The sequence below is a fragment of the Salmo salar genome, chromosome 04 (genome assembly GCF_965601325.2).
Source record: "Salmo salar chromosome 04, fSalSal1, whole genome shotgun sequence".
Taxonomy (NCBI): Eukaryota; Metazoa; Chordata; class Actinopteri; order Salmoniformes; family Salmonidae; genus Salmo; species Salmo salar.
Genome location: NC_138294.1, coordinates 73,913,630 through 74,057,808, shown reverse-complemented (window position 1 = coordinate 74,057,808; position 144,179 = coordinate 73,913,630). Strand labels below are relative to the sequence as shown.

General features: G+C 42.7%; 4 protein-coding genes and 1 long non-coding RNA gene across 10 annotated transcripts; all 5 read left to right on the top strand.

Moving 5' to 3' along the window:
- The first annotated feature begins 8,340 nt into the window (after positions 1 to 8,340).
- On the top strand, positions 8,341 to 21,789 carry LOC106603724 (uncharacterized). 5 transcript variants are annotated; one of them, XM_014197757.3, is made up of 13 exons: positions 8,341 to 8,574; positions 8,681 to 9,577; positions 16,739 to 16,814; positions 16,950 to 17,111; positions 17,234 to 17,428; positions 17,641 to 17,712; positions 18,076 to 18,642; positions 18,769 to 18,831; positions 19,339 to 19,384; positions 19,518 to 19,748; positions 20,204 to 20,318; positions 20,635 to 20,786; positions 20,952 to 21,789. In XM_014197757.3, exons 2-13 carry the CDS (start codon positions 9,014 to 9,016, stop codon positions 21,076 to 21,078), a joined length of 2,370 nt encoding a protein of 789 aa, XP_014053232.1. In that variant the 5' UTR covers positions 8,341 to 8,574; positions 8,681 to 9,013; the 3' UTR covers positions 21,079 to 21,789. The 5 variants fall into 5 exon arrangements, with proteins under 5 accessions (XP_014053232.1, XP_014053230.1, XP_014053235.1 ...); XM_014197755.3 differs by having other exon boundaries at positions 8,342 to 8,574; positions 18,766 to 18,831; XM_014197760.2 differs by lacking the exon at positions 19,518 to 19,748 and having other exon boundaries at positions 8,342 to 8,574.
- A 7,992-nt stretch (positions 21,790 to 29,781) lies between these two features.
- LOC106603723 (polymerase delta-interacting protein 2) lies at positions 29,782 to 51,797 on the top strand. Its single transcript, XM_082973819.1, has 14 exons — positions 29,782 to 29,792; positions 37,956 to 37,990; positions 38,240 to 38,376; positions 40,132 to 40,148; positions 45,059 to 45,134; positions 45,377 to 45,471; positions 45,769 to 45,871; positions 46,412 to 46,487; positions 46,595 to 46,702; positions 46,840 to 46,976; positions 47,841 to 47,867; positions 48,301 to 48,426; positions 48,570 to 48,649; positions 49,579 to 51,797. The coding sequence occupies exons 1-14, from the start codon at positions 29,782 to 29,784 to the stop codon at positions 49,706 to 49,708; spliced, it is 1,158 nt and encodes a 385-aa protein (XP_082829945.1). The 3' UTR covers positions 49,709 to 51,797.
- Positions 51,798 to 58,246: 6,449 nt separating this feature from the next.
- Positions 58,247 to 68,892, top strand: LOC106603722 (uncharacterized). The gene is made up of 4 exons (XR_014392211.1): positions 58,247 to 58,794; positions 60,537 to 60,664; positions 67,824 to 67,889; positions 68,628 to 68,892. It is a non-coding gene; the product is annotated as an uncharacterized LOC106603722 (long non-coding RNA).
- A 4,982-nt stretch (positions 68,893 to 73,874) lies between these two features.
- LOC106603721 (adapter molecule crk) lies at positions 73,875 to 84,059 on the top strand. The gene is made up of 3 exons (XM_014197751.3): positions 73,875 to 74,403; positions 75,848 to 76,452; positions 79,245 to 84,059. Exons 1-3 carry the CDS (start codon positions 74,184 to 74,186, stop codon positions 79,377 to 79,379), a joined length of 960 nt encoding a protein of 319 aa, XP_014053226.1. The 5' UTR covers positions 73,875 to 74,183; the 3' UTR covers positions 79,380 to 84,059.
- A 21,810-nt stretch (positions 84,060 to 105,869) lies between these two features.
- On the top strand, positions 105,870 to 129,486 carry LOC106603720 (14-3-3 protein epsilon). 2 transcript variants are annotated; one of them, XR_014392210.1, is made up of 7 exons: positions 105,870 to 106,101; positions 120,813 to 121,012; positions 121,269 to 121,375; positions 121,950 to 122,156; positions 123,502 to 123,638; positions 124,017 to 124,079; positions 128,286 to 129,486. XR_014392210.1 is itself a non-coding variant. In XM_014197749.3 (6 exons), exons 1-6 carry the CDS (start codon positions 106,038 to 106,040, stop codon positions 128,336 to 128,338), a joined length of 768 nt encoding a protein of 255 aa, XP_014053224.1. In that variant the 5' UTR covers positions 105,870 to 106,037; the 3' UTR covers positions 128,339 to 129,486. The 2 variants fall into 2 exon arrangements, 1 of the variants encoding a protein (XP_014053224.1); XM_014197749.3 differs by lacking the exon at positions 124,017 to 124,079.
- Positions 129,487 to 144,179: the final 14,693 nt, after the last annotated feature.

The window sequence follows — 144,179 nt, the reverse complement described above, 5'->3', positions numbered from 1 at the left end:
TAACTAGCTATACAGTTACTAACTATACAGTCCCTAGCTATACAGTTACTAACTATACAGTCCCTAGCTATACAGTTACTAAATGTACAGTCACTAGCAATACACTCCCTAGCAATACAGTTACTAACTGTACAGCTACTAACTATACAGTCACTAGCTATACAGTTACTAACTATACAGTCCCTAGCTATACAGTTACTAACTATACAGTCCCTAGCTATACAGTTACTAACTATACAGTCAATAGCTATACAGTTACTAACTATACAGTTACTAACTATACAGTCCCTAGCAATACAGTCACTAGCTATACAGTTACTAACTAGTACAGTCCCTAGCTATACAGTTACTAACTATACAGTCCCAAGCTATACAGTTACTAACTATACAGTCCCTAGCTATACAGTTACTAACTATACAGTCCCTAGCTATACAGTTACTAACTATACAGTCCCTAGCTATACAGTTACTAACTATACAGTCCCTAGCTATACAGTTACTAAATATACAGTCACTAGCTATACAGTTACTAACTATACAGTCCCTAGCAATACAGTCACTAGCTATACAGTTACTAAATATACAGTCACGAGCTATACAGTTACTAACTATACAGTCCCTAGCTATACATTTACTAAATATACAGTCACTAGCTATACAGTTACTAACTATACAGCCCCTAGCTATACAGTTACTAACTATACAGTCCCTAGCTATACAGTTACTAACTATACAGTTACTAACTATACAGTTATTAACTATACAGTCACAAGCTATACAGTTACTAACTATACAGTCCCTAGCTATACAGTTACTAAATATACAGTCACTAGCAATACAGTCCCTAGCAATACAGTTACTAACTGTACAGCTACTAACTTTACAGTCACTAGCTATACAGTTACTAACTATACAGTCCCTAGCTATACAGTTACTAACTATACAGTCCCTAGCTATACAGTCACTAGCTATACAGTTACTAACTAGTACAGTCCCTAGCTATACAGTTACTAACTATACAGTCACTAGCAATACAGTTACTAACTATACAGTCCCTAGCTATACAGTTACTAACTATACAGTCCCTATCTATACAGTTACTAACTATACAGTCACTAGCAATACAGTTACTAACTATACAGTCCCTAGCTATACAGTTACTAACTATACAGTCCCTAGCTATACAGTTACTAACTATACAGTCACTAGCAATACAGTTACTAACTATACAGTCCCTAGCAATACAGTCACTAGCTATACAGTTTCTAACTATACAGCCCCTAGCTATACAGTTACTAACTATACAGTCCCTAGCTATACAGTTACTAACTATACAGTCACTAGCAATACAGTTACTAACTATACAGTCCCTAGCTATACAGTTACTAACTATACAGTCACTAGCTATACAGTTACTAACTATACAGTCACTAGCAATACAGTTACTAACTATACAGTTACTAGCTATACAGTTACTAACTATACAGTCACTAGCAATACAGTTACTAACTATACAGTCACTAGCAATACAGTTACTAACTGTACAGCTACTAACTATACAGTCACTAGCTATACAGTTACTAACTATACAGTTACTAACTATACAGTCCCTAGCTTTACAGTTACTAGCTATACAGTCCCTAGCTATACGGTTACTAACTATACAGTCCCTAGCTATACAGTTACTAACTATACAGTCCCTAGCTATACAGTTACTAACTATACAGTCACTAGCAATACAGTTACTAACTATACAGTCCCTAGCTATACATTTACTAAATATACAGTCCCTAGCTATTCATTTACTAAATATACAGTCCCTAGCTATACATTCACTACCTATACAGTCACTAACTATACAGTCCCTAGCTATACAGTTACTAACTATACAGTCCCTAGCTATACAGTTACTAACTATACAGCCCCTAGCTATACAGTTACTAACTATACAGTCCCTAGCTATACATTCACTACCTATACAGTCACTAACTATACAGTCCCTAGCTATACAGTTACTAACTATACAGTCCCTAGCTATACAGTTACTAACTATACAGTCCCTAGCTATACAGTTACTAACTATACAGTCCCTAGCTATACAGTTACTAACTATACAGTCCCTAGCAGTATAGTTACTAACTATACAGTCCATAGCTATACAGTTACTAACTATACAGTCCCTAGCTATACAGTTACTAACTATACAGTCCCTAGCTATACAGTTACTAACTATACAGCCCCTAGCTATACAGTTACTAACTATACAGTCCCTAGCTATACATTCACTACCTATACAGTCACTAACTATACAGTCCCTAGCTATACAGTTACTAACTATACAGTCCCTAGCTATACAGTTACTAACTATACAGTCCCTAGCTATACAGTTACTAACTATACAGTCCCTAGCTATACAGTTACTAAATATACAGTCCCTAGCTTACAAGACCATGGTGCTTGCCTACGGAGCTGTTAGGGGAACGGCACCTCCGTACCTTCAGGCTCTGATCAGGCCCTACACCCAAACAAGGGCACTGCGTTCATCCACCTCTGGCCTGCTCGCCTCCCTACCTCTGAGGAAGCACAGTTCCCGCTCAGCCCAGTCAAAACTGTTCGCTGCTTTTGCACCCCAATGGTGGAACAAGCTCCCTCACGACGCCAGGACAGCGGAGTCAATCACCACCTTCCGGAGACACCTGAAACCCCACCTCTTTAAGGAATACCTAGGATAGGATAAAGTAATCCTTCTACCCCCCCCCCCCTTAAAAGATTTAGATGCACTATTGTAAAGTGGTTGTTCCACTGGATATTATAAGGTGATTGCACCAATTTGTAAGTCGCTCTGGATAAGAGCGTCTGCTAAATGACTTAAATGTAAATGTAAAATACAGTTACTAACTATACAGCCCCTAGCTATACAGTTACTAACTATACAGTCACTAGCTATACAGTTACTAACTATACAGTCCCTAGCTATACAGTTACTAACTATACAGTCCCTAGCAATACAGTTACTAACTATACAGTCCCTAGCTATACAGTTACTAACTATACAGTCCCTAGCTATACAGTCCCTAGCTATACAGTTACTAACTATACAGTCCCTAGCAATACAGTCTCTAGCTATACAGTTACTAACTATACAGTCCCTAGCTATACAGTTACTAACTATACAGTCCCTAGCTATACAGTTACTAACTATACAGTCCCTAGCTATACAGTTACTAACTATACAGCCCCTAGCTATACAGTTACTAACTATACAGTCACTAGCTATACAGTTACTAAATATACAGTCACTAGCTATACAGTTACTAACTATACAGTCCCTAGCTATACAGTTACTAACTATACAGTCCCTAGCTATACAGTCCCTAGCTATACAGTTACTAACTATACAGTCCCTAGCAATACAGTCACTAGCAATACAGTTACTAACTAGTACAGTCCCTAGCTATACAGTTATTAACTATACAGTCCCTAGCTATACAGTTACTAACTATACAGTCCCTAGCTATACAGTTACTAACTATACAGTCCCTAGCTATACAGTTACTAACTATACAGTCCCTAGCTATACAGTTACTAAATATACAGTCACTAGCTATACAGTTACTAACTATACAGTCCCTAGCAATACAGTCACTAGCTATACAGTTACTAAATATACAGTCACGAGCTATACAGTTACTAACTATACAGTCCCTAGCTATACATTTACTAAATATATAGTCACTAGCTATACAGTTACTAACTATACAGCCCCTAGCTATACAGTTACTAACTATACAGTCACGAGCTATACAGTTACTAACTATACAGTCCCTAGCTATACATTTACTAAATATACAGTCACTAGCTATACAGTTACTAACTATACAGCCCCTAGCTATACAGTTACTAACTATACAGTCCCTAGCTATACAGTTACTAACTATACAGTCACTAGCTATACAGTTACTAACTATACAGTCCCTAGCTATACAGTTACTAACTATACAGTCCCTAGCTATACAGTTACTAACTATACAGTCACTAGCTATACAGTTACTAACTATACAGTCCCTAGCTATACAGTTACTAACTATACAGTCACTAGCAATACAGTTACTAACTATACAGTCCCTAGCTATACAGTTACTAACTATACAGTCCCTAGCTATACAGTTACTAACTATACAGTCCCTAGCTATACAGTTACTAACTATACAGTCCCTAGCTATACAGTTACTAACTATACAGTCACTAGCAATACAGTCACTAGCTATACAGTTACTAACTATACAGCCCCTAGCTATACAGTTACTAACTATACAGTTCCTAGCTATACAGTTACTAACTATACAGTCACTAGCAATACAGTTACTAACTATACAGTCCCTAGCTATACAGTTACTAACTATACAGTCACTAGCAATACAGTTACTAACTATACAGTCCCTAGCTATACAGTTACTAACTATACAGTCCCTAGCTATACAGTTACTAACTATACAGTCCCTAGCTATACAGTTACTAAATATACAGTCCCTAGCTTACAAGACCATGGTGCTTGCCTACGGAGCTGTTAGGGGAACGGCACCTCCGTACCTTCAGGCTCTGATCAGGCCCTACACCCAAACAAGGGCACTGCGTTCATCCACCTCTGGCCTGCTCGCCTCCCTACCTCTGAGGAAGCACAGTTCCCGCTCAGCCCAGTCAAAACTGTTCGCTGCTTTTGCACCCCAATGGTGGAACAAGCTCCCTCACGACGCCAGGACAGCGGAGTCAATCACCACCTTCCGGAGACACCTGAAACCCCACCTCTTTAAGGAATACCTAGGATAGGATAAAGTAATCCTTCTACCCCCCCCCCCCTTAAAAGATTTAGATGCACTATTGTAAAGTGGTTGTTCCACTGGATATTATAAGGTGATTGCACCAATTTGTAAGTCGCTCTGGATAAGAGCGTCTGCTAAATGACTTAAATGTAAATGTAAAATACAGTTACTAACTATACAGCCCCTAGCTATACAGTTACTAACTATACAGTCACTAGCTATACAGTTACTAACTATACAGTCCCTAGCTATACAGTTACTAACTATACAGTCCCTAGCAATACAGTTACTAACTATACAGTCCCTAGCTATACAGTTACTAACTATACAGTCCCTAGCTATACAGTCCCTAGCTATACAGTTACTAACTATACAGTCCCTAGCAATACAGTCTCTAGCTATACAGTTACTAACTATACAGTCCCTAGCTATACAGTTACTAACTACACAGTCCCTAGCTATACAGTTACTAACTATACAGTCCCTAGCTATACAGTTACTAACTATACAGCCCCTAGCTATACAGTTACTAACTATACAGTCACTAGCTATACAGTTACTAAATATACAGTCACTAGCTATACAGTTACTAACTATACAGTCCCTAGCTATACAGTTACTAACTATACAGTCCCTAGCTATACAGTCCCTAGCTATACAGTTACTAACTATACAGTCCCTAGCAATACAGTCACTAGCAATACAGTTACTAACTAGTACAGTCCCTAGCTATACAGTTATTAACTATACAGTCCCTAGCTATACAGTTACTAACTATACAGTCCCTAGCTATACAGTTACTAACTATACAGTCCCTAGCTATACAGTTACTAACTATACAGTCCCTAGCTATACAGTTACTAAATATACAGTCACTAGCTATACAGTTACTAACTATACAGTCCCTAGCAATACAGTCACTAGCTATACAGTTACTAAATATACAGTCACGAGCTATACAGTTACTAACTATACAGTCCCTAGCTATACATTTACTAAATATATAGTCACTAGCTATACAGTTACTAACTATACAGCCCCTAGCTATACAGTTACTAACTATACAGTCACGAGCTATACAGTTACTAACTATACAGTCCCTAGCTATACATTTACTAAATATACAGTCACTAGCTATACAGTTACTAACTATACAGCCCCTAGCTATACAGTTACTAACTATACAGTCCCTAGCTATACAGTTACTAACTATACAGTCCCTAGCTATACAGTTACTAACTATACAGTCCCTAGCTATACAGTTACTAACTATACAGTCACTAGCAATACAGTCACTAGCTATACAGTTACTAACTATACAGCCCCTAGCTATACAGTTACTAACTATACAGTTCCTAGCTATACAGTTACTAACTATACAGTCACTAGCAATACAGTTACTAACTATACAGTCCCTAGCTATACAGTTACTAACTATACAGTCACTAGCAATACAGTTACTAACTATACAGTCCCTAGCTATACAGTTACTAACTATACAGTCCCTAGCTATACAGTTACTAACTATACAGTCCCTAGCTATACAGTTACTAAATATACAGTCACTAGCTATACAGTTACTAACTATACAGTCCCTAGCAATACAGTCACTAGCTATACAGTTACTAAATATACAGTCACGAGCTATACAGTTACTAACTATACAGTCCCTAGCTATACATTTACTAAATATATAGTCACTAGCTATACAGTTACTAACTATACAGCCCCTAGCTATACAGTTACTAACTATACAGTCACGAGCTATACAGTTACTAACTATACAGTCCCTAGCTATACATTTACTAAATATACAGTCACTAGCTATACAGTTACTAACTATACAGCCCCTAGCTATACAGTTACTAACTATACAGTCCCTAGCTATACAGTTACTAACTATACAGTCCCTAGCTATACAGTTACTAACTATACAGTCCCTAGCTATACAGTTACTAACTATACAGTCACTAGCAATACAGTCACTAGCTATACAGTTACTAACTATACAGCCCCTAGCTATACAGTTACTAACTATACAGTTCCTAGCTATACAGTTACTAACTATACAGTCACTAGCAATACAGTTACTAACTATACAGTCCCTAGCTATACAGTTACTAACTATACAGTCACTAGCAATACAGTTACTAACTATACAGTCACTAGCTATACAGTTACTAACTATACAGTCACTAGCAATACAGTTACTAACTATACAGTCACTAGCAATACAGTTACTAACTGTACAGCTACTAACTATACAGTCACTAGCTATACAGTTACTAACTATACAGTCACTAGCAATACAGTTACTAACTGTACAGCTACTAACTATACAGTCACTAGCTATACAGTTACTAACTATACAGTCCCTAGCTATACAATTACTAACTATACAGTCCCTAGCTATACGGTTACTAACTATACAGTCCCTAGCTATACAGTTACTAACTATACAGTCCCTAGCTATACAGTTACTAACTATACAGTCCCTAGCTATACAGTTACTAACTATACAGTCCCTAGCTATACAGTTACTAACTATACAGTCCCTAGCTATACAGTTACTAACTATACAGTTACTAACTATACAGTTACTAACTATACAGTTACTAACTATACAGTCCCTAGCTATACGGTTACTAACTATACAGTCCCTAGCTATACAATTACTAACTATACAGTCCCTAGCTATACGGTTACTAACTATACAGTCCCTAGCTATACAGTTACTAACTATACAGTCCCTAGCTATACAGTTACTAACTATACAGTCCCTAGCTATACAGTTACTAACTATACAGTCCCTAGCTATACAGTTACTAACTATACAGTCCCTAGCTATACAGTTACTAACTATACAGTCCCTAGCTATACAGTTACTAACTATACAGTCCCTAGCTATACAGTTACTAACTATACAGTCCCTAGCTATACAGTTACTAACTATACAGTCCCTAGCTATACAGTTACTAACTATACAGTCCCTAGCTATACAGTCATGTGAAATCACTGGTTCAGGCTTGTCATTCTCTAATCTCCCAATGCATTCCCTTTTCTTGTATCTGGCATATTTAGATGATGTAATCTTCCCTCTCCTACACAAACCACACACACACACACACACACACACACACACACACACACACACACACACACACACACACACACACACACACACACACACACACACACACACACACACACACACACCAGTGGAGGTTGGTGGGAGGAGCTATAGGAGGATGGGTTCATTGTAATGGCATTGTAATTCCATTCCAGCCATTACAATTAGCCCGTCCTCCTATAGCTCCTCCCACCAGCCTCCACTGACACACACACACACACACACACACACACACACACACACACACACACACACACACACCACACACACACACACACTCACTTTCAACTCCAGCACAAGTTGGGCCCACATCAGGGTGGGAGGGAGGGAGGAGGAGTGCTGCATGAAGTCTGTGCCCTCCCCTTTTACTCCCTCCTCCCGCTTATTCCCCTAATACAGAGAGGAACCTACTCACAAGGCTGGTGGTTTAAAGCAGAGCTGCACAGCATACAGAACACACACAATAAAGCAATTCTCATGACATTACTTTAGAGGTGTGTGGATGAAATCCACACAAACAAACAAACAGACACATACACACACATGAACACAGTTATATAAACATACACACATGGGGACTGGATTACACTACTGGACTGTTCCCTCAGCAGGACTCTTCAAAAGGTTTGTTTGATATGTCTACCTCCTCAATTTTTCCATAACCTCCGCAGTATGACAGTTGACAACTTGATTTTGAAGGGTATCATTTTGCATCTCTCTTTTTGAACAGACCCACAGAGCCTAGAAATAACAGCTCTTGTCCTCCGTGGAAGTGAGAGAATCTGACTGTGTCGAGACTGAAAGACCTCTGTGAAGTTAATTGACTTTGCTGCTTAGGAATCTATTTTCCAGCACAGTCCTCCTTTAAAACTATTTTAACTGTACTGGGAAACAGTTATAGAGCACCTTCTAAAACTCCCCCTTCTAAGACCTCTCTGTGGTATCAGAGAAAGATCAATCCCTCCTTCATCACCTCCTCTCAGTCGCCCAGGCAGGAGAAACGGGGAGAGAAGGAGAAGAGGAGGAAAGAACAGTAGAGCCGCTGCCGTCGTCCATTAAACATATGCACCGCTCCATTTCCTCTAAGCTGAGGGTGTCTGTTGCTAGTGGGGACATGGACACCGCTCCTACAACCGTGTCGGCAGCCGGGGATGCCACGTGCGACGAGACGGTGTGTGAGGCACTGGGTCGCTTCGAGGCCACGCTGGCGGCGGCGGTGCGCGAGGTGCATGTGGACGTGAGTGCCTTCAAGCGGGGCGTGGAGCGGCGGGTGGATGAGGCGTGTCAAGCCCAAGGGCCCCTGGCCGAGGCGGTGCAACGGCTGATGCAGGAGAACCTGCAGCTCCGGAGTCAGCTGGAGGCGCTGGCCCGCCTGGTGGAGGGTCTGACAGGGAATGGGGTGGACAGGAGTGCCCTGGAGGAGAGGGACGGTAGGGGACAGACCCCCATGACTTCGTCCCAGGGGATGGTGAACAGGAGCCACAGGAGTCCCTCCACAATGGTCCCCAATGGACCGTCAGAGTCTGGTTCTTCTGGTCTTGGTTCTGGGTCTTCTGGTTCTGGCGCCTCTAGTTCCACATCAGCCCATCTCTCCAGCAGAGAGCCCATGGAGGACAACATGGTTAATGTGAGTATTGCCTTGTTACTGGAGAAGATATTGTCCCATGTAGTATCATTTAGTAGAATGCAAGGGAATGTCATCTGGGAAAATTGAAAGCCTTTCATGGTGTGTGTGTGTGTGTGTGTGTGTGTGTGTGTGTGTGTGTGTGTGTGTGTGTGTGTGTGTGTGTGTGTGTGTGTGTGTGTGTGTGTGTGTGTGTGTGTGTGTGTGTGTGAAGAAAGATTGAGACAGTGCTAAGTTGTAAATCTGTTGTCTCTCTCAGTGGGGAAAGTGTTGTGTTGCCCCTGGTCATTCATTTTAAAGCTCCTGGCTCAGTGTAGTACTAATACATTAAATAGTGTGAAGCTGCGTGTATCTACAGTAGGCAGCAATGGGACAAGGGCAAGCTGTCCATCCTCCACCCGAATGACCTTCTTTAAACATGTCAAAAAGAATTCAAGCGTCCATGTGTACAGCACAGGAGGCTGCTGTGGGGAGGACGGCTCATAATAATGGCTGGAACGGAGTGACTGGAATGGCATCAAACACATGGAAACCACGTGTTGGATGTATTTGATACCATTCCACCTATTCCACTCCAGCCATTACCACGAGCCCATCCTCCCCATTAGGGGCGGCAGGTAGCCTAGTGGTTAGAGCATTGGACTAGTAACCAAAAGGTTACAAGATCAAATCCCTGAGCTGACAAGGTAAAAATCTGTCGTTCTACCCCTGAACAAGGCAGTTAACCCACTGTTCCTATGCCGTCACTGAAAGTAAGAACTTGTTCTTATTAATTAACTGACTTGCCTAGTTAAATAAAGGTACAAAAAAATAGGCTGCCACCAACCTCCTGTGGTGTACACACATATTCATGAATATACACACACAAAATACAAGTAGTGGAATGTATTTGGAAATACACTTGGAAAGTATAGGCATGTATTTGAGAATATTCAAATACGCGGACTCAAATACACTCCCATACATTAAACCCAAGTGGTTTTGGTGTTTGAAATAATGTTTTTGAAATAGAAATAGGTATTTGAAAATACTTTCAAATAGTATGCTATTTATAGGAAATTATTTGAAAATACTTTCACATACACTGTACATCCAATAGGAGTAGTTGATTCGGGCCACATCATTTGAAAATTCTCAAATACACAGAATATAAGTATTTAAATAAAAAATAATACACACACACACACACACACACACACATTTTTGCACCCAAATTCAACACATTCAATGTAGCATCTCTGCTGGTGGTTTCTCCAGTGGGACCATGAGCATGACATCCAGAGGACCTCTTACTGTCTGCCTGTCTGTCTGTGTCATTAGGTACCTCCCATTGAAAGAAGATACTGTACTTGTACACACATGAATGCTCCCACAGTTTTATTATTTATTCAGACTGTGTAAGGGTATCTATTTTGAAGTGTACTTTTTGTACCCTGTAGTGCACCTTGAACTAACTGGATGCTCGTACACTACTTCTAATCTCTCATTGAATCCAAAGATTTAAATCTGTGTGTTTTTCGGTTAAGCCAAGAGGCCAGTCAGTGCTATCTGCTCCTCCATTCCCCTCTCTCCGCTCCTTCCGTCATCGCAAAAGGGCACATGTATTTTTGGCAGGGCAGGCCTGATTGATGGCTCTGGTCCTGGACATTTGGGTTGGAGCCCTTTGGGACCGCTCTGTACCCCCCTGGTCCATACAGCTCCGTGTGGAGCTTTAAACCTCCCATCAACTTTTAAAACAGGCCTCACTTTTTATAGCCAACGCCAAGCCAGTTTGAGTCCTCAGCTGTGTGTGTGTGTGTGTGCGTGTGTGTGTGTGTGTTTCACCTGAAAGTATAATTTCCAGTCTTGGTTCAGGATAGATTTTAATAGCACCACAAAGTCCTAGCTAACATAACTGCAACTCTGGATGTATAGAAACAGAGAGAGAGGAGAGAGAAAGGCTGGAATAGGAGACGGGCATAGCAGCAACCCTCTCCACCCTTCCCAGCACCTTTATAGGTGCTTATTTTGGGTTAAATTTTTTTAACTCAAAGCACAGATCGGACACATGGAAATTCATTTCCTTAGGCATTAATCATGCAAACACATTTATTTTTATTGTGACATGGCATCACTGAGATTCAAACCTATAATCTTCTGTTGTCTCTCCATGGAATTAGTCCACTGCACCACCAGGATGGAGCTAGCATGCCATGGTTTTTAAGCATACAAATCTGTTAGTTTTAGTCTATTCAAACAGACCCAATTCAAAGGAAACAAGCACTCATTAAGATTGGGTGTGGCCAATTAGTGGGCACACCTGAACACATTTAAGATAGAAGATAGAGAGAGTTTTGTTGATGGTGAGAATGGAATGTACAGTTGAAGTCGGAAGTTTACATACACTTAGGTTGGAGTCATTAAAACTCGTTTTTCAGCCACTTCACAAATTTCTTGTTATCAAACTATAGTTTTGGTAAGTCAGTTAGGACATCTACTTTGTGCATGACACCAGTCATTTTACCAACAATTGTTTACAGACAGATTATTTCACTTATAATTCACTGTATCACAATTCCAGTTGGCCAGAAGTTTACATACACTAAATTGACTGTGCCTTTAAACAGCTTGGAAAATTCCAGAAAATGATGTCATGGCTTTAGAAGCTTCTGATAGGCTAATTGACATAATTTGAGTCAATTGGAGGTGTACCTGTGGATGTATTTCAAGGCCTACCTTCAAACTCAGAGCCTCTTTGCTTGACATTATGGGAAAATCAAAAGAAATCAGCCAAGACTTCAGAAAAAAAATTGTAGACCTCCACAAGTCTGGTTCATCCTTGGGAGCAATTTCCAAATGCCTGAATATACCACGTTCATCTGTATAAACAATAGTACGTCAGTATAAACACCATGGGACCACGCAGCCGTCATACCACTCAAGAAGGAGTGAAGGAGAAGGAGTCTCCTAGAGATGAACGTACATTGGTGCGAAAAGTAGAAATCAATCCCAGAACAACAGCAAAGGACCCTGTGAAGATGCTGGAGGAAACCGGTACAAAAGTATCTATATCCACAGTAAAATGAGTCATATATCGACATAACCTGAAAGGCCGCTCAGCAAGGAAGAAGCCACTGCTCCAAAACCGCCATAAAAAAGCCAGACTACGGTTTGCAACTGCACATGGGGACAAAAATCATATTTTTTGGAGAAATGTCCTCTGGTCTGATGAAACAAAAATATAAACGTTTGGCCATAATGACCATTGTTATGTTAGGAGGAAAAAGGGGGAGGCTTGCAAGCTGAAGAACACCATCCCAACTGTGAAGTACGTGGGTGGCAGCCTCATGTTGTGGGGGTGCTTTGCTGCAGGAGAGACTGGTGCACTTCACAATATAGATGGCATCATGCGGAAGGAAAATTATGTGGATATATTGAAGCAACATCAAGACATCAGTCAGGAAGTTAAAGCTTGGTCGCAAATGGGTCTTCCAAATGGGCAATGAGCCCAAGCATACTTCCAAAGTTGTAGCAAAATGGCTTAAGGACAACAAAGTCAAGGTATTGGAGTGGCCATCACAAAGCCCTGACCTCAATCCTATAGAAAATATGTGGGCAGAACTGAAAAAGTGTGTGCGCGCAAGGAGGCCTACAAACCTGACTCAGTTACACCAGCTCTGTCAGGAGGAATGGGCCAAAATTCACCCAACTTATTGTGGGAAGCTTGTGGAAGGCTACCCAAAATGTTTGACCCAAGTTAAACAATTTAAAGGCAATGCTACCAAATACTAATTGAGTGTATGTAAACTTCTGAACCACTGGGAATGTGATGAAAGAAATAAAAGCTGAAATAAATCATTCTCTCTTCTATTATTCTGACATTTCACATTCTTAATATAAAGTGGTGATCCTAACTGACCTAAGACAGGGAGTTTTTGCTTGGATTAAATGTCAGGAATTGTGAAAATCTGAGTTCAAATGTATTTGGCTTATGTGTATGTAAACTTCTGACTTCAACTGTATTTGAGAAAATTCCAAATATCAAACCAGTAGGATAAGTTTCCTAGAACACTACCAACATTTAAATTAAAAGTAACCATGTTTGAACTTTTAGGAAACGTTCTTTTTTTTGTTGTTGTCAAGTTCCTTAAAGAGATACTTTGGGAGTTTAGAAGTGAGCCCCTTTATCTACTTCCCCAGAGTCAGATGAATTCGTGGATACAATTTGTATGTCTTTGTGTCCAATATGTAGTAAGTTAGAGGTACTGTTGTTTAGAAAGCCAATGCTAACTAGCGTTAGCGCAATGACTGGAAGTCTATGGGTATCTGCTAGTTCCAGTCATTGCGCTAACGCTAGTTACCAATTGCACTAGTGCTAGTTAGCAACTTCCTTCAAACTGCACAAAGAGACATAAAAATGGTATCCATGAGCATCTGACTCTGGGAAAGTTTATAAAGGGCTTCACTGACAAAATCCTGAAGTATCCCTTTAAATGTGCTGAGAAAATTCCAAAGCCAAGCAACTATCCTGCACCATTCCCATAAAGTTGTGGGAAGGTTGTATGCAAAATAACCATAGGACAACCACGCTCTCACCATGCTCTAAGAAACATGGTTCTCAGAATGTTATGTGCTAGCTGAGAGGCTATTTTGGGTTGTTGCTGGTTACAGGTCAGGATTTTTTGTGTTTCGTATCAACTGCTCTTGGAGAATAAGAAGGGTTTGGTTGTTGGGTAGATGATAGGATTAGTGGTTGGTAGGATTATGATAGGTGGTAGGTGATAGTCTGACACGGATTGTTGTTGTTCTTATTTGATTTCCACCCCTAATGTATCTGAACACACACACATACACAAACACATACATACTTGAATTTGTATTTGGATCTACAATGAAATAAAGGGTTAGGCTTACAAGTGGTACACACACACTAACACACACACACATTTATCTTGGGGCAGCAAGTACCATGTGGAGACCCTTAAGGAACTATTCTGGGTCTCCATATCTCTTCACTTCAGAGCAGCACATGAGGGAGTGCTTCGTCCAACCAATCCCAGTCCTGAGCTGAGCCTCCTGACGGGACGGAAAGTAGAATTCCGTCTCCGTGTCAATATCCCCCTGAGCTGGATTGCCAGCTGTTCCCCTCTCGAAACACACACCCTGCCAACATTCCACAGCGCTGATGTCACCTGGCTGTTCCCCCATCAACCCTGACTACGTCAGAAATGCATTCCTACAGATTAGCTGGTCAAAAGTAGGCTACATGAAAAGTGCAATACTGTTAGTATGTGTTAGTGCAGGTTTTCAGTGAATTTATGTAAATCACAAAGCTCATCTGCAGAAAAATTCTCAGCAACAAAAGAAGGATCAAATTAAGATCTTACATCTGTACATGTGTGTATCCCTTGTAACCATAGTCCTGTAATCCTGAGATTCAGCAAGTCTTGGAGGACAATGGAAATAAATAAAAAGCATATTTATAGTTAAAAGTAGATCTAAATGGCATCTTAAAATCTGTGTGTGTACCCCTTGTAACCCTAACCCTGTATTTCTTGCAAATGTGTGTGTTTGACTGTGTTTGTTTGACTCTGTGTGTTTGTATTTGTACGTGTGTTTGCGTGTTTCTGAGGAGAAAGGGAGAGATCGACTAGAAGTAAAATAGATTCAGAAAGAGAGTGAGCGGGAACATTTTTTATTTTTTAAATGGAGAAGCAGACAGGGTGAGACAGATAGAGAGCAACAATGATACAGTAGGTATGTGAGCCATGCACACAGATCATCGCTACTGCTAATCCCTAGCCTCTGCTATGACTTGACCGGGCTCTCATCGTGGCTCTATCGCTGGCAGTCGCAGCCATGGGGGGATAGCGGGTGCGACTGCCAATCTAGAAGGCTCTGAAGTACTGAGTTCTGGCACTGAATGATAGCATTGGAACAGTTTGGTTGTCCCACTACTAACTCCCTGATCTCAAAAGGCCCTGTTTGGGGCTATATTAGGATGTAAGAGGAGTGGGGGACATTGGGGTGACTGATTACAAATCCAAAATAGCTCCAGGACTTAAGGCTTGTCTCTCCACACCTCTCAGTTAGACCCACGCGCTGAGCCCCAGTGCCACTAAAGACTACAGTCACAATTGGGACTTATGGAGACCCAGAGATGAATAGGAATAATACCATTCCCAGACCAAATGTCCAATGTTGTAATTGTCAGGGGGAGGGGGGGATCAAAATGGCTCTGTTTATTTGTTCTTGGGGGGGTTAAAGAAGACCTAAAGCTGTACTTTTGTTTGTATCCACAAGGTGGACCATGTTTTCAATTTGCTCATCTGGCCATTTAAGGCTATGCTAGATTCTAAGGCTATGTTCCTGGTGCCATTTTGGGCCTGTTGCAAATTCCAGTTTGTTGTCCCCCACTATGAAATCAGGAAGGGGACTGTCCGTCCGCTAGTCACACACTATATCTCAGATAACACTGGCCAGATTTTGACAAAACCTGGGTGAGTGATGCATCTTGCCATAGAGATCCAGCATTTACAAAATTACACTGATTACTATAGCCCAAGGCGGGAGCAATAGTAATTAACTGAAACGTGTGAGTCACACCAGAGAGGAAGAGGCGAAGCGAGAGGGATAACTGGGCCCAAAATCTGTCTTCTCCAGTAGATGGCATTTTATTTGGCACATGACATGGAGTACAGGGAGTGGATTAGCTAAAGAGACTGCAGGGCATGACAATCAGGGCTGCTTGCTGGCCCGGGCAACATCTGCCGAGTTCACTGGGCCAGTTAATAAAGCTTTCATTCACACTTGTTATCAACCAGCATTCCCTCTCTGTCTCGAGTGAGCCCCGCCTCAGTCCTGGATACGTCCTGGATACTCCCACCAGACCCGTCTCAGCGGAGGCGGGAAGCCCATCAACGCATTCAAAAGTCCTTCACCTGCTTTTCACAGCGATGTCAATAAAAAAAGTAACCACGGGAAGTGTGTTGGCCAATCTAATGCATTAGCAAAAATCATAATAACATTTCTTAACAGGGCCATGAGCCGTGCCCACATCATTTATTGTTCCTGATTTAACTTACATTTGTTTTACAGGTTATTTTATTGTGTGCTCTTTTAGATTGTGCCTATTGTGTAGTAATGGGGCCGTAGTTAAGTGTGTTCTGTTTCTCTTTTATATAGGGTCACAAAGGTGTTGACAGAACCGAAGACAAAAACGTTGCTGCTGTGTTGGAGAATGGACATCACAAAGACCAAGGTTTAAACACACACCAGTGTTGGGGTCAATTCAGTTGAAAATTCGAAGTTATTATTCAAGATTTTAGAAAACAATTTCAATTAGGGAATTGAATTGAAAGTGAATCCTCATGCATGTCTGCTACCTCCCATTCAGTCAGGGGTCAGGAGGCAGAGGAGCACAAGCCTCATCTCTCCGTCAGTGCTATGACCAGGACTTGTCCCGAGTCACCAACTGGCCCCAGACGAGCCTCAGTGGAGCTCAAGTCTCCCGGTGTCACCCCACCCAAAGCAAGACCAGATTTTTTGTTTAAATCTGGTTAGTAAAATAACTGTAATATAATATAGCTAGCTATATGTTACATATTTGTTTACTTACCTTGTAAGCAGGCTATTGATATTTTTGTAATCCTCATTGTATGTACACTCCTAACAAATCAGACGACTCATCATTCGGCGAGCCACATCTTGCCTGCACTGCCATAACCAAAACAGACTCCCCAACTGGCCCAAAACCGCCAGCACAATCTCCTGCTTTGGCCAGGAAATCTCCTGCTTCAACACCAAAGTCTCCTGCCTACCCAATAGCTGACGTCACCACTCCCAAAACAGCACTTGATGCTCTGTTTAGTTCTGGTGAGTAGAACATGGATTGGACTCTCTACCCTTAAAGGGATAGTTCACCCAAATTCCAAAAAGTAATTTTGGATTTTGTGCAAAAGTCTAGTAATTTTGTGGTGAACTGTCCCCCTAAGATGTGTTTTGAAGAATCAACCTTTATTATTAATAAAGGTAAATGAAGGAACATATCCATGGCTGACTTTGTTGACATGTGTTGATTGTTTCAGCACCAGCATTGAAGAGAGAGACCCCTGTATCAATGCGTACATTTACCCTTCCAGGCCTATCACAAGGATCAGGTACATCATCTTTTTTGCTTTCAGTGGGCCTAGATTGTAACATGTAGTCATTTCTGCCAGATTGGGAATCTGTGTCTGTCATCTACTCTCATTGACACCTGACCAGGTTCAAATAGTACTTGTTTTCTTTCAAATACTTGTTGATTATGCCGGCCTGGAATGCCAAATGTACAATGTTTCCATTGGTTTCATTGCAGCAGTCAAGCTCAATCAAGTGCAGCTAAAGTATTTGATATAAAACGAATACTGTTTGAACTCAGGTCTGGTTGACACAATCCATCTGACCTGATGTCACACGTTGCATACAAGCTAAACTTTACCAGCAAACATTTTCTCCTCTTCTGTCTATTCTCACCCAATCAGAGAGTTTTTCTGGACAACAAACGCAAGTGAGGTCACCAGTCAGCAGTCATGCAGTACAGAAGGAGAACATCTCTGTATCTCTGGCTCCACCTCATACCCCTGTCAGTGCCTTGAGCAGAACTAGCCCAGAGTCACCATCTGCACCTGCCCCAACTCAGTCACCTGCCCCCCCATCATGGGCTCCTGCTGCCCCAACTCAGTCCCCTGCCCCCCCATCATGGGCTCCTGCTGCCCCAAATCAGTCCCCTGCCCCCCCATCATGGGCTCCTGCTGCCCCAACTCAGTCCCCTGCCCCCCCATCATGGGCTCCTGCTGCCCCAACTCAGTCCCCTGCCCCCCCATCATGGGCTCCTGCTGCCCCAACTCAGTCCCCTGCCCCCCCATCATGGGCTCCTGCTGCCCCAACTCAGTCCCCTGCCACCCTAACTCAATCTTCTGCATCACCAACTCAGGCTCCTGCAGCCCCTCCATCTCCTTCCCCTGCACCCAAAACACCTAGTCAACCAGTATTTGAGGATACCACACCCAAAGCATTGGGAGAATTTCCTTTCAAACGTGGTGAACGTGGTAAGGGACACAAGGACTCTCTCTCTACTATCTCTTTTCCGTTTCCAACTTAGTTCTTTCACATTTCTTTGTCTGACCTCCAGTTCTATTTCAGTTTCTTTCTCTTCTTTCGTTCTTTTACAGTAGCACCTGCAGTTAAGGCAGCGAGCCCGAGTCTAACGCGTAGCATGAGCTTCCCAGCCACCACAGGTAAAACTAGGAACTGGGCCCGAATTTGCAAAATCTTCTTAAGAATAATGTTCTTCTTAATTGTGAACTTGTTAAGCAAGGTTGCTATTCCTTAATAAGGTGCTTACGTTATTTCTTATGCTTCTCATTAAGCAAAAAGTTCAGAGGAAATTAGATTCTTGAAAATAAAGTTATTGGATTTCTTCTTGGAAATGTTCTTAATTCCAAGATAGCTAAACCCTAGTCTTAAAAACTCTGGGCAGTGAGAGAATAAGCTAATGAAAGCAATTGAACATGTTTAATTCACTCACAAACCTAATCTGAAAGTTTCAGTATTGATTATTTTAAACCCAAGAACATCTCAGTAATAAATATGCTAGCATTTTTAGATTGCTAGCTAGACCGGTTGTCTAGCAACAATCATCTTAAGAAGATAGTTAAGAAGTTCACTAGAAGATATTTGAGAAGTTTGTGAGAAAAATAATAAAATAATGTCTGTCTCTTTCTTTCTCTCTGTGTGATGTGCAGAAAAACTCCTACCCCCCAGAAAAGTGCCTCCCCCTGGCACAGACAGGTCAGTCCTTGACGAATTATAAAACATATCAAATGAGACACTATTCAAATACATGTAAATCACAACCATATAAACCTGGCATTTTAGTATTTATTCAGAAGCTCAATGATGTATATTTTTACATAATCTTTAGGAGCCTGGACAAGTTTGGCGGTTCGGACAAGTTTGGTGGTCCAAATAAATTTGGTGGTCCAAACAAGTTTGGCGGTCCAAACAAGTTAGGTGGTCCGGACAGGCTTGGTGGGCTGGACAAGTTTGGGGGCGGTGGGGAGCGGAAACTGCAGAGGTCACAAACGCTGCCTCGCAACCTCGGGATGCAGAGCAAACGGTCTCTGTTTGAGAGTTTGGCCTCTGAGTGTGACAGGTACAAAAGGCGCAGTCAGTCACCCTGACTTCACCCATTGTCTCTCTTGCCCGACTTAGCTAGCTATTACTCCCTATTGAGTAATTGCTAAACCCTAGGTTTTGAGGTTATGAGACCATAACCCTACTCCTATCAACCCAGTACTTTGTGTTGAGCGTCAATAAAAGCCAACAGGCCCTTAGAATCACATTTTACATGTTCCTCAACCCTTTATTACATGTATATTATCACTATCATTGTGTGATAAGTCACAGTTGGGTCCTGTTTATATGCCACTTAGCGAACACTGTTGTCCAAAGTGACTTAAAGTATAGTGTGTGCATACATTTGTAGTGTGTGTGTAAAGAATCCCTTTGGGAATTGAACCCATTACCTTGGTGTTGCTAGATCCATGTTCTTACCAAGTGAACTACACAGCCACAAACAATTGACCACCTCTATGTTCCACTCTGCAGGTCCAAGGCTGCAGGCTCCAAGCCCAAACTGCAGCGTTCCCAGAGTTTTAACAGCGCCAGCAGCATCAAGGCAATGCTCCTGGAGTGGTGCCGATCCAAAACGTTTAGCTACCAGGTGGGTCAAGCCCTAGTCCCTTGTGACAGACTGTTCACAACGTGATAAATGTTAGCTAGCACACATGAGATTTGATTCTGGTTTCCAGCAATTTGTCCATCTCAGTCCTTTCAGGGCTTTAGACAGCTTAAGAGGCTCCATATTATCATACCATTAACTTTTGTTCATAACTGGACCATGTGTGTTATGTGAATGGAAGATTTACCAGCAAATGTGGCCTTTAAAGTTGGTCAATATATAGGAATACATACGTTTTTAACTGGTCTTCTATGGAAATAACATTGCATTTGGCTCCTACCATTTTCTCCTCCATCAGAACATAGACATCCAGAACTTCTCATCCAGCTGGTGTGATGGAATGGCATTCGCTGCCCTGGTCCACTCCTTCTTCCCCCTGGAGTTTGACTACAACACACTGAATCCTGCCAATCGCAAACACAACTTTGAAGTGGCCTTCACCACAGCAGAGTAAGTGTGTATGTGTGTGTGTGTGTTGGGGATAATACCTCAAGGAGGAGATCCTGGGACAAGTCTGTGGCATACAGTGTTATAATATATATGTATTAGAAACCTTATCTTTAAATATTGTGGGTTATATTTTTTATTTTCTCTTTCTCCTTCTGTCTCTCTTAGGGAGCAGGCTGACTGTGTGCGTCTCATAGAGGTAGAGGATATGATGGTGATGGGTAACAAACCAGACCCCATGTGTATCTTCACCTACGTCCAGTCCCTCTACAACCACCTCAAGAAGTTTGAGTGACAGTCCTGTGCAGAGGCGATCACCCCTATCACCAGGCACACTGACACTTCGTCAACGAGCCAATGCACTACTCCCTACTTTGTTCAACTCTCGATAACTGTATAGAACGATTGTGCTTGTACAATTCTATTTGAATTTGTCTTGTCAAGTAATAATGTGCTGTGCATATGGTTTGGGGCTCTTATTTTGCCTCCTTTAGAAAATAGAGGTAGTGAATTGGGGAAAAGATTGTAGTTTTACAAATATATTTTTTAACTCAGAGAGCCACCTGCTGGTTATTTTCTAGTGGTGTAATTAGGATTCAATGTAGATCATAAAATAGTGTTTGTCATGCATGAAGCTAGCAAAACACCTGAAAGACATAATTTAAAATTCAAGTTGTAAAGAAAGTGGGAAGAAAGTGAAAATGAAAGAAGTGAAAATGCAAAGAAAGGTGGCAGGAACAACTTGTTAGTTGTACGCGCTGGTCTTGAATCAGTTTGGCCTTCTGCTAATGCCATTGGCCTTAAGGCATTTTTGAAGGACTGTCTTGCAGTGAGATCATGATATTTACAGGTATGTTGATGTTTAAAAGACATCTGTTTTTATGTAAAAAAAAGTCCAGATTGTCAGTGTTACAAATAAACAGCTGTATCTACAAATTGTATTCAATGTCAATCAAATGTATTGGATTAGCTTTTATTTCAACTGTATTAAAATAATAGTGATGTACACTATTTGTTATCACTTTCTGAATTAGGTAATGGGTTATTATATCTTGGGAATGAAACCAGCCAGTGGAGCTTATGCCGCGTTCACGTGCTAGTCTGAACTAGGAAACTCTGAAATTACCAAATTGCTAACTGGTTGAACACAGCATGTGTATAACTCAGTGGTATAACTACAACCAGTTAGCAAGTCGGAAATGTCTGAGTTTCCTAGTTCAGACTAACACGTGAACACAGCATCAAACCAGCGACCATTTGGTTACAGGCACACTATCCCCTAGCCTACACCTTTCAAGGTGTTGTCACTTGTTTCCATAGCCACAAAGTCATAAACCCTGCCTATTTCGACACTTTCTCTTCTTAAAATTTGATTTTAAACCTTAATCCTAACCTTAACTACACTACTAACCATATGCCTAACCTTAATTAAGACCAAAAGGCACTTTTTTTCATGTATTTCTACGATATATATAGACAATTTTGACTTGGTAGCTATGAATCTCGTTGAAATCCTCTCAAATATAGTCATTGATACACACACACGTCACACCCCAATGTGAACAGAGGCCAGAGATGACAAATAGGTACCAGAGTGAGTTGGTGACTACAACTATTGTGTGTCGTGTGTAGATGGTGGTGGGAATTACATTGATCATGCCTATGTGCATATATTTATTTATTTAACCTTTATTTAACTAGGCAAGTAAAAATGAAAAATCACATTTACATAGGTATTCAGACCCTTTGCTATACAGTAAGACTCAAAATTGAGCACGTTTCCATTGATCATCCTTGAGATGTTTCTACAACTTGATTGGAGTCCACCTGTGGTAGATTCAATTGATTGGACATGATTTGGAAAGGCACACACCTGTCTATATAAGGTTCCACAGTTGACATGATGGTGCCGGAGGGGATGGCTGCCGTTTTATCGACTCTTAACCAACCACGCTATTTTGTTTGTTTTTTCGCGTTGTTCGTAACTTGTTTTGTACATAATGTTGCTGCTACTGTCCCTTATGACCGAAAAGAGCTTCTGGACATCAGAACTGTGATTACTCACCTCAGATTAGACAGAGTTTTTCTTCAGTGAGTTGGATGGGAGGGAGATACTACAGACACCAGGCCAAGATCCCCATCATTTGCTGGAGAAGGAAACAGATTTTGCGGATGCCACAGATGTCTCAAGTTTTGAGAGAGCGTGCAATTGGTATGCTGATTGCAGGAATGTCCACCAGAGCTGATGCCAGATAATTGAATGTTAATTTCTCTACCGTAAGCTGCCTCCAACATCGTTTTAGAGAATTTGGCAGTACGTCCAACCGGCCTCACAACAGCAGACCACGTCTAACAATGCCTGCCCAGGACCTCCACATCCTGCTTCTTCACCTCCAGGATAGTCTGAGACCAGCCACTCAGATAGCTGATGAAACTGGGTTTGCACAACCAAAGCATTTCTGCCCAAACTGTCTCAGGGAAGCTCATTTGCTTGTTCGTCGTTCTCATCAGGGTAATGCCCTGACTGCAGTTCGGCGTCGAACCAACTTCAGTGGGCAAATGCTAACCTTCGATGGCCACTGGCATGCTGGAGAAGTGTGCTTTTCACGGATTAAGAGGACAGACAGTGTGTATGGCGTCGCGTGGGCGAGCTGTTTGCTGATGTCAATGTTGTGAACAGAGTTCCCCATGGTGGCGGTGGTATGGGCAGGCATAAGCTACAGACTGAACAGAGCATGTTATATCAACGAAAAGCCAAGCTTGTCCAGCTGGCATTTGAGAGGGACCTGACAAGTACATTTCACCAGGAAGCAGAATTGAATCAGGAACTTCTTGAGGTTTAACACAGCACACGAGGAGACTGCAACTGTTCTCAATGGTAAGCTACAACCTTTATGGCCCTGTCCACCATGACTGAATTATTTATTCACTGGTTTTCTCTCATGTAAGCCTACTGGTTGTTTGGCAAATTTTTTATGTAATGTATAGTTAAGGCCACATGTGTCTGATTTTCACACCTCCCTTGTACTTGATTGATAAATGAAGGTCACTAATTAGTAAGGAACTCCCCTCAGCTGGTTTTCTCGGTCTTAATTGAAAGGAAAAACCCAAAACCTGCAGACACTAGGCCCTCCATGGAATGAGTTTGACACCCCTACTGTAGGCCGTTGCTTTTTACTTCAATGCATCTTTAAGATTTATCTGTGATCGTGTCATTAGGCTACTTAGCTTTGCGGGTCTAATGCTATTGATAAATATACAGATCTTCGTTATTTGATGGGTATAGGGAAAATGACCAATGTAGCCTAATTGGTTGTTGTCTGAGGTGAGTCCTGGCACACTGTTCCTGTTTTCCTGGCTGTCCACTCTGGTGGTACTGAAATTGGCAGTGCATGTAAGGTTATCCTTTTATCGCCTGACTGGCGGTAGCCTTCTGTCCATGGTCCTGAATCGATGGCTACGTGTGTGGGGTTTTAATAAGCGCATCTTGGCCTACCAGTCTTTGTAGGACTTCAATTAAAAATGTGCGTGCTTTCTCGTGTGCAAAATGACAGCTGTTGTGTATATGTCTGCATTTCAGATAGGCATACATTTTTGTACATGTTGTACGTCAGAGTAGTAGGACCAATACCGTGTGCAGCCTACTAAAAGAAGTATGGAAAACATTTACTCTGATCATTAATTTGCATTACACATTAGTTGTGTGATAGGCTAGTGATGTCAATACTATGACACCGCCCCCTCTAACTCTCTGACACAGAAAATATTGCGCCACCTGGAGAAGTAGCGGATTGGTAAAGGCTCATTGCGTACTAGGGTTGACCCCATTTAGTTGACTGGTCGATTGTTTGGTCAATAGGCTGTTGGTCGACCAAGATTTCTTTAGCGGAGCAGTAGCAACAACAAATAAATATCATGTCTGTGTGGACTGATCCATTGTGGAGGCCTAACATGCAGTGTGGCTCTATCACCTGGACATGTTGAAATACCATATCTTCACGCCTAGAATAAAAACCTTCAGGATTCCGTCCTTAACTGTCAATTTATTGAAAACAAATAAGAATTACAGGGGGCAGTTTGGAAAAAAACGAATCCCATCCGAATCGTCCTCTGGAATAATGGACATTCTGGAGTAATAATTACATAACCAACGTTCTCTAGTAATACTAGTCCCGTGTGAATAGGTCTTTGGTCATGTGCATATGATGCATACATGTGTCAAGTAAAGAGGGCAAGGGTTGAGGGAATAGGGAATGTTTTTCCTAAACAAATGAGGGATTTTGGTAACAGAACTATTTAGTCAGAAATGGCTAATTATATTGCAGCTTCAGCAACACGGACAATTTGATGTTATGTTGTGGTCGCTGCAGCAGGGAAAGTCACTCAGTCTTTTTTTTTTTTTTTTACACAATGCACAAGTCTGAGCCCGGCCTGGCACAATCAAATAATTTACTGGTCTGACTCCCTCTAGTCATAAACTCAGCAAAAAAAGAAACGTCCCTTTTTCAGGACCCTGTCTTTCAAAGATAATTAGTAAAAATCCAAATAACTTCACAGATCTTCATTTCCCATGCTTGTTCAATGAACCATAAACAATTAATGAACATGCAACTGTGGAACGGTCGTTAAGACACTAACAGCTTATAGACAGTAGGCAATTAAGGTTAATCTGCGTGAATTTCCCTTATGCATGCTGCAAGGAGGCATGAGGACTGCAGATGTGGCCAGGGCAATAAATTGCAATGTCCGACAGCGCTACAGGGAGACAGAACGGACAGCTGATCGTCCTTGCAGTGGCAGACCATGTGTTACAACACCTGCACAGGATCAGTACATCCGAACATCACACCTGCAGGACAGGTACAGGATGGCAACAACTGCCCGAGTTACACCAGGAACGCACAATCCCTCCATCAGTGCTCAGACTGTCCGCAATAGGCTGAGAGAGGCTGGACTGAGGGCTTGTAGGCCTGTTGTAAGGCAGGTCCTCACCAGACATCACCGGCAACAACATCGCCTATGGGCACAAACCCACCGTCGCTGGACCAGACAGGACTGGCAAAAAGTGCTCTTCACCGACGAGTCGCAGTTTTGTCTCACCAGGGGTGATAGTCGGATCTCAATGCCATTGAGCACGTCTGGGACCTGTTGGATCGGAGGGTGAGGGTTGACCCCATTTATGATGAAACTGAAACTGGCTCTCGTGAGGACCGCCACAGGAAAGGAAGACCCAGAGTTACCTCTGCTGCAGAGGATAAGTCTCCCGATCTTGCAGTAATAGGCTCGGTCCCCGAGCCCAAAGGCTAAAACTGGGAGGGTTCAGGTGGACAGACAAGTCACATGGACAACTAGGACAAAGCCTCTGCACCGCAATACTGGTCGACCAAACCGAGTATCGCCCAGGTTGGTACACTGTCACAAGTAATTAAAACATGGACAAAACCCCCCCAAACCGAGTGGGGGGACAGCAGAGCACCCAGACGGAGAAGTATACTTCTGCAATACACTCTAACAGAGCTCTTACCAAGCTAACTGTCTCTGGAAGGAACCAAGTAAAAGAAGAGGTGGAAGTAGTGCCATGGCAGCTATATAACGGGGTCAGCCACAGCACTACACGGGACTAATCTGGAAATCCTTACTCGGAATATATCCTGCCGTGCAAAAGATACCATATGACGTGATCCAATATAATGGTGCAGGAGGGGGCAGTGGTGGAAAGATGGCGGAAGTGGATGAACAGTTAGAATCAAGCAGTGCGTTGAGCAAAGTTGGCGAAGTCGAATGTACTGAATGGACAGTAGTATCGAAAACTGGAACAAAAGTAGTATCAAACAGGAACAAAAGTAGTATCAAACTGGAACAAAAAGGAAATTGTCTAAAATTGGAGTGGATGATGCATGCATGAACTATAATGAATCACTTCTTGTTGGGATGCATTTGAGTAAGGATTTATGAGGTGTCAAAAGGTGAAGTATGCGCTGGGAAAGTGGACTGTCAGTGACCAGGAGCGGTCTTATTTTGATTCATTGTATTTCTGAAGAACATAAGAAGATTGCAGTGAGCTTCAAAAGAATACAGACAACATAAGTTTTGAACTTCAGAGTAGAGCAACAGTCAGAGTCATCTCAGGGGTGTCGACGGATGTTCAGGTTGAATCCCTGAAGAGAATTCCTGGTGTGGTTGGTGCCCAGCGTCTGACCCGCTGGGTGAATGGAGAAAAATAAGAAAGTGTCAGTCCTGTTTTTATTTTTATAAAGAGCAAATACCTACTCATGTGAAGCTTGGTTATGTAAGATACGCTGAAAGAGTTTTTGTTCCCAAACCATTGCATTGTGTAAGAAATGTAAAGGATTTGGCCATGTTTCAAGTGTGTGCAGACGGAAAGAGTATATTGAAGAACGGTGTGTAGAAGGACGACGGTGTTGTAATTGTGGTGGGGATCATGATCCAGAGTTCCTGGAGTGCCCTGTAAGGGTGAAGGAGATTGAGGTGGCAAAAGTGGTCAATAAAATCTCCTATGCTGAGGCGATTTAAAATAATTGAGAAAACAAGTGAAGATAGGTAGTGGACGCACCACAGCCTGTAGTAAATGTGGTGGCAGGTAGCCTAGTGGTTAGAGCACCTAGTGGTTAGAGAGCCTGGTCCCTCTCTAGGTTTCTTCCTAGTGTCATGACGTTGCCCTGTTGGTGAGGTTTATGACCCCCATAAATACCTTCTCCCCCCCCCCCCCCCTTTCCTCTCTACTCTACAGATGTGACTGTTGGAAAGCCCTTTGTTAAGAGTCTGGGAACATCAAAAGGGTGGGGAACAGAACCATATTTCGGTAATCCAACCAGCTGAAAATATGCGTTGGTACATAATGAATATGATGTCCGATCAGTTGTCGTCTGAGACATTATTACTGATGATAGGATGACATAAACGGTATCTTGGAAAGTCTACAGTCTAGTTATCAGATTCACATGGAATTGTTGTGCAATTTAAATGTTTAAATATGAAACTATTTGTGAAAAGATGAAATGTAATTTTAGCTTCTAAATGAGAGAATGGTTTTCATAAAGTAAAAACTCTGCTCACTCAGCCCCGCCCAAGTGAACAGACATTGGTTGTAAACTATGAAACACGCCCTTCTCTCCCACCACTACATAAGCCCCTTTACGAAAATGTAATATTGTGTTCCCGAGGACTTGAGGACTGCTGTCCATATGTTTAAAAGGGCTAATATCAACTACAGAACTAAGCCAACCTCAGCGTGAGCTCTGGTTGTGAACGGTTGAACGACAATAAACTAACGAAATTAGCATTGTGTTTCTGGTGATGTGAGGACTGATGTCCATACGTTTAAAAGGGCGAATTTCAACGTGGAGGTGACGATCAACATGCCATAAGGATGAATTTCGACTATACCAGCCAGAATATAGCATGAGTTTACAGTATGGCAACTTGGTATGAACTTTGAACTCTTATTCACTAAAGAAGTGATACCTCCTAGCCGTTGAGTTGGCAGCAGCTGTAAACATGGGCTAGGAAAGGATGGACAAAGTATCTGTTCTATCACACATGACGACTGTACTACAACGTATCCGCTTTACCACCAGACATTCTTCAGAGGACGAGATCTCTGCTGGGCAACCCAGCCTTCCATCTACGACCAATCTATCGAAGCACAGCTCAGAGTAAATATTTCTTGCATTTTCCTTTACCAAATGGGGTTAAGGAATTATTTTGAATGCATAAGATTCTGTATTTACGACAGCATAGCTTCATGAGGTCCGATAGAGACCCAATCCTTTTGTTCCTCAGTCTTCCCACACTTTCATTCAAACCCAACCCCCTTTCTTTGTGTAACCAGCCGTCATATCGGTTCCGTCTACCAGGGACGTTTTCTTGTATGACATAATTACTAATCAATGTATGATCCATCCGGTGTATATGTAATTCTGTGTGATTATTTAGTAAATAAATAATTAAACCAAATTTTGTATTGCTGATTCAACTTGTTAGCTAGGGTTCGTGAAGATAACCAAGAATTCTATGACGTTCAGATGAGACTGAATAAGGTGATGATTAATAATTGACTGCTATTGATGTAAAAGATTACCAGGTTTTTAAGAGTTTATTCGGAAGATAACAGCTCTATAAACATTCTTCCGTGGTTCCTTTCTAGTTAATTACATTTACATGGTTAGTTTAATCAGGTAATATTAATTAGACAAATGATTTTATAAAATAGCATGTCATATCACTTAATCCGGCATAGCAAAGACACGACACTACGACAGCCAGAAGAGGACTGGCCACCCCTCATAGCCTGGTTCCTCTCTAGGTTTCTTCCTAGGTTTTGGCCTTTCTAGGGAGTTTTTCCTAGCCATCGTGCTTCTACACCTGCATTGCTTGCTGTTTGGGGTTTTAGGCTGGGTTTCTGTTCAGCACTTTGAGATATCAGCTGATGTAAGAAGGGCTTTATAAATAAATTTGATTTGAGCATTGGGCCAGCAGAAATCTAAGAAACTGGACATTATTGTGGCTGCGGCGGAAAAGTTTTTGGGACTTGCAAGGGGCACTGGAGCCGCCCTCTCAGGTGCCCCTTGAGCCTGTTTTATTTTAGAATTATTTTTTTTACAGAAAAGTTGTTTTGATTTCGTTTTTTTTTCGGGGGGTGGGGTAGTTTAGTTGTTTTGTTATCTTTTTTGGTAATCCTGTTTCGATCCCGTACAGTAGGTGCGGAATACACATTAAATTGTGAGATCGCCAATATACCATCGAAGAATGCTACAAACCTCAAATACGGTGTAGGCGCTTGTGGTGTCCACGCCTACAAACGCTAATCTAAACAAAGATGGCGGCCTGTGTCATTCGTCGGACCTTTTTGTCAACGGTTAATAAATATAATAGGAAACACGCCATCAGTGTACTAAATGTCGATTTAAACAGTAGACAAACTCTGAATAGGACGCGTTTATCATGTAGCTTGTTCAACGTCCAACAGAAACGGTTGATGTCGTCAAGGTAAGTTAGATATTAGCTAGATAACTCGCTACGGCTGGTAGCTCACGTTTGTTAGCTAGCTAATTTAGCCTGACCGAGTAGCAGTTCGCTGTAACAGTTATTACCCTGCGTCTGCTAAAACAAAACCACCAAAAGCTGGTTATAGTATCCTTTCATTAATGACATTGTTAGCTAGCTAGTTACTTGTTTTTAGCTAGCTAACGTTAGATCGGTAGGTTAACGAGTTAGCTGGTTAGCGAACGCAGGTTGTTTTGACTACAGAATCTACTACACGTCAAGGTCAAGTTCCCAATTACTGTCATTGCATCCTTTATCATAGTAACGTCAGTTAATTACTATACTTGCCTGGGAACCCGACGTTGAATGGCATTGAATTCTACTTCGGGTAGAAATGAGTTTGAATCAGGAAGGTTTCCTCTCACGACCTCTACAAGCCAGAATGTTAAATACAATTATGTTTTAATGTACTTTATCGGTTGTCCGTGAGGTTGGTCCTTTTGGCTGTAAGAATGTGAGACACTATATCCACAGAAGTATAATTACGTTTCAAAGCGCTGGTAGTGTTTTCAGATTTCTATCACCTGAAGTATGTGAGGACGAGGAAAATAAATAAATTCAGCACTTGTCCGCATACTTGCTGAGCTCGTGCACGGGTTTATGATTCTTTGCATACTTCAGGTGATAGTAATCGGAATGCCCTACCAGCGCTTTTTTTATTTTATAATTGTAACTTTTATTTAACTAGGCAAGTCAGTTAAGAACAAATAATTTATTTACGATGCCGGAACAGTGGGTTAACTGCCTTGTTCAGAGGCAGAACGACAGATGTTTACCTTGCCAGCTCGTGGGTTTGATCTAGCAACCTTTTGGTTACTGGTCCAACGCTCTAACCACTAGGCTACCTATACTTCCCTGTGGATATTGTGTCTCATGCCTCCTGCCAAAAGGACCAACCGCAGAACAACCGGTAAAGGTAAGTGTGATTGGAACATTCTGGCTTGTAGAGGTCGTGAAAGGAAACTTTCCTGACTCAAACACAAATGTCTGCCAGTGTCAACATTGGATTTCCAGGCAAGAATCTGGTCATCTACGAGTTATTTAGCACCAGGTCCCCCACAAACATGCGGTGCGCATCAGGAGAGGGGCGGTAACTCATCCGGCCGCACCCCAACCCAGTCACGAACAGCTCTACTCACCTGCCAAAAGAGGCAGGCTATCCCTGGCCAACCGAAGATCCGCGGCGCTATGGAATAGTTACGTTTATGGGGATTCTGATTTAGATGCGTTCAGTCATAATCCCACAGATGGTAGCTTTGTACCATTGGCTCCTCAAATACATAACAGCTAGCAATCTAACTGTTAGTCCTTGATCAGGATGCTTTTTTCCATTACACAAGTCTTTGAACTAAGGTGTTTTCTGTACAGTAGTTTTTGATGCTGGGTCTGAACATTAACAAGCATCGCCTGCTGTACTGGGTCATTGCGTTTTAGCACACAAGGGTCGCTAAAAATGCAAGAAAAGCCCATTGGGCCTCTAGTACCAGAATGCTAACAAAATTAGCACAAACTAATGCTGGTAACAAATGAAAACGAACAAACTAATTGCAAAGGCAGGAAAATCCAGCTCATAAAGTTAGACAAGCGTAGCTACCAAATGTCATTTTCAACGAGTGTGGACATTTACGAGAAAATGTGAATGAGGGAAATTGTGTAAATGAGAAGTTGTGACACATGCTTTTCTGAAGGAAGAGCAACATATGTACATGGAGAAGAACAGAGGGAAAATAAACACTTGTACTAAGCACGGGAAAAATGGCAACTGTACAGAACTCACCCAGAGCTCTTTGACTTCTGTCAAAGCAGTTATAAGATATCTGATGGCTTACACTTGTATGCAATCCATTACTAAATGTAACTTCCATCACCTCATGTGCGTCGCACAACAGATTCGCGATACATATAGAACGCTATGGACTCTTTTTGCTATTTACAAACAAGCACGTGTCTGGCTCAACTGTTCTGGGGAACTATGGTAAACTTCATAATGTGACAAGTGAAATGAAGAACGCAATCTGCTTTATCTCCTAACGTATTGCACAAGTTGACTGCAGGTAATACATGACAAAGTAGCTACAAATATTAAAATCTGTTAACTTCAAATAAATAACTTTGACAGTATTGAAAAACCATCCCGTGGCTTTTTCCAAATACCCCCGTATATGGTATACTGCCCAAGCCTAGTATGCGTCAAATTGTTTGCATAGACGGCTTGACAGAAATGGTAGCAGAAGGTGAATGAACTTTTGTTGCACACACATCCACATGTTGTGTACCATTTTGCGCGATGACTCTGTAGGTGTGTTCAAGGTGTAAGGACCTTATCTTTGATATACCTTTTTTTATAGGGTTAGGGATTGGTGTTTCCACACTGCCATTTATCAATGTTACAGCGTGTGTTTGCGGAAGACTGAGGGACCACCTGTGCTAATTAGCTGTCTAACGTGCTGCTAACACCTGTGTGTATCGGAAGAAAGCCGCCAGAAACGTGTTGTCACTGGGAAAATACTGTCTGCAGCAATTGTGATGATGCCAGTTAAAACGGTGTGTATTTAGTGTTTGAAATTATTTTGATGTCATGAAACAGTTTTGTTTATAGAACTATATCGCAATTGAGAATTAATTTGCATTTTAGATGGATTATTTAGCTGTTCTGGCTGTCGGAGCCATTCTACCTATGAAAATAACTTAACTCTTAAGGCGCAATCTAACGATAGTTACCGGAGTAGTAACTCCAGTTCTATGAGTGGAGCGGAGCCTCATAAGGGAGCTCGACTCCTAGTGCTTTATCCCGATGCCTAGGCAGCGACTAGCCTGAGAATTATGCGCACACCTGCAGCCAATAGGAGTACAGGTGTCCCTATATAAGGGGACGCTTCCCATCAATCAGCCTCCTGAGAAATTATCTTCAACGAGACTGGGGGTCGGCAGGGCCTTAAATCCTACTCATAGAACTGAAGTTACAACTCCGGTAACTATCGTTCTATTGTGGCGCTCCGCCCCATAGGGGAGCTCAACGCTCAAATGTGCTCCCTGCCGAGCCTAACTCTTCCCACTTAATGAACAGTACTGCGACCAAATCCCGCAGTACTGTAACACGCTGTGAAAAGACTGTCACAATATACTCCGTCCTCGGTCTAATCTGCCCTACTCAGTCTAGAGGCATTCGCCAATGACTAGTGGGCAGAAACAAAATATGAGCCATACTAATCTGTACAAGCAGATAGCTGATACTTCAATATTAAGATTGGTCTAATAGTTCTGTAGTGTTACAGTACTATATCCCTAATCCAGCCGCCCAAACACAGTCATAGACTTGTGGGCCGGATGTAACACTTGACTCTACTGTTCTACCCCAGGAGTCATGTCATTCTAATAGGAAAAAGCGGACCTGATGGAAACCCTGTCCATTGGTCCTGCGTTTCTTACCTTAGTTCTAGCTTTCCCATCAGCAATGCTGAGTGCAGTGTCGTGTCTTTGGTTATGCCGGATTAAGTAATATGACATGCTATTCTATAAAATCCTTTCTCTGTAATTAATATGACCTGATTAAGCTAATCATGTAAATGTAATTAACTAGAAAGTCAGGGCACCACGAAAGAGTTTATAGAGCTGTTATCTTCCGAATAAACTCTTAAAGACCTAGGCATATTTTACATCAATAGCAGTAAATTATTAATCATCACCTTATTTCAGTGTCATCTGAACATTGTAGAATTCTTGGTTATCTTCACGAACCCTGACTAACAAGTTGAATCAGCAATACAAACTTTGGTTTAATTATTTATTTACTAAATAATCACACAGAATTACATCTACACAGAATGGATCATACATTGATTACTAATTATGTCCAAGAAAACGTCCCTGGGGGACGGAACCTGTGTGACGGCTGGTTACACAAAGAGAGGGGGTTGGGCTTGAATGAAAGCGCGGGAGGACTGAAGAACAAAGGGAGAAGCTATGCTATCGTAAATACAGAATTTTATGCATTCTAAATAACCGCCCATTTGGAAAAGGGAAAATGCTATAAATATTTACTCTGAGCTGCGCTTCGGTAGGTTGGTCGTAGATGCTGGCCGTGTTGCCCAACAGATCTTCCTTGTCCCTTTAAGAGTGTCTCTGGTGGTAAACTGGATACTTGGCAGTGTTGTTAGACGATATCCTTTCCTAGCCCACGTTTACAGCGGCTGCTGCTAACTCAACGGCTAGGAGGTATCACTTCTGTAGTGAATAGGAATTCAATGTTCATACCATTCGCAACCAAAGCTCACGCTGAGGTTGGCTTAGTTCTGTAGTTGACATGTTAGTCCTTTTAACGTGGAACCGTCGTCCTCGGAACAGCTTATTATCTGAATCCTTCTGACATTGGACCGTCGCTCTAATGTACCCAGAACAGCAAGTTATTCGCCCTTTTAACGCAGAGGCTGCAGGCCTCGCGTACTTGGAACCGGAGGTTACGTTTTCGTCAAGGGCTTATATAGTGGAGGGAGAGAAGGGTGTGTTTCATAGTTTATAACCAATGTCTCTTAACAGGGGCAGGCCACTGATTGAGCAGAGCTCTAACCTTATGAAAGCTTCCAAATGAGAGAATTGGTTTACATTTCATTTTAAGATTACATTTAATCTTTTCACAAAGTTTCATATTTAAACATTTAAGTACCAACGCATATTCTCCACTGGTTGGATTACCGAAATATGGTTCCTTTTCCCCCACCGTTTGATGTTCCCAGACTCTATGTTTAACAAAGGCTATTCAAGAGTCCTTCAGTAGAGTCAAGAGGGGGGGAAGGGAGAAAGGTATTTATGGGGGGGGGTCATAAACCTTACCCACAGGCCAAAGTCATGACAGCAGGCTGAACCAATTTAGAAGGCATACTCACTGATTTCTCAGTGTAACACGTCTCTCTCCTTGAAAAAGAGCGGACCTAATGGGAACCCCGCCAAATAGTCCTGCATCCTTAACTCAAGTTCTCTCTTCAGCAACGCTGAGTACAGAAAGAGCTAGACGACATGTCTAACAGGTAGAATTGGATAAAAGGAGACGATGACGACCACAACGCCGCTGTACAAATATTCTCTACCCGTGTTCCTCTGAAAAGGGCCGTAGACGCTGCTACTCCACGAGTGGAGTGGGCTCTTATGTCCTGAGGCAAGGGCCACCCTGCCACCTCATAAGCCGTCTCAATGCCTTCGCAAAGCCAATGAGACAGCGGTCTACCAAGTGTACTAGCACCGTGACACCCAAACAGCTGAGGCAACGACCTAATTGTCAGTATTCGGAAATTCAGATGACTGACGTGCCCAAAGTAAACTGCTTGTTACTCAGGCCCAGAAGCTAGAATATGCATATACTTGGTAGCATTGGATAGAAGACACCGTTTCTAAAACTGTTAAAATGTCTGTGAGTATAACAGAACTGAAATGGCAGGTGAAAACCCGAGGAAAATCCATCCTGGAAGTGGGATTTTTTTGTGTGGTTTTTCCATTGAATGCCTATTGACTATGTAATTGGTTAGGGCCCAGATTGCAGTTCCTATGGCTTCCACTAGATGTCAAGTCTTTAGACATGCTTTCAAGCTTGTTTTCTGAAAAACTACGAAGAAAAACACATTTTGGTTAGGGGACTGGGGAAGCATGCAGTACTGGAATGCGTATGTGACTGTGCGCGCCCTTCTTTTTCCTTTCTATTGAATACGCTATTGTCCGGTTGAAATATTATCGATTATTTAGATAATTGACACTCTGAGGATTAGTTATAAACATCGTTTGACATGTTTCAACGAACTTTACCGGTACTATTAGCATGTATTCGTCTGCATGTTTTGATCGCTTGAGCCAGTGGATTACTGAACAAAACGTGCCAACAAAACTGAGTGTTTGGGATATAAAGAAGGGCTTTATCGATCAAAAGGACCATTTGTTATGTTCCTGGGACCCTTGTGATTGCAACCAGATGAAGATCTTCAAAGGTAAGTGACTTATTTTATTGCTATTTCTGACTTTTGTGACTCCTCTGCTTGGTTGGAAAATGTTGGTATGCTTTTGTGTGCGGGGCGCAGTCCTCAGATAATCGCATGTCATACTTTCGCCGTAAAGCCTTTTGAAATCTGACAAAGCGGCTGGATTAACAAGAAGTTAATCTTTTAACCGATGTATAACACTTGTATTTTCATCAATGTTTATTATTACTATTTCTGTCATTTGAATTTGGCGCTCTGCAATTTCACTGGAAGTTGTCGTGCGCCAAAGAGGTTTTAAGAGAACTTCTTTAGGGGGGATTTGATTCAGTGGCTCGAACGGCGTCTCGCAGAGCACCTCGTACCAAAGTTAAATCCCACTGGGGCAGCGTGGCTCTAGGCATTGGCCTAAGCTGCCGCATTCCCAATAGAAACCGTTTCACTAGAGGGTGACAGAAAACGGTGTCTCTGCCAAACCCCTCATGACAAGCTGAAATCGCTGCCGCGAACACCTTAATGGTGGCGGGTGAGCGCTGCTTGTCAAACATGAACTGTATGAAAGAGAGCACGCCCTTGACATGACAGCACACGGGGTCCACATTCTCTGTGGCACACCATTGTGAAAACATGTATTCCATCAAAATTCAATGACCGGTCTAATAGTAGTATTTGTAACTTTGTTTTACACTATTTCCCTCATCCTTCCACCACAACCGTCATACACTGGTGGGCAGGTAATAAAACATGATTAACATATCTCTCTTATAGAAAAGAGCGGACTTAATGGGAACCACGCCCATTGGTCCTGCATCTTTCCCTCTTAGTCCTTCCATCAGTTACCCTGAATACAGACTGAGCTAGAGTTATGACATCTTGAGGGGGATTTAATTCAATGGCTCGCAGCACGCTTCGAATACCAAAGTCAAATCCCACTGAGGAAGCGTGTCCCTTGACATCGGCCTAGGTCGCCACGTTCCCAGTAGGAAACGTTTCACTAGGGGGTGGCTGAAGGCCGTGTCTGCCAAACCTCTCATGACAAGCCGAAATCGCTGCAGCAAACACTTTAATGGTTGCGGGTGAGCGCTGCTTATCCTGTGAAAAAACGCATTCCATTCGTGGGCAGACGATGTGAGACCCAAGAGTGTCATGCCAGAATGCGCCTTCGCTGTGAGAACCTGTATGTTGTCTAGGTTGGCCAAAACCTACATTACCTGAAGACGCAACAATTTTATTTCCGCATTTGCTTGAAAGGCGTAACGCAGGAACTTCCTGTGACGCGAATACACTTGGAAGAATGTGTCCTTTTAAGTCTATGCTTATACATACATCTTTGTCTACACAATCCAGCAGACACTTTGTCGTAAGCATTTGAAAGGGCCGTTTGGCTACGCTCTCATTGAGAAATGCGTAAATCCAATATTGGCCTCATTCCCCCTGTCTTTTTTTGGCACTAGGAAGTAGGGTGAATATAGCCCGCTGTTCTGTTGCTCTTTGGGGAACTACTGGGACCGGCTCCTTCGCCAAAAGTTCCGTGATCTCTTTCACGAGTGGCTACTTACTCTGGTGTCTTCATCAGTCTCCACCACGCCTGAAAACGGAGGAGGAGTTCGGTGGAACTGGATGGCATAACCCTTCTCCAGCGTCCGGCTTAGCAAGGGGGAGAGGGTGCAGCTTTGCTGCCACTTCCAATAATGCTCTGAGAGTGCAAAGCTGTGGTGCAGACAGTAGGAAGGACCTGTATTCCTCTATGGCCCAAGCCACTGCTGTCCCCCAACATTGAAGTGGTGGGACAGCCCAAGGTGGGCCCCCCTCAAAAGGGGAAGGAAAAATTGCTGATTTCTGTGAGAAACGGGGGCGACGACACGTTGGTTATACTCATAACCTTGTAGTTCCATCCCTCCTTGAAAGCAGTACTGGTCTGAACTGCACTGAGGAGCTTGCCTGAGTAGGTGCTCTGTCTCCAAACAGCGATTGCACCATCAAACCAACATGGGGTTGTGTACACTGGCTGTTCTTAGAACCCTGAGCTACATTACTCCTAGGAGTCTGTGGTGTGGGGTTCTTATGAGGTGTAGCATAGCGGCTTGAGTGTCCACTTTGCTGCCCTCTTATTCTTCCCACTTAAACCGTCCTCGTGTGTGCTCAGCTGCGCACTCGTAGTGGGCTGTGCTACACTCAGTGGTGAGAGGAAGAGGGCATGAATACGTTATGAGAAACTGGGGCGATGACATGTTGGTTAACCTTCTGGTTCCAGCCCTCTGAGCTGCACTGACTGTGGCGCCAGCCTGAGTCAGAGCACCGTCCCCAAACAGCGATTGTGTTATCAGTTCCAAAGAAGACTGCGTACACAACCCACTATGTGAAACATGAACCACGTTACTCCTAGGAGTCTGGTGTGTGTTTATTTTATTCTCCCCCCTGTTTCATCAGCGGTGGCGTCTCTTCTGGCCGTCCTTCGGATGGTGCCAGGTGGACGGCTTAACGGTCTCTCTCGCCAGCAGAACGGTTTCTCTCCGGTGCTGCAGGAGGGGCAGGGCCCGCTCCCGTGGTGCTGGAGGCTGTGTCAGGCACAACGTCTAGGGGTATAAACCAGGTCTACTGGGTAACCCACGGCGTGCTACATATCTCCAGCCGGCTCGCAGCCTGCTCAATGATCCCTGGAAATTAGAGCACAGAGGCCGCTGCGTAGAGGGCTGCTGAAAACTCAACTCAGCCCATCGCTTCCTCGCCCAAGGATGTGAAATTCCCCACTCTCACAAGGGAGGGTGGTTATTTCAGCCTTGGTCAGTAGAAGAATCCAGACACTTCCCAACATCCTGTCATCTCCAGAGGCGGTACCGTTGTCATATGATGCCTCAGAAGCTAAGGCTAACACAGACATGCCGTCCTCTAGAGAGATCTACCCTGAAAAATGCCTACCGCTGCTTCCTCTCCTTTAAAGAAAGGAGAGCGCAGCTAGGGCATTCTGAGGGATCTGTGAGGCTGCCCCTAGCGTGCTGTGAACCTAAGCACACGAAACACAACTTGTGTGGTTCCGCAGCCGCCATAGTGGAGCAGCGACACAGAGCTCTTAAAAGAGATTTTGGGTGGAAAATGCATGCTCATTGATGGACGATGTAGAGACAAGGGGTTCATCCTGAGACCTCTTCTAGGCTTCTTCAGTCCTGTCGCTGAAGATGACGTAAAGCTGATTGTGGGGATGCATCCCCTTATATAGGGATACCTGTACTCCTATTGGCTGCAGGTGTGCATCATTTTCTCTCAGGCTGTTCGCTGTCTAGGCAGTGGGGTAAACCACTAGGAGCAGAGCGCCCCAATGGGGCGGCGCTCCACGATATAGAACTGTTATCTAGGTTGGCCTAACGGTAGTTGATTTGTGTTGTGTGCTATGTATGGAACGCCGTTTGGTCTTTGTCAAAAAAGATGCCCGTCAAATAGTGTTATTTAAATAAGCTTTAAATTTGGCATGTCAAAAATACAATTCTATTATAGAATGGTGTGTGTGTGTGCTGAATTTGCACGTGCAAACCAAGTGCCACCACTATCAGTAGCACTGTCAAAGCTGTACAAAAAAAGTCTGCAAACACTGGCCACCCATGACGTTTACAATAACGCGTTGGTAATAAAGCGTTTTGTTTGACTAAAACTTCTGGGGTACCTAGCTAGCACCAATACAACCAGCCTGAAAACAATGACCAGTAGAAAGTGCAGTCATTTTCATTATTCTTAGCAATGATTTAGGAATCCTTGTGAGTATTGTTCGCCTATTGAACTTCAGTTAATGAAAATAAATGGCTAGCCAGCTACTTAACCCTGTTGCCCATAGCTAACGTTATAAGCAGCCAGCTAGCTTCTCTTGGCTTGTGAGGCTCGGCCGTACTGGGTTATGTGTTGTGAAGCTAGCTACAATAAGGATTAGGCACAATAGTGGAATTCACTGTTTGCCTTCAAAATGAACAGGGATACAAACTTATCACCTTGGCAAACTTCGCCGTTTTGAATCAGAAATAGGTGACCTACGTGATTCGTGGAGATCCGATGAGAAAAGTTTGGGTGGGGGGGCTTTGGATGAGTACTGGCTGTATGCGAATGAGTGATGTGCATTTGGACCAATACTGGCTGTATGTATCCAATGCTCAGCCAATCGTTCACGTAACAGAATGCAGCACGCGACTGAAGAGCAAAAAGGCAACCAGACATGCTCTGGGAAGGCAGTTTGCGCGTCCCGTGAACGGTAACGTTAGGTGAGAAGCCTAACCACGGACACCGGGGTGAGAAGGTGATGAAGCGTACTTCATGAGCTGTAACTGGAAAACAACTAGCATTTGGAAAGTTTGAGGTGAGGGAGAAACTGTGGTGGAACAGGTATTGTTAGCATTAAGTATCTTGCTAGCTAGAGAAATGTTGAGCAACATTAGCCAACTTAACTGATCAAATAATTGAGTTTATGGTGCAAGCCATATTTGCTGGCTAATAATTAGCTGGCTAATAAAGTCAGACAGCTTAAGTTAGTAACCTAACCAATTCGCTATAGTATTAACTGGTATAACTTGAGGAACGGCAAGCATTCATATATATATAATGCTTCAGTTGCTTACTGTACCCTGGCAATCTGAAATGTTAACTTGCGATCCGATCCATTCGTTAGCCAGTTATCAATAGCCTATAGTCGCATCATGGAGCCCATATGTTTTGATAGGTTTGTATCATTCACAAGTAAAGTTTCCAAATAACATAATCTACCACATAGGACATGTTCCAAATGATCACATTTAAAAAAAAATTAACATAGCCCCTTAAAATGCGCACTCGCTCCGGAATGGGGTGAATGTCCTTTATATTTTATTCAGCTAATTTCAATTATTTTCTTTTTCTTCTTAAGGTAAAGTCATATGAAATAATTGCACAGATTTGGAAGCATATCTTGTAAGTTAAATGAACAAGCCTACAGTCTATGGCAGTGTTACTCACTATGTTTTGTAGGTGGGCCACTTTGGGTTGAGACATTGACGGCCGCACAAATCTTTCATTAGTTTTTTTTCTTCCAATATCAATTGAGAGCATATTCAGCGCAATAAAGCACATGCGATTGATTTGATGTACAGCACCTCACAAATATATACATGCATCAAATAGGCTACATCACATGTATAAGACCCATTTTGAAGGTTACCTCAGTAGTTGGATGAGCGAAAATTGACTTGACTGAATTCATTCTAAATGTATAGTCTGTTGCTATCAATGTGTGCTTTGGTCAGTCTGTTTCTGTTTCACAATGTTCATTGAGTCCCTTCTCCCTCCTTTGCATGTTTGGGGTGCCGTCAGTGCACACAGATGCCAGATTTGACCAGTCAATATTAGAGGTCGACCGATTTTTATTTTTATTTTTTTCAACGCCGATATACCGATTTTATTGGAGGATCAAAAAAAAGCTGATGCCGATTTATTTTTATTTTTTTTAACATTTATGTATTTGAAATAATGACAATTACAACAATACTCAATGAACACTTATTTTGAATTAATATAATACATCTATTTAGTCTCAAATAAATAATGAAACATGCTCAATTTGTTTTTTGCATTATTTAAACCAGTGTTGCAGAAAGTGCAATATGTGCCATGTAAAAAAAAAAAAGCTAACGTTTAAGTTCCTTGCTCAGAACATATGAAAGCTGGTGGTTCAATATTCCCAGTAAAGAAATATTAGGTTGCAGTTAAAGGTATATGAAATACAAATGGTATAGAGAGAAATAGTCGACGCGTCATAATTCCTATGACTATTGGATGTTCTAATAGGCTCTTCAGTATTGCCAGCCTAATCTCAGGAGTTGATGGGCTTGAAGTCATAAACAGCGCTGAGATCAAGCATTGCTAAGAGCTGCTGACAAACGCAGGAAAGTGCTGTTTGAATGAATGCTTACGAGCCTGCTGCTGCCTACCACTGCCCAGTCAGACTGCTATATCAAATCATAGTCTTATAATATAATAAACACAAATACAAGCCTTTGGTCATTAATATGGTCAAATCTGGAAACTATCATTTTGATAACAAAACGTTTATTCTTTCAGTGAAATACAGAACCGTTCCGTATTTTATCGAATGGGTGGCAACCCTAGTCTAAATATTTCTGTTACATTGCACAACCTTCAATGTTATGTCATAATTATGTAAAATTCTGGCAAATTAGTTCAATGAGCCAGGCGGCCCAAACTGTTGCATATACCCTGACTCTGCTTGCACTGAACGCAAGAGAAGTGACAAATCAAATCAAATTTATTTATATAGCCCTTCTTACATCAGCTGATATCTCAAAGTGCTGTACAGAAACCCAGCCTAAAACCCCAAACAGCAAGCAATGCAGGTGTAGAAGCACGGTGGCTAGGAAGAACTCCCTAGAAAGGCCAAAACCTAGGAAGAAACCTAGAGAGGAACCAGGCTATGAGGGGTGGCCAGTCCTCTTCTGGCTGTGCCGGGTGGAGATTATAACAGAACATGGCCAAGATGTTCAAATGTTCATAAATGACCAGCATGGTCAAATAATAATATTCACAGTTGTCGAGGGTGTAACAAGTCAGCACCTCGAGTAAATGTCAGTTGGCTTTTCATAGCCGATCATTGAGAGTATCTCTACAGCTCCTGATGTCTCTAGAGAGTTGAAAACAGCAGGTCTGGGACAGGTAGCACGTCTGGTGGAAAAGGTCAGGTTTCCATAGCCGCAGGCAGAACAGTTAAAACTGGAGCAGCAGCACGGCCAGGTGGCCTGGGGACAGCAAGGAGTCATCATGCCATGTAGTCCTGAGGCATGGTCCTAGGGCTCAGGTCCTCCGAGAGAGAGAATTAGAGAGAGCATACTTGAATTCACACAGGACACCGATAAGACAGGAGAAATACTCCAGATATAACAGACTGACCCTAGCCCCCCGACACAAACTACTGCAGCATAAATACTGGAGGCTGAGACAGGAGGGGTCAGGAGATACTGTGGCCCCATCCGACGATACCCCCGGACAGGGCCAAACAGGAAGGATACAATTTCCCTAGTTAATATTGCCTGCTAACATGAATTTCTTTCAACTAAATATGCAGGTTTAAAAAAATATACTTCTGTGTATTGATTTTAAGAATGGCATTAATGTTTATGGTTAGGTACTTTTGTGCGACGATTGTGCTTTTTTTCGCGAATGCGCCTTTGTTAAATCACCCATTTGGCGAAGTGGGCTGTGATTGATGATAAATTAACAGGCACCGCATTGATTATATGCAACACAGGACAAGCTAGGTAACCTAGTACTATCATCAACTATGTATACTTAACTAATGATTATGTGAAGATTTTTTTTTTTTTTTTTTTTATAAGATAAGTTTAATGCTGGCTAGCAACTTACCTTGGCTCCTTGCTGCACTCGTGTAACAGGTGGTCAGCCTGCCACTCAGTTTCCTCGTGGAATGCAATGTAATCAACCATAATCGGCGTCCAAAAATGCCGATTACCGATTTATGAACACTTGAAATCGGCTCTAATTAATTGGCCATGCCAATTTAATCGATCGACCTTGGGTCAAATATTATCAGCTAAAAATGTAACAAGGGCTTTCAGAATATCCTCTCCTCCTCGTTTGTCCCAGAAGGGGCAGTAAACATAAGTTCCCCACTGAACGTCTCGTTTTGAGGGAAGCGGACCCAAACACATAATTGGGCAATGTCACTTACATGAGTGCTTTCGTCAAGCGCAATACTTAAACACAGCGTCACGGATATGTCAGTAATCAGTTGCTTACCGATGTCCTCGCAGACGTCTTCTGTCTCTTATGGTCGAGTCTGAGAGTTGCAGTCCCTGAATTTGCTTTAAAATAGCTTCCTTGTTTGTGAAATCAGCATACAATATTTCGGCTGAGGCCAAAAAGCATTATTTGACAATCTCCGTGTCTGTGTTCTCTGCAACAGTGCTAGATCTGTCCATTTGTTGTTGTCCTTTGAGTTGTGCTATTTTGTTGTTTCTAAGGTTGCTTTGGAACGGATTTGTTTTGTTAAAGTGGGCATGGTGTGACTGGAAGTGTTGCTCTAAATTTGCTCATTTAAAACAATTTGCCAGAAGACAAAGTGAGCTAGTCCCATTATGCAGTACAAAAAAATACTTGTTTGTCCATATTCTCTTAACTTTGTGTTCTTCTTGAATCCACCGTATCCTTCTCTTAGCTACGTTGGCTAGCTGCATTTCCTGGTTCTCCGGTGGTTGTTTCGTTCATTGCTGTCACATTTCTCCAGTTCTTCTCCCTCATTTTCATTGTCAATAAATGTACTTTTCTTTAGTACAATAAATTGATCCATGTCTACCAGACTGCAAAATTAGTTAGTAGCAAACTGATGTTGGTCGCTCTAGCTGAGCAGTTGCGTTCTATTTTGGCAAACGTTCTATTTCAGCCTTTGTTCAGCTGCTGTTCTATACTGCCTTCCAGGGAACAATAGATGTATTCAATGAAGGGCCTGCATTTAACACATTAAATTGAAATTGTATCATAAAAAAAATACTATTTAACTAGGCAAGTCAGTTAAGAACAAATTCTTATTTACAATGTCTGCATACCCTGGCCAAACCCTAACCTGGACGATGCTGGTCCAATTGTGCGCCGCCCTATGGGACTCCCAAACACTTCCGGTTGTGATACAGCCTGGAATCGAACCAGGGCCTGTAATGACTCTTCTAGCACTGAGATTCAGTGCCTTAGACCGCTGCGTCACTCGGGTATTGGCATGGAGCATAGCCAGATAACATGCAGTAGGTCAACTCATATTCTGTTCTTTCTTTAGACCTGACTAAAATAAATAATGGATTTGTGATGGAGTATATCAAATTGATTTATTATACTATATGCAGCCTGGCGATGCTAAATGTGTTTTTGTTAATTAACGGTCAATTACTGTGAGACCGGCAGTGTTTTTGCATGACAATAACCGGCTGACAAAATGTAATGTCCGCCTCAGCCCTACTTGCGTCTACTTATTTTATTATTCTCCACTGCTCCAACTAGGTATATGATAGTGTGACAGTGTCTGTTGGTTTTAGTGACGTGATCCCCTATGCAATGAACAAATCACGCCAGCAATTAAGACACTGTCAACAACTTGATCACTAATTGGCTGAGGGAGTTGCATGGATAACTTTGGAAGGGCAAGTAATGACATAAGTCAGTGTCTGTCTTATTACTTGTTCTTCTCCTAATGTCTTGATTTTCTTTGTCCTACAGGCCAGAGGGGAAGGTGCTGGAGACCGTAGGAGTGTTTGAGGCTCCCAAACATCAGGGGAAATATGAAACAGGACAAGTGAGAGGGTCTCCAACCACAACTCCATATTTCACTCCAGATACTAACAATTTTACATGGGGGTTCCCCAGGGATCTGCCTTAGAACCATAGCAATAAAATGACTAATTATATAGCTAATTCAATTTCTATGATGAGCAAAATACTGTTCCAACCTGGCAGGGTTTTCTTTTTACTCAACTCTTATACTCACTGCCAAGCTATTCCACACACAGCCTTAAGTTTGTCTGCCTCTCTCCCCAGTTATTCTTGCACAGTGTGTTTGGCTACAGAGGGATCGTGCTCTTCCCCTGGCACGCCCGCCTCTACGACCGCGACGTCACTCCTGCGACGGAGAGGTGATGACACCACCTCACACGGTCACCCATGTCTCCGCAAACCTGTCTGCTTAGCGTGCTTTTCACTGTCTGGAATGCCACCCTATTCCCTTATAGAGCACTACTTTTATAGTCCACTAGGCCTAAATAGTGAGTAAGTACGGTGCTATATCAGATGTAGCCATAAGATCCAAACATGTCACAGGCAGTTTGTAAAGGAAATGGATTGGAGTTATGTTTTTGTTTGGAGGTGGTCTAGCTCTCGTTGGCTGGTTATTCTTCATTGACACCTTTCCTCTGCTTGCTTTCTGCCCCCAGTAAGCCTACGGAACCCCCTGGGGCACACCGGTCCAAAGAGGTGAAAGGGAAAACTCACACATACTATCAGGTTCTGATAGACACCAGGGACTGTCCCCACATTGTGAGTATCTGACCCAAAGGCTGTCAACTACCTCCACTGGTACTCTGACTTGGTTCTGCGTTGTCTGTTAGGGCTGGGAATTGCCAGGGACCTCATGATATATTATCGTTCTATATGTATTGTGACTCAATATTGTGATTTGGTGTTCCAAAAATATTGCTCACTACATGTCTGCTGCAGAGAGACGAGGGAGCATGAGAAAACAAGTTTTTATCAGTCAGGGAAATGAAAGTGCTGTAAACATGTTGGCTCACTATTTAAGGAGCTAGAGAACAAGCTATAGAATTTTAAGAAGACTTGCATTTTGCCCCAGGTACACCCGACTAGTGCAAACATAATACTACCTACAATTTTTTATTTTCTTTTAATAGATACTTGGAATCTCATCAATTTCGTAGAAAAATAATATTGCGATATGTAACGAGATTCCCCCCATCACTATTGTCTGTATCACACACAGCAAAATTATGGTAACGTTCCCAAAACTCTTCTGATTTTGCAACCCTAATCGTCTCATTGTAAATGGTCTGTGTCTGTCAGTCTCAGAGATCACAGACTGAGGCGGTGACGTTTCTGGCCAATCATGATGACAGCAGGGCGCTTTATGCCATTCCAGGTGAGTCAGATGTAACACAGACAATTATTTTAAGTGTTGCTAATACATAGTTACTGTCGCACAAAGGAATTAATGCACTTAACTAACTCTCGTTCTCACTCTCTCAGGGCTGGACTATGTGAGTCATGAAGACATCCTGCCCTACAACTCCACAGACCAGGTCCCCATTCAGCATGAGCTGTTTGAGCGTTTCCTCAAGTTCAATGCCTCCAAAGGTACTGCACACAAAGGCTTTTTGAGTGTATTCAGTCAGTTAGCCAGTAAACGTAATGCGTATGTATGAATGAGAACTTGTTGGCAGGTAAATCCCAAAGTTTCAAATGTGACCGTTGCGCTGTGACCCGTTCTCCAGTTCCCCCATTCATACCACGGGACACGCTGCAGGCGTGGCAGGAGAAGAACCACCCGTGGCTGGAGCTGTCGGACGTGCACCGCGAGACCACTGAGAACATCCGCGTTACTGTTATCCCCTTCTACATGGGCATGAGGGTACGCCCCACACCACTTCTCTAAAGGGAATAAAGAATCACGGGCACGTTCAGCACAACATTGTGGAAGAAATTTCATGAATAGAGCTGACATGATTCCCTTTCTAGATCTGAGGCATGTTGTTCTACATAACATACAGTGAGCTCCAAAGTATTGGGAGAGTGAATTTTTTTGTATTGGCTTTTCTCCAGCACTTTGGTTTTGAAATTATGTGATGACTATGAGATTGAAGTTAAGACTTTTTAGGGTATTTTAATCCATATCAGGTGAACTGTTTAGAAATTACAACTCTTTTTGTACGTAGTCTCCCCATTTTAGGGGAACAAATGAATTGGAACAAATTCACTTGTGTGTATTAAAGTAGTAAAAAGTTTAGTATTTGGTCCCATATTCCTTGCACCCAATGATTACGTCAAGCTTGTGACTCTACAAACTTGTTGGCTGCATTTGTTTATTTTGGGTGTTTCAGAGTATTTTGTTCCGAATATAGAAATTAATGGTAAAATAACATTGTCATTTTGAAGTCACATTTATTGTAAATAAGAATACAATAATTCTATGCTACCATGATTACGAATACTACTGAATGAATGATGTGAGAAAGACCATGTACAAAAAGGGCTGTAATTTCTAAACTGTTCATCTGATATGGATGAAAATACCCCCAAATTAAAGCTGACAGTCTGCACGTTAACCTCGACGTCATTGTATCATTTGGCGTACAGAGTCAAAATAAGTAACTGTCCCAATAGAGCTCACTGTATTTCTATCTGAACGTTTCACGACTCTGCCCTGCTGAATGTGCCCCAGTCATGATTTGAACCTGTTTGTATTTTTGCTTATGTGTGTCATTTTCTCTGTCAGGAAGCCCAGAATTCCCACGTATATTGGGTAAGTGAAAGAAGCTGCCACTGATGACTGTAGCCTAGTGATTGTTGTTACTATGTTCTAGCAAACTGTCAGATATGAAGAAACAATTATATTCACTTCAGTCTATTTCATGGTGTTCTTTGGGCTAAAAACAGTGATGTTTGGGTGTTGCTGTCATTTAAAAAAGAATTTCTGAATCTAGCTACAATTTTAGCCATACAAGCTAGCTTCCCATTCCCATAGAAACCGCCGATTGTGCCGGCGTACCTGCATACTACTGTAGTCAGTGTGCATCCAAAATGCCACGCTATTCTTTTTGAAGTGCACTACTTTGACCAGAGCCTCATGGGGCCCTGGTAAAAAGTAGTGCACTACATAGGAAATAGGGTGGCATTTCAGACACGCCCAGAGTGGTTTCCGTTAGCTCACTGCTCGGTCTGTCTGTGTGTGTCAGTGGCGGTACTGTATCCGTCTGGAGAACATGGGGGAGGAGGTGGTGCAACTGAGGGAGAGACACTGGAGGATCTTCAGCCTCTCAGGCACCCTGGAGACGGTCCGTGGCAGAGGAGTGGTGGGACGGGTGAGTCTCTCGGGCTGCTTTCAATAAATCTTTCCTGATTCCTCACATCCTCTCCTTTTCAAAATCTATTGGAGAAGGTCAAAAAAAGTGTGGTAAAGACTTGTCTACCAAATGATACCCCCTCACTGTGTGTGTCTGTGTAGGAGCCAGTGTTGTCCGAAGAGCAGCCTGCCTTCCAGTACAGCAGTCACGTCTCACTGCAGGCACCCAGCGGGCACATGTGGTGAGTCTTGCCAAGAAACGCGCGCTGTGAAACACCTGCCCATTGTTGTCAAAAAGTAGACACTTTGTACCAGCAGAACACACATGGCAGAATGTCACACAAGTGGTGACCATTTTTTGTTCCTGCTGGTCCAAGTAACCTACTATGATGGCAGGGTTTATTTCCACCCTAAAAAGAATACTAGCCTAATCAACATAATAGACAATATGTGCCATATAGCAAACATCAGGCTGAATTGTATAACGGTTCATTAGGTGCCAAACAGAAGAAAAATGTACTGAAAGTACCTCAACTTTCACCCTATCTGGACTATGCAATTCCAGATTCCCCAAGTTACCAGAATTTTGCAAACCTAGTAGAGACTAGTATGGTTGAGCTTTAGCAGCACGCAGTTCGGACTCTTTGTCTGTATGGAAACTGACATTGGCTACTGCATTGTGTGTGTGTGAGCTATCTCTCTTTTCAATCATCCTAATATGGAATTTCAGGTATGGGTCTGAGCTCCAATGAACAAACACACTTTTTGGTTAATAGGCTCTGCAAACTCCCTCAAGTTTTCTGACTTGCGATATCGGGCAATTTATTTACCTAATTTGGCCAGGTTTACCCACTCTGTGCCAGGTTTGTTGTATTAGTCGATGAGGGGCACACTGTGTGCGTGTGTATATATGTAAGTAAATTGGTATGTTTGTAGCATACTGTAGAAGCATAAATATTGTCAGTGGCAACAGTAGTAAAATTACCCTAGTCATAGTAGAAGCTGAAGTAGGCTAATTGTAGGAGCAGCAGCAGTAGTAGTTGAAGTAGAATACTTGAAGCTAGTAGTAGAAAATGAGTCATAGCAGTACTAATATAGGACTCTGGACTGGGCAGTGGCTGAAGGGGCTCGGACTCTGACGGTGCCTGTCGTTGTCTCTTGACCCCTGCAGGGGTTCCTATCGGCTCGAGAGGCCCAACGGCACCTTCTTCGACGTCCGCATCCCGCCCTTTTCCCTCGAAAGCAAGAAAGACGATACACCCAACGGGTTCCTGCCCGGCCCTTTCACCTCACTGGCCTGAGTAGAGCCATGCCATCCTCCAAAGTGCCCCACTGCTCCACCCTCACTCACATCACCCTCTTCAAAGCCTGCCCCTGTCCTGTTCACCACCCATTCTCCTCTCCACATAGGCTGTTCCACCTAATCAACAACTGTAGCCCCTCCTGCCAACACAAATGCACTAGGCTCTTGGATCGATATCAATACTAAGTCATTGGGAAGTGTGAATGTGACTCTAGGCCAAACCTTGCAGAGAGCCCTGTGGAGCTAAGCATTGTGCACATACCCGGGGACTACCTTGTCTGCACTACATGTACAGTACCACTAGTAGGATTGTGTGGCACTTCAATAGTGACCTTTGCTCTGGTAACACATGGCGGTGTTGTCAAGACAGGTGCGGTCTGTGGTTCTCTAATGAAAAGTAGTCTACCCAACATTTAGTCAGCCGTCTAGACGAGTCAATACTCTTAAATTGCTTCCTTTTCTCCTCCAGTCTCCTGCCCTTCAGTACAACTCCTATGGCTTAAAGGGCTAGGTTTCTGCCATCCTGTTTTTCACCAGTCATATGCAGGGCAGGCTCAGCAGTGGATGAGGAAAGGAAACCAGACTATTCTGACTTTTGCGTCTATTCCAGACTGGTAAGACTTTTAGACACTTGAAACCATTAGGCCTAATACTGTTAGACTATTTGACTGTGAAAAGGACAAACCGAGTATAAGTTCAGGCTGAGAGGAACACAAACATGGTATTCAGTATCCTACTGAGCGACTCGTTCTGTTTTTGGATAATCTCTTTACATTTCCAATGGTACGTTAGTTTAAAAGAAAATGTTATTTGAGTCTCAGTGGTCTAACACGTTTCCCCTGACATTTTAAGCCCATTTCTCACCAAACCATAGTGAATCAATAAGTATAACTCATTGTGAATGAAACACTATCTTTTATGTTTTGTCGGTCAACCACATACTGTGTGTACACAAATGAAGAAGAGCAGTTGACTGTTTGACATGAGGAAGATGAGTATAGTGTTTTATTTGAACGTCATAGCACTGTTGCTTAACATCTTCCTAAACACCGCTCATAGTAGAGACCTACTCCCAAAAAGAACCGAGGGCCTTGATCAGACAGTGACTACATAATCTGTGTTTTCTACTCCCTATCAGGGCTGTACTTATCAGGACCTCAACCCTCTAACACAGAGGCAGCAAAGCTGTGACGTAGTACACGTCTACTAGTTATAATCATGCTGCTTTATTTATCACATGAGCTGTTAAAGGGGAAGGTCAGTATTTTAGAACCTAATGTTAATGGTTCCTCACCCTGAAAGTATGCTGCATGACCCTATCGCTTCCATTTTTGTGTTGATGTTTAAAGAATTTAACCAGGGATTATAGTTTCTCCTGGGCCAGAGACTACTTTCAAGATCTAACATTAAGTTGTAAAATATTGTACATCCCCTTTTAGTGATGGAATCCGCATTAGGGGTAACAGCCCACTGTCTGCCCCAGCACCTTTTATTGTTTTTGTTTTGTGGATGAAACGGAGGTGAGATGTGTCAAACTGTTTGTTCGTTTGTCGTAACTTTTTTGTTGTAATATCCAAAACGAACGTGGCAGATTCACTATTAAGGATTCCCGCTTTAATTTGTGCTGCTATGATATGATCTCATTCACTGCTGATCAAATAGCCAGTCACTAATCATAGATGCGCAATTACTAGATTGTTCAATTAATGGCAGACATTTGAAGTTGTTGTCAATGTGTTACTGTATATCTAGTAATTTCATGGTGACTTAAGTATTCATGCTCGTCTTCTTGGCACTTTCCTGTATCTCCAGTAAAGGCAAGGCACTGCCACACTGACCCCAACTGAAGTCACACGTGTATATTTGTTCATGTTAATTTATTCTTTATGGTGTGTATGTATGTATATATTTTATGTGACGGAATCAGTCTTGTATAGTATTAATGTGTCTGAAGTGACATGGATTAGTCGATGCATTTGAATGGAAATATAAAATGTTTGTTAATGTGACTGGCTAATTGAATCAGTGTATGGATTTGTGGATTTCAGTTTGGGAATCCTAATAAACGCTTCTGTGAATCATTGAAATTGTTCTGTCTATCACTATCTAAGTGTACTCCCCTTTTAATCTGCATGCATTAGGGGTGGACTGGGACCACAAATAGGGCATTTCTGATAGTTGTTGTTTTATTGCGGACCATTTTGAATGATTGGCCATTTGGAGCCAGTATCTGAAAAGGGACAGCAGCCAAATGATAATTCTGTGCAAAAATGTTAATTAACAGGCACATGGGCCCGGCTGCCTTTTTTGTTCATTTTACAAATGTTTTCCCCCAATTTTAGACCTGCTCACTTTTGTGTCTAGTCTTTTTAATTTGTTCTGCATTACATCCACTAGCAGGTCCTGATGTGAGGATGGCACTGTGGCCAAAACAGAGTTGATAACACAACTTTATAATTTATTTTTATGTTGCATGATCAACAGCATTTTTGACTCAGGATTCACACATGGAACCTTCTTTGTTGGCACTGGCAGAATAGATCCCTTTTAGCTTTTCGGTGAGATTTTACTGTCTAAGTTTGTGAAAGACTAGCTAGCATGCTGTGGCTGTGCTAGATACTGTATTTCTGTGGCTAGCGGCAACATTAGTACAGGCTACTACAGTCTAGTACATGGATGGGCAATTCCAGTCCTCGAGGGCCTGATTGGTGTCACAGTTATGTCCCAGCTAACACCTGACTCCAATAATCACCTAATCATGATCTTCAGTTTAGAATGCAATTTGCAATCAGCTGTGTTTGGTAGGGATGGAGGAAAGTGACATCAAACAGGCCCTCGAGGACTGAAGTTACCCACCCCTGGTCTAATACCTCAGCAAAACTTTTCATGGCACGGGGACTGAAGCCATCTCCCCTGAGCGAGAGGGTGAAAGAGAATGCTCCGCCATATCCTTGTTGAATTTAATTGTTTATTGAAAATCATTTTTTCCCCTGCGCCTGCTGATTGGTATTTTCCGCCTTCTGCAGGGGGACTTTAACTTGCCAACGGGCTAATGGCGGCGCCATGTTCGAGGTGGCCATCCCCTCCTTCTCCCTGGAGAGCCACGGCCATAGGGACAGCCCCTACTCCTTCCTCTTCTGAGAGAGGGGGGGGAGAGAGAGAGACTGGCTCCTCTTCTTTATGGTGGAAATGGACCCAGGCTCAGTCCCCCCCCCACATTTGTGTTTTTATCTCTTCTCCTCAGGGACTTTATTTATGCTTTCACCTCTAAGGCAATCCTTTATGCATGCAACCAGAGGTCCGATATTAGACAAGTTACACACCTCACACTGAGGTTGTGTAAAGCGGTTAAAGACATGCGGTGGCACATTGGCGACTAAGTATTTTCATTTTTTTGTACTTCACGCTTTGGACTGGATGTCGCAATGTGTAGGTCATCCCTGCATAATCAATGCACAGAATTACTGTCTAACCTCAATTAGCCACGAAATCCCGAGTTTGAAAGAGACGGGCGCAGCTGATCAGCCCCCTAGCAATTTGAGTTCTAGCCAATGAGCTTCAGCCCCTCGCCAGAGTGTTGCCATTTGAGTGACGGCTAGCAAGATGCACCTACAGCCGAGCGAGAGGGAGCAAAGACGATGTGCACATGGTGCCTCCAGAAAGTATTCACACCCCTTGACTTTATTTAACTAGGCAAGTCAGTTAAGAACAAATTCTTATTTAAAATGACGGCCAAACCCGGACAACGCTGGGCCAGTTGTGCACCGCCCTATGGGACTCCCAATCACGGCCGGCTGTGATACAGCCTGGATTTGAACCAGGGACTAGTGACGTCTCTTGCCCTGAGATGCAGTGCCTTAAACCGCTGCGCCACTCGCTACAGAGATGGGGTAGTCATTTACACTGAAATTTGTTCAAAGATTTTACTGAGAGGTTCATTAAAGGAAATCAGTCAATTGATATGAATGCATTAGGCCCTAATCTATGGATTTCACATGACTGGGAATACAGATTGGTTGTGCAAACCCACAGTTCCATCAGCTGTCTGGGTGGCTGGTCTTGGATGATCCTGCTGGTGAAAAAGCCGGATGTGGAGGTCCTGGGCTGGCGTGGTTATACATGGTCTGCAGTTGTGAGGCCAGTTAGACATAATGCCAAATTAGGCGGCTTATGGTAGAGAAATTCTGGCAACAGGTCTGGTGGATATTCCTGCTGTCAGCATGCAAATTGCACAGCATGCAAACTGCACGGCATTGTGTTGGGTGACAACTGCACATTTTAGTGTGTGATTGCCCCAGCACAAGGTGCACCTGTGTAATGATCATGCTGTTTAATCAGCTTCTTGATGTGCCACACCAGTCAGGTGGATGGATTATCTTGACAACGGAGAAATGCTCACTAACCGATATGTATACAAATTTGTGAACGACATTTGAGAGAAATACGCTTTTTCTGCATATGTAAATGATCTGGGATCTTTTATTTCAGCTCATGAAACATGGGACCAACAATTTTACATGTTGCATTTATATTTTGTTTAGTATAAAAATCGTGTTGAACACTTGCACAGAGTGAGTCCTGTAACTTATCATGTGACTTAAGCACATTTTTACTCCTGAACTTATGCAGGTTTAACATAACAAAAGGGTTGAATATTTATTGATTCAAGACATTTCAGCTTTTCATAAAAAAAAAAAATGTAATTCCACTTTGACATCGTGTGTAGGTCAGTGACTCAATTTAATCAATACAAATTCAGTCGTAACACAACAAAATGTGGAGAAAGTCAAGGGCTGTGACTACTTTCTGATGCCGCTGTCGTTGCTTACCTTTTTTATTATAGGCTACTACTCAGACACTTTTTTTAAAATGACGTTTAGAATTTATGGTTTTCATTTAAAAGCTTCATACCTCACTTGTGTTTTAACACTCAAATCACTCATAGCTCTGTTTACATTTATCCAGCATATATGAAAGTTTTTTTTTTTAGCTTTCAACATGGTGAAATAAAATTAACTACAATTTTGGACAAGATGAGCACACTTTCAATTTCCTTTCTGTTCCTTCAGTGGACCTCCTTTACCTCACCCTACCTTCTCAAACTGTGACTACTTGACTCCTGCAGTATACTCTCAAACAGACCTCTCCAACACGTATTTTTAACAGTAAAAATATATTTCTTGCTCAGTGATATTAAAGCTGGAATTCTTAGTAGTGAAACTGTCACATCTGCCTGATATTACAACAAAGTTACTGCAAACAGCCCCACCTCCCTGGACATCATTGCACGTGCAATAGAACTGCAGCATACTGTATGTAGTGATGATTTTTTTAGAGTTATTATTATTACGATGCACGACTCTCCCCAGCTCCGCTTCGTCAACAAAACAATGGCCGTGGGGCGGACAGTGCTGCTGTTTCACCATACTGCGAATTCTATCTTTAAGATGGTTAAGAACCAATGGAAAGAAATCATGGGTTTGAGAACTTTAGCTGTTTTAAAATTGTATGTGATGTTTGCAGCATGGGAGTGCGTGTGGCTGCATCCTGTTACATGGGAAATTGCCTCGTCACTTTGAATGTCATGAGGGATAATTAATTGACAGTGATGACAGTCTATTAGGTAAGTCATCTCGGAAACTATTCGTAATCTTCCGTGAGCGCTGGCCTCCGGACAACCTTTCGTACATCTGCCCACAAGAAATTAAGAAATAGTCTGAATATTTTAAAGGGACACAATGAGAAAACATTACATGATGTTATCAAGTACCCAGAGCACTTATAAACTTAATTAGTGTTTTAAATAGATATTTGTTCTTATGGCTTGGGTGATGTGGGCAGTTTGACTACCCAACAAGCTGTAATCTAGGAGGGTATGTGACTGTTTCAAGCCTCCAGTACGCTCACACCATTTTTATCTGGTAACTGTTGTACACTGCAGTGTAACAGACATATGAGGTGCCTTTTTAAAAACTGATGTTATGTATTTATTTTCATATTGTGAACAGACGACATTGGCATGTGAAACTTGCCCCTATTTCTCCTTCACGCTATACACAGGATAGCGCTGAATGGGATTTATAGTCATTCTGTAACTAATAAACATGTCAAAGTGACTTCATATCTGGTTGTCCTTTTTGTCCGTAAGTCTCGACATACAACTGTGATGGCCGGTTATTGAAGAATTTGTCCAATGGCCTGTCATAGTAATTGTGTATAACTTTTGGTTGTGTTTGATAAAATGCAGACCTAATTTTAACTCTGAAGTGTGTTTTATTTGAAGTACAATGAGGTGGCATCTGCAAGCAGACCGTATTGCAGAAATACTGAAGTGTTGAGACTTCAAGGTACCTACTTAACATCTGCTATTATGACTATCTTATGAATACTTGTGTACAGCACAGGATGCTACCTCTGTAACCTGTCTGTTAAAGCTGCAGTGAGGGTGTGCGTTATTGCATTTCTTGGTTCCATTTAATTGATATTTCACGCATTGGCAGCTAAAAGCTCAAATTAGAATATATTGATCTGTGCATCCAATTCAATGCATTACATGTGGGGATATCAATTCTATGAAATATGTAGTATGTATTTGTATCCTGTCTTCTATAAAGCCTTTTTGTTTGTGGTCAGTCACTCTGACTGACACGCTCACTCTGACTGCGCACGCCTCAGCACACTGACTGACTGCGTGTGCTGTAGCTAGTGTTAGGATTCAGCGATTTCCCATGTGGTTAATAAAGAAAGCAAAAAAAAGTGTTTTGGAGACTAAAGAGCATGCACTGGTGACAAATGTCAATGTAAGGTATACTCTAAGCAGGAGGCCATATTGTAAACAGTAGTTAGGTTTGTTATTTGATAAAGATGAATCTATATCTAATCTGTATCAATAGCTGTATGAATGAGGAACTTCCAAGTTTTTATCACAACCTGTTTTATGAAGATTAAAAGTGGAATAAACTAACTTTTTGTCACTTTGAAGGAAAGGGTAGACATTAGCCTACATTTTGACAGCAAGGTTTAAACTAATCTCCGATGTTAACTAAATGTAAGTCTAAAAGAAATGGGAGAATTTCTAGATGCTTTTTATATTGGAGATCAAGTTTAGAAAGTGCCTGGCTGTGCTGATGAGACAGTGGATTGTGCAGTCAGATGGAATAGAGTAAATAGGCATTTTATTGTCATAGATTTAGCTGGTGGTAATTTGTGGAATAGACACCGGCTGGAATGTGATTTAGCTGGTGGTAATTTGTGGAATAGACACCGGCTGGAATGTGCTTTTAACCAATCAGCATTCAGGATTAGACTCACCCATTGTATAATTCCCTATAATAAATGGTGTATTTGCACAGTATAACTCAATGGATATAGTTAAATCTTAATGTTTGAGTTGTTTATGGACCTAATTGACTCAACAACCAAAATAAACAAGTTTAGTTTCTTAATGAACCAGATAATAAATAGTTACTTCAAAGTTAGCTCGTTGATCGTGCTTTGTAGAAGAAATCCATGCTCTCTATAGCAATTCCCAAAACCTACAAATGTGTAGTTGTCCACAGCAAATACAATGGATAAAGTACTTTTGGAATAATGTGAAGGGGTAGGCCTATAGCCAAAATGTAATTGTCAAGGCTTGCTTGAAGGCTACAGTCTGATCATCTTAAAATCACTCTAGCTCTTTCTCTCTTCTCCCACAACCTGCCTGGATGAGATCAGTTCAGTTTGGTTTTGCATATGGGATTTGATTGCCTTTTCGATTGTCATCAAGTCTGGCTAGACATTTTTACCCATTTGGCAGTTTTCTGGATTAATTGCGTGCGTTTGAATCTGTGGAACCGTTTGAGGAAATCAAGCGATTTATTTCCCCCCCCCCCCCCCCCCCCAAGTGGTTCAGTAGCCTATTCTCTGGCTCATTGCGATTTGTGTAGGTTGTGAAGCTTCGTCTGCCTGGTTATTTTTTATACAGTAGCCTATATGGACTGGATACTCACATTTGCCATCTTTATTTTTACATATTGAGCCATATTGGCTTTGCGCAATATAACTTTTTTTGTGCATGGGTTCTTCACCCTTCAAATGTGGTGTTTTTAGATTTTAATCATAATTCTGCGTTGGTTCGCCACTCATGCGCTATGGGAGGTTGAGTGAGTAGCACATTAGCAGATGAATAGGTGTCCTATTCACGATTTGCCAACTCTGTTTACAATGCACAATGGGGACTAAACAGACGAAGGGAGCCGCGTCGGACACCGGTGGCTCTTGCTCACTGCTCAGCGCTTGGAGACGGACGCAGAGCTCGTTCAGCCGGTGGTCGTCGGGTGATCGGCTGGGACGCGGCGGGGCTCCTCCACCCTACCAGAAACGCATCAGTATGATCCAGGAGGTGTCTGTGATGGCTAGGGAGGGGAGACAGCTGAAGACACTCCGACAGGTGAGTTGTGTGACATCAAAAATCATGTCAAAAACAATGTTGAGATGATAAAACAAGTTCCATGTTAACACACAGAGGATGTTTGTGACATTGCTGTAGGTGCTTGATTTCGCTGAAATCTGAACGAGGTAAATCCCATGCTGACTCAACTGGGACCCCTGGGAGGGTGTTGCTGCTTGGAATTGTACATTTGAAATTAGTGGAGGGTGCTTCATCCCTTCAACCCCCGACATATCTGGTTCTTATTCACTTGACTAGACGGCAAACGGAGGAAAACCGACCACAACGGAGAGGGACTGCCTGAACCTTCCAATAACATTCTTGTTTTTAGTTGCAAAATGTTTTGCTACGTTTTGCACTAATGAATATGACCCTGTCGTCGATTGTACCATGGTTCCCCCTCTCCTCTGCATAGCTGCAATTCAATAGACCCCCGAGAGTATTATGAATTATCGAATGTATGCATATGTCATAACCAGTGTTGCCAACTCTTTTTCAGGGTAAGTTGCTAGAGGCAGGTTGATTTGTTACTAAATGACGTTGGGATGTCATTGCGTGATAACGTAAATCTACGTCATTACGTAGCATACACAATAACGCTACTCAAATTGACTGGCCATCTCGGCAAAAAATATAATTTGACGTTTGTTCAGGTATAGAGTCCCACTCTTTTCTGTACTTCTGGCTGTACAATTTTGATTGAGATATGTTGATTGATGTAAGTTCTGTTCAAGATAAAACATTCGTGAACGACTATATTCATTGGGTTTGGCTCGTCGAACCCGTACTGCTGCTGCAGTCAGCCAACAATGATTTGCAATTTGCTGAAATTGCTGCTGCTGACGTCACTCACAATGCACTTTTGCAGCCAGGCACGTGTGTTGTGACTGAGTGTGAGAGAGAAATCGGTTTTGTGTCATTTAGAGGGAAAATGCGTGCATTTTAGCGTTAGTCACTTTTGCTAAATGTTCAAAATACGTTTTTTAAAGTAGCTACAATTGTGGCTAGGTGCTGTTTGAAAAAAAAGTTGCTAAATCTAGCAGCAAAATTGCTAAATTGGCATCACTGTCATAGCCCTGTAAATGAGCTAAACAGGATATAACTCCCTCTATCTATGTAGGCATAAAAGTATCTACTACGTCATGTTTTCTGGAGTTTTTCCGAGCCACCGTGCATTGCTTGCTGTTTGGGGTTTTAGGCTGGGTTTCTGTACAGCACTTTGACATCAGCTGATGTAAGAAGGGCTTTATAAATATTTTGGGGGGATTATAAATACATTTGATTGATTGATTTCCTTCGGTTTGTGTCCCATGATGTCCGGTGTATTTTAACGCTAATGTTAGCAGGCTAGCTGTAGAGCAGAGGCGTTCCCTTTCAAATGGAGAATCCATTATGACGTGAATGCTGCTAGTCTCCTTTCACATCCCTGTGCACGTGTGCATTGCTAATCGCTACTCTGCACTACTCTACTCAGCATCCTCACAAAACACGTTCATGGGTTGTTTCACAGACACAGATTAAGGCTAGTCATGGCTTGAATAGCACGCTCAATGCAGATTATCAAATTTATTTATATAGCCCTTCGTACATCAACTGATATCTCAAAGTGCTGTACAGAAACCCAGCCTAAAACCCCAAACAGCAAGCAATGCATGTGAAAGAAGCACGGTGGCTAGGAAAAACTCCCTAGAAAGATTATCCATAGAAAGTGTTTCTTAGTCCACAACTACACTTAATCTGGGTTCAGGAAACTGGTCCTCAATGTAGTATACTGATTTACTTTCCCTGGGAGACAACATCTGCATCCCTATGGACCCTGGTCAAAAGTAGTACACTACATAGGAAATAGGATGCCATTTGGGACATATTCTGTTGGAGATGGACAGTCATTTTGCATGCAGATGTTCTCTCCCAGGGAAAGTAAATCAGTAGGCTACATTTAGACACCTCTTGATTTAGTTTTATTTTCTGTAGTTTTATTGAACAGGTAAGGTAGGAGAAATGTGAGTCAGAAAGGCAGTGGACTCCATCTTTCAACTACACTGTTTTTAATCAAGGGGAGAATCAATGTCATCAATGTATGACTAAATGAAATCTTAAAAATGCACTCCAGGATCTTAAGCACAACAAATTCATAACGTATAGTACAAATTGGATAACCAAAATATATGAATTGAAAAAAAAAATGTATACATTTTTTTTTGTAGGATGTAGCATACAAAATGGATGCCGTAGTACACAAAAAACGTGAACCACTTTTGGCTTGTGAGAACCACTTTCAAAACTACTGGCTGAAGTTATACAAAAGTTTGAGAGTGCATCTTTAAGTGGAAGTTAAGATTCGCCACCAAGTGAATTCAATGTAAACAGTTAATCCCTTTTCCCCTGGCTGTAGGATCTAGGCATGGAGACCACGTCTCTGGACGATGTTCTGTACCGCTATGCCAGCTTCAGGAACCTGGTAGATCCTATCACCACGACCTCATCATCCGCTTGGCCAGATACGTGACCTGCCCCAAGACGGTGGGACCATCTTCTCTCCCTCTCTTTCTCGCACACACAATCTCTCCCTCTCACACAGTGTGTTATGGACCTTTGCTAAACTGTCAACAAAATTACATTTGGATGAGTGTGTTTATATTGCATGAAATCAAATCATATGTTATTTGTCACATACACATGGTTAGCAGATGTTAATGCGAGTGTAGCGAAATGCTTGTGCTTCTAGTTCCGACCATGCAGTAATATCTAACAAGTAATCTAACCTAACAACAACACAGAGTTACACATGGAATAAACAAATATACAGTAGAAAAAGTCTATATGCAGTGTGTGCAAATGAGGTAAGATAAGGGAGGTAAGGCAATACATATGCCATAGTGGTTAAGTAATTACAATATAGCAATTAAACACTGGAGTGATAGATGTGCAGAAGATGAATGTTCAAGTAGAGATACTGGGGTGCAAAGGAGCAAAATAAAAATAAATACAGTATGGGGATGAGGTAGTTGGATGGGCAATGTACAGGTGCAGTGATCTGTGAGCTTCTCTGACAGCTGGTGCTTAAAGTTAGTGAGGGAGATATGAGTCTCCAGCTTCAGTGATTTTTGCAGTTCGTTCCAGTCATTGGCAGCAGAGAACTGGAAGGAAAGGCGGCCAAAGGAGGAATTGGCTTTGGGGGTGACCAGAGAAATATACCTGCTGGAGGAGCGCGTGCTACAGGTGGGTGCTGCTTTGGTGACCAGTGAGCTGAGATAAGGTGGGGCTTTACCTAGCAAAGACTTATAGATTACCTGGAGCCAGTGGGTTTGGCAACGAGTATGAAGCGAGGGCCAGCCAACGGGAGTGTACAGGTTGCACTGATGGGTAGTATATGGGGCTTTGGTGACAAAACGGATCTCACTGTGATAGACTGCATCCAATATGTTGAGTAGAGTGTTGGAGGTTATTTTGTAAATGACATCGCCGAAGTTGAGGATCGGTAGGATAGTCAGTTTTACGAGGGTATGTTTGGCAGCATGAGTGAAGTATGCTTTGTTGCGATATAGGAAGCCAATTCTAGATTTCATTTTGGATTGGAGATGCTTAACACCCCGACCATCTTAAAATCTAAACTTGATGCCCTCAATCTCACACAAATTATCAATGAATTCACCAGGTACAACCCCAAATCCGTAAACACGGGCACACTCATAGATATCATCCGAACCAATTTGCCCTCCAAATACATCTCTGCTGTCTTCAACCAAGATCTCAGCGATCACTGCCTCATTGCCTGCATCCGTAATGGGTCCAGGGTCAAACAACCACCCCTCATCACTGTCAAACGCTCCCTAAAACACTTCAGCGAGCAGGCCTTTCTAATCGACCTGGCCTGGGTATCCTGGAAGGATGTTGACCTCATCCCGTCAGTGGAGGATGCCTGGTTATTCTTTAAAAGTGCCTTCCTCAACATCTTAAATTAGCATTAAAAAAAATGTAGAACCAGGAACAGATATTGCCCTTGGTTCACTCCAGACCGCACTGCCCTTGACCAGCACAAAAACATCCTGTGGCGTACTGCATTAGCATCGAATAGCTCCCGTGATAAGCAACTTTTCAGGGAAGTTAGGAACCAATATACACAGACAGGAAAGCTTAAGGCTAGCTTTTTAAAACAGAAATTTGCATCATGTAGCACAAACTCAAAAAAGTTCTGGGAAACTGTAAAGTTCATGGAGAATAAGAGCACGTCCTCCCAGCTGCCCACTGCACTGAGGCTAGGAAACACTGTCACCACCGATAAGTCCATGATAATTGAGAATTTCAAGAAGCATTTTTCTACGGCTGGCCATGCTTTCAACCTGGCTACCCTACCCGGTCAACGGCCCTGTACCCCCCCAAAGCAACTCACCCAAGCCTCTCCCATTTCTCTTTCACCCAAATCCAGATAGCTGATGTTCTGAAAGAGCTGAAAAATCTGGACCCCTACAAATCAGCTGGGCAAGACAATCTGGACCCTCTATTTGAAAAATAATCTGCCGAAATTGTTGCAACCCCTATTACTAGCCTGTTCAACCTCTCCCTCGTATCGTCTGAGATTCCCAAAGATTGGAAAGCTGCTGCGGTCATCCCCCTCTTCGAAGGGGGAGACACTAGACCTAAACTGCTACAGACCTATATCTATCCTACCCTGTCTTTCAAAGGTCTCCGAAAGCCAAGTTGACAAACAGATTACCGACCATTTCGAACCCCACCGTACCTTCTCCGCTATGCATTCTGGTTTCAGAGCTGGTCATGGGTGCACCTCAGCCACGCTCAAGGTCCTAAATGATATCATAACCGCCATCGATAAGAGACAATACTGTGCAGCCGTATTCATCGACCTGGCCAAGGCTTTCGACTCTGTCAATCACCACATTCTTATCGGCAGACTCAACAGCCTTGGTTTCTCAAATGACTGCCTCGCCTGGTTCACCAACTACTTCTCAGATTGAATTCAGTGTGTCAAATCGGAGGGCCTGTTGTCCGGATCTCTGGCAGTCTATGGGGGGGTTCAATTCTCGGGCCGACTCTCTTCTCTGTATACATCAATGATGTCGCTCTTGCTGCTGGTGATTCTCTGATCTACCTCTACGCAGACGACACAATTCTGTATACATCTGGCCCTTCTTTGGACACTGTTAACAAACCTCCAAACGAGCTTCAATGCCATACAACACTCCTTCCATGGCCTCCAACTGCTTTTAAATGCTAGTAAAACTAAATGCATGCTCTTCAACCGATTTGCTGCCCACACCCGCCCGCCTAGCATCACTGGACGGTTCTGACTTAGAATATGTGGACAACTACAAATACCTAGGTGTCTGATTAGACTGTAAACTCTCCTTCAAGACTCACATTAAGCATCTTCAATCCAAAATGAAATCTAGAATTGGCTTCTTATTTCGCAACAAAGCCTCCTTCACTCATGCTGCCAAACATACCCTCGTAAAACTGACTATCCTACCGATCCTTGACTTCGGCGATGTCATTTACAAAATAGCCTCCAACACTCTACTCAGCAAGCTGGATGTAGTCTATCACAGTTCCATCCATTTTGTCACCAAAGCCCCATATACTACCCACCACTGCGACCTGTACACTCTCGTTGGCTGGCCCTCACTACATATTTATCACCAAACCCACTGGCTCCAGGTCATCTACCAGTCTTTGCTAGGTAAAGCCCCGCCTTATCTCAGCTCACTGGTCACCATAGCAACACCCACCCGTAGCGCGCGGTCCAGCAGGTATATTTCACTGGTCATCCCCAAAGCCAACACCCCCTTTGGCCGCCTTTCCTTCCAATTCTCTGCTGCCAATGACTGGAACGAATTGTAAAGATCACTGAAGCTGGAGTCTTATATCTCCCTCTCTACCTTTAAGCATCAGCTGTCAGAGCAGCTTACCGATCACTGTACCTGTAATCAGACAATCTGTAAATAGCACACCCAACTACCTCATCCCAATATTGTTATTTATCTTTTTGCTCTTTTGCACTCCAGTATCTCTACTTGCACATCATCATCATCTGTACATACATCTATCACTCCGGTGTTGATGCTAAATTGTAATTATTCCGCCTCTATTTATTGCCTTACCTCCCTCATCTTCTACATTTGCACACACTGTACATAGATGTTTCTATCGTGTTATTGACTGTACGTTTGTTTATGTGTAACTCTGTTGTTTTTGTCACACTGCTTTGCTTTATCTTGGCCAGGTCGCAGTTGTAAATGAGAACTTGTTCTCAACTGGCCTTCCTGGTTAAATAAAGGTGAAATACTGTTGTTGTTTTTTCATCCCAGAACATATTCCAGTCTGTGTTTGCAAAACAATCCTGTAGCGTAGCATCCTCGTCATCTGACCACTTCCGTAATGAGCAAGTCATTGGTACTTCCTGCTTTAGTTTTTGCTTGTAAGCAGGAATCCGGAGGATGGAATTATGGTCAGATTTGCCAAATGGAGGGCTTTGTATGCATCTCTGTGTGTGGTGTAAAGGTGGTCTAGAGTTTCTTTCTTCCTCTGGTTGCACATGTGATATGCTGGTAAAAATGTGGAAAAACTGATTTAAGTTTGGCTGGAATTAAAGTCCACGTCCACTAGGAGCGCCGCTTCTGGATGAGCATTTTCTTGTTTGCTAATGGCCTTATAGAGTTGGTTGAGTGCGGTCTTAGTGCCAGCTCGGTCTGTGGCGGTAAATAGACGGCTACTAATATTATAGATGACAACTCTCTTGGTAGATAGTGTGGTCTACAGCTTATCATAAGGTATTCTACTTTAGGCGAGGAATACCTTGAGACTCTGCCACTAATCTCCGCCTTGGCAAAATGTTTGTTCTCGTTAAACCACAATTTGGAGCATATACCACCCGTTTCAAGTCAATTTGCTCATTTTAATGCACCTGACATGCGGTAATGTTAAATAATTATTTGCCTATAGTTTCCTTGGCATTTCATTTTAATTATTTTGATAGGCTCATGTTTTACCGGTACGGCGTACCCCCACTATTTATTTTGCTGGGATGCCATGCCGGACTGTACCCGCTTATTTTCTCCCCTGCTCTCACCCACCTTTCTCCAACAACATGTCAAGGACGGATAGGAACATTTCTGATGATATGAGGAGTAATTTCTGTCACCAGTGATGGCAGTGATTGTGGCCAAGTTAACGCTGTTGATGATACAATGGATGTTGATCGTAAAATACAGTATCAGCATTCTTATTGATGTTACAGAGTGAGATTGTACTGGAAAAACTAACCCCACAGCTTGAAAAGTTGTCAATGGCGCCATTGAATTGAATCCTTTTCAGTGGTGTTTCCACAGTTAGTACGTTGTCAAGCAGGACAGTCACTTGTGTTGGTGAGGCAGAAGTCAAGTAATAGCAGTAGTGGAGAGTGGGGTAAGTTGAGCCCAAGGGTTAATCGAGCCACCCCTTGTTTCTAGGAAACCATAAACAAAATGAATATGCAAATATATAGGAAGAGGTCAGCATTTCATGGAGTCTGTAAAGGAAATATTATTTTCAAAAAGTCAAATGAATTTGTTATAGGTTTCATGATGCTTGTATCTAAACCAAAGTAGATCGTTTTAAGATTGTTTTTTACATCAGTTGGGGTCTCTATAAGCTACAATATGAGGTCTTAAACCTCGCATGAAAGTGCATCCTTGTAGCTGTGTGGGCTGAAAAAAAAATGGCCACCATACCGATATAAATTATTTTGTCAGTTTTCTGAATAATATACATAGTATTTTTGCAATGTGTCATGCATATGAACTCAAGATGCATTTTATTCTTATAGAGAAGATATCATCATGCCCTGTGTATACAAACCTAAAACAAGCAGGGGTCTACCCGCCCTTGAGGTTCTTGAGAGCAACTAGCTCTGTCTGGTCAGAATTAGATGTTCATCCATGTTTCTCAAATTTCAAAGCTGTTCCAAACATCAAATTTAGAATTGTTTAAGGTTAAGTTTAGGCATCAACTCAGAAATCTTAACCTTAGGCATTAACTCAGAATGATTAAGGTAAAGGTTTGGGATGGGCTTAAATCAAAAATACCAAAAACAACTTTCTATCGCTGGATTCAAACTTGCAACCTTTGGAATCAGAGGCATATGCTTACGCCCATCTGCCATCCCAGTCTACAACACTCTCGCAAAACCGAAACCTACTTTAAGGTAGCAGCGCTCACTGTTGCCCCTAATGGACGGCTTCCACTTCATCTCCCGATGTCCTCAGACAAGGATGGATGTCGAATACTGACTTGTATCACGGGTGACCTGGCTGCTTGAGAGAGCAGCCAAAGAAGTGAGAGAAGGGAAGAAGTCCATTTGAGCAGCTGCAAGGGATGAAAAAAAAAAATGTTGAAGAAAAAAATATGTAGACATTTACCCCAAAGCGGCTCAACTTACCATGTCCCTGTGCGACTCCGGGATGCTGGCCTTCTAGGCAGAGTTCCTCTGTCCAGTGTCTGTGTTCTTTTGCCCATCTTTCTTTTCTTTTTATTGGCCAGTCTGCGATATGGCTTTTTGTTTGCAACTGCCTAGAAGGCCAGCATCCCGGAGTTGCCTCTTCACTGTTGACGTTGAGACTGGTGTTTTGCGGGTACTATTTAATGAAGCTGCCAGTTGAGGACTTGTGAGGCATCTGTTTCTCAAACTAGACACTCTAATGTACTTGTCCTATTGCTATTCCAGTTGTGCACCGGGGCCTCCCACTCTTTCTATTCCGGTTAGAGCCAGTTTGCACTGTTCTGTGAATGGAGGAGTAGTACACAACGTTGTACGAGATCTTCAGTTTCTTGGCAATTGCTCGCATGGAATAGCCTTCATTTCTCAGAACAAGAATAGACTGACGAGTTTCAGAAGAAAGTTCTTTGTTTCTGGCCATTTTGAGCCTGTAATCGAACCCACAAATGCTGATGCTCCATATACTCAACTAGTCTAAAGAAGGCCAGTTTTATTGCTTCTTCAATTAGGACAACAGTTTTAAGCTGTGCTAACATAATCACAAAAGGGTTTTCTAATGATCAATTAGCCTTTTCAAATGATAAACTTGGATTAGCTAACACAATGTGCCATTGCAACACAGGAGTGATGGTTGCTGATAAATGGGCCTCTGTACGCCTATGTAGATATTCCATTAAAAATCAGCCGTTTCCAGCTACAATAGTCATTTACAACATTAACAATGTCTACACTGTATTTCGGATCAATTTGAGGTTATTTTAATGGATAATAAATGTGCTTTTCAAAAACAAGGACATTTCTAAGTGACCCCAAACTTTTGAACGGTTGTGTATATACACACACACACACACACACACACACACACACACACACACACACACACACACACACACACACACACACACACACACAGTCAAAAGTTTGGACACACCTACTTTTTCAAGGGTTTTTCTTTATTTTTACTATTTTCTACAATAATTATCTCTACTATTATTCTGACGTTTCACATTCTTAAAATAAAGTGGTGATCCTAACTGACCTAAGACAGGGAATTTTTACTAGGATTAAATGTCATGAATTGTGAAACTGAGTTTAAATGTATTTGGCTAAGGTGTATGTAAACTTCCAACTTCAACTGTAATTCTTTGGATCGAAATGAAACCAATCACAATTGATTTGTATATTTTACAGCTGGAGCCCACGTAGTATGATCTCCTGTTGGGGCATATCTGCTACAGTAACCACTGGCGGTTTGTGGTAAGTATCTTACTGTAAAAATGTCTAACACTTTATTTTGTTCTTGAAGTAACCTGTGTATATTGTTTGAAAAGGTTTTGTATCCAAAAGAGCAGAAGGTGACATGCCTAAACTCTATGCGTGGGGGGCGGGCGGCAGAGGGAAAACCAAAGCATGGACTCCCAAAAAAGAGCCACACCTGGTTGAACAATAGAAACTATATGTGTAAGATTACATTAAAACAACATACTTCAGTAATACTGTAGTCTCCAATAAAGATGTGAAAATATGACTTGGGTACACATTATTTCTTCTATGGCCCCTTTTTTTGATTTATGAATGACTGTGATAACTGCCACTGATGGTTCCACAGTGCAAGTGTGGATTGGCCTTCAGTTTCATAATATCTATACTGAACAAAAATATAAACGCGACAGGACTATTTCTGTCTGTAATAAAGCCCTTTTGTGGGGAAAAACTCATTCTGATTGGCTGGACCTGGCTCCCAAGTAGGTGTGCCTATGCCCTCCCAGGCACAGCCATGGCTGCGCCCCCACCCAGTCATGTGACATTTATAGATTAGGGCCTAATTTATTTATTTAAATTGGCTAATTTCCTTCTATGAACTGTAACTCAGTAAAATCTTAGAATTTGTTGCATGTTACGTTTTATATTTTTGTTTTGTACGTCTGCGTGAGCCATATTGTCAGCAATATAATGCGTAATTAATGAAGACGCAATCCTGAATCTGTGTTTCAGGCAACCTATGGAGGAGGCTGCGGACCAGCATTTGATTTCACTTGGCTACATGACAAGCAGCATTTTTTTTATGTGGCTGGGGAATAGCATTTTTTATAAATTTTACAATTGATGAGGCTGGGGAACAACAGCTTTGTTTATTTTATTTATATATATATATATATACAGACACACACTACTGTTCAAAAGTTTGGGGTCACTTGGAAATGTCCTTGTTTTTGAAAGAAAAGCAAATGTTTTGTCCATTAAAATAACATCAAATTGATCAGAAATACAGTGTAGACATTGTTAATGTTGTAAATGACTATTGTAGCTGGAAACGGCAGATTTTTTTAAAAATGGAATATCTACACAGGCGTACAGAGGCCCATTTATCAGCAACCATCACTCCTGTGTTCCAATGGCACATTGTGTTAGCTAATCCATGTTTTTATAATTTTAAAAGGCTAATTGATCATTTGCAATTATGTTAGGACAGCTGAAACTGTTGTCCTGCTTAAAGAAGCAATAAAACTGGCCGCCTTTAGACTAGTTGAGTATCTGGAGCATCAGCATTTTTGGGTTCGATTACAGGCTCAAAATGGTCAGAAACAGACTTTCTTCTGAAACTCATCAGTCTATTCATGTTCTGAGAAATGAGGGTTATTCCATGTGAGAAATTGCCAAGAAACTGAAGATCTCGTAGAATGCTGTGTACTACTCCCTTCACAGAACAGCGCAAACTGTCTAACCAGAAAGAGGAGTGGTAGGCCCCGGTGCACAACTGAGCAAGAGGACAAGTACATTAGAGTATCTAGTTTGAGAAACAGACAAGTCCTCAACTGGCAGCTTCATTAAATAGTACCCGCAAATCACCAGTCTCAACGTCAACAGTGAAGAGGCGACTCCGGGAGTTCCTCTGTCCGGTGTCTGTGTTCTTTTGCCCATCTTCATCTTTTGTTTTTATTGGCCAGTCTGAGATATGGCTTTTTCTTTGCAACTCTGCCTAGAACGCCAGCAATTGTTTTTTTGCATCATCAATCTACACACACTACCCCATAATCACAATGCAAAAACAGGTTTTAGACTTTTTTGAAAATGTATCAAAAATAAAAACTATAAACTGAAATACATTTACATAAGTATTCAGACCCTTTACTTAGTACTTTGTTGAAGCACCTTTGGCAGCGATTACAGCCTCGAGTCTTCTTGGGTATGACACTACAAGCTTGGCACGTTTGTATTTGGGGAGTTTCTCCCATTCTTCTCTGCAGATCCTCTCAAGCTCTATCAGGTTGGATGTGGAGCATCGCTTCACAGATATTTTCGGGTCTCTCCAGAGATCAATCGGGTTCGAGTCTGGGCTCTGGTTGGGCCACTCTAGGACATTCAGAGACTTGTCCTGAAGCCACTTCTGTTTTGTGCTTAGGGACGTTGTCCTCTTGGATGGTGAACCTTTGCCCAAGTCTGAGGGCCTGAGCGCTCTACAGCAGGTTTTCCTCAAGGATCTCTCTGTACTTTGCTCCGTTCACCTTTCCCTCGATCCTGACTAGTCTACCAGTCCTTGCCGCTGAAAAACATCCCCATAGCAAGATGCTGCCACCACCATGCTTCACAGTAGGGATGGTGCCACGTTTCCTCCAGATGTGATGCTTGGCATTCAGGCCAAAGAGTTCAATCTTGGTTTCATCAGACCAGAGAATCTTGTTTCTCATGGTCTAAGAGTCCTTTAGGTTCCTTTTGGCAAACTCCAAGAGGGCTGTCATGTGCATTTTACTGAGGAGTGGCTTCCGTCTGGCCATTCTACCATAAAGGCCTGATTGGTGGAGTGCTGTAGAGATGGTTGTCCTTCTGCAAAGTTTTCCCATCGCCACAGAGGAACTCTGGAGCTCTGTCATAGTGACCATCTTGTTCTTAGTCACCTCCCTGACCAAGGCCCTTCTCCCACGATTGCTCAGTTTGGCCAGGCGGCCAGCTCTAGGAAGAGTCTTGGTGGTTCCAAAAGCCTTCCATTTAAGAATGATGGAAGCCACAGTTTTCTTGGACCTTCAATGCTGCATAAATGTTTTGGTACCCTTCCCCAGAACTGCGCCTCAACACAATCCTGTCTCAGAGCTCTACGGATGATTTCTTTGCCTGAATCACACTATGAAACCAGCGGCCAAACGTTTTTTCAGTGCAATGTGAATTTGTATTAGTTAGTATAGCAATGTAACGTTATTGATCTGTCAGTTTCCCTACCTAATTCCCTGCTTTTCACTTTTCAAACACAGTAATTAACATCTCTACGGGCTTCACTGTCATGGTGCACAGTCAGTACACAGCACTATGCTCATCATGTCTAAGCAGGATCAGATGGTGACAGGTGTCCCAGCAGTGACAGACAGCCAGGGAAGACCAGTCTATTGAGCTTGTGACTTTTGCAGTATATTAACAATATCAGTGAACGATACAAAGGAGTCTGTATTGAAAACATATCTCAGGGGAGATATCTATTTAGACAATCCTTGGCTGCTCAGTCCTGGCCCTGGGGGTCTGCTGTCCTGTGTGTTGTCACTCGGGCCTTGGCCTAACACACCTGAAACCAGTAATGAATGTTTCACTAAGATCCTAAAGCTGAGTAGGGTGTGTTGGGGTGCTGCAGGGCGGTGGACCCCTAGGGACAGGACGATCCAGCTATATTGTATGCAAGTAAAAAGTGCTCAACAGTGATATGAATTATACTGAACAACAATATAAATTCAACATGCAACAATTTTAATAGATTTTTTTTCAATTTCTTTTGCGCAACATACAAAACACCCAATGTGGACCAAGAGGATATCACATTAAAGTATTAATTATAAGTACATTTAAATAAATTAATCAGTCGCTAATCTATGGATTTCAAATGACTAGGCAGGTGCACAGGCAGCCACAAAAGGGTTTTATTAGACAGAAATACAACATATTGGATTGTGTAGAAATGCAGGAAATTAGCTTTAGATGGCCAACAAAAAGTCCCCACCCAGTCCCCCGCCAGGTTATGTCCCCCCCACTTTAAAAATCAAAGTTGTGCCCCTGTGATACGATATCAATGGCAGCTAGCATTGGACATAAAGAGGTGTGCAGAAAGGTAGTCAGACTCTGTTTGTGGATCCTTTACCCTTAATGTATTTGTAATGTCAGCCATGGACAATCTCTTCAAAGAAACACTAGTTGAGTAAAATAAGGAGCCTATTGCTTCATTTTCACTTGTTACCTGGTAAATAACCAAGGATAACCACAAAGGGAATAAGGAAACAGTCCATGTCAGCCAGGCTCATCTTTTTAAAGAAACACTTTCAATCTGTAGTTTAGTAAATAAATATCAAATTTCAAATGTATTTATAAAGCCCTTTTTACATCAGCTGATGTCAAAGTGCTGTACAGAAACCCTAAAACAGCAAGCAATGCAGGTGTAGAAGCACAGTGGCTAGGAAAAACTCCCTGGAAAGGCCAGAACCTAGGAAAAAACCTAGAAAGGAACCAGGCTATGAGGGGTGGCCAGCCCTCTTCTGGCTGTGCCAGGTGGAGATTATAACAGATGTTCAAATGTTCATAGATGACCAACAGGGTCAAATAATAATCACAGTGGTTGTCGAGGGTGCAACAGGTCAGCACCTCAGGAGTAAATGTCAGTTAGCTTTTCATAGCCAATCATTGAGAGTATCTCTACCGCTCCTGCTGTCTCTAGAGAGTTGAAAACAGCAGGTCTGGGACAGGTAGCACGTCCGGTGAACAGGTCAGGGTTCCATAGCCGCAGGGAGAACAGTTGAAACTGGAGCAGCAGCACGGCCAGGTGGACTGGGGACAGCAAGGAGTCGTCAGGCCAGGTAGTCCTGAGGCATGGTCCTAGGGCTCAGGTTCTCAGAGAAAGAGAATTAGAGAGTATTCTTAAATTCACACAGGACACAGGATAAGACAGAAGTACTCCAGATATAGCAGACTGACCCTAGCCCCCCGACAAACTACTGCAGCATAAATACTGGAGGCTGAGACAGGAGGGGTCGGGAGACACTGTGGCCCCATCCGACGATACCCCCGGACAGGGCCAAACAGGAAGGATATAATCCCACCCACTTTGCCAAAGCACAGCCCCCACACCACTAGAGGGATATCTTCAACCACCAATTTACCATCCTGAGACAAGGCTGAGTATAGCCCACAAAGATCTGCCACGGCACAACCCAAGGGAGGGGAGGGGGGGGGAGAGATGAGTCTTCAATATTTACGTTTTGTTCTGATCACAAGACAATCCAGAAAATTGCAATGAACAGCGCCAAACTCATGCAGAAAACGAAATGTTTTCTGGCCTGACCAATCTTTTCGAAGAAAACACCATTTAATTATCTCTATTTGAGCAAAATAAGTAGTTTTGTTGTGATTGCCAGGAAATCCTAATAATTCAGGTAAAGAGCGCCACAGTCAGGCAGAAAAATAGGAATGTTCTATCATAGTGAGTACAATTAGTTTCCCTGGCTGTTGTATGGCTGCGACTTAGAAATACTATAAAAGTACATTAATAGATTACATCCACTGCTATAAACCTTCTTCCAATATAATCGCATAGTTTACACCGACCCACCGCGGACCTTTGCCAAATAAATATCCGTGTAAAAAAAGGCGTCTCATGGTCTGTTTTGTCAACGAGCTCGTCATATTCCAAACACTGGTGGTAACCAGACGATCCCAATAATTTAAGTAGTAAACGATGCCCTTCTCTGTTATGTTCTACTGCGAACTGTCTGACTCGATCGTTGTTTTACTTATTACGTCAAAGACAAAATTAACTGCAAATATATCAGCATAACTAAGCTACACAGAACCATGGCGGACCCACTGTAAAATGAGATGCTTTTAATCGTATTAAAACGTGATCCAGAACATGTCTAGCTCTACCCACTGGGGCGTAGCTTACGGAGCGCTCTTTGAAATAAGCGCTCGTATCTTCGTATTCCACCGGAACGAGTTCTCACCACACCTACCTTGGAGTTCAGGAGTGACATCTAGTGTCAAATTGTTGAGACGGCATATTCTTCTTCAAATTTTTTACTTATCAATAACACAATATTGCGGTCCAGGCGAAATAACCTGGTATTGTAATATTTAACAAGCAGCCAGCTGAGTTTGACCTTCTCAAAATGGATGGATGTGCTGCCCATCATGACATTCCACACCTCAGTGGCAGCCTCCAGCGGACATGCCCCATCGTGACTAGCTACGCCCAGTTAAATCCAGGGGGATGAAGTCAACCTTTACCCCAAGATCCGCCATTTCAGCCCCTGAGTTTTACGTTGCAAATTACTACAGAGATTTCTTTTAAAACGCCTTGATAAATAAATTATATATTTCTGGTTGCAACAATTCATTCTTAAAGGGGGGGGACAGTATTGTTTTGTGGGAGTCGGTTACATGTATATAAATATAACGGTTTAAAGCGGTATCAATGCCGTGTATTTTCCCGGAGCGTGTTATACATAGCTAAAGTTGTATGAGTTGAATCCTAGTTGTGGACAGGGAGAGGAAAGGGGAAGGCCTCGGAGTGGATTTACAGTCATGGCCGGGAATTTTGATGCGGAGGATCGTGCTAGCTGGTACTGGGGAAGGTTGAGCCGACAGGATACGGTTTTCCTCTTGCAGGGTCAGAGACATGGCGTGTTTCTCGTAAGGGACTCTATTACCAGTCCCGGGGACTACGTGCTATCCGTCTCAGAGAACTCAAAAGTATCACATTATATAATCAACAGCATCAGCAACAACCGGCAATCTGGATCAGGTAAGATTAGATAGCGAGCTAGTAAACTAGTTAAAGTGGGGAAACGCCACTGACCCAGTTCTAGCGGCCGCTAGCTAGCGGTACATAACTACGTTTAAGATCATTTAGTTGGCCGGAAGCTGGCTACACCAGACATAGCTAATGTTAGACAGTTTGCTAAACAAAATTGAGTATACGTTTGAAAATTGTATTACACTATGAACACTTAACAAGAATGATACCTAGCTACTGATGCTAAGGTCGGACTGAAGCTAGCTGTTGGAACGAAGGCAAACTATGGCTATGCACAGAAACAAGCAACCCCCTAGTTGTGTTAACTACTTGACAGTCATTATGTAGTTTGTCAATTAACTTATGGTCGTGGTCTGGGCTCGCTAATGAGCTCATTTGAACAGTCACCAAGATTTGGAAATACAGTATTTATTTAGGGATTTGGTAGTGTGTTTACCTAGCTACACATAACTGGCTGTGGTTTTTGTTACTGTAGTAATGGTGGGTTTTTAAAGGTCTTTGTTTAGTTTTGTCAGTTGGAGGCTTTAGGTACTTGCTCTTTAGTAAGAGCCAGGTAGACAGTGAGTGAGCGGGTCGGATTGGGCTAATCCTATGAATGAATGGACATGCTGTCACAATTGGAGGATGACTGTTCCGAATGGTGTGTGTGGAATGCATGTGGTCCTGCCCTGTTTTAATTACACACACAGGCTCAGTACTTTTTATTTGTTTAGGCTACTTCCTTTTGGGAATTTCACCATACATGCACTAGCGGTTCTAGGGGGGACAGTGCCCATGTGAAAACAATTTTGGGCCCCCTTGTGGCCCCCCTAAATGTGGAGTATGAAATAATTTTTACATAACACATTTTTGATATCATTCTTTTTCTACGTCCCTTATTAGACAGTGGCAATGCGGAACACTAATTTAACCCACACATTTCGTAGAGGAACGGCATTTAGGCGGAACAAAACAATAACGTCTAATGTAACTGGCCCCTCTAACAGTACAACTGGCCCCAGTTGAAATGGTCTAGAACCTCCACTGCATACATGTCCTACCTTGCAGGCTTTGCAAGTGTGTGACCATTAGCTAAGCTGTCAAAATGAATCGGGAACTATCGAATGAGTGGGCCTATATCTTCTGGTACAGATTGTTTTTCTTAATAAACTTGCAAAAGTTGTGACGGGGAATGTATACATGCTGTATGTGAAGCCGTGGGAGGCTTTTCTTAATAAACTTGCAAAGTGACAGGGAGTGTATATACATGCTGTATGTGAAGCCGTGGGAGGCTTAAACAAACTATTTCAGCTAAGTCCTTGGCTTAAGCCTAATTGTTTTGTTAGGACTCGATTGTCAGATGAATGCTCAGCTGTGAGGCACTTTCAGTTTCAGTAGCCTCAGGGTTCCAGGAGAATTTAAAAAATAAAACTGTCATCCTCTCGCCATCCAGGTTTGGCCCCTCCGCGGTTCCGCATCGGGGACCAGGAGTTTGACGCCCTGCCCATCCTTCTGGAGTTCTACAAGATCCACTACCTGGACACCACCACACTGATCGAGCCCATCAGCAAGGCCAAGCACACGAGCTTGGCGAGCTGTGCTGCCACCGCCCCTCCCACTGCATCGGGCAGCGCCCCGCAGGAGGCAGAGTTTGTTCGCGCCCTCTTCGACTTCCCAGGCAACGACGAGGAGGACCTGCCCTTCCGCAAGGGTGACGTGCTGCGTGTGCTGGAGAAGCCTGAGGAGCAGTGGTGGAACGCGGCTAACCAGGAGTGCCGCGCCGGCATGATCCCCGTACCCTATGTAGAGAAGTACCGGCCCGCCTCACCCACCTCGGTGGCGGGGGGGCCCGGAGGTGCGGGAGGGCCGTCGGGTGTTGGGGGCAGCACTACGGATGGAGCAGCGCCCCAGCTGCCCCCGCCTCTGGGAGAGCCAGGCCAGTATGCCCAGCCCATGGTCAACACTCCCCTGCCAAACCTGCAGAACGGGCCCGTCTATGCCCGCGCCATTCAGAAAAGGGTGCCCAACGCCTACGACAAGACGGCCCTCGCCTTGGAGGTATTGGTTCCCCCCCTTTCTTTGCCTTCCTCTGTGCCCCATGACACTCCCTCTTTTCTGTTTCATGTCCCATATATGTTCTCTCTGCTCAGAGAGCCAGGGTGCTGCTGCTGTAATTGCTTACTCTTTCCTGTAAGTATACACAACCATCCATACACACATGGGCAGGCACACTTGCATGCTTACACAGACACACACACACACACACACACACACACACACACACACACACCTGACATGTTTAATGGGTTCATGCATATAGAGAAAAGCAGACCGAGAGGAGAGCTAGTACTGTCATATGCGCTAAATACAACGATGTAAATAATAGTGGGGGCAGTCCTATGGCCGGAGCAGTGTCGCAGCTGCCCTATCTGCCTCTAGGGGAGTCGGACCAGTATGCTCAGCCCTTTGTCAACACGCCTGGGCCCAACCTTCACAACGGGCCATGAAATACTTGCTTACGAGCCCTTCCCAACAATGCAGTTAAAAAATAGTAACACGATGAATAAAATAGACAAGAATAGTCGCTCTCTCCCTCTGCTGCTCTGAGGCTGGCTGGAGTCAGAGGTCACTGTCCTGGAGATCAAATACAGATTAGAGATGAAGAAATGCACCCTCTATTTCTCTCACCTTCATCCCTCTCTGTACCAAAGACTACACTTTCCGTGCTCTTCTACTCCCCTTGTATAATTAAGTAGAGAAACAAACGGCCAAAATGAGACAAACGCCTATTAAAGGTATAGTTCAGTTCCACATAAATATGTAGTTTTGTAGAACTATCCCTTTAAGATTAGAAGCTGTTTGAACGTTGCGAGTCGTACAGTAGAAATGGCAATGCCCGAACGAAGATTGCTTCGCAGGTCATAGCTTGCAGCTTAAGAGTCCAATTTGTCAGTGTTGATAAAGAGCATTCCTGTGAAGTACCACACCTGCAGGTATAACTGTATGTCATGAGAGGAACATGGGGTTTGTCCCAAATGGCACCCTATTCCCTATTTAGTGCACTGCTTTTGGTCAAAAGTTGTGCACCATCTAAGGAATAGGCCAGGGTGCCATTTCGAACCATTTTGTAAAAATTTTGCACATTAGAAAGTGAAGCAACAAAGATTATAGTGAATGATGGGGAATGGGCGTGGAGTGTATCCCAAGGTAAAGGCTTAGTAGGACTGTGCTGCTGTGTAGTTAGTCAATCAGGGTTCGGGTAATTCCATAGTCGGCTACTGCATTGGTCAGTCAGTGGACATACCGGTAGTTCACATTGATTTCCAATTGCAACTGTTCATGAACTGAGTGTATTTGATATGGAAGCAACCTCAACCCTGGCCTGGGTTAGCGAAACGAAATAAAGAGTTTGGCTACTGTGCTTGTCAGTATGGATGGGCACGTTAGTATTAGAATACTTGTGAGAGTACTTATGAGGGGGTGGGGGGAAATCACAGACCTATTTTAACAATGAAAAGTTTGTCTCAATTAAATCAAATTTCTGATGTTACGCACAAGGATATGCCATGATATTTGAAATTATTAATTTAATAAAACAAACTTTTGAATGTAGTTATGACGTGTGACCCATAATAAAAATACTTATAGTCTACACAGGTTTCTTGTTGTTGGCACTACAGTCAGAGGCTGTGAAGTGGGAGGTCTCAAATCAATGCAAATTAAAATGTTTGAATTAAGTTAGCGAAATGAGAAGTAGGTTACAACGAGCAACCAACAGGTAGGCTGCTGTTTAATGAATGGAGTTGGTGTAGACGAAGACGGGGAGCGCAGCAAAATAGCCTCAACTGGCATAGCTTGCAAGCTGGCTAGCTAATATCTGGTGATCTTAGCTAGCTTCTTTACCTCGATTTAATACAGTAAAGACAGGCCCTGCCAGATGGGATGATACATAACCTATAGCATTTACAAGTTTGTCAACTAGCATGAGTCAGTTGCTACTTTTTCCTCTCTCCCGTGTCACACACCACTGGCCCCTGCCCATCACCCCACCCTGCTGCAGCGTGCACGGTCTCTCCCATGGTGTAGGCTGCGCAACAAAGTGTCCAAGTTTATCCCCATTTTTGTTTATTTGAATGTGAAATGATTTCAAATGCCCATCCCTACTTGTCAGGCTAAGGCTGGGGTCGGGAACTCAAACGAAACAAATTTCAAACAAAACAAAGCAGAATTGTGTTGAATAATAAGGGCTGTATTGGCTGGCTATCCAGAGTCCTTGCTCCGGCCAATCGCTACGCCACACCCATGGACGTTAGTTTCTTCTCCGCAATGAGTCTGGATCTGTGTACCTCCTGACCCTTCACCAAATGCAAACAGATTCAGGGCTGTCAGATTAGGTTGGGCCAGAGCCAGAACACACGTGGGTAAAGTGGCTGTTTTAAAAATGTGCCATAGGCTTTGATACTCTGTTTCTAACCAATCGAATCGCTGATTACTTCGTTTTGTACAACGCCCCTCTTGTAACTACAAGACTTAAATGATGCAGTAGCCGACTAAAGTATGTAGTGAATGACAGAGCAGCGGAAGAATGTGAGTCGTCAGGCTAAGGGCTGTAGCCAACTAATTAGGCAAAATCATTTTAATGTGGTTCAAGTGTGAATAGAGTTGATTTGATGTATTCATTCTACTACTATTATAGTTGATTGATTAGGCTGCTTTAAATAACATAATTGAGCCCCATAGGGGCTTTTTAAGAGCCTTGTGCGGCTCCAGAGCCACACGTTGCAGACCCCTGAAGGTCTTGCTTCTATCCAATTTGTCTCTATAGTCTAACCGGTGTGTGTTTTGTGCAGGTCGGAGACATGGTGAAAGTGACCGAGATCAACGTGAACGGCCAGTGGGAGGGCGAGTGCAAGGGCAAGCGCGGCCACTTTCCCTTTACGCATGTCCGGCTGCTGGACCACCAGCACTCCGAGGACGAGAGCTGAGACACACACACACTTACACAGACACACTTCACATAAATCCAATCCATTCCTCCTCTGTGATTTTCACCTACGATCGAAAAGAACATGATATACGGACTGGAGTGGTCAGAAGTTGCAACTCATCCGCTGTTGTTGCCAATGTGTGAGAGAGAATTTATTTAGATGAAGTTCTCACTCTCACACACACACGGAATATAATTTACACTTCTACCCCAGTATTGAAGTCCTGATACACTACACACACACAGCAGAGTTTACGCCCCCTCTCCCATGTTTGGCAAGAAATCGTCCTTTACACACGCATTTGCCCGCACACACACACACTGCCCGCACACAGACCAGACGCTGGTGTATATGTGGCTTCTCGCACAGACTCATGGATCACCCTTTTGTAGTACAGGACAGTGAATCTGGGACCTAGAAGAGAAGTGGCCATACTGACTCCTGATTGACTCCCTCTTGTGGAGAAGGACGCTAACTGCGACTGAAACCGACCATTGCTGCACTCCACAGATAGGACAAGTTACCACAGGACACCCAGCACAGGGGCCCTAACCAAGCCCCTCTGCTAAAAACTCCACACTACGAACCCCCAAGTCCTCTTTTTGTACTGAAATTAAATGGAAAATATGGCGTGACACCATTACATACTAAATATTATGTTAAATGTTTTTTTTTGTGTGTTTTTTTTACCCTGTGCATGATCAGACCCTCGCCGCCCTGTGTGATCACTGACTTTCTAAAATGCTATGATGACTGTGTCTTGTCTGTGTCTGGGGAGTAAGTGGAGACATTCCTTAGGACTGTAAAGTATGGGGCCTTTGTCCAGTCCACCTCATTGTTGTGAGATATACAATGGCCAGACAACGGCTTAGTTTATAAATATACCAAACGGATATATTTGTACTCTCTCTCCTCTTACTTTGGTCTGCCCCGGTCCCCTCCTTTCCCATCCTCTTGATCTCCTCCTCCTGTCTCCCGGCCTCCCCCATGCCAAAGACACTAGATACACCTGCTGAGTATGTGTTACTGTATACAAAGGCCTTTTTGGCAGGTGGAATGTGTCAACATATTTAAAATGATTCAGAACCTCACATGGTCACAATCAACACAAAGCCACAGCGTTAATCCTTTGGTCTCTCCCCTCGTTTCCCTCCCATGCGGACTGTAACAAACACAGTACATACACGTTTTTAGATGTACTAAATTCATTTCTGCTCGCTTCGTTTCAACTGGGAGCTCCGAGTTAGGTCTGGGTTGAGTTTGGTAAGGCACAGAGTTTAAAGTTTTTGTAACAGAAAACAATAATGAAATGTTTCTTATTGGACAGGTTCAGGTTGTACCTCCCCGTTTCAAAATGTCTCTCTCCTCCCGACTGAACACAACCATAGTCATTTCCCTAGAGTCTCTCCCTTGGTGCCAATCTGTCACCCTCACCCAGTACCTACCCTCTGGGCTCAGCTATGATACACAAAGCCACTGACATGCCAGATGCTAAACGTCATCATATGCCGATGACACCACATTGCTAAAGGACTGTGGGTGAAAGGCACATAGTCACTGGCCAATCATAGTAACATGGGTGGGTGTGTGGACCAATCGTAGGCATATGGGAGCGTTTTAGGCCAATCGTTGTCATTTAGGAGAGCCTGTTGATTTGTCCCCTCTACCTCGTGTCTGAAATGTTTTAATTTATATAGATTTTTTTCCCTCAGAAATATGAAAATAACTGATCTGAAGTGCAATGCTCAGTTCATCAGTATTTTTGTGGAAATGTTTTTTTTTGTTTCAAGGAGCAATTATAGCCAAAACACACTTTCCTTACTCCCTCAACTATATCCTGTGGTATTTTGTAAATATGTGCTGGGAATTAGCCTGCTAGGTGCACAAGTTTCACAAGAGCGCAAGAACCCCCCTTCCAACTAAAGGGTCTAATGAAGCTGCAAGGCTTTATAATAACACTAAGTAAGCGTTAGACTATTAACAACCCTGTGTAGATGTTTGTTAAAGTTTAAAGACAATATGGCTGCTCTATTGAAAGCAACACTGAGGGCAACCTGCATAACTTGCGTTGACTGCAGCAGCATTGTATTTATGAGACAATGAAGAGTAATGTCTAATGGTTTTATGCTCTGTGATATAAACTGAGGTCAGTGACGGGAGGAGTAGTATGGCAAGAGGGTTATTGCACTATGACTTACTACAGAAAGCACCAGTGTTGTGTTCATTAGGGTACAATGTAGCAAAATGTTTTGCAATGGGGGGAATCAGCGTTCTTATTGGTCAAGTTCAGGTAGTACCTCCCAGTTTCACTCTTAATGTTTTCTCCCTACTGAACAAGACCGGGGTCACTGCTAGAACCAACAACCCTTGTCACCCCTGTGTAAAAATATTTCAAATCGTTTTGTGAATTTGAAATTATGCAATCTGTAATTAGCAATGACCGAGAAAGACTTGCACAAATGAATGAATGTGACTGAAACTCAAACTGAAAATGTGACATTAAACTGCATGACAGTTCCCCATTGCACAACATTTAATATTTTTTTATAAAGTCAATACATTGATTGGGAAGGGTGCTGTGGACTGTATTCAGACCCCTTCACTTTTTGTTACGTTACAGCCTTATTCTAAAATAATTTACAGGTTTTGTTCCTCAATCTACACACAATACCCCATAATGACGAGGCAAAAATATATTTTTTTTGCAAATGTATTAAAAATAAAAAACGTACATTTACATAAGTATTTAGACCCTGTACTCAGTACTTTGAAGCACCTTCCGCAGCGATTACAGCCTCGTCTTCTTGGGTATGACGCTACAAGCTTGGCACGTTTGTATTTGGGGAGTTTCTCCCATTCTTCTCTGAAGATCCCCTCAAGCTCTGACAGGTTGGATGGGGAGCGTCGCTGCACAGCTTTTTTCAGTTCTCTCCAGAGATGTTCGATCGGGTTCAAGCCGGCTGGGCCAGTCTAGGGCATTCAGAGGCTTGGCCCGAAGCCACTCCAGCATTGTCTTGGCTGTGTACTTAAGGTCGTTGTCCAGTTGGAAGGTGAACCTTCACGCAAGTCTGAGGTCCTGAGCGCTCTGGATTGCTCTGCACTTTGCTCCGTTCATCTTTCCCTCAATCCTGACTAGTCTCCCAGACCTTGTCACTGAAAGAAAAGCCCCACTGCATAATGCTGCCACCACCATGCTTCACCGTAAGGATGGTATTGGCCAGGTGAGGAGCGGTGCCTGGTTTCCTCCAGACGCGACACTTGGCATTCAGGCCAAAGAGTTCAATCTTGGTTTCATCAGACCAGAGAATCTTGTTTCTCATGGTTTGAGAGTCCTTTAGGTGCCTTTTGGCAAACTCCAAGCGGGCTGTCGTGCCCATTACTGAGGAGTGGCTTCCATCTGGCCACTCTACCATAAAGGCCTGATTGGTGGAGTGCTGCAGAGATGGAAGGTTCTCCCATCTCCACAGAGGAACTCTGGAGCTCTGTCAGTGACTATTGGGTTCTTGGTCACCTCCCTGACCAAGTCCCTTCTCCCCCAATTGCTCAGTTTGGCTGGTCGGCCAGCTCTTGGAAGAGTCTTGGTGCTTACAAACTTCTTCCATTTTTAAGAATGATGGAAGCCACTGTGTTCTTGGGGACCTTCAATTCTGCAGAACATTTTGGGTACCCTTTCCCAGATCTGTGCCATAATACAATCTCGGCACTCTACGGACAATTCCTTCGACCTCATGGCTTGGTTTTTGCTCTGACATGCACTGTCAACTGGGACCTTTTTATATAGATGGGTGTGCCTTTCCAAATCATGTCCACCTTTGGTAAATTCAATTGATTGGACTCCAATCAAGTTGTAGAAACATCAAGGATGATCAATGGAAACAGGATGCACCTGAGCTCAATTTCGAGTCTCATAGCAAAGAGTCTGAATACTTATGTAAAAAAATCAATTTGAAAACTTTTCTAAAAACCTGTTTGTTTTGTCATTATGGGGTATTGTGTGTCGATTGATGAGGAAAATATTTTATCCATTTTAGAATAAGGCTGCAATGCAACAAAATTTGGAAAAAGTCAAGAGTTCTGAATACTTTCCAAATACACTATGTTCCCGGCACTTTTCATTTTCCACTTTTAGTGTTCTTCAACTCGGTTGTCAATATTGTTTAGATTTCTTAAAAAAGGGGGGGGGGGGGGGAAATGCCCTGCTGATTTTAATATTGTCCTCTGATATGGCGCTGATGGGTGTCTTTTACCAGTATATTCATACTGCAAGAAGTTGTTTTACATTGGGGAAATTGTTTGCTTTGTTATTATTGCTTAAAATGTTCTCAAACGTCTCTCACCAACACCATTATGCAATGTGTTGCATGTGGAGCCAGGTCCTGATGGGTCCATACTTTCGAACATTAGAAAAGTTTGAACTTTTTTTCTCTGTTTTCAGAATTTGCATCAGCCAATCAAAATCATTGACGTGGTTGCATGTGATTAATAAGCAACGTTAGCTGTTCCATTACATAACCTGGCACATTTAGCACTATGCTAATTTGACCAGGTGGCTGTGATTATGTCCGGTAACATCGAACACTTTTCCATGAGTGTCCTGAACAGAAGTCAAATGGCATCATCTGCTAATCAAAGTTAGTAAAACACAATTTAAACTGGATGAATAATTCAGCGTAATGAGCCAGGCTCGTTGTATTTTTTTCCAGTTTGCTGCAAGTTCGAATCCCAGGTGAGATAGTTTTTTCCTTTCAAACAGAATTACGTTTGTGTTAATGTGTTGCGAAGGGATGTGCAGACAACACATTGAAAATTAAGAACTACCTACATTTAATGAGATGCGTCTTTCTTCAGCCTTGTAGACCAGCACACTGCTAATAATACGTTTATTAGGCCTACATATGTTACATAGCTACACTTAAATGTACGTTTTATATGCATTATTAGAATCATCCACTTCATATTTGAATCGAGCATCGAGGGCCAGCAGTAAACCGTTTTTTCCATAACAAAAAAGCTTGAGGTGAGGGGGCCTCAAACCCACTGTTACCCGCAGATTTACAGTTAACCGGTTTAGAGGTGTATGCCACCTGGCAGCGATTGTAACGGGGGTACAGGCCAGCTATTTAACAAGACCATGAGGCTCATCCACTTTGGTTTTTACGATGTACGATAAAAAAAAATTATAGACTTGTCTTTTTCACGTAAAAGCACAAAGATGTGTGAAAAGGATATGAACATTTGCGATTGTCATTTCGAAAACATGCCTTTGGAATTTTTTTGAAGGTTAGTAGTTAGTAGTCTAGCCAAGGATGCATCACGCAATATTGGGAGACTACACTTTACAGACAAAGTGGAACAAAAGTAAACCTTGAATTTGGAGATATAATTAAGTGGCCAAGTTGACATATTTAAAGTAATTCCATAAACAGGATGGTTGTTTAGCATAAATAAACAATGGGGCAAAACCGACAGGGTTGGCGTAGATTGCTAACATGTAAACTATTTAGTCTCCAATGTTTATTGAACACATAAATACATTTGCACAATGAGCACTTGTTTTAAATACATCGTTACATTTATTGGTTAGCTATATAGTGAATTTGAGCCATATTAGCATTGACATTTAAATCAGTCAAAACACCAAGACAAGCCATGGTATTAAGAACGAGATGAAATTATCCACTTACGATTCTCCACATGGCAGTTTGTCATTGTTGCTAGTTATTGGGCCATCCAGAATCACTTCAACACACGGCTTCTACCCCATTGAAGAGCGTGCATCATTTTCGTTTTCAGCTAACCCATCTATTGGTTGGTAGATATAAGGTCTAAGATCTTTGATAGGCTGATGCAGAATTTGTTACGGGAAATAATCATTGCCACCTGGTCGTGTTAGCATTAGGGCTAAATGTGCCAAATTATGTAATGGGAATAGCTAATGTAGCGTTTTATCACGTGCAATTACGTTGACAATTTTAATTGGGTGATGACGATTATGAGAATGAGAAAGTTTTAAATGTTCGCAAGTATGAACCCCACGTGTCAGTCGTCCTTGCATGTTGCATCCAGTGACCCCTGTCTGTCATCCAACTCCTTTTCATGCTTTCCTTGAAGAGAAGAGACTGTCTCTATTTCATAGAGGGAGATGATTATATGATTACTGATTTGTCTAGAGGATTATAGGCCAGTCGGGTAAAGCAACTTTTGCCTGTAGACCAATTAATAATTGGATTTGAATGTGTGACTTTAAAATGGTGACCTTTAACAAAAGTCCCTCAATGTTGAATCCCCTTAATGCACCTTATCTGCTATGTTTCCCCCGTTAGCCATCATTTTATGTTTTATTTTTATCATGCCTCATCGATCATGCCAAATGGTGTTCATTGTCTTGTATTTTTGTACCCAATCACAATTTTCCTTTTGTTCCATCCCTATATTTTAGAAGAGGACAGGAGCAGGTGAAAAAAGAAAGACGACTGATTTATTGATTTTAAGTTGTGCCATTGTGCTATAACACTATATTATTTGAAGTTCAAATTTGACCTTTTATTTTCTGTAGCATGTAATGTGTTAATATTCTTAGTAAATAAAAACCTATTAGCAAATTGATCCAATTTGATATCTTAATTTGTTTGTCTCCATCCAATGCCTCACAGGGATTTTTGGAAACATCTACACTACCGATCAAAAGTTTTGGGTCACTTAGACATTTCCTTGTTTTTGAAAGAGAAGCACATTTTTTGTCCATTAAAATAACATAAAATTGGTCAGAAATACAGTGTAGACATTGTTAATGTTGTAAATTATTTTATTTTGAAATGCTGTGACCACACGCAGCATTTTGCCCAGAGTTTTAGCTTTCCCTTGGAGCTGGAGATTCACCGTGTTCAGGTGGCAGGTGATGTCAGTTAAAAAAGCGAGCTTTAATATCCACTGTGGATCATCCAGCTCTGGCTCCTCTCTCCACTTGCTTGCAACAAATTCATGGATTTGAGGGAAGAGAGAGAAATCTTTCCAAAACTCTACCACGAGACAGCCATCTCACCTCATTGTGAAATATCAAGTCGCCGTATTCTGTCTGGTATTCCTCCAGCAACTTGCGGAATTGCCGGTGATTCAGTGCCCTCGCAATAAGGTTCACCACTCGCATGACTTGCTGCATCACATTCTGTAAGTCAGTCTTTGAGTTTAGCCACAAGTGCTTCCTGATGAATGATACAATGAAACGTAACAAATTCGGGAATATCCCGTCTCTTTCTCATCAGGCTTATGAGTCCCTTCTCCCCGTGTGTTTGGGGTGCCAGATTTGACCAGTCAATACTATTAGCCCATCTGGCATTTGCCCAAAATGCCAGATGGCCAGTCCACCCCTGCTTGAAGCTAGACAATTCATGTCACAAGTCTGTTTTAGCCCACTTAGCTAAAGCCTATAGGGATAAGTTCAGGAAATTAATGTAAAGGGCGACACGCTGCTTGCTTGACGAGTACTGCTTCCCCTGATTCAGCTCATACCGAGACTCGTATTGAGAACCTCTGCCTTGCAAACACAGGTGACCGTCCTCGTGAAGCATTCCAACCCACCATGGACTCTACAAGGTGTCGAAAGCGTTCCACAGGGATTCTGGCTCATGTTGACTCCATTGCTTCCCACAGTTGTGTCAAGTTGGCTGGATGTCCTTCGGGTGGTGGACCATTCTTGATACACACAGGAAACTGGTGAGTGTGGAAACTCAGCAGCATTGCAATTCTTGACGCAAAGCGGTGCACCTGGCACCTACTACCATACCCCGTTCAAAGGCACATAAATCTTGTCTTGCCCATTCTCTGAATGGCACACATACACCATCCATGTCTCAAGGCTTAAAAATCATTTTTTAACCTGTCTCCTCCATTCATCTGCACTGATTGAAGTGGATTTAACAAGTGACATGAATAAGGGATCATACCTTTCACGTCAATGTCATGGAAAGAGCAGGTGTTCTTAATGTTTTGTACACTCAGTGTAAGGTTAGAATGTGACTGACTGGGTTAAGACTGTCATACCCTGTTGAGCTACAGCCTAGGCGTTGGTCCTGTCACTTGGACTGGTCTCTTCAAGAAGTAGGTCAAAGGGGTGGGGTGAAGTGTAACACAGGTGGTTCGGTGACCACACTCGTGTAATGAGTATCTTGTCTGAGTTGCATTTTCTGGTGCACAGGAGACCTGGGTTAGAACCATCGAGATATCACTGTTTCATATATATGGTTAGAACTCCATCAGTCAAATGAACACGTCTTCAGGTCTCAGGCAAGGTTGCTCATCAAATACATGGATCACCAAATTACCTCTGTTGCGCTCTCATTAAATGGGGTGCACAGATCCTTCTGCTTCTGTTTGCCTCAGAAAGTGTTGTTGTTCAGTAAGCCTGATTTCGAACCCAGTCAGTTGTATTGGTGCCGTAATCTCTGAGTATGAGGTCAAAGGGGGGTGAAATGTAACTGAGGTGGTTTGATGGACCACTCTCCTTTGATGAGTAACCTTGCTGGAGACCTGAAGACTTCCATTAGCTTCCTGAACTCATCCCTATGGGCTTTAGCTAAGTGGGCTAACACAGTCTTGTGACATGCAGGAGACCTGGTTCAAACATAGTCAGTCACAAGAGCAAGATTAAATGGGGAGTGGAAAGGCTATCCTCCTTAGAAGGGCTATGACAGGACTATTCAACTGTACTATTATGGGGCCAAATTGTGGTTTCTGTGACACTCCCTTCTTCTAACGTGGCCTGTGATAAGCATAGAGGGGAACAGACGGCTTTGCTTTCAGGAATGGGGTCATAATAGTTTACAGCCGAAACGGTTCGAATGCTAGAGCCAAATTCATAGGATGAAAATAAATTCAACATGCCACTTTGGCTTCAGAAACCGCCAGAAGCTTCTGTTTACCTCTCCTTTTCCTGGTTGGCAAAGTATCAAGATGTTGTGTCTGGTTTTGAATCTGAATTTGAAAACGGAATCTGAAGGCATCTGAGAAGTTGAAATATTGAAACTTTGATAAACTTGAAATGACAGTTTGTAAAGTTGATACACAGACAATGAATGCAATATCTACCATATTGAAACAGAATATAGAAATATTTCAACATGAATATTCAATTAAATTGAATTTTAAAACTGAATTCAATATTCATTAAATTCTGTTTCAAATCAAGAAATACAAGTTCAATTCATGCATTACATTTTTTTATTTGAGCATTACAAATTCAACAATATTACATTAATATTCAATATCGTAATACTGTACAAATTCAAAAATATTACAAAATGTTGGCACTAAAATCGCTCCATACGCAGGTCACTATGCATGTGTCATCTCATCAGCTGGTATCGTTTTTCTTGTGACAGGTAAAATTTGCTGCAGCATAGTCTGCATAGCTTATAGGCTACAGTAATATCTTGCTTTAAATCGGTGCGCATGCGGGCACTTTCTCTTAGTCGTTCCCTCAATTTCATTCAAATTGCATTTCTGGACCTTATAAACTGTCGAGAGTAGACCAATTATCTATATAAACCCTGGATGGCTGATGCTATGTATTGGCCATTGAGAGCATTTGAAGGTACTGGTGGCAATATTGGCACTCCCCAGTATGAGCAGGAATTAATTGAATTGTACTGTATTTCATATAAATGTTTCAAGGACAATATTCTATATATTTCAGTATTTTTGTTCTTGTAGTGGGGACGGTAACATTAGTCATCTTTAAAAATTATACTTCAAGGTATTAAAGCTCACACAAAATTATTTAAAAGAATGCATAAAGGTTTCTGTAATATAATAAACATGGCAAAAACAAATGTAGACATTTATAAATCAATTTCTATAGCTTACAAAATATGTTTCTACAATGTTGGGGGACTGCCAAGATGGAGGCGCGGGGGCTTCTTCATTGCATTGTGTTTTTGCAGCTTATGTAGGATAATTTTATTGTCAATGCAGTATTAGTCTTTTATTTAGATAATGAGTTATGGGTTATTATGCATAAGTTATAAGTTTATCTAGCCTCTGACTTTACTGTTCTCTTGCGCAATAAGGCTAGGCTGCTGTTCTCCGCTGGCCTTTCTCCATCTAGCTCTTGTGGAGTCCCAGGAAAAGCTAGACTACAATAGCTTGTTGGACATGTATTTTGAAGATGGATGCGCGCTTGCTCTTGTTTGCTAACAGTGTTGGGGAAGCTACTCTGGAATGATAGTTTACCAAGCTACCAATTAAATCACACTGAAAGAAGTTACGCTACACTAAAGCTACCCCTATGGAAAACATAGTTTACTAAACTGAAGCTACCTAGAAGGCCAGCTCACTACACCCACTACCCGCAAAACACCAGTCTCAATGTCAACAGTGAAGAGGCGACTCCGGGATGCTGGCCTTCTAGGCAGAGTTCCTCTGTCCAGTGTCGGTGTTATTTTGCCCATCTTAATCTTTTCTTTTATTGGCCAGTCTGAGATATGGCTTTTTCTTTGCAACTCTGCCTAGAAGGCCAGCATCCCGGAGTCGCCTCTTCACTGTTGACGTTGAGACTGGTGTTTTGCGGGTACTATTTAATGAAGCTGCCAGTTGAGGACTTGTGAGGCGTCTGTTTCTCAAACTAGACACTAATGTACTTGTCCTCTTGCTCAGTTGCGTGCCGGGGCCTCCCACTCCTCTTTCTATTCTGGTTAGGGCCAGTTTGCCCTGTTCTGTGAAGGAAGTAGTACCCAGTGTTGTACGAGATCTTCAGTTTCTTCACAATTTCTCACATGGAATAGCCTTCATTTCTCAGAACAATAATGGACTGAGTTTCAGAAGAAAGTGCTTTGTTTCTGGCCATTTTGAGCCTGTAATCGAACCCGCAAATGCTGATGCTCCAGATACTCAACTAGTCTAAAGAAGGCCATTTTTTTTATTGCTTCTTTAATCAGAACAACAGTTTTCAGCTGTGCTAACATCGTTGCAAATGGTTTTTCTAATGATCAATTAGCCTTTTTAAAATGATAAACTTTGATTAGCTAACACAACATGCCATTGGAACACAGGAGTGTTGGTTGCTGGTAATGGACCTCTGTACGCCCTTGTAATTATTCCATAAAAAATCTGCCATTTCCAATAGTCATTTACAACATTAACAATGTCTACACTGTATTTCTGATCAATTTGATGTTATTTTAATGGACAAAAAATTTGCTTTTCTAAGTGACCCCAAACTTTTGAACGGTAGTGTATATTTCACAAGAAATTAGCTCCCTGGTATACAGGAAATACCTGCGCCTACCTATCTCTCCAATTTGGTCCTGCCATACATACGTATGCTATGGTCACAAGATGCAGGCCTCCTTATTGTTCCCAGAATTTCTAAGCAAACAGCTGGAGGCAGGGCTTTCTCCTATAGAGCTCCATTTTTATGGAATGGTCTGCCGATCCATGTGAGAGACGCAGACTCGGTCTCAGCCTTTAAGTCTTTACTGAAGACTCGTCTCTTCAGCAGGTACTATGATTGAGTGTACTTTGGCCCAGGGGTACGAAGGTGAACGGCAAGGCACTAGAGTGATTAACCACCCTTGCTGTCTCTGCCTGGCCGACTACATTTACATTTTAGTCATTTAGCAGACGCTCTTATCCAGAGCAACTTGCAGTAGTGAATGCATACATTTCAATTAATTTCATTTCCTCCCCCCTGTACTGGCCCCCCGTACTGGCCCCCCGTGGGAATCGAACCCACAACCCTGGCGTTGCAAACACCATTGCAAACACCATGCTCTACCAACTGAGCCACAGGGAGGCTACCCGCTCTCCACTTGGATTCTCTGCCTCTGACCCTATTACAGGGGCTGAGTCACTGGCTTGCTCGCGCTCTCCCATGCCGTCCCTAGGAAGGGTGGATCACGTCATGCCAGGCTTTTTTTGTTATACTCAACTTGAGTGGGTTGATTCACTGACGTGATGTTCGTGTCCGGTTTTGCACCCCCTCGGGTTTCGTGTGGTAGGGGAGATCTTCGTGGGCTATACTCAGCCTTGTCTCAGGGTAGTAAGTTGGTGGTCTATTGATATCCCTTTGGTGTGGGAGCTGTGCTTTGGAAAAGTGGGTGGGGTTATATACTGCCTGGTTGGCCCTATCCGGAGGTAACTTTGGATGGGGACGCAGTGTCCCCCGACCCCCTCCTGTCTCAGTCTCCAGTATCCTCCAGTATCTATGCTGCAATAGTTTATGTGCCGGGGGGCTAGGGTCAGTCTGTCCTATCTGGTGTAATTGTCCTGTGATCTTAGGAATGCTCCCTCTAATGCTCCCATCTCCCTCTCGATCTCTCTACCCCCTCCCGGAGGACCTGAGCCCTAGGACCATGCCTCAGGACTACCTGGCTTGACGACTCCTGGCTGTTCCCATCCCCAGTCCACCTGGTTGTGATGCTGATATACAGTTTCTGCTGTTCTGCCTGTGGCAATGGAACCCTGAGCTGTTCATCGGATGTGCTACCTTGTCCTGGACCTGCTGTTTCGACCCAGTCTCTCTCTCTCTCTCTGTCTCTGTGTGTGTGCATGCTGGGAGTTTTTTGACGTTTGAGTGTTTGGTGTGGAAGTCTCTGTCCTAACTTTCTTGATTCTTTTCTTTACATGTTATTTTCTATGGTGGAGGGTTAATGCAATATTTGTTTTAGCGGTATCCACAGCTTTTTCAAAGTTAGGGTGGAAGAGGACAAAGTAAGTTTCCTGGGGTTTGGAAGGTGTGGTGTGCGCGATGGCTTCTCAGCCTAGCGCGGAGGAGACGCTGTCGATACAGCATGGATTCAGGTGTGTTCCTGAGAATGGAGTTAAGGTGGAGGAGGTTCTGCTCGCTGTCGGTGAACAGGTAGGAGCTGAATTTATACATTCTGCTTCTAGAATGAACAAAGCTGTGGTTGTGTTCATGAAAAGAGCAAATTTGGTTGGTAGGCTAATTGCTAGCAGAATATTTGTAAGGGATGTGTTGGTGACAGTTTCACCTCTCTCTACCCCTTCGACAAGAGTGGTTGTTGCAAATTTGCCTCCGTTTGTTACGGCTGATGAAATCAGGAAAGAGCTGAGTCGTTTTGTTAAGTTTGCTAGCGGTTTTCGTGTACTGTAGACAGGTTTTCAGGCAGATGCCGTTAAGCACATTGTTTCGTTCCGGAGGCGAGTGTTTGTTTCTGAATAACAATGAGCAACAGCTAAATGTGCATTTTAAAGTGAGGCATGGGGAGGAGCTCTATGCAGGGTTTGCCAGCACAGATAGTCTACGGTGTTTTGAGTATGGGGAGGGTACAAAGTGCCAGTGGGGGAAATCGAGGTCAAAGTGCAGGGGGTAAGGAGATGCAGACAGCAGAGGCTGGGACTAGTCAGGCTAGAGATTGTGGGGTAGCTGAGGCTGGGTCTAGTCAGGCTAGAGATGGTGGTATAGCGGAGGCTGGGTCTAGTCGGGCTAGAGATGGTGGGGTAGCGGAGGCTGGGTCTAGTCGGGCTAGAGATGGGGTAGCGGAGGCTGGGTCTAGTTATGCTATGGAGGGTGGTGTAGATGAGACTGGGCCTAGTCATGCTATGGAGGGTGGTGTAGAGGATGCTAGGTCTAGTCAGGTTATGATAGTGGATGAGGAGAGTATAGTGGGGAAGTGTAAGAGACTAGGGGGGAGGAGGAGGGTGTCAAGTGGAAAAGGAAAAAGGGTGTGGTCAAAGGCACCATGGAAACTTTGTCTGTTGCTGTGGGGGATGCCCTGACCAGAGAGGAGGGCAGGTGTTCAGGGTGGGAGATAGAGATGAGGAGGAAAGTGAGTCTGAGGAAGAGCATGAGTTATTTTTTTTCAGACTCCTCTTCAATGGGCCCGGAGCTGATAGCCAGTCAAGCAGAGGGGTCTAAGTACACGTTGAGAGAACTGACAAGGTTCCTGAATGAGACCAAGGGGAAAAAAGTTAATCTTGAGGCTTTTTTCTCTGATCCAAGAAAGTTTGTAAGATCAGTACAACATGCTATGAAAAATGAAGGGCATGGTGTCCTCTCACCCAGGAAACGGTTTAGGTTGAGGAAGTGGGTCACAACAGTGCGAAAGGGTCTACCTTGAGACACTGTTTAGATGTATATTTTCTTTCTGACACTGGGGCTTTTTGAGCTTTGCTATTGGTCTTTTTCTCTGCTGGCTTTTCTCCCACTTCTTATGGACACTCTTCGGGTAGGCTCGCTTAATATAAATGGCACCAGAGATGCGGGAAAGAGGAGTGTGTTGGCTGAATATGTAAAACAAAAGAAGTACAGGTGTTGTTTCTGCAGGAGACACAGTGATGTGTTGGATGAAGTCGATTGGGGGCTCTGGTGGAAAGGGGCAAGTGTGTTGAGCCATGGGACAAATCTTAGTGCAGGGGTGGCAGTCCTTTTTGCACCGGGTCTGTCTGTAAAAATTTGCTCCTCAAAGGAAGTGTGTAGGGGTAGGCTCCTTGTTGTTAGAGCAGAAATTAACATGGGTTTTGTCTTTATAAATGTGTATGTGCCTAATACAGGGAGAGAAAGAGGGGTTCTATTTGGGAGTCTTAGACAGGAACTCTCACAGGTAGCGCCTGAGGAGACGCTGGTGGTCGGAGGGGACTGGAACTGTACAATGGATTTTACAAAAGACAGAAATGGGGACGAGCCTCATGCAGTGTCAGTGGGAGTGTTAAGGGATATCATTAATCAGTTTGACCTAGTGGATGTTTGGAGAACTAAACATCCAAACACAAGACAGTATACATGGGTGAAGGTTTTTGGGGCTAGGGTGAGCGCAGCCCGACTTGATCGGTTTTACATGTCTAGGAATCGGAGCAATAGGCTGTTGGGCGCTACCATTCTCCCGGTGGGGTTTTCGGATCATCACATAACCATGGCTCGGCTGTCTATTTCACCAGGGCCCCGGCAGGCATCTTATTGGAAGTTCAATGTAAAGCTCTTACAAGATGCCACTTTTTGCTCAGGTTTCCAGACCTTTTGGGAAAGGTGGGGGCAGCGAAGAGAGGAGTATGAGTCTCTGAGTCAATGGTGGGATGTGGGGAAAGTCCAAATTCGGCTTTTCTGTCAACAGTACACAGCTCTCTCATCCTCAGAGGCTAGGAGAGTATTGAGGGAACTAGAGCGGTGTATTAGCGAGATGGAGGTACAGATGGTGGGGCAAGGCAATGTAGGCCTCCAGGCTAATTTAGTTGAATTACGCAGGGACCTGGGCAGTTTTTTCCAGGTTAAAGCAAAGGGAGCACTTGTAAGAGCTAGGTTCTCCATGCTCAAGGAGATGGATGCTCCCAGCTCCTTCTTCTTTGGATTGGAAAGACAGAGCAGTGAAGCCAAGGGTATGCATTGTCTACAGCTGTCTGATGGGCGGGTGACCTCTGTGGTGGGGGAGATGCAGGAGCGGACTGTGGAGTTTTATACAGAATTGCATAGGGCAGAAGTGTGTTATCCTTTGTGTGCTCAGGTCTTGTTCGCAGGACTCCCTAAGCTCTCTCTGGCACAGAGGGATGACATGGACATTCCTCTGTTGTCCCATGAACTGGCAGATGCCGTAACCCAGATGTCCCCCGGTCGTGCACCCAGGGTTGATGGACTCCCAGTGGAGTTTTATAAAAAATTCTGGGGAATAATTGGACAGGACTTCTTTTGCGTGTTGCGTGAATGCGTCGGGGTAGGAGAGTTGCCGATGAGCTGCCGTTGGGCGGCTCTGACTCTCCTGCCCAAAAAAGGGGACTTGTGTGAACTGGAGGCCTGTGGCATTACTCTGTGCGGACTACAATATATTTGCCAAGTTCCTCTTTAACAGACTGAAGTCCCATTTGGACTCGATAGTACATAAGGACCAAACATATTGTGTACCGGGACGCTCAATCACGGACAACTTGTTCTTAATTAGGGACATGTTGGACTTGTCAAGAGGTTCTAATGTGAACTTTGGACTGGTCTCTTTAGATAGAGAGAAGGCTTTTGATAGAGTGGACCATGAGTATCTGTTTAATGTGATGTTTGGGAAGAGTTTTTTTGACATGTGTGAAGCTGTTGTATGCTGGGGCGTCATGCATAGTTAAGGTGGGAGGGGGGCTCAGTAGGCCAGTCTGGGTGAGACGGGGCATTAGACAAGGATGCCCTCTATCTGGGCAGTTATACACACTAGCCATTGAGCCTTTTTTAGGACTGCTACGCAGGAGACTGCAGGGAGTGTGCTGGACAGGCATGGATGTGGTGACAGGAATAGCAGTGTCAGCATATGCAGATGATGTTTCTGTGATGGTCAGGGAGGGTCAAGATATGCAGGCACTAGAGACCAGTCTGAAGGTGTACGAGGGAGCTTCATCAGCTAAGGTAAACTGGGGCAAAAGTAAAGCTCTGTTATGTGGGGCATGGGGGGATAGGGCTCCTCCTCTGCTTCCAGGGTGTTTGCAGTGGGGTCGTGAAGGGCTTAAAGTGTCGGGGGTGTACCTGGGCTTGGAGAAGTGGGTCAGGAAGAACTGGGAGGGGCTGTCACAGGCAGTGGTGTCAAGACTGGCCAGGTGGAGGTGGCTCCTGTCCCAAGTGTCATATAGAGGGAGGGTCTGCTCGCAGACCTGCACCGCAAGCTGGTGGACTTCTTCTGGTCGGGCCATCACTGGCTGAGGGCGGCAGTGTTGTATATGACCGTCCACGAAGGAGGACAGGGCCAGGTGGAACTGGAGAGCAGGATGGCTGCTTTCTGGCTAAAGGTGGTGCAGAGACTGCTGTACCATACTGATGTTGGCTGGAGGGAACCAGCATGCGCGCTGCTGAGGAGAGCTGGTGGATTAGGGTTGGACTGGCAGCTGTTCCTCATGAAGCTGGAGAGGCTGAGTACAGCGGGTCTCTCAGATTTTTACTCTGCAATGCTGAGGGCCTGGCAGCTGCTAAGGCCCACACGAGAAGGGTGTGTGGAGCCTGGGCTGTGGGTGTGGGAGGAGCCTATCTTTCACAACCCAGCCATCCCTTTGAGATCGGTTCAGTCGGCCACCCTGCAGAGGCAACTGATGGCAGGGGGTGTACAAAGGCTGGGTGACCTGAGACTGCTGGGAGAGGAGGGGTGGAAAAGCCCAGAAGTCTTGGCACAACAAACAGAATAACGTCTCTTAGGCTGCTGGAGAGATTCCTGGAGGAGGTCCAGGAGGCACTGTCTGAGCTGGTAAGGGGGATGTTTGAGCGGCCAAAGGGAGAGGGGCTACCAATGTTTCCGCCACTGCAGGTGACGGCAGAGACTGGAGACTGGCAAGGGGGTCTGGAGGACTTGTTAGATTTGAACACTCCGAGCCTGGAGGAGTTTGAGGGGGTGGGAGATAAAGCCCTCTACAACCTCTGCGTTAAGGTGAGGAACATTAGAAGCCTAATAGGAGTGAAGACACATCAGTGGCAGGGGGTATGTGGGGCAGAGAGTATGGTGGGTTTTAGATGGAGGGGGCTTTACAAACCCCCAGTACCAAAGAGGTCAGGGGAACTCCAGTGGAGGGTTCTTCATGGAGCCCTGGCCACTAACAGCTGGTTGGCACGGGTTGAACCGGGAGTTGGGCAGGGGTGTCCTTTCTGTGTAATGAAAGAAACTGTGATTCATGTGTTTTCTGTGTGCACCAGGTTAATTCCATTAATGTCTCTGTTGGAATGTCTGTGTGAGAGGTTGGGGGTGGTTTTTACTGTTGGGGTGTTTATAATGGGATGCAGGTATTCAGTAAGGAGAAGGTCAAATGTGTTTTGTTTAATTTTCTGTTTGCTCAGGCAAAGTTATCTATTTGGCTAACAAGGAGGAACAGGGTCAAAGGTGGGGGGATAACAGAGCCTTTATTGTTTAATGGGATGGTCTCTGCGCGCCTTAGGGTTGAGTTTGAGTTCTATAAAATGATAAGTGTGGAGATGTTTCAGGAGATATGGTGTGTTGGGGGGCTGTCTGTATAGCTGGGGAAGATGTTTTGGATATACGGTTATAGGAGTCGGTATTGTTTTGGGTATTGTGATGTTGGTTTGTATCATGTGGTAGCTGGAAAGGTGAGTATGGTACATGTATGCAGTACAGGATATATTTTGGGTTTTTATTTTCAAGGGGGGGTGAGTTTTAAATGAAATGAGAATGTTTCAGTAAAGAATTCCAAAAAGTGGGTGTGTGTGTGTGTGTCTGTATATATACACTGCTCAAAATAATAAAGGGAACACTTAAACAACACAATGAGCACATGGAGGGCTGTGCTGCCCCCCAAAGAAATGCCACCCCACACCATGACTGACCCACCGCCAAACCGGTCATGCTGGAGGATGTCGCAGGCAGCAGAACGTTCTCCACGGCGTCTCCAGACTCTGTCACGTCTGTCACGTGCTCAGTGTGAACCTGCGTTCATCTGTGAAGAGCACCGGGCTCCAGTGGCGAATTTGCCAATCTTGGTGTTCTCTGGCAAATGCCAAACGTCCTGCACGGTGTTGGGCTGTAAGCACAACCCCCACCTGTGGACGTCGGGCCCACATACCACACTCATGGAGTCTGTTTCTGACCATTTGAGCAGACACATGCACATTTGTGGCCTGCTGGAGGTCATTTTGCAGGGCTCTGGCAGTGATCTTCCTTGCACAAAGGCGGAGGTAGTGGTCCTGCTGCTGGGTTGTTGCCCTCCTACGGCCTCCTCCACGTCTCCTGATGTACTGGCCTGTCTCCTGGTAGCGCCTCCATGCTCTGGACACTACGCTGACAGACACAGCAAACCTTCTTGCCACAGCTCGCATTGATGTGCCATCCTGGATGAGCTGCACTACCTGAGCCACTTGTGTGGGTTGTAGATTCTGTCTCATGATACCACTAGAGTGAAAGCACCGCCAGCATTCAAAAGTGACCAAAACATCAGCCAGGAAGCATAGGAACTAAGAAGTGGTCTGTGGTCCCCACCTGCAGAACCACTCCTTTATTTGGGGTGTCTTGCTAATTGCCTATAATTTCCACCTGTTGTCTATTCCATTTGCACAACAGCATGTGAAATTTATTGTCAATCAGTGTTGCTTCCTAAGTGGACAGTTTGATTTCACAGAATTGTGATTGACTTGGAGTTACATTGTGTTGTTTAAGTGTTCCCTTTATTTTTTTGAGCAGTGTATATTTACTCTGAGCTGCACTTCAATAGGTTGGTCGTAGATGGAAGGCCGAGTTGCCCAGCAGGGATCTCTTGTCCTCTGAAGAATGTCTCTGGTGGTAAACTGAATACGTTGTAGTATCATTGTGTGTGTTAGACTGGATACGTCATCTGTCTTTTCCTAGCCCACATTTACAGCGGCTGCTGCTAACTCAACGGCTAGGAGGTATCACTTCTGGAGTGAATAAGAGTTCGAAGTTCATACCAAGTTGCCATACTTTTAAGCTCGTGCTATATTCTGGCTGGTATAGTCAATTCATCCTTCGGCGTGTCAATCGTCACCTTCACATTGAACACGATGCTAATTTCGTTAGGTTATTATCTGAGCCCTTTTACCGTAGGACCGTCGTCCTCACATCCTTAGAACAGAAAGTTTAATTTTCGTCAACAGGTTTATATAGTGGTGAAAGAAGGGCGTGTTTCATAGTTTACAACCAAAGTCTGTTCACTTGGGCGGGGCCTCTGAGTGAGCAGAGTTGCTCTATTACAAACCGTTCTCTCATTTAAGAAGCTAAAATTACATTTCATCTTTTCACAAATAGTTTCAAATTTAAACATTTAAATTGCACAACAATTCCATGTGAATCTGATAACTAGAATGTGTTGACTTTCCAAGATACTGTTTGTCATCCTGTCATTAGTAGTAATGTCTCAGACAACAACTGATCTGAGATCATATTCATTAAGTACCAACGCATATTTCCAACTGGTTGGATTACCGAAATATGGTTCCGTTTCCCACCTTTCGATGTTACCAGACTCTCTATGTTACAAAGGCTTTACAAGAGTCAACTCTATAAAGTAGAGAGAGAGAAAAGGGGAAACGTATTTATGAGGGTCATTAACCTCCCCCAACAGGCCAATGTCATGACAGAGGCCTACTCCCCACCAAACAACGAGACAGACATGGCATAGGCACAGGTAACAATGTGACACTTACAGAACTTACCCGGGCTCTGGGAGAACTACGTGTTGCTATAGCTGAGGATTTTAGCTAAGGCTACTATTGCTGAATTGGACACCAAACAAAATCGAGGGCACCATTCGAACGGTTGCTTCGCAGGGCCAGAGTATTGTGGACCTTGAGAAAGCTTCTGAATTCAACGCTGGTAGGATTGACGAGTTAGAGAAGCTATGCACGTCCTTGCAGGATAGTGTGCAGAGGCTTTCTGTGAAAGTGGTCAACCTAGAGGGCCGATCCAGACGTCATAACCTTCGTTGTTGGTCTGTCAGAGGGGTGGAGGCTGGCTTTCGCCACACCGACTTCTTCGCCAAGCTACTGAGGGATGCAATGGGATTGGATGTTTCGGCTTCGGATCCCCAGCTGGACCGTACACATTGCACCCTTGTCCCAGTGCCTGGTCCGGGCCAACGTCCTCACCCAGTAATCATCTGTTGCCACAGTTTCAAGACCAAGGATCTTATCCTGCGCCAGGATTGAATCAGGGGTAACCTGTTACATAAAGGACACCCCTTCCGTGTCTATGAGGATTATGCACCCGATGTGGCAAAGCATTGCGCCGGCTACAGAGATGTCATGACCAAACTCGACAAACTCCATCTTCGCCTAGCCTTGCTCTTCCCTGCAAGACTCAGAATTACCCCTCCTTCCGGTGAGAAGATTTGGCTCTCCTCGGTTTTGTGTTAGGGTCTGCTCATGGACTCGAATCCATACTATACCATAATGGGTGAAACCTTAAACTGTCTCAGCAAGGGCTACCGAACACGTAAGACGCTGAGCCGACCAATGGAGGGCTGTCAGAGCTCTCATTTAACGTTACTTTCACTTTCATTCTGGCTGGACGACTGACCTGTTGTTGGAGTTCAGAGCGATGCCTGTTTGGGTGGCCTTCCAGGTTTGATCATTGACACTTTCGGATGGATATACTTATATTCCCCCTTTTTTTTTTTATTTTTTTTTTTTGTGTTATTTATTTTTCAATTCTTACATTTATTCTTAATACCATACCATTTATTTATTGCTTGCAGGGGACTGGGGGTGATGGTTGGGGAGGAGCAGACGCAGACACCTGGATAGCAAGTTGGTGTTTTGTGCTGTTCTGCTTTTGTCATAGCCGTGGGCCGCTCTCCCAATTAGATTCCCACCAGCCTTCTGTGGTGCTTGTCTATGTGTAGGTGTGCGTACATATAATTATTATTTGTACTTTATTATAATATTTTTTTTTCTCTTAGCATTTTATTATTATTATGTATGTGTATATTTTAAGTTAGTGTAGGTTATTATTTTGGGGTATGTAGATGTATGTATGTATGTATGTATAAATTGTTTTGATTGGGGGGGTACGTTTAATTTAGCAAAATCCTTGTTCCGATCTCCTAACCCACAATATGTAAATGTACTGCTGTCTATGTCAGTTGCTGATGGTTTATGTTTAGACCGGCATTGCTTAGCAATATAATCTTGCGACGCTATATCTTGCTTATCTCAGGGATTGACCCAAGATGACGCTTAAATGCGCAATATGTTTAAGTTGCAACTTATTCTGTTTATGTTTATTAGATGCTAATTGAACACTTTATTCGCGGGAGCCTCCTCAGTTCATATGTTAGTAGAAGTTCTAGGATAGTGAGAGGTGAACGTACAGTTGGGATTTTATTTTTGTTTTTCCTCTTCGAGGTTGCACCGTGCATTTTTGGCATTGGCCAGACAATGTGTTTTATTATTTTTATTTTTCCATTTTTTTTCTCTCCTATTTGTGTATGCCTGTTGATGGGGGGGGGGGGGTAAATGTTGGGGAAAGTAGGGGGACAGGGTGGAGAGTAAAGGTGCTTGCCGGGGGGGAGGGGTCGGTTGGATACTGCTCGGGTGTATGTGCTACATATGCTGATCGTGATGGTTTGGTGCGCTTTCTTACCTTTTTATTGAGTTACATGTTATGCAGGCCACCATAGGAACTACAAACGAGAGGAGGGCGGGGCTTACATTCACTTCCTGGAATGTCAAGGGTTTAAACGAACCAACTATGAGAGGCAAGGTCCTAGCCCACTTGAAAGCACTCTCGTCTGATATTATATTTTTGCAAGAAACCCATCTGAAAAACAGTTCTCATAGCAGACTTAAATGTAGGTGGGTGGGTGGGGCAAGTGTATAACTCTAACATCTCTGCCAAAACGAGAGGTACAGCGATTCTGGTATGGAAAGGAATTCCCTTTCTACATAGAGACTTCCCCAGCATTATTGTGGGAAACACTGAAGGCTTATTTGAGAGGCTGTATCATCTCCTTTCAGGCTGCTAGGAGTAGGCAAAACAGAGGAAAATTGGTAGAATTGGAGTGACAAATTGACTTACTGGATAGAGAGAATGCTAGCCATCCATCTATGGAGAAACATAAAAAAATTACCTCTTTAAAATGTGAAAATAATCAGATTCTCTCAGCTAAAATTTCTAAATCTTTTCTCTATGCCAAGCAAAAATATTTTGAGTTTGGTGACAAACCACACAAATTACTCAACAGACAACTTCGAAAAAAATGTGAGTGACCGAATGATTCAAAGTTAAATCTGCATCTGGGGAATTACTCTCTTCCCCCAAAGACATCAATGACAGATTCCGTCAGTTTTATGAGACTCTATATACATCTAAAGTGGATCCTAACCCCTTAATTATGCAAAACTTTTTGGAGGACTGTAAATCTTCCTGCCCTGAACCAGGAAGATTCCAACTTCCTGAATAAGGAAATATCTCTTGAAGAAATTCGAGAAACAATTACATCTCTAAAGAGTGGCAAAACCCCGGGCCCAGATGGATACCCTAGTGAATTCAATAAAACATTCAGCAACATGCTCTCTCCTTACCTGCACAAAATGTTGGTTCAGGCCAATGAGGATGGAGCTCTCCCACCTACTTTGGATGAGGCATTCATTAGAGTTATACATAAGAAGAGTAAAGATCCGGAAGAGGTAGGGTCATACAGACCAATATCTCTCCTTAATACAGACCAAAAGATTTGAGCAAAAACTCTGGCTAAAAGGCTTAGCACTTTAACTGGCAAATTGGTCCATTCGGACCAGACCGGCTTTATCCCTAACAGAAACTCATTCTTCAATCTCAGGCGCCTCTTCAACATTATGTATTCTCAGAGGTTACCTAACGTGGACCTTGCCGTTATCTCTTAACGCCGAAAAGGCCTTTGACTAAGTTGAGTGGTCCTATCTATTCAAGGTCCTACAGAAATGTTAATATTGGAGATGGGTTCATAAATTGGATCCAGCTTTTATATAGGAACCTCTGTGCGAGAATACTCACTAACCAATCATTGTCGCCCCGATTTAACCTTTATAGAGGGACAAGGCAGGGTTGTGCCCTGTCGCCTATGCTCTTCGCCCTAATTATTGAACCTCTCGCTCAGGCGATCAGATCTCATGCAGCAATACACGGCTATAATACTAAAGATGCTCTAAATAAGATTTCCCTATATGCAGATGACATTTTCCTCTATGTAACAGAACCCCAAGTTAGTATCCCAGCTATTCTTGATGTGATTAATTTGTTTGGTACATTCTCGGGATACAGAAAAAATTTGAACAAGAGTGAATTAATGCCCATACGGTTGCAAAACACCTCTTGGCTAGAACATCTTCCAGTTAAGTTTTCTTAAGAAAAATTGACCTACCTAGGAATTGTAGTTACCAAACAATACTCCTCACTATTTAAAGAGAATTTCCCTTCTCTGATGCAAAAACTCAAGGCAAACATACAATTTTGGAGAACTCTCCCATTTTCTCTGCTCGGAAGAATTAATGTCATTAAAATGGTCTTCCTCCCACAACTGCTCTACCTATACCAGAACATACCAGTGTTCATACCTAAGTCCTTTCATAAACAACTGGACTCAATTATCAATCCTTTCATCTGGGATTATAAAACACACAGGATAGGTAAAAAACACCATTGTAAATCCAAGATGGAAGGAGGATTGTCTCTCCCAAATTGTATATTTTACTATTGGGCCGCTAACCTCCGCGCTGTTACGTTTTTGCTGGATGACGCACTTCCATCATCCAGCTGGCTTAGTATGGAGCGTGAGGAGTGTCACCCCTTCTCTATTGGAGCTGTGATTTTGTTGCCTGTCAATTTGGAGATGTCACTTTATCGTAACAATCCTATTACACATAGCACAGTCTGAATCTGGAAGCAAATTAATGTCCACTTTGATCTTAGACCAATATCATTCATGCTCCCTATTGCCAGGAATCCTTCCTTTGCCCCCTCTAACCTTTAACACCTTTGAGCTAGGGATAAGTACCATAGGGGATCTATATATAGAAGGGACCTTTGCCTCCTTTGAGTTGCTGAGGGAAACTTATCTTCCCAGAAGTAACTTTTTCAGATACCTACAAATTAGACACTGTTAGAAAACACCTCCCAACATTTGGGAATGCTAAACCTTCCATGTTTGACGGATGCATAAAAATATGCTCCACCTCAAACTGATATCTCGTCTATATGACGCTTTTCAATCAGTTAGCATACCTTCTACAGATGCCATTAAGGCAAAATGGGAGGGAGAACTAGGGACTGACATTTCTGTGGCAGACTGGGAAGATAGCTTGCAGTATATCCACATCTGCTCCATTAACTCCAGACATCATCTCATACAATTCAAGGTATTACACAGATTACACTATTCCAAAACTAAACTGCATAGGATATTTCCTGATACATCCCCTATGTGTGATAAATGTCAGGCTGAGCAGGGTACACTACTCCACTGCTTTGCTCTAGCTTGTATGGTTATTGGTGTGGAATTTTTAGGATCCTCTCTGAAGTTCTGGAGACTTCAATAGACCCAGACCTGCTTCTGATAATCCTGGGAGTGCATGATTCCCTAAATGGATTAACCAACCCCCCCAAAACAACTCATGTCTTAGTCTCATTTCAGCAAAAAATAAATATTCCTGTTTTGGAAAAGGAGGGAAGCTCCCTCTATCAAATTATGGCTCAGCGAATTGGCAAACACTGCACACTTAGAAAGAATTAGATATATTCTGAACAATAAATTATCAACATTTGATCAAATCTGGCAGCCTTTCCTCTCTTACTTGGACCAGTCGGCGCTGTGAATTTGTACATTTTAACGCACTCAATTGTAATATTTTAATCTACCTTTGGGCAGCATGTGCTTGCCCCGCCACCCGAGCAGTCGGGAGAGGAATAGGGGGGAATAAGGGGGGTGACATCTACCCTCTTTCTTTCTACCTGTCCTTGTTCTGTATGTCTTGTTTTGTAATATTTGTTTTGTACCTAGAACTTTGGGTCTTGTTGTTTCTGTCTGCTCTTTTATGTTTAGATAAGAATTGCATACTTGTCTTTTATACCTATACACCATTCTTGTGTGTTCAATAAAAAATATTTGAACGAAAGACTTTTGGAAAAGAATCTCAGGTGAAGATGGTAGAGATAATGCCAAGAGTGTGCAAAGCTGTCATCAAGGCAAAGGGTGGCTACTTTGAAGAATCTTAAATATAAGTATATTTTGATTTGTTTAAAACCATTGACTGCTACTGTATACAGTTGAAGGCTGAAGTTTACATACACTAGGGTTGGAGTCATTAAATCTTGTTTTTCAACCAATCTACAAATTTCTTCTTAACAAACTATAGTTTTGGCAAGTCGGTTAGGACATCTACTTTGTGCATGACACAATACATTTTTCCAACAACTGTTTACAGACAGATTATTTCACTTACAATTCACTGTATCACAATTCCAGTGGGTCAGAAGTTTACCTACACTAAGTTGATTGTGCTTTAAACATCTTGGAAAACTCCAGAAAATTATGTCATGGCTTTAGAAGCTTCTGATAGGCTAATTGACATCATTTGAGTCAATTGGAGGTGTATTTGTGATGCCTCCACCCCATGACCCAATTGGCAATTTAGATCAGTCTGATGTGTTCCTGATGATGGGGAAAAAAGGGTCAGTATGTTGTCTTTTTAGAGGCACTCGCTACAGTGTGTGGGACATCGTCTATAATAAATTGGCTGCTCTAATTTCTTTTCACCAGGAGGTGGCACTAGTGTACACTGTTGACCAAAGCCTCACGTAATGAACCTATTTTCAACACAATTGGCTGGAAAGACTCAACGCATCAGGAAGCTTCGTTTCCCCATCACTAGTCAAAGGTCTAAACCAGAGCCGAATACAAACATGTGAATGACTGGTGTGTGAACTATACACACTACTATCATGCTGAAATGATTATATTATAACAACATATTTTTAATAGTAATATGTGTTTCACATTATCTTTCAACATATTTTTGGATTACAGTTAGACGTCATAAAGATATGTAAATTGGGGCACGGTGGCGTCATGGATTGCGTTGGTTTCCCGGATGGAGTTCCGACGCCATCTTTACACCAGTGCTGCTGCTACCGGTAGCTAGAGAGTGGGGACGCTGCAGTTGCTCCACTAAGAACCGCCGACTGAGACAGACATACACAAGTTCGATCGGCTCTCCCTCCGCACATCATCGACAGTCTGACCCAGAACACCATGGCAGATCGAGAGCATTTAGTATACCAGGCCAAACTCGCCGAACAAGCTGAGAGATACGATGGTAAGGGCAGAGATAAACCGTCAATGCGGAGTATGCCTCAGTCTCATTCGCTTGTTCCCTCTGCCCCCCCCCCCCCCCAACTGAGGGGCTTCGAGGTGGGTTAAAGATGGTTAGTGAGAGATCGTAGTAGAGACAAAATGGCGGAGAAGAGGATTTCCGAACTAGTCATTTAACGTTTAGAGAAGTGGTTTTGTTTGACTGAATAATGTTAGTTAGCAATAATGTTTAACATGTGCATGACTGGGTTTTTGGGCATTCAGCGTTAGCATGTGTCATTCAGTATACGCTATAACTAGTTACTTTTTTGAAACCCGTTGGTTATTTCTGCTGGTGGTGCCGAAGTTCCGACGTCGTTGTTGGTCCTCAATGGATATACAACTAACGTTAACTAGATATTCTATGGTAGCTAATATTGCTAACTAGGGAACTATAGCCTGCCAGCAACGTTAACTGTGGTACAATGGCGGCTAACTGTTTTATAATATGCATTAATGAGACGTTAGCTAACTACTGTACAACTTTAGGTCATTTGTTAGCTAGCTGAAATCATTAGCTGATTTGATTAAATGGTTAGTTATTGTGACAGTATAAGAAACTACAGCTTGGTAATTTAGCTAGTTAGTTGGTCTTGACGCTAGCTAACTTTATATCGTGAGTGTGTGCGCGCACAGGCTGTCAAACCCATTTGCGACGACAGAGCTTTGTGGGTTGGGTTTCGGGTTTTCTGCAACACATGTAGTTGGCTATCTACAGTAGCTAGTACACGTTGTAACTGTCTTACTATTAGTTTTCTATTATAGACGCCAGTTAGCTAACTGTTGCCTTGACATGATTGGCTAAACATTATATCAACCAGAGCCAATTAACATTAGCTACCTACCAGAGCTATTTCGCTATTTAGATAGTTAACGTCAGAGCCATGTAGTTAGCTAGCTAACTTAGCTAACAAGCGAACGTTAAACTCAACACGCAAACATTAGCTGTCAGTTTTGTATAATGTTATAACTAGCTACATTATTAGCCTAACCGTGGAAAGAACGCAGTCCCTGGCAAGCCGAGTGGGTGGGTGTGGTTGGTACAGGGATAGCTAATGTTGGCTCATTACATTATCCCAAGCCAGTCAGTACCTTGGCAAATGAGCTGTTATGTCTCATTTGTCGTTTATTTTTATTAGTAGTGCAAGTTGGATAACACGTGCAAACAGACAAAGATGGTTACAATGTTACAGGCTTTGACATGGCAAGCATGGGTTAGTTACTTGGCTCCTGGCTTACAATTGTGTCCACATCAATGAACTGTTGAACTAGTCATTCATTGGCCCTTAGTGGGGTTTAAATACTTCTACAATAGAGCAACACTGTTAATGCTGTAGTCAAATCTAGGGATAGTTATAGTTTGCTGTAATATGGATCTCTGCCATGCAGGGGCTCCCAACCTTTGTTCTGCAGGGCACGTTTTTCACATTTGAAAAATGTCACGCCCACTCTGCCCCTTTTAATTTTTTTTTTTTTTAGGTAGTCTATATTAAATACACCAAAAGCTTGATTTTGTATGAGGGACTCTGTGTTTTGAAGCGCATTTCTATATAGTGTAGCAAGACTCATTACATATTTTAGGTAGGCTATATAATACTAATAATAATGGATAAGGAAAATAAAGTCTAGACCCAATTTCCCCAAATGTTATTCAGCTATCAAATGTTTTATGATAATTTGAGCCTTCAATTTAATTAAACCTTCTCTTTTACAGAAAGTGATTAGTTCAATTGATGGCAACAGTCACACGTCTTAATATCTTTGACTCCTCAACTTTAGGTCATAGCTCAGTTTCTGAATGTCAGAGACAAACCAGAGATTATTCCCATGTGCATCAGCGTCTTTCTCTGGCATTTAACTGCTTCTTTCTCGCAGATTTATGTTTTAGATCGGTATAAACAGTACCACACATCTAAAGATTTCTTAATTTTGAGGAAAAAACATGAATGTTAGCACCACATACAATTTGGGAGCACCACAAATGTTTTTAAATGTGGAAAACTGTTACTGTAGGGAAAGGAGGACAAACTGCACTGATTCCAACAAATATATTGTCTAAGCTCAGAAGCCTCATGCTAGCCAGCTGGAAAACAAAATAGGACACATTTTCAAGGTATTGGCAAAGACAGTACAGTATGAAGGTAGGCTTAAACTGCTTCTCCAATAGAAATCCTAGAGCACACTTGTCGGCGATGTTATGGCGAAGTTGACTAGCTAAACTCGTGTAGACCCGACGACGTGTTTCTAATGGTCGTATCGCACCAAACTGCATGTGCAGGCCCTCAAATCAGAGGCACTCCTTCAATATAAATTTGTTGACAAAAATGAAAACATGTCAGTTTGTCACTTTCATGAGATTTGAGTAATAACATGTTCAACTAGTTAGTACATTGGCTCAAATCTAGGTTGTGGCTTTAGACTTTGCGAAAATGAAGAACAAAGGAAGAATTTTCCCTTCTCTCATTGACTTCTAAAATCCCGGCTTGGTCTGTTTCACAAGTGTTCCCGGAAGTTTTGCAATGTTGTATTTGGTATTTAGCTGTTTTCATTGATAGTAGGGCTGTAACCACTGAGTCCTAGTAGTAGTCACTTGAAAGGAAAAACAGTCACAAAATTTGCCACTGGCAAAGCACTGCCTCTCACTGCAGGTGTTGCCTTAGTGAATGGTCCTTGCTGTCCGGGATCCTTGGGATGTCCCTACCCTCATTGAAGGTGAAATTTATACTGATCAAAAATATAAACGCAACATACAATTTCAAATATTTTACTGAGTACATTCTGTTCATATAAGGCAATCAGTCAATTGAAATAAATTCATTTGGCCGTAATCAATGGATTTCACATGACTGTGAATACAGACATGCGTTGGTCACAGATACCTTAATGAAAAAAGGTAGGTCCTTTGATCAGAAAAACAGTCTCTGGTGTGACCACCATTTGCCTAATGCAGCGTGGCACAGCTCCTTTGCAATGAGTTGATCAGGCTGTTGATTGTAGAATGTTGTCCCACTCCTCTTCAATGGCTGTGCGAAGTTGGTGGGAACTGGAACATGCTGTTGTGCATGTCGATCCAGAACATCCGAAACATGCTCAATGGATGACATGTCTGGTGAGTATGCAGGCCATGGATGAACTGGGAAATGGTCAGCTTCCAGGAATTGTATACAGATCCTTGCGACATGGGGCCGTGCATTCTCATGCTGAAACATGAGGTGATTGTAGCGGATCAATAGCACGACAGTGGGCCTTAGGATCTCGTCAGAGTATCTCTGTGCATTCAAATTGCCACTGATAAAATGCAACTATGTTCATTGTCCGTAGCTTATGCCTCCCCATACAATAACCCCACCGCCACCATGGGCTAAGGCACTCTCTTCACAAGGTTGACATCCACACATTGCTTGCCCACACGACGCCATACACATGGTCTGCGGTTGTGAAGCCGGTTGGATGTATTGTCAAATTCTTTAAAATGACGTTGGAGGTGGCTTATGGTAGAGAAATGATCATTTAGTTCTCTGGCAACAGCTCTGGTGGACATTCCTGCAGTCAGCATGCCAATTGCACGCTCCCTCAACTTGAGACTTCTGTGAAATTGTGTGGTGACAACTGCATTTTTTTAGTGGCCTTTATTGTCCCCAGCACAAGGTGAACTTGTGTAATGATCATGCTGTTTAATCAGATTCTTGATATGACGCACCTGACCGGCGCATGGATTATCTTGGCAAAGGAGAAATTCTCACTAACACGGATGTACAACATTTGAGAAGCGTTTTGTGCTTAAGGAACATTCTGGGATATTTTATTTCAGCTCATGAAACGTGACCAACACTTTACATGCTGCGTTTATATTTTTGTTCAGTGTAAAATGCTTACACTAAGTGTTAGGGATGCACATTTCTGTAAATTTTGCTGCCAAGTAACTGACCCTCATTAACTGGTTAATGTTCCATATGTGACAAAGATGAAAATCTCAAACTAGGATGGGTTGCTAATAGGACAAGGGTTGTGCCTTTTTGCTTCTGGACAAAAGACGTTGATATGAAAACCAACAGAACAGGAGAGAAATGCTAGTTAATGGCATCAGGAAGTCTTTATAAAATAATTGCCTCTGTTTCTATGGCTAGATTTTTGCAAGGCTACTTTGAAGCAAGGTAAGACATGCCTCATTATTTGAAGTAAAGTAAAAGGTTCAGCTTTCAGACAATTACTGCCTCAAGCTCACATTGCAAAGTGGTAGGTGACGCGCTGATAGCCTGCCTACCGTTGACTATAGCCTACGCACTCGAATGGCAAATGGGAGGCGTGCTTTAATTACGAGTTGAGAAATTAAAATGGCTCCTTTTTAACACCCGATTGCATTTAGAGTTTGTTGTGCAATGACTGGGCTTACAAAAGCACTTTCACTCCAGCGAGGAGCTACTTTCGCACTCTCTGACAGGTGATGGGATATTCCGCTCCTCAAGCTAGGCTCTGTATGCTGTGCGTGTGATAAATAAGATGCATGACTAAGAAAATACACCTACCAATTTAATTCCACTAAAGTATGCTAATTAACCTATAGACCGAAAAGCATGACCGGTCAAATGTATTTTTGGCGGCTAACCCATTTAATGGTTAACCGTTAACATCCCTAGTGAAAGCTAAGGCTCAGGTTAGGTTATGGTTTAGCGTAGGGATGTCCCAAGGATTTGGCTAGCAACAACACTCAATGAACAGCGTCAGGTACTCTCAGCTAGTTAAATGGGGGCAGCGAAACGTGAATTTGGACCACTGAGGTATAACAAGAACGAGACTGCCTCAAATATGGCCGACCCTTGTTTTCAACGTAATCTAATCACGTTTGCATACGCAGTTCCGTAGTTGCTGCCATCTTCCTTACTGAGATTACTCCGCCTGCACTCAAGCACTCAGTGCGCACTGGAAAGACAGCAGTATGTCGCTAACATGCTCCGGGAACTCTGTCAGAGCATGTGGAGAGCTAATCAAGCCAATCGGTACTTCCCTTGGCTAGCTGGGGTCATGACCTCAGAGCATGAGTATAAAATGTTAATATCTTCGGCTGTGAGTGGCCTGGGCAACAATTTGAATAAGTTAATGCATGTTTTTTTTCTCCCAAAGGTAATGACTAGTGTCTTGTTAGGCATTTTAAAATTTGACTTCTCTATGGGCTGTCAACGGGAATTACCTTTCTCGGCCGTGATGCAGTTGAACTGCAGTACCGAAGCAATACTGTAGGTGCAGTCAAGCATGCTTCCAGACCGGAACCGTGGCCCCTTAATTTGGACCAGTCCCTGACAGGTGACAACTCACATCAAAACGTAGCATTATTGCACAGCTTCCGTCATTGTCCACTTTATTTAGCTAGAAAGCTTCTATTTACTCTGCATTCACTGTAGAAGCAGTAACAGTTAGTTCACGCTCCTCTCCCACTGGTGTCGTTGGGTTATACAGTGCATTCAGAAAGTATTCAGACCATTTGACTTTTTCCACATTTTGTTACGTTACAGCCTTATTATAAAATGTATTAAATAGACCCCCCCACCCCCCCCCCCCCAATCTACACACAATACCCCATAATGACAAAGCCATTTTTTTGTTTGCAAATGTATACAAAAATGTAAACTCACATTTTACATAAGTATTCAGATCCTTTACTCAGTACTTTGTTGAAGCACCTTTTACAGCCTCAAGTCTTCTTGGGTATGATGCTACAAGCTTGGCACACCTGTATTTGGGGAGGTCTCTCATTCTTCTCTGCAGATCTTCTCAAGCTCTTGTCAGGTTGGATGGGGAGCGTTGCTGCGCAGCTATTTTCATGTCTATCCAGAGATGTTCGTTTGGGTTTAACTCCGGGTTCTGGCTGGGCCACTCAAGGACTTTCAGAGACTTTGAAGCCACTCCTGCGTTGTCTTGGCTGTGTGCGTAGGGTTGTTGTCCTGTTGAAAGGTGAACCTTCGCCCCAGGCTGAGGTCCTGAGCTCTCTGGGGCAGGTTTTCATCACGGAGCTCTCTGTACTTTGCTCTGTTTATCTTTCCCTTGATCCTGACTAGTCTCCCAGTCCCTCCCTCACCTCCCTGACCAAGGCCTTTCTCCCCACAATTGAGGAAAAACATTTATTTAATCCATTTTAGAATAAGGCTGTAACGTAAAAAAATGTAGATAAAGTCAAGGTGTCTGAATACTTTCTGAATGCTACTGTATACAAAGGCATACCATTAGTTCCTGTAGTAGCACCTGATTTCAGTTTTCTAGATTTTATTATCAAAGATTCACCAGCGGTACAGGCAGTCTGGTCTCTTTTGCTCTGTTCTGAAACAGGATACTGTTCTCTACCAGCTCTAGCCACTGTTGAGCGAGGCGACACCCCCACCCACCCCACCCCTCCTGTCGTTAGGCCTCCTGAAAGGGGACAATCCCCTGTAGGGGCTCAGAGCCAGACTGACCCCCCCCCTCCTGCAGGCCTGCTGTGGAACAGGCCATTCCTCCTGGAGCCCCCTTTGGCACAGAGGAATGTGGAAGGCGGATAGTACAACTGGGGTCGAGCCAGACCAGAGAGAGGGGTGGGGGTGTAGGAGCTGGTGGTATGTGCCTATGCAGCCCCCCTGACATAAGGGCTGAAGGACGGGAGGAGACGAGGCACCAGTGCGCCACTCTCTTACGTAACCTCTCTCTCCAGCTCAGGCGAGTCATCCAGCCCCAATGTTTGTGCAAATGGCTCAGACAGGGGCTCTCTGCTTAGTGGGGATCTTTGCAGAGACTGCTCATTTACTTTTTACTCCCTCCCCTCCTTGCCGCTGCCTCTTTGACGAAGTGCACTTATACACTGAGGCTGGGCTCAGCGGTCCTGGCCACTCAACAGACCTGAACGAATTCCAATGTGGTGTTGTAATGGTGGCGGTAACTCCTCTGCCCCCAACCCACCTCTGTCACGCCTGTTCCCCCCCCCCCCCCCCCCCCAGAGATGGAGTAGTATTCCTCTTTCCTTGATTAATGGGGTTTAGAGGGAACTGTTAACAATGTAAAAACAAATTATAGACTCATCAAGTGTTCTTGTGGTGCTCATTAAAATGAATTTGAATACGTCAAGCCATGCTTATCAGGGCAGCAGAGTAGCTGAGCACTAGTTAGACGTGATGCTTCCACACATGCATGGAAGGCCAGCTGTTGTGAGTCCTGAGCGCCATGGTCCCCCACACAGATGACATTTCTACAATCTAGTGCCTTCAGAAAGTATTCACACCCCTTGACTTCTCCACATTTTGTGTTACATCCTGAATTTAAAATGGATTACGTTGAGATTTTGTCACTGGTACTCCATAATGTCAAAGTGGAATTATATTTTTCAAAACTTTTACAAATTAATTAAATGAAAAGCTGACATTTATTGAGTCAAGTATTCAACCAAGCCTAAAGTTCTGGAGTAAACATTTTCAAAACAAGTCACAAGTTGCATGGACTCACTCTGTTTGCAATAATAGTATTTAACTTGATTTTGTCTACCTTATTTCTGTACCCCACACGTGCAATGGTGTATCAATACACCCAGTCACTACAAAGATGTAGGCGTCCTTCCTAACTCCGTTGCCGGAGAGGAAGGAAACAGCTCTGCGCGAGGCCAATGGTTACTTTAAAAAGTTTACATAGTTTAATGTCTGTGATAGAACTGATGATGAATCAACAACATTGTAGTTACTCCACAATACTAACCTAATTGACAGAGTGAAAAGGAAGCCTGTACATAATACAAATATTCTAAAATGTGCATCCTGTTTGCAACAAGGCACTAAAGTAATACTGCAAAAAATGTGGCCAAACAATTACATTTTTGCCCTGAATACAAAGCGTTTAAATTTGGGGCAAATACAACATATTACTGAGTACCACTCTCCATATTTTCAAGAATAGTTATGGCTGCATCCTGGGTGTGCTTGTAATCGTTAAGGACTGGGGAGTTTTTCAGGATAAAAAAAGAAACGGAATGGAGCTATGCACAGGCAAAATCCTAGAGGAAAACTTTGTCTGCTTTCCACCAGACTGGGATATTAATTCATCTTTAAGCAGGACTACAACCTAAAACACAAGGCCAAATCTATACTGCAGTTGCTTACCAAGAAGACAATGAATGTTTCTAAGTGGTCAAGTTAGTTTTCACTTAAATCTTCTTGAAAATCTATGGCAAGACTTGAAAATGGTTGTCTAGCAACGATCAACAACCAATTTGACAGCTTGAAGAATGTTGAAAATAAAAATGGGCAAATGTTGCACAATCCAGGTGTGGAAAGCTCTTGGATTTACCCAGAAAGACTCACAGCTGTAATTGCTGCCAAAGGTGCTTTTACAAAGTAAAGCTTTCAAGAATGTGAATACTTATATAAATTAGATTTCTGTATTTTATTTTCAATAAATTGGTAAACATTTCTAAAAACATGTTTTCACTTTGTCATTATGGAGTACTGTATGTAGATGGGTGAGAAAAAATACATGTAATCAATTTTTGAATTCACGCTGTAACGCAACAATGGGTATGAATACTTTCTGAAAGCACTGTATATCCTGAAGTCTTGTTTTATTTCATTTCCCTGTCCTGCCTTTTTTAAATTCTGTCAATCCAGAGACTGGTCACTGTCTGAGCACGGCTCTAGCCCCACTCATCGAAATCACGGCTCAAGTGTTCTTTCTCTGCAGAGATACCGTAGTACCGCTGCTCTTCCCGGGCACTGGTAGTCGAGCATCGAATCTTTAGCTATTCTACTCCATGTCATATGCTGAAGAGACTCGCCTTTCTGTTATAGAATGTTTATATTCGAAGATCATTGAGCTTGAGGAGAACAGGGTTTAATCACCCTCACAGCTATCCTCCAATCACAGTTACATTATTTGCATTATAATTTTCTTCACAGAACATGTCGGTATCCAGTTAAGCAAGTTTTTTTTTTTTTTTTTTTTTTAAGTTTACAACTAAATTACATACTGCAATTCCAACCTCCAAATGTATTAGTTTTGATTTTAGGCCTCAAAATACAACATGTCTAGCTAAATGTTTAGAATTTGAATTTATAACAAAGTCAAAAACAATTTCCCAAGACTCCACGTGTTTTCATGGAAAATTTTATTTCCAACAACCAATGAACAACTCCGCCGCAAATCCAGCGCATATTGAACATTGAGATTGCCAAAGACTGGCCTTTCGGCAATGACAAATAAAATATTATTCGTCACATGCGCCGAATACAACAGGTGCAGACCTTAGTGAAATGCTTACTTATGAGCCCCTAACCAACAATGCAGTTAAAAAAAAATATGAATGAAAGTAACAAGTAATTAAAGAGCAGTAAAATGACAATAGCGAGACTATAAACAGGGGGCTACCGGTTAGTCGAGGTAATATGTACATGTAGGTAGAGTTATTAAAGTGACTATGCATAGATGATAACGGAGTAGCAGCGGTGTAAAGGGGGGGGGCAAATGTAAATAGTCTGGGTAGCCATTTCATGTGGAATGTTGGCTATAGACTGGTACTCAGACTATGTTAAAGCGTAACTACACCCAACATTTCCCCCAGATCTCAAGTGGTCTCCTGATTTGGTTTAAGCGTTGTTGTGGACTTGGATAACCCATTTATTTTTTTATTTTGGGGGGCAAAAATAAACATTTGTTTTTACAGCTTTTTCTTTTGTTACATCTATATTCTACTACACACATTTTACGTACTTGGCACTTATTTTTTTTGGTTTTGCAGTTACATAGCAAGAATAAAGTAATTTCTTATTTTGATATACATTGCTTCAAGATGGTACTTATACATGTTTTTAGTCATAACTATGATAGAACGTGAGCCCTATTTTTCAACTGTGCTGTGATGTTTTACATACAGTGCCTTTTGAAAGTTTTCAGAGTCCTTGACTTTTCCCCCAAAAAATTAGGTTTCAGCCTTATTCTAAAAATTAAGTCGTTTTTTTCCCTCATCGATCTACACACAATACCCCATAGTGACAAAAAATAAACGGATCACGTTTTACGCAAGTATTCAGACCCTTTACTCAGTACTTTGTTGAAGCACCTTTGGCAGCGTTTACAGCCTCAAGTTATCTTGGGTGTGAAGCTTGCCACCAGTATTTGGGGAGTTTCTCCCATTCTTCTCTGCAGATCCTCAAGCTCTGTCAGGTTGGATGGGGAGCATCGCTGCACAGCTATTTTCAGGTCTCTCCAAAGATGTTCAAGTCAGGGCTCTGGCAGGGCCACTCTAGGGCATTCAGAAGCTTGGCCCAAAGCCACTCCTGTGTTGTCTTGGCTGTGTGCATAGGGTCATTGTCTTGTTGGAAGGTGAACCTTCGCCCCCCCAGTCGGAGGTCCTGAGCGCTCTGGAGCAGGTTTTCATCAAGTATCTCTCAGTACTTTGCTCCGTTCATCTTTCCCTCGATCCTGACTAGTCTCCCTGCCACTGAAAAAACATCCCCACAGCATGATGCTGCCACCACTATGCTTCACCGTAGGTATGGTGCCAGGTTTCCTCCAGATGTGACGCTTGGCTTTCAGGCCAAAGAGTTAAATCTTGGTTTCATCAGACCAGAGAATCTTGTTTTACATGGTCTGAGAGCCCTCTAGGTTCCTTTTGGCAAACTCCAAGCAGGCTGTCATGTGCCTTCTGTCTGGCCACTCTACCATAAAGGCCTGATTGGTGGATTGCTGCAGAGATGGTTGTCCTTCTGGAAGGTTCTCCCATCTCCACAGAGGAACTGTGGAGCTCTGTCAGAGTGACCATCGGGTTCTTGGTCACCTCCCTGACGAAGGCCCTTCTCCCCCAATTGCTCAGTTTGGCCGGGTGGCCAGCTCTAGGAAGAGTCTTGGTGGTTCCAAACGTGATACATTTAAGAATGATGAAGGCCTTTGTGTTCTTGAGGCCCTTCAATGCTGCAGAAATGTTTGGTACCCTTCCCCAGATTTGTGCCTCGACATAATCCTGTCTCAGAGCTCTACGGACAATTCCTTCGACCTCATGGCTTGGTTTTTGCTCTGACCTGCACTGTCAACTGTGGGACTTTATATAGACAGGTGTATGTGCCTTTACAAATCATGTCCAATCAATTGAATTTACCACAGGTGGACTCCAATCAAGTTGTATAGACATCTCAAGAATGATCAATGGAAACAGGATGCACCTGAACTCATTTTCGAGTCTCATAGCAAAGGGGATGAATACTTATGTAATTAAATATCTTTGGCAAACTTTTCCATTTTGGTTTACTCCTAGGGATGTTAATGGTTAGCCACCGAAAATACATTTAACTGGTCATGCTTATTGATCTATAGGTTAATTTGCATAATTTAGTGGAATTAAATTGCTGGATGTATTTTCCTTAGTCATGTATCTTATCACGCCTGCACAGTATACAGAGCCTAGTTTTGAGGTGCGGAATGGCTTGTCACCTGTTAAAGTAGCTACTGGAATGAAACATGCTTTTATAAACTGTCATTGTGCAGTAAAGAATTTCTCAATGCAATTGTGATGGCCACAATTTAAAAAAATATTTTCATTTCTCAACTTGTAATTAAAGCGCACCTTCCATTTGAGGGTGTAGGCTATAGTCAGTGGTAGACAGGCTATCAGAATGTCACCCACTACTTTGCAATGTGAGCTTCAGGCAGTATAATTGTTTGAAACCTGAATGTTTTACTTTACTTAAGCTAATGAAGAATGTCTTGCCTTGCTTCAAAGTAACCTAGCCAAAATCCAACCATAGAATTGTGGAGGCAATTATTTTGTACAGACTTAGTCAACCAGCATTTCTCTTGTTCATATCAACTTCCTTCATTGTCCAGAAACCAAATGCCCAATCCTGGTCATATTAGCAAGCCTTCCTAGTTGTTTATATTAGACTCCCCCTCTTTCTATGTTTCAAACAGCATTGTTCATCTGTCATGGAATGGCTCGCATTTAGGTGCACTGTTCAGAACAGTTTTTTTAGCTGCTTCATTACAGCAGTTGCATGTTCAATAATGGGCTATAGCCTTTTGACTGTAAGATGATAGGCTTGCTATTGCATGTTTTCATTAAGTTCTTAGTGAAGAATGGCCTTATCTGCATGCATAGTATTTTCTGTTGGTCACGTCATTTTACTGTTTAGATTTTTTTTTTTGCCGTTTGACCGGTTAATGAGGGTTGGTTAGTCGGCCACAGAATTGACTGAAATTTGCATCCGTAGTCATGGTACTTAAATTCAAAGCAGTGGCATGTTAAGGTTTTGTATATCGAAGTTGCATTCAGCCTTTATATACTTAAAGGTTATTCTCCTAGATGAAAATCTATTTTACAAGAGCGACCACTAAAATACAAATTACAACCACTCAAAGAAATTGGCTTACATCAGAACTCAAGCATTGTTTTGTCTCCCCCCAATACACCAGCGCAGACCCTGACCTTTGGGTTGCCTGGTAACAAGCTCGGTGTTAAAGGTCAGTGGCATGAGGTTTGAAATAACTGGCATGGAAAACCGTAGTGCTCGATGTTGGCCCCTGTTCCTCCTTTTGATTTGGATTCTTCTTGGTAGACCCATGTCAAGGACTAGTACTCGGCTAAGATAAGGATCAGTCGTACTAGTAGCTCTTGTCAGATCTTCCATCTTAATTGCTGTGTAGCCCATCTTTTTAGGCTTTAGGTTTGGTAATGGCTGTGTAACTGCTTGTGGTGAGCCTTATAGACTAGTACTGTACAGTGGTAGTGGCTATTTGCGTATTCATAGACTGATTCACAAGTCTGTTTGTTCATCAGGCAGCAAGTGTCCTGACTCATTCACACACGGCTTATGAAACCGTTAGTGGCCCAGATCAAAAGCTCTGTTCCACGTTGATCCACTTCAGCCCTGGTTTCAAGGAGTCGGTCTTTACTTACGCTGAGAAGTTTGGTTGGTCCAGCCCAAAATACTTGCAAATTACATCTCACAAGCACCAACAAAGCCTTAACACCTATCATTTCCATCAGTGTTTCTGTAAACGTTGTAAAATGCTGTGTTTTCTGTATGACATGTCTGTAGGCTTGAGTGGGGTACTTTGAAATGGCCATGGGATGGTTTTGCAATACAGTCAATACCTTTTTGAAATTATTTATTTGAAGTTTTTCCAATACAATTTAATATTTGTAGCTACTTTAAGTAAATACCTGCAGTCAACTTGTGCAATACGTTAAGCGACTAAGCAGATCACGTTCTTCATTTTACATTCTGAAGCATACTGTAGTTCCTCAGAACAGTTGAGACAGTCAGGTGTTATTTTGTAAATAGCACAACGGGAGAAAGTGGGAGCAGGGGAGTCCAGCTGTGTGTTGACGGGTTGCGGTTTTTTTTTTTTTAAATGTTTTTTTTTTCTTCTCTCAATTGTGATCATTGACGTGCAAGTTTTCCTTTGCAGAAAATGCATTAATGAACCCGTTTCTGCAGAATGTGATGCATTTTAATCAGATGAAAACAGAATTGCAATGCTATTTGGCTGGCAGCCACACAAGAATTAGTATTTTTTTTCAAAAATGATGTAAGGCCATCCTATTTCTGTTTATCAAGAAATAATTTACATAAAGGTAATATTGCTTTTTACCGGAGAAAAGTAGGCTGGTTAAACCGAGGGAAGTAGCTACACATCAGTCAGTGTTCTGTCTGCTATTAGAATGCCCATTTGTGAATTCTCATCCAAGTGAAGTGCAACTGCAGAACAAAATTAGTCTGAGGCCAAGCAGAAATTGCAATAAGAAACGTTTTTAGATCTGCATTTACAAAATGCAGCAAGATTTCTTATGTATATTATATATTTTCCTGTGTGAAAAGTGTTGAATTCTGCTTTATTACAACCCCTAAGTTTAACTTGCTAGTTATCTAAGTAAGTTGTTGAATTAAGGTGAAAGGGCATGATATTGTGTTTAGCTTTCTGCCATGTTTGAGAAGTTAAAGCCCTTTGCATGAGTTATCTGCTTTTCTTTTCTCTTCTGTTCTCGGCCCGTCTACGCCTCCCCCCTCTTCTTCGAGCAGAGCAGGCAGATGCATTGCCCTAGCGACTCCATGCATGTACACATGCTCCTCCAGAGTTCTTCCTTCAGACAAGCATGTGTCAAACGTTTATTCATTTCCACAATGTCTCATTTATATTCACTTGTGAATGTCCAAACTCACCAAAAATGATATTCAGTAGCTCCTACCTATACATAATGTTGAGCTGCATTGGCTATTTTTGCATTTAAAAAAAAAAAAAATAATCGCTCTTTAACATATTTAGCTAGCAGCCTCCATGGAAATGTGCAAATTTTGTTAGCATTCTGGTAATTAATGTCCAATGGGCTTTTTTGCATTGTATGGTGCCCCCTTGTGTACTAAGCCGGTAATACCATAAATCCGGGAATGAGAGAATGACGATATGAAAATCTGGATACCACCCAACCCTACATGTTGTTCTCTGTCAGGGATGTAATTTGTCTTTATTAATCAGGAATTCCTGCTTTCTGAACATTTCCTCCATTCATACATAATAGAAATTGATCTAGCCAAAATCCACATTTTCCAGATTTTCTATGTTCTTGTGTGATTGCTGTCAGCAAAAAACAGACAAAATTCAGAACAGAACAAATTGTTGGTAACTTATTGAAGGCAGGGTGTTTGATGGTTTAGGTTCAGTCTTTTCTCTCTCTGTCAGAAATGGTGGAGTCCATGAAGAACGTGGCGGGCATGGACGTGGAGCTGACGGTGGAGGAGCGGAACCTGCTGTCGGTGGCGTACAAGAATGTGATCGGAGCCAGAAGAGCATCCTGGAGGATAATCAGCAGCCTTGAACAGAAGGAGGAGAACAAAGGAGGTGAAGACAAACTGAAGATGATCCGGGAATACAGGCAAACGGTGAGCCACGGGAACGTGGACGGTGGTAGTAGAGGAGAACCCTGATAAGGGCGGCTTGATGTTGAAATGTTGGTTAGATAGGGATGGTGTGTGGCTCCTTTCAAAGTAGAGGTTTATACTCTTTATTTTGTTTAATTTTTACAGAGGTCGTTCAAGGGTTATGTTTAAAAAATAGACTTTAAAGTTGAGTTTGTTTTTTGTCTGTTCTCCTTGAGTTTGTTGCCTACAGGTGTTGTGTGTTTTGTCTGCTCTGCAGGTGGAGACTGAGCTGAAATCAATCTGTAATGACATTCTGGATGTACTGGACAAGCACCTCATTCCAGCAGCAAACACTGGAGAATCGAAGGTTTTCTACTACAAAATGTACGTCTGCGGATGGGAGAGCTTTTGAAAAACGATTTAGCGCACATCAGCTAATATCTTTGCCCTGACTGTGCTAGTAACATGAGAAAAGTCTCTACTCTCTCGCGCTCTGTGTGTGAAAACATCTGCTTCTCAATGCTTCACCCTTTGCCCTGAACTGTGCACTTGTGCACTACCCCACATGAATTTAAAGGCACACAATTGGTGTAAGCACACCAATCCTTTTAAATCCAAATGGGGAAGTGCGGAAGAGCATACTTCAGGGTAAATGTGGAATATTTAGAAGCTGGGCTAGTCTCTCTAGCAAGTCTTGTCCTGGTCAAGGAGTAGGCTTAAGTGTCCACATACAGTTTCATGGGCTGCATGACAGTAAGAGCATTAGCTCCCTTTTTGTACATAGAGTAGCTCCCTTTTTCTACATAGAGTTCATTCATAGAATTATGCAGCGTTTTCTCAACCCACAAGCCATGCTTGTCTGTGAAGAATATTCATATGTTAACATATGCAGACCATGGATTGATTGATTGTTTTGTGAGGTTGAAATAAGTGGTCTCATTCTCCCTTCTTTCCTCAGGAAGGGAGACTACCACAGGTACCTGGCAGAGTTTGCCACGGGCAACGACCGAAAGGAGGCGGCAGAGAACAGCTTGGTTGCGTACAAAGCTGCAAGCGACATCGCCATGATCGAACTCCCACCGACACACCCCATCCGCTTGGGACTGGCGCTCAACTTCTCCGTATTTTATTATGAAATCCTCAATTCCCCCGACCGCGCATGCAGGTGGGCCCCCTCGTCTTCTCTCCCCACTGTTCGCTCCCCACTCTCCCATCTCCCTCATCTAAGCTCCATTGCAAGATGTTTGAAATAGAAAGCGATTGTGAGTGTGTAATAGTGCACAAGCAGGAGGCTTGATTTAAAAAAAAAAAAATTGCAATGCCTTAGTGTTTTTCTCCAGTACCAGGTGTTATTCTTTTAGTAACATTTTCAAAGAATCAGATTGAGTTCTGATTTCATTAGGTTTTGGGACATCCTTATCTAGTGCTGCATCATGTCTACTAGGCTTGGGCGGTATCCACATTTTTATATCGTCATACCGTCCTTCTCTCATCCTGGGATTTATTGTATCACCGGCATAGCACACAAGGGGGTGTTAAAAATACAACAAAATGCCATGGGGCTTCTATTACCAGAATGCGAACAAAATTAGCACAAACAAATAGCGAAATCACAGCAAAACCGAACATAAACTTATTGCAAAGACGGGCAAATCCAGCTCAAAGTTATACAAGCATAGCTAGTAGCTACCGAATGTCCTTTTTGGTGAGTGTGGACATTTTACAAGCGAAAGTGAACATGAGAGATTGTGCAAATGAAAAAAGTGGGATGCATCCTTTGAAGGAAGAGAAGCATGTGTACACGGAGCAGATGGGAGAATAATTAAATGCTAGTTGGAAGCACCGGGGGAAAAATGTCAGCTGTACAGAGCTCATCCAGAGCTCTTTGACTTCCGATGGCAAACACTTAGTAGTGAATTGCATACAAGTGTAACTTCATCACCTCGTGCGCTGCACACAGACTCGCCGATGCATATATAACGCTATGGGCTCACCAGCTTCCTTTCTCCCGTTGTGCTATTTACAAACAAACACGTGACTGGCTCCTGTTCTGGGGAGCTAGGGTAAGCTTTATAAAGTGAACGGTGACATAAAGCCGCAGTCTGCTTTGTGTCCTAACGTATTGTACAAGTTGACTGCGGGTATTAACTTAAAAGTATCTACAGATATAACAATTTATTGGAAAAAGTTCAAAGAAATAGTTTCAACAGTTTTGAAAAACCATCCCGTGGCTTTTTCCAAATACCCTGATATATGGTATAAACGGTATGCCGTCCATGCCTAATTTCAGACTGGGCATGCAATAGTCTCTCCTATACAGTACATTGAAGTCACCTGATGTCCTGGCTAGTAATACAATATAATATATTTTTTTAATTTATCAAGACATGTTATTGTATGCTCCATACCAAGACATGTTGACTAATGTTCAGCAAATTGTTGATGTGACTTGGACACACTGTAAAATCCAACCTTTGACCCTCCCTCTCTGCCCACGCTGTTGCCCTCAGGTTGGCGAAGGCGGCGTTTGACGATGCCATTGCAGAACTGGACACGCTGAGCGAGGAGAGCTACAAGGACTCCACACTCATCATGCAGTTGCTACGCGACAACCTGACACTATGGACTTCAGATATGCAGGGAGACGGTGAGCGTTCCATGCTTCTTCACCTATTATATGTAGAACAATACAGTTCAAGGACTAAACACACTCCAGCGTCTGTGGTCACGTGGAGGATGGATGTTTTCCACCTATTGACAGCACACACTGCTGGGCCGGTACTGTGTGCTCTTACGGTTGGAGAGTTGATCTCACCCACCCTTTATCTTCTCCCCTCAGCACAGTGGTCTTTCTCTAACCTCAGCAGCGCTCCCTATATCTTTCTCCAGCTCTTTCTTTCTATTTCTTTTTCCCTCTTTCTCTATCTTTCTGTTTCACCTCTTCTCTTTTACTGTCTTTATCCCTCTGTCTGAGATGTACTCATGTTCAAGGCTCTCTCTCATGTCTCCATCTTCCACTGTGTAGATTCTTAAGGACAACGCCCCCCCCCCCCCCCCCCACTCCATTCCCTCGATAGAACTGTATTTTGTAAGTCATCTTTCTCCTGTCTTGGGCATCCCTCTTGCTTTGTCAATCAGACTTGCTGCCCTTCACTAACACTTTTTCCTCTGCATCTTCCAGCGCTGGGTTAATTAATTCACACTGTAGTAAAATGTTGTGGAATGCGAAACAGTTGAGTGCTGTGTGGTTAGTGTCACTGTCTTACTCACTGCAACACACTTTTTACCCACACTGTCTGTCTGGTTTTGGGCTAGAGTTAAGGTATTCCACTTATTATTATGGCTGAACATGATACACTCAGTAATCACACCGAATCCTTGGGACCCTGTTTCACTCGTAAAGCTGCAAACATGCAGTTGATGCACATCAACACTGCTGTCGTCCACACCTACTGCATGTAGCATCTCGTAGGCACTAATTAGGCACCTTATTATAGTTTCTATTTTTGATCTTCGTAGATTCTGAACCTTTGTTAGACTCGCTGCTTTAATTCTTTATCAAGTAGATGGCTGTGCCATCTCTATGGAAACCTTCCTAAGCAACCAGCCTAGGTGGCCCGAAAGGCATTTGCTAGCGATCAAATCTTTACTGAGGCTTTTGACATTTTGCAGTGTGAAAAATAAAGATATTTGTGTTGATACTGGTTTGTACACTAGCACTAGTGCCTTCAGAATGTATTCATTCCCTGTTGTTACAGCCTGAATTCAAAATGTATTAAATACACTGCTCAAAAAAATAAAGGGAGCACTTAAACAACACATCCTAGATCTGAATGAAAGAAATAATCTTATTAAATACTTTTTTCTTTACATAGTTGAATGTGCTGACAACAAAATCACACAAAAATAATCTATGGAAATCCAATTTATGGAGGTCTGGATTTGGAGTCACACTCAAAATTAAAGTGGAAAACCACACTACAGGCTGATCCAACTTTGATGTAATATCCTTAAAACAAGTCAAAATTAGGCTCAGTAGTGTGTGTGGCCTCCACGTGGCTCTATGTCCTCCCTACAACGCCTGGGCATGCTCCTGATGAGGTGGTGGATGGTCTCCTGAGGGATCTCCTCCCAGACCTGGACTAAAGCATCCACCAACTCCTGGACAGTCTGTGGTGCAACGTAGCGTTGGTGGATGGAGCGAGACATGATGTCCCAGATGTGCTCAATTGGATTCAGGTCTGGGGAACGGACAGGCCAGTCCATAGCATCAATGCCTTCCTCTTGCAGGAACTGCTGACACACTCCAGCCACATGAGGTCTAGCATTGTCTTGCATTAGGAGGAACCCAGGGCCAACCGCACCAGCATATGGTCTCACAAGGAGCACATGGAGGGCTGTGCGGCCCCCCCCAAAGAAATGCCACCCCACACCATGACTGACCCACCGCCAAACCGGTCATGCTGGAGGATGTTGCAGGCAGCAGAATGTTCTCCACGGCGTCTCCAGACTCTGTCACGTCTGTCACGTGCTCAGTGTGAACCTGCTTTCATCTGTGAAGAGCACAGGGCGCCAGTGGCGAATTTGCCAATCTTGGTGTTCTCTGGCACATGCCAAACGTCCTGCACGGTGTTGGGCTGTAAGCACAACCCCCACCTGTGGACGTCGGGCCCTCATACCACCATCATGGAGTCTGTTTCTGACCGTTTGAGCAGACACATGCACATTTGTGGCCTGCTGGAGGTCATTTTGCAGGGCTCTGGCAGTGCTCCTCCTTGCACAAAGGCGGAGGTAGCGGCCCTGCTGCTGGGTTGTTGCCCTCCTATGGCCTCCTCCACGTCTCCTGATGTACTGGCCTGTGTCCTGGTAGCGCCACCATGCTCTGGACACTACGCTGACAGACACAGCAAACCTTCTTGCCACAACTCACATTGATGTGCCATCCTGGATGAGCTGCACTACCTGAGCCACTTGTGTGGGTTGTAGACTGTCTCATGCTACCACTAGAGTGAAAGCACCGCCAGCATTCAAAAGTGACCAAAACATCAGCCAGGAAGCATAGGAACTGAGAAGTGGTCTGTGGTCCCCACCTGCAGAACCACTCCTTTATTGGGGGTGTCTTGCTTATTGCCTATAATTTCCACCTGTTGTCTATTCCATTTGCACAACAGCATGTGAAATGTATTGTCAATCAGTGTTGCTTCCTAAGTGGACAGTTTGATTTCACAGAAGTGTGATTCACTTGGAGTTACATTGTGTTGTTTAAGTGTTCCCTTTATAATTTTTTTGGAGCAGTATATATATTTAAGTAAAAATTGTAGCTAGGCCACTCAGGAACATTGTCATCTTCTAAAGCAGCTCCAGTGTAGATATGACCTTGTTTTAGGTTATTGTCCTGCTGAAAGGTGCATTTGTCTCCTAGTATCTGTTGGAAGGCAGACTGAACCAGGTTTTCCTCTAAGAATTTGCATGTGCTTATGGCTGTATTCCATTTATTTTTATCCTGAAGTCACTAGTCCTTGCCGATGACAAGCATACCCATAACATGATGCAGCTACTGCCTTGCTTGAAAATATGAAGAGTGGCACTCAGTGACGTGTTCAGTTGGATTTACCCCAAACCTAATGCTTTGTATTCAGGACAAAAAGGTAAATTCTTTGCCACATCATTTGCAGTATTACTTTAGTGCCTTATTGCAAACAGGATGCATGTTTTTGATTTAAAAAAAAAAATAATAATACATTCTGTACAGGCTTCCTTTTCACTCTGTCATTTGTTAGTATTGTGGAGTAACTACAATGTCGATCCATGATCTCCAATCACAGCCATTAAACTGTTTTAAAATCATAATTGGGCTCGTGAAATCCCTAAGCGGTTTCCTTCCTCTCCGGCAACTGAGTTAGGAAGGATGCCTGTATCTTTGTTGTGACTGGGTGTATTGATAAACCATCCAAAGCCTAATTAATAACTTCACCATGCTCAAAGGGATATTCGGTGTCTGCTTTATATATATTTGTTTTACACATCTACGAATCGGTGCTCTTTGAGAGGCATTGGAAAAACCTCCCTGGTCTTGGTGGATGAATCTGTGCTTGAAATTCACTAGTCGATTGAGGGACCTAACAGATAATTGTATATGTGGGATACAGAGGTGGGGTAGTCAATCAAAATTCATGTTAACACAATGATTGAACACAAATGACTCCCTTTAACTTATGTTAAGCACATTTACTCCTGAACTTATTTAGGCTTGCTATTACAAAGGGGTTGAAAACTTATTGACTCAAGAGATTTCAGCTTTGAAGTTGTAATTTCTACGAACAAATACCACTGACATTATGGGTTATTTTGTGTAGATCAGTGACACAATCTTAATGTATTACTTTTAAAATTCAGGCTGTAACACAACAAAATGAGCAATAAGTCATCGGGCATGGATACTTTTCTGATGCCACTATGTACATTCTCCTGCCAACCACCAATGTGTTTTGAATGGACCTTTTTGTGCAACATGACTCGTGGGTGTGTTTTCCAACGCCTTTGTAGCGAAAGTAGTATCGGTATGTTATCTCTCCCATTGACCCAGAAGGCATTCATATCACACATTTTGCTGGCATAGACTGACCACCAAACGGCAATTTTATAATTGTAACGCTCATGGCTCTAGCATTGGCTATCGAAACTACAGCTAACTTCCTTCACATTGCACGCAGAGACAAAATGGTATGTTTGGGTAAGTAGAACAAAGCACTATCCCTTTAAGGTTATGATTGGTGAGGGAAAGCAGATCCTAGATCTATACCTAGGGGACCTTCATCTTGGAGTCTTTGACTCTGGTGATCTTAGAGCGTTGGACTAGTAACCAAAAGGTTGCTGGATCGAATCCCTGAGCTGACAAGGTAAAAATCTGTCATTCTGCCCCTGAGCAAGGCAGTTAACCCACTGTTCCCCAGGTGCCGAAGACGTGGATGTCGATTATGGCAGCCCCCCCCCCCCCCCCCCCCGCACCTCTGATGAAATGCGGAAGACTCATTCAGTTGTACAACTGACTAGGTATCCCCCTTTCCCTTCCTCAGCCCATCTCACTCACCCATCACCACCTTTCTTTACTAATCACTCCTCCCCTGAAGACCATATCACTTTAAACCTCACCTCCCTGTTGCCATGGTAACAGTGGGTGGGCTCTGGACTTTCTTTTGTCCATTTATGTTTGTGGTGAAAATGACACTGGCTTTGAATGATGAAGAATAAAAATATACAATTAAATGGAATACATGTGCCTCTCTCTCTTCAGGTGAAGAACAGAATAAAGAAGCGCTGCAAGATGTGGAGGATGAGACCCAGTGAGACCTTCACGGCCAATACGAGACACCCCTCCCTCCCTACCCCTCCCCTCTCCGCCTGCTAGCCCCAGTTCCAACTATGGTGTCAGTGAGAGCTCCCAAACTCGGCTTTTACGCTGATGCCAACTCGCTCTTTTACCCCTTTTCTTGTTCACTATCACTCTATCCGTCTGTCAGTTCTTCTGGTTTTCCTTTTATAAAAAAATAAAGATAAAAATCGCCCATTTCATTGGAAATAATAACTTCTGCATTTAAACACAAGAAAATATAAAAGCTAAAGCTTCAAGCTGTTCCTGGGTGTTACCTTTTTCCTTTTTTTAATATATATATATAACTCCTGTTGCAAGCCTGGCCATGTAAGGGTCACGTCATTTATCTTCACATTTTTTGTTTTCATTTTTGCTGTGTCATCAGTTGCCAAGTGTGCTTGCCTGAGGTCGTCAACGTTCACGCGCTCGCTGACTTGATTTTTAAAACACAAAAGTTTGCTGTAACTCTTTTTCTAGAACTGATTGATGTCTTCGTGCTACTTTACTCTAATCGTCTAAGCCTTTGGTCGCAAATTAGGGATGGTGGCGGCTTTTGACTGTTTTTAAAAGGGACATAAAGCTTTTTAGAAGGAACGAAGTGCCCGTTGTGTTTCTCCTCTCTCATTGCCAGACTCTTATCAATGACGATAGCAGAACTTCCCCCGAGCATCTCTTTCTTTGCGATCACCACTCAGGTTCGAGGCTTGGACCACGCATTGTTGTGCAGTCTGTAGCGCTGCTTTTGTACTGGTTGCTGACGTATAGAGACGATGGCTTGTAGCAGTGTTAAAAAAACAAAAAAGAAACAAGGAGCACGAAGTTTATCCATCTCTCTTATGTAAGGTAAAGCAGGTTTGCATTGGCACCGTAAAAAAACTTTGTTTAAAAAAAAAAAGAAACCTGCTTATGTTATCTTGTATTGCCCCTCTGTTCCAGAATGTTCTCTTTCTCCCTCTGTCCTGCCCCCTTATTTTCTCTCTTCTGTTCAGTATGTGTAGCTTGAATCTGATTTGTACTACTGGATATTCTGACTGGACCCACACACACCGTCTGTCTTCTTACTGAAACACAGCATGGAAATTAACATTTAAACTTCAAATAAAAAAAGAAACTTACATTAAAATGCACCTGTGGTGTCATTTTTCGATTCAAATTCGCTGTACTGTCTTTAGCCAGAGACCGATAAGTTTTACCTTTGACTGTTTACCTTCTGTTGTTACTGTCATCTAAGGGTAAGATGCTCATTCAGTGAACTGATCAGGAAGTAAGTGTCTTACCCTCCGACAGTAACAGAGCGTAAACTGTTTTGATTATGTGGATCATTTTCCATTGGAGTGTGTAGGTTGGATCAAGAAAACAGGGAAAAGCAACAGAAGAATACACACTTTTGGGAAGCCATCTAATACATATTGTTTTCAGCCCCACGGATTACTTGTACTTAGGGTCAGGGGTGTATTCACTATGCAATAAGGTGACATGTACACAACGTTGCAACTAGAAATGTAATTACTAGAGCTGACATGATTTCCTATTAGCTATGACAAAATCATAGATAAATGCTCTACAAAATGCATTCTGTCTTTTTTTTTTTTTTTAACTTTGCGCCCTCCTAGTCAAACTTATTTGTACAGGTGGCCTTCACAATTATTTATATTCCTTGGTCATTACATAGCCACTAGAGGGCAGCGCAGTCCTACTATTGAATTATATTCCGTTTGAAACTACAGTTGTGGCCAAAAGTTTTGAATGACACAAATATTAATTTTTACAAAGTCTTCTGCCTCAGTTTGTATGATGGCAATTTACATATACTCCAGAATGTTATGAAGAGTGATCAGATGAATTGCAATTAATTGCAAAGTCCCTCTTTGCCATGCAATTGAACTGAATCCCCAAAACATTTCCACTGCATTTCAGCCCTGCCACAAAAGGACCAGCTGACATCATGTCAGTGACTCTCGTTAACACAGGTGTGAGTGTTGACGAGGACAAGGCTGGAGATCACTCTGTCATGCTGATTGAGTTGGAATAACAGACTGGAAGCTTCAAAAGGAGGGTGGTGCTTGGAATCATTGTTCATCCTCTGTCAATCATGGTTACCTGCAAAGAAACACGTGCCGTCATCATTGCTTTGCACAAAAAGGGCTTCACAGGCAAGGATATTGCTGCCAGTAAGATTGCACCTAAATCAACCATTTATCGGATCATCAAGAACTTCAAGGAGAGCGGTTCAATTGTTGTTAAGAAGGCTTCAGGGCGCCCAAGAAAGTCCAGCAAGCGCCAGGACCGTCTCCTAGAGCTGATTCAGCTGTGGGATCGGGGCACCACCCGTACAGAGCTTGCTCAGGAATGGCAGCAGGCAGGTGTGAGTGCATCTGCACGCACAGTGAGGCGAAGACGCTTGAAGGATGGCCTGGTGTCAAGAAGGGTAGCAAAGAAGCCACTTCTCTCCAGGAAAAACATCAGCGACAGACTGATATTCTGCAAAAGGTACAGGGATTGGACTGCTGAGGACTGGGGTAAAGTCATTTTCTCTGATGAATCCTCTTTCCAATTGTTTGGGGCATTCGGAAAAAAGCTTGTCCCGGAGAAGACAAGGTGAGCGCTACCATCAGTCCTGTGTCATGCCAACAGTAAAGCATCCTGAGACCATGTGTGGGGTTGCTTCTCAGCCAAGGGAGTGGGCTCACTCACAATTGTGCCTAGGAACACAGCCATGAAGAAAGAATGGTACCAACACATCCTCCGAGAGCAACTTCTCCCAACCATCCAGGAACAGTTTGGTGACGAGCAATGCCTTTTCCAGCATGATGGAGCACCTTGCCATAAGGCAAAAGTGATAACTAAGTGGCTCGGGGAACAAAACATCGATATTTTGGGTCCATGGCCAGGAAACTCCCCAGACCTTAATCCCATTGAGAACTTGTGGTCAATCCTCAAGAGGCAGGTGGACAAACACAAATCCACAAATTCTGACAAACTCCATGCATGTACAGTATGATGAGGAATAGACCCATCAATCTGTTATTGGCTACATCGGATGTGTTTTCTTGACTGATAAACATGCAGTTGTGAAATGGAGCACATATGGAAGTGGTTGCCTATTATGTGGGTGCTATAACAGACTGATTCACTTCTCACCAGGTTTGTCTTCATTAGGGCACACCGTACCAAAACGTTTTACGAAAGAAAATTGAAACATGCCGTTATTGGCCGGGTCCAAGTAGTATTTCCCTGTTTCAGTCCATTTTCTTTGGTGCCTAATGAACATGACCCAGGTTTTCATAGGGAGGTTTCTTTTTCTAAAATCGGTCCCGTCCTTGTAATACCTGAGGCTTTCATCGTTGTGCTTGTTCGACATTGCAAGCAACTGCCAACTAACTGGTCTACAAATGACCTTTTTTTACTACTTCTTTGTCGATCAGTCCGTCAATCACAATTAGCCCAAAATGCGTCACATCAGCTGCAATGCTGAACCAACCCATTGTGTTGTGTGGCTGCTGATTTGTAAGTTTCCTTCCTATGAGATTTGTTTTTCTCTAACTCTGGTGCTCATTGACGCAATCATGTATCAAATGTATTAACTAGGGCCCAGCTGACATAGTCAAATCTATATCTTTTAACCTGATTTAATTTGCCTTTGAGTATGTATAGAGAAGGCTATGCCTATTAGTGCACCAAATAACAACCCTTAGTAGTTGTTAAGAACCGTGTTTCCTATTTCTGAACGCACCTAAACCAATGAAAAAGGTCCTCTGCACAGAGAGCTCAGAGGCTACTCACCATTTTAACTCAGATTCTGCACGTTAATTCCCCTCACATGAGAGAAGGGCATCTGACGTTGGGTGTCAACCTCATTGGCTAGTTCCTCCAGCCCACTAATCATGTTGCTCCGTGTAATTCTCCCCACGGCCCCAGAGATGAGCACTAGCACCGTGACATAGCCAGGCACGGATCATTGCTGGCTGATGAGAACCATGAATCTAAGCACAGCTTCAGTAGTGTGTGTAACAGGATGGACGAGGTGTGCGCTTGTCTGGTTGCATTCCTGTGTCTGACAGTGTTTTGTTGTGTACACAGTGTGTGTCTCTCTTTAGGGGGGTGGTAATGTCTGCTCGAAGTGAGTCACGCTTTTATTAGGCTCCTTTGCAGTGATGTGCAGACAGGACTCACTACCAGAGGAAGAAACCAACATGTACGGATGACAAGGGGAGTAGGGAGAAGTTGTCCCCTAGATACTGTTCTTTGGTCAGTTTTGGGCTCACTTTTACTGACCAATCTCAATCTGTGAGGAAAGGTTTCAAAAAGTTGAACTGTCTTGTCCTGAAGTTCAGTAAGTGGGCAGTCTCTTACCTGTTGTATATTTACCACTTCTTTCCTCATAAAACATGCACACACATTCTAGTGCCATTTCCCCTTAGCCTAGATAAGTTTTTTTTTTTTTCTTCCCCATTGCAGTCCATGAGTCCCCTGCTTACTGGTTTCAGTAGCTCACCAGTCATTGCCATCTCACACAACAAACTAGTAACAGCCTGTTTGACTCCAAACATCTTAATTGAGGATAGTCAATTATGGATGAAAAGATCAAGGGCCAGTGTTGATCTGTCCTGTCTTGCAGATGTGAGCTAGAGAGGTGAGCTAGCAGCCATCATGAAGTTATGTCACCATCACCGAGACCTGAAGTAACAGCTCTTCTTTTGCCCAACCAAGACAAGTTTTGTCCGCTACTAGTATGAAGTGTTGCTGGCGTGGGATTGAATTCTGCCTCAACTGTCTGTCATAACGGGTAGTTCTAGCAGTGGGCTGATCAGTCCTAGATGGAGAAAGGCTTCTATCAGGAGACACTACAACTTTCCTCTGTTGTTGTCCTTCTCTCTTATTTCTGCCCTCCGCTTTAATGAAACAATCTGTGTTGTTGGTGCTTGCGCATGCGTGCATTCTAACTTTATCAGCTAATAGAGCGTCTAACTTTATCAGCTAATAGAGCTGTCAGCCCCACTGTCACACTGCAGGCGTACAGCAGGGCAGGAACGGTGTGGCCACTCTGCCCTGGGGGCATTAGTATCTGTCTGCACCAAACACACAAACGCACACATCACTGAACCCAGGCACAGACAAACATTTGGACAGTAGGGGAGGTGGGGGGGCGCTATGGGTGGATGAGATATTTTGGGAAATGGCTAATATGGCCTGCTGGATGCTGCTGTTGCAATTCCACACGGTGGCCATTTTGGTGCAATGTTGCATCAGCTGATAAGGGGCCCATACAAATGTTGTCTGCTCCTGGTGGGGGAGCTGGATGAGGTTCATATCACTTGGTGATGAGGCCTGGAGGGGTCTCTGTCTGTCTGAGTGTGGGTCTGTCAGTCTCTCTCGCTCTGTCTGCTCACCTTTGTGTGTGAGCCCGAAACACACACACACAACCACTGATTTGTCACCCCGACCGTCTGCACTCATGATGTTATTCGCGGCTAACATTCATTTGTGATGTTCTCCTCTACTCATCAGCCACCCTGCTAAATATGTTACTAGCTGCCCAGTCAGGGTTGGTGACTCACTGCACATCAGATCCCTATACCTCTGTGTTTGTGTGTTAGGAGTAGAGCAAGACACACACCCATTCTCTATCAAACCTGTCCCCTCTACCCCACCCCAGAATGGATACTGGCCCAAATAGTTTAACAGCCACTTATATATTTAGCTCACTGACCGTCAGTCTGTTACCCATGGAAGTTTGGAGTGGAGATTACTTGCTCACCTCACGCTTACGGCACTTGAGTGTGTGGCTAGCTTGAGGTCATGCCATTATTCTGTTTATCAACAACGTGATTGACAATTGGTAGTATTAATGGTACTTTAGTAGTACAGAGAGCTTGATATCTTTAGACTCAGCTGAAGGAGCAAAAACAGGTTGGAGGAGTACTAAGACGGCTGGGTCATTCTTGAATCGCGGTGGCATTTTATAAATGTATTTCGGTATCTCTTAAATCAGCTAATATGGCAGCCTAATGACTTTAAATAATTCTTACCATTATGATATATAACATTGTGCCACTGTGCTGCACTGTATCTGTGAAACTCACTCTGCTTGAAGTGTCTCCACTTGCGCTGCTGAATAGCTAGTTTTCTGTGGCACGACTGGGTAAGATGCCAGTGGTACTGCGTTCGAGCCTTGGTATGAGCTGAATCAGGAGGAAGGATTACTCGCTAAGCAAGCAGCTTGAAGTCCTTTTCACCACCAGCAGGAGTAGTATCACCAGTGACTGGAATGCCGATGACACATTGTTTTGTAATTTAGGATTTTCTTAAATGGAGGCCACACATGCTCAAATCTAAGGTCATTAACCCTTTACATTTACATTTACATTTAAGTCATTTAGCAGACGCTCTTATCCAGAGCGACTTACAAATTGGTGCATTCACCTTATGATATCCAGTGGAACAACCACTTTACAATAGTGCATCTAAATCTTTTAAGGGGGGGGGGGGGTTAGAAGGATTACTTTATCCTATCCTAGGTATTCCTTAAAGAGGTGGGGTTTCAGATGTCTCCGGAAGGTGGTGATTGACTCCGCTGTCCTGGCGTCGTGAGGGAGCTTGTTCCACCATTGGGGTGTCAGAGCAGCGAACAGTTTAAAATAAATAAACCTTTAAAATAATTTACTAAAGCAATTCATCATTTTGCCATGAATGTAATTTCCCTTCATTTAAATGAAGTAATGCCATTGACACTTTTTAGACACGTTATCAATGGAATCCTTAAATTTGACATACTAAAAGTGTGTGTGATCAGCTAATGATTTCCTTTAATATAGACCCCTTCCCCGATAAGTTTGCCAATGGAGGGAATGTTCAAGGTCCTGGTATATATTTGTAATGAGTGATTTTTTAAGGCATTAACTCCAATGACACAAAACGTAGGGACTCATAGATCTGTAACAAAGCGATTGTATGGGATCTTAAGCACTTACACATTTGTAACATATTGTACAAATTGGAATTTGTATCATTGTACAAATTGCATATTTATTACTTTTTTTTAGGACATAACATCTCATACAAAATGGATGACGTTTATAACTGTAAACAAATTTCGGGGAACCTGTTTGGCTTGGTAACGCTACTATCAAAACTACTGGCTGAAATTATACTAAACCATTAACATATCTTTATTTTTTTTGCTTTGGTGCCATTTACACAAGTATCATTTTTTTTAGTGTTTTTTTTTTTTTTTTTCACTCTTTAGTACAAAACTCCAAACTGGTAAGACTTGCGTTCAAAACCTTTCATTGTGCGTTCATTTTGTTTGTAGACATCTTTCACCACACATCCATTGATTAAAAATAAGTATACTGTGAAATATGAGTACATTGGTTTAATCACCAAAATACAACTTTTTCATTTATACTGCACAAAAATATAATCCCAACATGTAAAGGGTTGGTTCCATGTTTCATGAGCAGAAATGAAATTTCCCATATGCACAAAAAGCTTATTTTGCTCAAATTTTGTGCACATCCATGTTAGTGAGCATTTCTCCTTTGCCAAGATAATCCATGCACCTGACAGGTGTAGCATATGAAGAAGTTGATTAAACGGCGTGTTCATTACACAGATGCACCTTGTGCTGGGGTCAATAAAAGGCCACTGTAAAATGTGCAGTTTGTCACACAACACCATGCCACAGCTGTTTTGAGGGAGTGTGCAATTGGCATGATGACTGCAGGAATGTCCAGCAGAGCTGTTGCCAGGTAATTGAATGTTAATTTCTCTGCCATAAGCTGCCTTTATCCTCGTTTTAGAGAATTTGGCAGTAAGTCCAACCGGCCTCATCACTGCAGACCACGTGTAACTACGCCAACCCAAGACCTCCACATCCGGCTTCTTCACCTGCGGGATTGGCTGAGACCAGCCACTCGGACAGCTGATGAGACTGAGGAGTGTTTGTCTGTAATAAAGCCTTTTTGTGATTGGCTGGGCCGGGCTCCCCATATTTCTTTATGACCTGTAACTCTGTAAAATAGTTGTGTTTTTATATTTTAACAACCAGTTAATCCAATAGCAAAACATGTAAGATACATGTTTCAAAGTTGCCATTTGATTGTAGTATGCTACAGTACTGTAAATTACACTACAGGACTGTTTTCACATTAGGCAATACATTTGCAATACCCATTAAAATTGACTGAACATCAAATAATTTCTATCCCTTGTCTTTCACAATGTAATCAAATGAAATAAATAAAGGAACAATGTTTAGCAGGCACTTGTTTGCATCAAGCCGGTTCTCATCGAAATCAAAGTAAATATCCTCATTGATCATGCACCTGGGGAAAAACCTTTTTGGAATGGCAAATCCAAGCCTGACATACTGTAGGCCTGGATTGAAATCACATCTAGCTTCATCCATGGCCTGAAGGAGGGTGGTACGCTCATGGGGAAAGTAATCACACATATTCCACCTGTATTGTAATCATGTATTTTATTGCATTGTAGTGGTCCTGTATGTGGCTTGGTTCCTAAGAGCATGGCACTAGCAACACCAGAGTTCTGGGTTCATTTACCACTGGGGTCACATATCAAAATGTGTGGACTGTTTGTCGCTTTGGCATCTGCTACGTAGATGGCATATTACGGTATTACAGTACTGTATTTGCGAATGCAATTTTACTGTAGTAGTGTGATTTTGTGTGTTCTACTTAGTCAATTGAAAATGTGCTTAGTTTTGAAACAACTGCCTTTTTGATGAACACACACACATCGACAGAGGCTGTATGAGAACAGAGGGGGGAAACGTTGCAATGTGCATCACATCAAAGCCCAGGATTTAGGAGGATCAGACAGACAGATTCCCAGTACAGGTAATGAGTCCTCAGGTAAACTAAGGTAAACCTTGTCACTGGGGAGAAAGCTTATGTGATAATTTGTAGTCTTACTACTACTTATTCACACTTTCTGATGCATATTATACTAGGCCTGCTACAGCTAGTTGGTTAACACAATGATCTTTACTAAATACCAGCCATTTTGAGTTTGCGTGGGGGGGGGGGCTTACATTTGTTACTGAAGTACTAAACTAAATATTTATATGAACATAAGATTCAACAACTGAGACATAAACTGAACAAGTTCCAGACGTTTGACTAACAGAAATGGAATAATGTGTCCCTGAACAAAGGGGGGGGGGGGGGGTCAAAATCAAAATTAACAGTCAGTATCTGGTGTGGCCACCAGCTGCATTAAGTACTGCAGTGCATCTCCTCCTCATGGACTGCACCGGATTTGCCAGTTTTGCTGCGAGATGTTACCCCACTCTTCCACCAAGGCACCTGCAAGTTCCTGGACATTTCTGGGGGGAATGGCCCTAGCCCTCACCCTCCGATCCAACAGGACCTAGACGTGCTCAATGGGATTGAGATCCGGGCTCTTTGCTGGCGATGGCAGAACACTGACGTTCCTGTCTTGCAGGAAATCACGCACAGAACGACCAGTATGGCTGGTGGCATTGTCATGCTGAAGGGTCATGTCAGGATGAGCCTGCAGGAAGGGTACCACATGAGGGAGGAGGATGTCTTCCCTGTAACGCACAGCATTGAGATTGCCTGCAATGACAAGCTCAGTCCGATGATGCTGTGACACACCGCCCCAGACCACGACGGACCCTTCACCTCCAAATTGATCCCGCTCCAGAGTACAGGCCTCGGTGTAACGCTCATTCCTTTGACGATAAACGCAAATCTGACCATCAACCCTGGTGAGACAAAACCGCAACTCGTCAGTGAAGAGCACTTTTTGCCAGTCCTGTCTGGTCCAGCGACGGTGTTTGTGCCCATAGGCGATGTTGATGTCTGGTGAGGACCTGCCTTACAACAGGCCTACAAGCCCTCAGTCCAGCCTCTCTCAGCCTATTGTGGACAGTCTGAGCACTGATGGAGGGATTGTGCGTTCCTGGTGTAACTCGGGCAGTTGTTCATTAATTGTTTATGGTTCATGTTCATTAATTGTTTATGGTTCATTGAACAAGCATGGGAAACAGTGTTTAAACCCTTTACGATGAAGATCTGTGAAGTTATTTGAATTTATTACCTTGCTCAGAGTTTTCCATGTAAACAGTGTTCAAATTCCACTTGCAAATGTGGTAGAGAGAACTGTCTCCCGCTATAATTGACTATTGATCGTAACCAGGATCCCACATTGACTAGCTGTTTGTGTGACTTTTAGTCTTCATCCCAAATGACACCCTATTTCCTACATAGTGACTACTTCTGACCAGAGCCCTATGGGCCCTGATCAAAGGTAGTGCACTAGGGAATACGATGCCTTTTGAAGCAGTCTGTTTGTTTGTATTCTTGTGTGTATGATGAGATGATGCGTTGTTTTTATGCACTCCATCTTGATAGTACTTCTTAATGGCATTACAGGTAGTTAAGAGTTATTAAGGGGCGATAAACCAACTGGTTTACTGTCAGTCATGGATGAGAGGATTCAATGCCAGCTTTTTTCGCTACTTCTCATTCTCTCTCGTCTCTTTCTCCTCCCACTCTCTCTCACTTTTACGTTATCTCTCTCATTCTTGTTCTCTTTACACAAGACTGAACAGGGGTAATAGCATTGCCACAAATGGATGGGGGCCTTCTCCAGACTGCAAGTTTCATCTCTTTCCATAGATGTTCGATAGGATTCAGATCAGGACTCACAGAAGGCCACTTCAGAATAGTCCAATGTTTTGTTCTTATCCATTCTTGGGTGCTTTTAGCTGTGTGATTTGGGTCATTATTCTGTTGGAGGACCCATGACCTGCGACTGAGACAGAGCTTTCTGACACTGGGCAGTACGTTTCGCTACAGAATGCCTTGATAGTCTTGATTTCATTGTGCCCTGCACAGATTCAAGGCACCCTGTGCCAGGCGCAGAAAAGCAGCCCCAAAACATAACCGAGCCTCCTCCATGTTTCACTGTAAGTATGAAGTTATTTTCTTTGAAGCTTCATTTTTTTTGTCTGTGAACATAGAGCTGATGTGACTTGACAAAAAGCTTCAGTTTTGACTCATCTGTCCAAAGGACATTCTCCCAGAAGAATTGTGGCTTGTCAATATGTATTTTAGCAAATTCCAGTCTGGATCTTTCATGTTTTTCTTTCAAAAGTGGAGTCCTAATGGGGCTTCTTGCTTGGAGCCCACTTTCACTCAAAAAGTGACGCCTGGTGCGAACAGAAACTGATGTACTTTCACCTTGGAGTTCAGCTTGTATCTCTTTGGCAGTTATCCTTGGTTCTTTTTCTACCATTCACACTATCCTTCTGTTCAATCTGGGGTCGATTTTCCTCTTGCGGCCGCACCCAGGGAGGTTGGCAATAGTTCCATGGACCTTAAACTTCTTAATATTTGCAACTGTTGTCACAGGAACATCAAGCTGCTTGGAGATGGTCTTGTAGTCTTTACCATGCTTGTCTATTATTTTCTTTCTGATCTCCTCAGACAAATCTCTCCTTTTGCTTTCTCTGGTCCATGTTCAGTGTGGTGCACACAATGATACCAAACAGCACGGTGACTACTTTTCTCCATCTAAATAGGCTGAATGACTGATTACGAGATTGGAGATGTGATACTAATTAAAGAAACAAATTTGTTTGAAATATCACTATAATCCAATTATTTATTATATTTTCTAAGGGGTACCAACAATTGTGTCCAGACCATTTTAGAATATCTTTGTAGAATAAGCAATAATTCATCTATTTTCACAGCTTCTTTGCTTTATTCTATGACATGTCAAAGGCATGCAAGTATACATGATAAAATAGCTTTTAATTTCATCACTTTTCAGGAAGAATGAAGCAATATTTCAATGAGCTGTAAGGGAACCAACAAATTTGAGCATGTCTGTACACACAAACTATCTAGGTCAAATAGGGGAGAGGTGTTGGTCAAGCGTGGTGGTGGCAGCATCATGCTGGAGGGATGTTTTTTAGTGGCATGTACTGGGAGACGGAGCAAAGTACAGGAGATCCTTGATGAATACCTACACCAGAGCGCTCAGGACCTCAGACTGGGGCAAAGGTTCTACTTCCAACAGCACAACGACCCTAAGCACACAGCCAAGACAATGCATTAGTGGCTTTGGGACAAGTCTCATTGTCCTTGAGTGGCCCAGCCAGAGCCCGATCGAACATCTCTGGAGAGACCTGAAAATAGCTGGCAGGGACTCTCCCCACCCAACCTGACAGAGCTTTAGAGGATCTGCGGAGATGAATGGGAGAAACTCCCCAAATACAGGTGTGCCAGGCTTGTAGCATCCTACTCAAGAAGACTCAAGGCTGTAATCTCTGCCAAAGGTGCTTCAAAAAAGTAGAGTAAAGGGACTGATGTAAATGTGATATTTTCCTTTTTAAATTGAATGAATTTGCAAATATTTCTAAAACCTGTATTCGCTTTATCATTATTTGTGTATTGTGTCTACATTGATGAAGAAAAAAAATATTTCATAAATTTTAGAATAAGGCTGTAACATAACAAAATGTGGAAAAAGTCAAGGGGTCTGAATACTTTCCGAATGCACTGTAGCTTTTCACAATGGGCAGGTTGGTGTTTATTGTCATGAGTCTTCCCCTGGAGGCAGAACTGAGCGGTTTCCGCTAGATGGGCCAGCTGCAAAGTGAAAATTGGCTATAGTAAAAATTCATAAAAACAAAAACTTTCTTCTGTTTGGTGGCTAATGAACACAACCCTGATCTCTGTGTGTATGGCAATCTGGCATTGCTGTAGGTGCAGCAAGTGGCCATGTGGTGGCGCCAGCGGGCAGCAACATTCCCTCCGTCAAGCTTCTGTGTCTGACTGCCGCAACATATACATCTGCAGTGGTGTATGTTGAGATATTGAATATACTGTACATTGAAAAGTCTTAACATCTGGATGGGCCAAGAATGTTGTACCGTAGGCTATTGTTTGAGTGGCGTTTTCTATCCATCCCTTAGGAGACAGACAGACAGGCACACACACATTATTAAGAGATCAGGCTACACGAGGGGTTTGCAAACTTTTTTATTGGGGGTATGACACTGTATTACAAATCGGTCTAACAGCACTTTTGACAGTATTTCAATCTGAAGGAAGTATGGTTTGAAGTGACTGAAATGCATCTGAAAGGTATTGGGAAGTTCAGAAGATCATCAGGCAATAATTTTGTATGATCTTCTGTGTAGAAAAGAACATCGCCATTAACTAGGTTTCCATCCATTTGGAGACATATTTTCATGTGAATATTATAGAATCGGCATAAAGAAAATATGCTGATTTTCCCACCAGTTGTTTCCACCAGACTTGTTGCTGATAAAAGTCAGTGCGTGATGACATAGTGCACACAACAATTACTTCTTTGCTGTTTTCATGTACCAAATAAAAATCGAAAGTTCAATCTGTTTCCATCGCATTTTCAACTCTACCGATAGTTTTGTCACTTTTGCTTTAAATAGAAAATGTGCATACTCTGCTCTTCTCATCATAGCCACTTGCCGATACAGTGCGGGTAGGCTAGGATAGTCTACGTTATGAGATTATTATAGATAAGCATTGATCATCATGCCACCAGAATAAGACCCTCAATATTTAATGGAAAGGAGCATCAAGATCACCGTGCACTTTCACCACCCTGTGAAGTTCGTTTCCCGAGTCATAGTGGGAGGACCACGCAACATATCATCGCGTGACTCCAAGTTTACTTCGATATGATGGTTATTAAATCAATATTTGTGCATAAAGGAGTTTCCACCGCTATTTCTCGCATAATTAATTTTACAGACAAAAATGATCCAACCATGTCGAATAAACAAATTGTACTGAAACATCATGATTCCATCAGAGCTGGGTTTTTTTGTTTTTGTTTTTTTAATACAGTATGACTTTACTTGTATAAAATCTGTGGATGGAAATGTGGTTACAGATGTTATTCCCCCCAGTCTGATTTAGTGCCTTGTCTTGTCCACTCGGTTCTAACGGGGCTTGTGGGAATTGTAGAAGGAAACAGAAGACACATAGGTGTTCATAGGAGTCTTATCTTTCGGTGATGGGGTCATAACATTTTGTAGCTTAAACCGTTCAAATGAAAGAGCCACATTTGAAGGAAGAAAACAGAAACTACTCTGTTAATTACAACTACATCTAGCGGCTATTGGAGGTAACTGACGTAACCAAGCACATCATTTTTACGTTTCTCTCGCGACCCCATTTTCAAATCAGGATATCCCTCGTTTGGGAAACGCTGGGCTGCACACACGCACACATCACTCAACTGTGATGACTTGTTTTCTTTGGAAATCCATTCCAAGCCGGGGAGCTGTGAAAATTCATCACTAAATAAGAACACATTTTGTATTCCAAACTGTAATTGTATTAAATTCTTTCGACATGACCTTGTTGATCAGGCATGGAGCGACAACCCCTGCAAAAACTCAGAGGCCTTGGTGCGAATACTGCGCTATGAGGATTACAAAGCATCAGAGACGCAACTTTGGTTTTAGAAGTGGGGGGACATAACTTGGCGGGGTCTTGGGGTCCTCCCATTTTTTGGGGCATCTAATGCATTTCTACACAATCTAATATGCCCCCAGGCCCTTCTAGACATCTCTATATAGAACAGCGAAAAGTAAGCAAAAATGCCCACAGTCATCAAGCTAGGTAAGAGATCCTTATTAAATATGTTTAAGTGATCGATTCGACTGAACTAGATCAATGATAATTAAATAATCAATATTCTGTTGCACCTTTTAACCAATAGTCTAACAAATTAACAACTCTTACAAATATTAGTCTAGTCAGTACCTCAACGCTCTCCTGAAAACAACATACTCTTTTTTTTATGTCTCAAGGGAAAGGTTTGGAAAACAAAAGTTTAATAAAAACACACACACACCTACACATTAACACACAAAAACAGTACACCCTCCATATAATTCATACCATAGGCCTAATAGTACTGTTGAGTTCTTTTTACTTGCTCACAATATAGCTGGGTCACCCTGTCCTGCCCCTAGGGGTCCACGGCCCTGTAACGCCCCAACCCGACATACCCCAGTCAGCTTTAGGATCTTAGTGGCAATGCATTTCTTAGCTGCTATAGATGCTAGGTTACACAGTTTCTTCTGATAACAGTCTCCAGTATCAACATTTCCAAGCAAACAAAAATGGAGAGAAGAGAGAATCTGTAGACATGCTGAGATAAAAGAACACACTCTGCCAGAATTCAGCCAGCCTTCACAAGACCATAACATATGCAAATATGTCCCCCTTTGTGTTTTAAACCTCCAGCAGAAGAATTACATTTCTGAGTGCATGATATTCAGTTTCACTGGCATATAGTATGTTCTATGGATGGTGTTAAACTGCAGTAATGTATGTCTGAGATTATATGAACATGACTGGCCATTCTAACATACATTATCTGTATCCATTCATCACCATTAATAGCGTCTCCCAGGTCTTCCTCACATTTTTGTTTTAACATGTTTTGTGTCATCTGGAAAAAAGCCTCTATCAACCATTGATACAGTTTGTAAATCAACTTTAGAAGTTTGTCAGAATGCCTTAAAATAGTTTCAAACTTTGAAACTTCTTGCTTGTCCAGTGTTTGCTGCACAGAGAAAATAACATGTTGTATCTGCAAAAGTTCACCACGGCACCGTCACAGACTGGTCTTCCCTGGCTGCCTGGCCCTGCTGAGACCCCTGTCACCATCTGATCCTGTTCAGATGAGGCATGACAAAAAATTACCTTGGTGTACATTTATACATTACATTATCCATGAATAGAATCAATGATTCAA

What these genes read in the sequence shown, in the direction of transcription:
- LOC106603724 (XM_014197755.3), top strand. Translation starts at nt 9,014, where the DNA reads ATGCACCGCTCCATTTCCTCTAAGCTGAGGGTGTCTGTTGCTAGTGGG. An exon ending in TGGACATCACAAAGACCAAG is followed by an intron (nt 16,815 to 16,949) that starts GTTTAAACACAC and finishes CCTCCCATTCAG; the next exon opens with TCAGGGGTCAGGAGGCAGAG. An exon ending in CCAAAACGTTTAGCTACCAG is followed by an intron (nt 20,319 to 20,634) that starts GTGGGTCAAGCC and finishes CTCCTCCATCAG; the next exon opens with AACATAGACATCCAGAACTT.
- LOC106603723 (XM_082973819.1), top strand. An exon ending in GGAAATATGAAACAGGACAA is followed by an intron (nt 45,135 to 45,376) that starts GTGAGAGGGTCT and finishes CTCTCTCCCCAG; the next exon opens with TTATTCTTGCACAGTGTGTT. An exon ending in GCAGAGGAGTGGTGGGACGG is followed by an intron (nt 48,427 to 48,569) that starts GTGAGTCTCTCG and finishes GTGTCTGTGTAG; the next exon opens with GAGCCAGTGTTGTCCGAAGA.
- LOC106603721 (XM_014197751.3), top strand. Translation starts at nt 74,184, where the DNA reads ATGGCCGGGAATTTTGATGCGGAGGATCGTGCTAGCTGGTACTGGGGA. An exon ending in CAACCGGCAATCTGGATCAG is followed by an intron (nt 74,404 to 75,847) that starts GTAAGATTAGAT and finishes CTCGCCATCCAG; the next exon opens with GTTTGGCCCCTCCGCGGTTC. An exon ending in AGACGGCCCTCGCCTTGGAG is followed by an intron (nt 76,453 to 79,244) that starts GTATTGGTTCCC and finishes TGTTTTGTGCAG; the next exon opens with GTCGGAGACATGGTGAAAGT.
- LOC106603720 (XM_014197749.3), top strand. Translation starts at nt 106,038, where the DNA reads ATGGCAGATCGAGAGCATTTAGTATACCAGGCCAAACTCGCCGAACAA. An exon ending in ACAAGCTGAGAGATACGATG is followed by an intron (nt 106,102 to 120,812) that starts GTAAGGGCAGAG and finishes TCTCTCTGTCAG; the next exon opens with AAATGGTGGAGTCCATGAAG. An exon ending in TCCGGGAATACAGGCAAACG is followed by an intron (nt 121,013 to 121,268) that starts GTGAGCCACGGG and finishes TCTGCTCTGCAG; the next exon opens with GTGGAGACTGAGCTGAAATC.